Source organism: Bufo gargarizans, chromosome 3 (assembly GCF_014858855.1).
Source record: "Bufo gargarizans isolate SCDJY-AF-19 chromosome 3, ASM1485885v1, whole genome shotgun sequence".
Lineage (NCBI taxonomy): Eukaryota > Metazoa > Chordata > Amphibia > Anura > Bufonidae > Bufo > Bufo gargarizans.
Genome location: NC_058082.1, coordinates 179151187 through 179295365, shown reverse-complemented (window position 1 = coordinate 179295365; position 144179 = coordinate 179151187). Strand labels below are relative to the sequence as shown.

The window sequence follows — 144179 nt, the reverse complement described above, 5'->3', positions numbered from 1 at the left end:
TGCAGCAAAGGCCCCAGATATAGAGTCTTGCCCAAAATAGGTGTTTTTTTTTAAAAGCAGAATATAACAGCAGTATCTAACTCTAGTATTCGACTGTGACAAATTCAGCAAAGGCTCCAGATGTAGGGTCTTTCAAAAAATGTGTGTTTTCTTTTTTTTTTTTTTTTAAACCAAGAATATAACTACAGTATTTAAACTTTGTATTTGAATGTCACAAATGCAACAAAGGCCACAAATGTATTATCTTGCCCAAAATGGGTGTTTTTTTCAATACTAGAATATAACAGCGGTATATAACGCTTGTATTTGACTGTCAGAAATCCAGCAAAGGCCACAAATGTATTTTTTTTGCCCAAAATGGGTGTTTTTTTAAATACCAGAATAAAACAGGACTATCTAACGCTTGTATTTGACTGTGACAAATGCAGCAAAGACCCCAGATGTAGGGTATTGCAAAGAATAGGTGTTGTTTTAAACCCAGAATAAAATTGCAGTATTTCAAGCTTGTATTTCATTGTGACAAATGCAGCAAAGGCCCCAGATGTAGGGTCTTGCTAAAAATTTGTGTTTTTTTTTAAACCCAGAATATAATTGCAGTATTTCAAGCTTGTATTTCACTGTGACAAATGCAGCAAAGGCACCAGATGTATGTTTTTTTTTTTAAATGGGTGTTTTTTTTTAAACCAAGAATATAATAGCAGTATTTAAACTTTGTATTTGACTGTCACAAAGTCAACAAAGGACACAAATGTATTATCTTGCCCAAAATGTGTGTTTTTTTTTAATACCAGAATATAACAGCTGTATATCACACTTGTATTGTACTGTCAGAAATGCAGCAAAGGCCGCAAATGTATTATTTTGCCCAAAATGGGTGTTTTTTTAATACCAGAATATAACAGCACTATCTAACACTTGTATTTGACTGTGACAAATGCAGGAAAAGCCCCAGATGTAGGGTATTGCAAAAAATTTGTATTTTTTTAAAACCCAGAATATAATTGCAGTGCTTCAAGCTTGTATTTCCCTGTGACAAATGCAGCATAGGCCCCAGATGTAGGTTCTTGCCCAAAATGGGTGTTTTTTTTAAAAACCAGAATATAACAGCAGTATCTAACACCAGTATTTGTGAGACATGCAGCAAAAGCCCCAGATGTAGGGTATTGCAAAAATGGATGTTTTTTTAAACCCAGAATATAATTGCAGTATTTCAAGCTTGTATTTCACTGTGACAAATTAAGTAAAGGCCCCAGATGTAGGGTCTTGCAAAAAATGTGGTGTTTTTTTTTTAAACCCAGATTATAATTGCAGTATTTCAAGCTTGTATTTCACTGTGACAAATGCAGCAAAAGCCCCAGATGTAGGGTCTTTCAAAAAATGGGTGTTGTTTTAAAATCCAGAATATACAGTAATTGCAGTATTTCAAGCTTTTATTTTATTGTGACAAATGCATTAAAGGCCCCAGATGGGTGTTTTTTTTTTAAACCCAGAATAAAATTGCAGTATTTAATACTTGTATTTCACTGTGACAAATGCAGCAAAGCCCACAGATGTAGGGTCTTGCAAAGAATGGGTGTTTTTTTAAACCCAAAATATATATCCAGTATTTAAAGTTTGTATTTGACCGTCACAAATTCAGCAAAATTTATTTTCTTACAAAAAAAGGGTGTTTTTTTTAAACCCTGAATATAACTGCAGTATTTAAACCTTGTATTTGACTGTCACAAATGCAAATATGCTTTGCTGGTGCAGTGAACTTGCATAAAATGGCCACCGACACCCACATAACTAACAGACGGATAAAAGTTATTTTTCTGTGTGACTGGGCTCAGAGCAGGGTAAGACAAATTGTACACTGCACCTACAAAACAAAATTTCTGTAGATCGCTGAGTTAACAAGCACTTCTGATAAAAGAGTATTTCCTATTCTCTCCCTCACAGCAGCAGCATCCTATCCCTACACTAATAAGAGCAGAGTGACGTTCAGCGCTACATGACTCCAGCTTATCTATAGGCTGGGTCACATGCTGCACTGGCCAATCACAGCCATGTCATTAGTAGGCATGGCTTTGATGGCTTCTAAAGGCACAAGAGTTAATCACTTTTTGATTGGCTGCTCTGCAGCCTTTCAAAAAGCACCATTAAATCGCCGAACACCAAACCCAAACTTTTACTGAAAAGTGTGGGTTCGGGTCCGGGATCCAAAAATCTTAAAGTTTGGTACGAACCCGAACTTTACAGTTCAGGTTCGCCCAACCCTAGTTACGAATAGTGTTGAGAGAAGCTAAGTTCAATCCGAATGTCAGGGAAAAAATTTTCTCCACTAAGCCCAATTTCCTCTTGTTTTGTGATAACTAGACGAAGTGGAATCCAATCCGAATTTCAGGAAAAATGTGGTTTGTTCTACAAAATTTGGTTTGCACCGAATCCGAATTTCCTGACGCTTCATGGTAATGAATCACATTTTTTTCTAAAATGGCTGCTGCACATGTTAGGACATGGAGCAAAGAACTCTGGGAACGAGGGATCACCCACAATGCCATGCATGCAGCCAATCAGCAGCCAGCCAGCCCTGTGATGTCACAACTCTATAAATAGCCTCAGCCATCTTGGATTCTGCCATTTTCCAGTGCACTTAGTGCAGGGAGAAAGGTTAGCAGGCACTAGGAAAAGTGCTAGGAGAGACTTAAAAACTTTTATTTTGCTGAATAGAATATAAGTTCAGGGAAAGAGCAAGTGTAGGGAAAGCATAGGGAGAAATTATTCCACAGAACAGGGTCCAATAGGGGAGTGTACAGCCTGGGTAAAAGGAACAATCCTATTACACCTTGCTGCAATGACTGGGTATCCAAATTGCCATTATACTGCTGCTTTCAGGTTTGCAATAGATGATACATCTGTAATTCAAGCAAACCGTTCTTTTTATTGGGGTGCAAATGCTTTGTGATACAGCCTTAAACAGGGTGTATTATTAAGAAATATTTCTACATCTTATTAGCCCTTGTGCGGTTCAGTTGTATGTTCAAAAGTTTTTAGCACGTATTAGTGGGAAAAAAATGATTATTTGCCGTTAAGCGGTGCAGTTATATGTTCTAAAACCTTTCTTGGCGTATATTAGTGGCAAAAAAGTATTATTTTCCATTCAGCTGTGAAGTTATATGTTCTAAAGCTTTTTGGGGCGTGTATAAGTGGGAAAAAAAGGGTTTATTAGCCGTTGTATGGTGAAGTGAGAAAATGACAGCCCTTTTTGGCGTATATTATTGGCAAAAAAAGGATTTGCCGTTCAGCAGTGCAGTTATATGTTCTAAGGCCTTTTTTTGCTTGTATTAGTGTCAAAAAAGGGTTTATTAACCGTTGTGTGGTGAAGTGGCAAAATGATAGCCCTTTTTGGCGTGTATTAGTGGCAAAAAAAGTATTTGCCATTCAGCGGTGCAGTTATATGTTCTAAAGCCTTTTTTGGAGTATATTAGTGGAAAAAATTGCATCCTTTTTTGGGGAGTATTATTTTCCTTTTTATGTATTTATTTGATCTAACAGTATGTCAGACAGAGAAGTAACAGGCCCCGCAGAGGGGAGTGGAAGAGGACTAAATGTTTCTGCCGCAGGCACAGGTCGCAACAGAGTAAAGGGGCGTGGCAGCAGGGGTCACTTCCAGAGGCCTGAGCTCCCAGTTTCATTTAGCTATTGTGTCTTGACCAGCAACCCAGCAGTTCTTGAATGGTTGACTCAGTCATCCACTTCATCCCAAGTGACATCAGACACCCCCAGCCAACAGTCGGCATGGCCCGCAAGCAGGCCCTGGGCTGTCACCTGTCCTCAACCTGCCTCTGTCCTTTTCTGTTCCCTCAGCCAGATAAGTATTATATGCTGTGGGCTCAGCTCCACTATACAGTGAGGACAATCTACTAGAGGACAGTCAGCAGCTACTGGCCAGCCAAGATGTGAAGGAGACATCCGCTGCTTCCTCTGGTAGGCTGGCAAGTAGTGATGAGGAGAGTGGCGTGGGCTCAGAGACCATTGAGGAAGACATCAGTGATGTGCAGATAGTACTCGATGATGATGTATTCAATTGCAATTGGGAGATGGGTGATGAAGGGGCTTCATCATCATTGGGAAAAGATAGTGGTAGCTTGAGCGTGAGGCAGCAAAGGAGCCAGCAAGTCGGTAGTGTGGCCGGGAGTCAGCAGGGTGGCAGCAGTGGGAGGTCTGCAGCAAAACGTGCCCGAAAAGTAGTGGAGTGTTGGGGGTAAAATAACCTACTTGGCGGTGTGGCAGTTTTTTGTTAAGCTGTCAGAAGAGGTGAACATGGCTATTTGCCGAATCTGTGGGCAGAAGGTGAAGCATTTCCAGGGTGTCAATATTGGTAACATGGCCCTGCGTCAAAATATGCAGCATCACCATGCTGCTGCTGCTGCTACCTCCACACTATGTCACCTTGTCAGTCTGTGGCCTCCTCATGCTGTTGCTAACTCAACACTATGTCACCTTGCCAGTCTGTGGCCTCCTCATACTGCTAATGCTGCCGCCTTCACACTATGTCACCTTGCCAGTCTGTGGCCTCCTCATGCTGCTGCAAAATCAACACTATCTCATGAGCCACTCTGTGGACTTCTCAAGCTGTTCTCCCACCCTCCCCTCTCCATGACTGATCTTTCAGAAGGAAGGAAAAATGAGACGCACAACGGATCCTGTCTGTGGCAGCTGTAAGGCCTGTATGGTCCCATCAGAATTGGCTTATGATTTGGTAGCCAAAAGCAGGAGTGGGTATAAAACACCGAAGACATGCAAATATTCTATTCATGTGTCATCTCTGTTTTGGATCCACTCCTGTTTTTTTGGGCTTTAGCAATACTGATGGATTACTGACCAAATACGGACCGAGTGAGGGTGGATGCTCAACAGACAGGATTCGTTTTTTGGGGGGTTATTGTTCTGACGGATCAGAGGAAGGCCAAAATAATCAGTGATGTTGACACAAAATTACTGCTGACACCTTCTACACTCTGTCAGGGGGGCCTCTATTTGTATAAGCATTTAATAGAACAGGTTTTATAGACATCTATGTGGAATCAGCTGATGATGGTGTAAAAGGAGTGCACTCTTTCAAGCTACAGTAGAATTTTGGGCCTCTGCACGGTTCTTTATTCCTGGCGCTAACATCGACCTCTAAGGCTGAATTCACACTTGAGTTATTTGGTCAGTTTTGGCCCTATAACTGCCCAAATAAGTAAAGTGGGCAATGATTCTAACAGTGACGCCTGTCATATGCATGTCATACTGACTTACAGTATTGTTTCACTACCACAGCAGACTCCCTATGCATGTTACTGCAAGGCACAGTGTTCTACACCACTATGCAGGCTCTCTGCAGCCAGGAAATAGCTGTTTTAACGCTATTCGCCGCAAATAAATTTGGATCAAATCAAATCTTTTCGGAAAATGAGGCAAACTGGCTGAATCAAATTTTATAGAAATTTGATCACCTCTAGTGATAACAAATACCAAATTTCCATGAAATGGAGGGTAAAAAAATCAAACTCACCTCATCCATTCGATCGTGTAGAGGCCGCCATGGCTATCTTGATTGAAAATCAAAGAAAAAAGAAAAAAGGAGGGGGGATAAGCAAAGCAGGGAGGGGCGCCAAAGGATGCCTGGGTATTTCAAATGAATTGAGAGGTCAGGGGTATATGTAAGTGGGGCTGCTTCACACCAAACAATGGTCTGACAAACAGACCATAGTGTACAAAATACGTTTGGACGGAGGAAAAAAGAAGGTGGTGGAACACCAAGAAGAATTATCAGAGGAATAAATGCTATATAGGAACTGAATATATCAGATAGAGAGCTCCCGATGGTGAATTAGAGGCCTCAGAATTCCCAAGTTGTGAAAATAAACGGGTTTTAAGCACCATATTATTCGCCAATTAATAAACACCTATTATAAAGTGATAGATGCAAAATAACCAAATGCTGTCAAAGTTAGGGTTACATATAAAAATATATTGAAATATCTCACATATTAAAATATCTTACATGGATTAGCCAAATAAAATCAAAGTGTGTCCATGTGTACACATTGCAATAAGTACTCACTTCACCAGATAGGGGGGTGCAAGATAACCAATAGTTGGGTGGATCAATACATAAAAGCGTATACAGATAAATTAATAAATAAATAAAAATGTATATATAAATACACCCATTAAACAAACATGTATAACTATACATGTACACACAAATACATGAACCGCCTGTAGTGAATGATCAATAGAATTGGGTTATACTTAAAAATAGTATTAATAATAATAATAGAAAAATATATATATGTAGAAAAATATATATAAAAAAAAGATTTTAAGATATTGAGTTTTTCGGTTATACTTAAATGTAGTATTAATGACAATAGTAATATATATATATATATATATATTTTTATATATATATATATATATATATATATATATATGTAGAAAAATCTATATTTTAAGATATTAAGTTCTTGTGATAATGTGTAAACTAATTAAGCATCTATAAAATAAAATAAAATTGAGCAGGTGCACTTCCGGTTCTGGTGTCATGCCACCGGAAGTGCAATCCTGATCATGAGATACCAATTTTTCCCCCATTAATTATTTAAAGTATTTATGGACCTGGTTTGACACCCCAAAACGCGTTGAGCTTATGGAATAAAGAACTACCTTGTTGTATCCTGTGAGTCCACCGGGTCATCTGTTTGGAGGATACCAAGGAGTTAAAATCTACATGCAAACTCGGCTAGAAAGGGTACGGCAACAAGTGTCTTATGCTTATCTTGTGCCCCCCTCCCTGGTGAAGTGAGTACTTATTGCAATGTGTACATATGACACACTTTGATTTTATTTGGTTAATCGATGTGAGATATTTTAATATATGAGATATTTCAATATATTTGTATATGTAACCCTAACTTTGACAGCACTTGGTTATTTCGCATCTATCACTTTATAATGGGTGTTTATTAATTGGCAAATAATTGGTGCTTAATAACCGTTTATTTTCACAACTTGGGAAATCTGAGGCCTCTAATTCACCATCGGGAGCTCTCTATTTGATATATTCAGTTCCTATATAGCATTTATACCTCTGATAATTCTTCTTGGCGCTCCTCCACCTTCTTTTTTCCTCCTTCCAAACGTATTTTGACTGAAAATCGAGAGTGCAATGATGTATGACATTACCACGCAGGCGGTGTGATGATGTCATCACACACCACGCTGGATTTCACACTGGGTCTTTAGTTAAGATGGTCGCAGTGTTCTCTATGCAATCAAATAAATGAGGTGAGTATTTTTTTTTCTTACCAAATTAACCCCTGAATTCGGTTCAGGGGTTAATTTGGATGCTGCAATCAGCGATGAACATGGCAGCACAATCGCTGTTCCCCGTCATTACGCCCAATAATTACAAAGAAATGCACTTGATTAAGAAACAAATTAGTCGCAAAGCATATATTTATTTTTCAATTTGCTAAATCTCTAGTAACAAAAAAGCTGATAATTACATCAGAAACAACACTAGAATGACAAAAAGTTTATATACTAATGGACTAATTATAATGTGATAACAGCCTTTCCTAATGGTGGGACACCTAGCAACTAGCTGTAATTTGCAAGAGAACCAGAAAGCAAGTGTTCATATCCCCTAAAGAACCACCAGAGGGCACATGAGGCATGGTATAATGACCAATGAAATTAATGGACTGTCCATCTAATGTACAAACATTTCAGGTCCTCCAGAATGGGAGAAAGTTTTTGTGAGTATTTTTCTCACTGGTTCATTAATAAAAAAAATCCTGAATGTGAGTCCTTTCATTTACTCACAATGCCTTAATGACATCTTTCACAATGTGTGTTGTAAATTTTTATTTATTATAATTAGAGATAAGCAAAGTTTTTAAAAATTTGATTCTATAGTTTAGCCAAATTTTGTATTTGTGGATCATATTTTTCCAGAAATTCAGAACGAAGTTACTTTGGATACATCGATTTGCTGAACACTAATAAGAATATTTGTATTTGTATTTGAATAAATAATGGCAAGGAAAATTATACATAATCACATGATCCCAAAATGCAAACCATACATAAGCTTTCTAAGCATTATTTTATGGCAATAGGTTAATTGTAGTATCCTACAGTTTTTAATATGTGTTCATGTAATTCTTGTCAATAGAACATTATTTTAAACTGCTAACCTTGGATTTTTGAGGTGTAACACAATTTTTATTTTATTTGATGTTTGTCATTTTTTTCCTAAGGGTTTTCAACTTTGCTTACATTGTGGTATTTTGCATAACCAGCTGTTACTACCTTATGTCTTTGTGTTTCACTAGTTTTGTCTTTCGGTAGTTAGAAAATCTTCATATAGCTGCTACGTCAAACAAGTCAATGAGGAATGCTACCAAACAATAACTTAAGACTTCTAACATTTACCTTTTCCCTCATACCTTTCTGTTCCTTTTAGTGCATGTCATCATAATATAGATACTATGTTGCTTTTTTTTTTTTGTTGCAAAAATTTTCTCATGAGAAAGTATATTTGTTCTTTTTTATACTTGTCAGTAATTGAAAGGTAAGTAACTCCTAACTGGTTAAACTTGAAATGAAATACGTGTGAACATTTTTTTTTTTAGGAAATACAGTATATAATCTTTCTATTCACTTTCTGTATCAATTACTTATGGTTTTCTAGATGTGTTAAGTATGTCTTGCTTCTTAAAATGCTAATGCCAGCACAAAATGATCTCATACAGCACATAATACACATCAGCACATGCAACATGATAACCATATGAGAGCAGAAATACTAATGGTGTAGTAGCAAGAAACCTGACAACTGACGTTAATAACTAGATATTGCAACATTTTTGATCTACCCCATATTTCAGTCCAGGCATAGAATATCCCTGGTGGTAAAAAAAATTGACAACAATTTTAAGATATCAAAGAGATAATAAGAATATAAATTGAAAATATACTCTAGAAAGTAAGAAAGGAAATAAATGATAGAATAAAGAAAAAGTAAAGGAAACGTTGAACAATAATAGGCAGCTACGTGCCAGGAGACAAATGAAACAAAAAAATTGTAAATTTTGCCAATGACTTCAACCGTTGTTAATGACATATCATCATCACCATGCTCTGGTTGGTAAGGTCCCTGAAGAAAAAAAGCCAACCCTTGTTTATATAATATCCAAGAGGTCCAGTCTTTCTTAAATTATTGTCACCCTTTAACAAATAGGATAATTGTTAATTTGAATTGGGAATATGGAAAATAAATCTGAGTTATAAATCACAAAAGGGTGTGTGGATCCATATCAAGGATGAATGAATCAACTCTAAGCTAATTAGATTTTTAGTATCTGCACAAAGTTTTGTCCACCAAACAAATCTGGAGCTACTGCAATTCACTTTGGAAAAATTGTGCAAAACAGCATCTGTGTCTATTCTGTGGATAGGTAATCAATGTATCAGAACAAACAACCCCTTTAAGCTGCTTTCTGCTGGTTGCTTTAGCAACTCAAATTCAGCCTTGTGGTCCTGCATTACAAAACTAACCCCCTGTAAGAAAAAAGAAAAAAAAAAAAAAAAACGTCTGATATACCTGATACCTGGTCCTTGCTTGGATCGACCACCAGAGGACACAGGCAGCTCTGTAAGTAGCACCAAGCACCACACTACACTACACCCCCGTGCCATCACTTATTAACCCCTTATTAACCCCTGATCACCCCATATAGACTCCCTGATCACCCCCCTGTCATTGATCACTCCCCTGTAAGGCTCCATTCAGACGTCCAAATGTATTTTGCGGATCCAAACATTGCCGGAACTATATCGAAAATGCCTTTTCTTGTCTACAATTGCGGACAAGAAAAGAACATTTTCTATATTTTTGTGGAATGGAAGTGCGGACCCGAAAGTGCAGATCAGCAATTCCGGATCCGAGCGGCACAAAGTCTGTCCCCATAGAAAATAATTGGTCCGCAATTCCGTTCCACAAAATGCGGAACAGAATTGCGGACGTGTGAATGGGGCCTAAGGGTCCCTTATCACCGCTAGTTAGTTAGCTACTTGTTAGGTAGTTAGCGCCCAGCCCACCGCACTGTAGTCACTGATTAGTCGCTGATTAGCGCCATCGCTGTCGCTAATCAGCACTAGTACTATATAGTATCTGTAAGTGATCAAGACTGATCGCAATCAGATCTATATCAGTACATTAGGGTCACCTTAGGCTCTACAAAAAACAGTGCTCGCCCGATCAGGCCTGATCTTGTGCGCACACTTGCGTTCAGTGCGCCCCACCGCAGTGACAGAATATTTTTTTCCGGATCTATGCAAAAACACCGTAAAATCGCTGCAGCGCTATAAAGATCACTTTTGAGCTTTTTGGCTCTTTATTAGCGATCACAGCTTTACTTCGCAAGCACTCCTATGTCCTTTCCCCTCTTTTTTTTTTTTTTGCACATTTTTTGGCAGAGATTTTTTCATCCACATTTATCGATGCGAATGAAGAAATCTGTGCCGTTCATTTTTTCTTTCAGCCCAGAGGCTGAACGGGAAAAAAAAAAATCTCATTACCAGTATGCTCAATATAAGGCCTCATGCACACGACCGTGCCGTTTTTTGCAGTCCGCAAACCGTGGATCCGCAAAAAACGGAAGGCGCCCGTGTTGCCTTCGGCAATTTGTGGAACAGAACGGGCGCCGGCAATATAAATGCCTATTCTTGTCCGCAAATCGCGGACAAGAATAGAACATGTTATATTTTTTTTGCGGTGTCGCGGAACGGAGCCACGGATGCGGACAGCACACGGAATACTGTCTGCATCTTTTGTGGCCCATTGAAATGAATGCGGACCCAAACAACGGTCGTGTGCATGAGGCCTAAGGAGAATAGCAGAAATTTCTAATGCTGGCCACACATGTAATGATTGCGGAGACCCTCAAATGCCAGGGTAGTACAAACACCGCACAAATGACCCCATTTCGGAAAGAAGACACCCCAAGGTATTCGCTGAGGGGCATATTGAGTCCATGAAAGATTGAACTTTTTGTCACAAGTTAGCGGAAAGGAAGACTTTGTGAGAAAAAAACAAAAAATATCAATTTCCACTAACTTGTGCCAAAAAAAAATAATAATCTTCTATGAACTCGCCATGCTCCTCACGGAATACCTTGGGCTGTCTTCTTTCCAAAATGGGGTCACATGTGGGGTATTTATACTGCCCTGGCATTTTAGGGGCCATAAAGCGTGAGAAGAAGTCTGGAATCCAAATGCCTAAAAATGCCCTCCTAAAAGGTACTCGTTGTACTTTCGGCCCCTTTGCGCATCTTGGCTGCAAAAAAATGTCACAAATGTGGTATCGCCGTACTCAGGAGAAGTAGGGCAATGTGTTTTGGGGTGTATTTTTACATATACCCATGCTGGCTGACAGAAATATCTCAGTAAATTGACAACTTTGTATAAAAAATTGAAACTTTTTAAGAAAAAATTAAAATATCAATGTCACAACCATGTTTATGGCCGTGACTCCTTGGGAGCCGCATACAGTTGCCCGCGATTTGGGTTGTAGTGTCAACCGCAGCTGGAGGCATAATGTTGTTGGCCTCAGGTGCGGTTGCCGCGGACAACAGGTATGTGTGCGGTTCCCTTGGAGTTGTGTGCGTGTTTGTATGCACTTTTGTATGTCTGTGGGCACTCTGTGTTATGTGTGGTGTGCACTTACATCTTCCCCTCACTGTGGTTGCCCGTGGCAACGTTTGGTCGTTGTGTGTACATGTGGTGGCAGTGTCCCGGCCTTCGGGCTGACTCCCAGGACACGGTTGCCACCCATGTCATTGCCTGCGGCAACAGCCACAGTGTGTTCATTGTTTGGACACTTCCCCTTTGAGTTGTGTTTTCCCTTCTGTGGTATTGGAAGGGTTAACTCCCTTTCTGTGTGTGTGAGTCACGGGGTGTGTCTGACTGTTGGGTGTGGCCTCCTGGCCCTATATAGTTGTAGGCAGTAGTCAGAGAGGGTGCTTCAGCCATGCTTGCTGGAGACAGCCTCCTGGTTACTTACCAACTGCCAGTGGGGGCCATCCTTCTGGTCATAGCTAAATAATAATGTTGTTTGGTGTCTTGAAGATGTGTTTGGTTTTATGCTTCTTTATTTTTACTCCTATGGTCCTGGGTATCCATGTGTTGTGTTGTGTGCTGAGTCCTTTTGTCTGTGCGCTGTACTTCCACATGGGTTCCAGGCTTTGTGTCTGTGGCAGGTGAGAGTTATGTTTGTGGCAAGTACCTGCCATTGCCATAGGTTGTATTTGTTCTCCCTTCCTTGCAGCTTGGCCAGTGAGACTCCTGTTCCTCCATATCCAGAAGGAACAGGTTGTCTTACCCTGACTCCTAGTTCAGGGACCGGTCGGAGGGTGAGTTAGGGCTCCGAGGTTCCTGAGCATGGGTCCTCCTGCCTTAAAGGTCGGCCCATGCAGCTAGGAGTTAGGGTCAGGTTAGGGACGTGATAGGAGGTGACCTGCTCCCTAATCCTGTCGTCCTGGTCAAGCAGCGACCATCTTCCACCATCGCACGGCTGAGGGTTTCCCCCATCCTCAGCCGTGACAATCAATTTCTGCTAACTTGTGCAAAAAAAATAAAAAATCTTCTATGAACTCGCCATGCCCCTCACAACTACCTTGGTGTGTCTTCTTTCCAAAATGGGGTCACTTGTGGGGTATTTATACTGCCCTGGCATTTTAGGGGCCCTAAAACGTGAGAAGTAGTTTGGAATCCAAATGCGTAAAAATGTCCTGTGAAATCCTAAAGGTACTTATTGGAACTTGGGCCCCTTTGTGCACCTAGGCTGCAAAAAATTGTCACACATGTGGTATTGCCATACTCAAAAGAAGTAGGGCAATGTGTTTTAGGGAGTATTTTTACATATACCCATACTGTGTGTGAGAAATATCTCTGTAAATGACAACTTTTTTTTTTTTTTTATACAAAGTTGTCAATTTACAGAGATATTTCTCTCACCCAGCATGGGTATATGTAAAAATACACCCCAAAACACATTGCCCTACTTCTACGTACGGCGATACCACATGCGTGACACTTTTTTGCAGCCTAGGTGCGTAAAGGGGCCAAAAGTCCAACGAGTACCTTTAGGCTTGGCTTTACAGGGTTGCTCACAATTTGTCCCCACCCAAAATGCCAGAACAGTAAACACACCCCACAAAAGACCCCATTTCGTAAAGTAGACACCCCAAGGTATTCACTGAGGGGCAGAGTGAGTCCGTGGGAGATTTTTTTTTGCCAGAAGTTGGCAGAAATGGAAACTTTTATATCTATTTTTTTTTCTCAGAAAGTTTCATTTTCCGCTAACTTGTGAATTTTTTTTTAATCATACATAAACTCACCATGCCCCTCCGCGAATACTTTGGGATGTCTTCTTTCTAAAATGGGGTCATTTTGGGGGTATTTATACTATCCTGGCATTCTAGCACCTCAAGAAACATGACAGGTGCTCAGAAAGTAGTAGCTGCTTCAAAATGCGGAAATTCTAATTTTTGTACCATAGTTTTTAAACGATATAACTTTTGTGCAAACCAATAAATATACACTTATTGTATTTTTTTTTTATTAAAGACATGTAGCACAATAAATTCTGACACAAACTTGTATAGAAATGTAATTATATTTGAACAATTTTACCAGAATAATTTAAAATTACACTTTTTTTTAGAAAATTGCGGTCTATTTTGATTAATATAAGAAAAACGAATAATCTCAGCAGCAATCAAATACCACCAAAAGAAAGCTGTATTTCTGAGAAGAAAAGAAGGCAAAATTAATTTGGATGCCAAGTTGCATGACCGAGCAATAAATCGTTAAAGTTGTGAAGTGCCGATTTGTAAAAAAGGGCCTGGTATAAACCTGTGGGCCTTAAGTGGTTAAACTCCACTTATTCAGCAGCCCACTTAGTACAGCAAGCTTCAGGTAGAGCAAACTTTGCAGAGTTCAGTGGTGCAATTAATAGTACCTGAAAGCACAAGCCACCCCCCTTAACCAAGCAGATAAAAAATAAATGGCAGTAGCAAAATGCAAGTACTTAACTTTCAGGGACCTCAGCTTCAAACCTCACTCATTGCACCACATGCAATCACTCCCACAAAATCACAATCAGCCCCAGAATTCTGGTTCTTTAAACTTCACTTATTCAGCAGCCCACTTAGTATAGCAAGCTTCAGGTAGAGCTCAGGCAGTGGCAGCTCATAAGAGAGGCCACTAGATTTGGCAGTCGAAACAACTAAGGCATCAACAATGTCACCCCCTGATGTTTATCTTAAAGCAGACATTTATGCTGATGGAAGGGATGGCAGAGGAAGAACAGCTTACACTTTTTGTTGGCTGCCCTGTAGCTGTTGAGGACCAACACAAATAAAATCCCATGGAGAAATAAGTGAAGTGGGAGGATGAAGAGCTACCTTTGGAGGAGGAGGTTGAGTCAGTGGTGGAAAAGCAGGAGGGTGATAATGACACAGGCCACAATACTCAATCACTACAGTGCGGGGAAGAGCAAGAAAGAACTGGGTCTTATACACTGGCCAGAATGACAAGCTGTATGTTTGCTTGCTTATATAATGACAGCCATACTCTTAAAGTCAAGCAGTCTGATGATTACTGGATAGCCATGATTTTAGACCCTCAATATCAAATCAAAGGGAGGTCAAATTGTGTTATTACCAGGAAACACTGCATCCGCAGCTTGCCACAGCTTTCATCAAGCAGATTCCTGATGCCCATGTGTCTGAGTCCCCTCGCTGCCCCATGCTGAGTCACTGACCTTCTGCCATCTCCACTACCACTAACAGCAGAAGTCATAGCAGCAGCAAGGTCAGTATAATCAAAATGATGGAACTATTTTTTCATGTGATGTGCTACAGTGCTAGGGTGAGACAAATCAGCTAGCAGAGACATATTTCCTCAACACTCAAGTTCAGCCCTACCTGGACTCTGGCCTTTCTACGGTGCATACTATATTCCTGGTCCCCATGGATTGCTGGGCAGACAGACTGAAAAACGGACCCAAACCGGCCCAGTATGCTTTTTCTGTTCTGCCTTAATCAGCCTTCAGCCTCCAGTTCATGACAGGGGGCATTTTGATACTTAAATGGACAAAGTTGTCCTCACCATTGCACAAAATATCACTTTTGTTGAAATGAATCAGGCATCGATCCATGAGGATTTTCACACTCCTACAATATAGGCTGATGAATAGCTTTGCCCTTGATGTTTCTGCTATCGCGCCACTGCTACTGTCTGCCTGCTTAAAGGGAATCTCTCACCTAGTTTTACCCTATAGAGCTGCGGACATGCACGGATAGATCTCCGCTAGCAGTGTTGGACTGGGGTACCTAGGGACCACCAGTAAAATTTATTTTGGGGGCCCACCGTATGGATACATTCAAATATAATAAATAATCAAACTTTTTTTTATATGAACAGAAGCTGGTTGATGTGCTGTACATTGAATATATGTATGTGGTGTACTAAATCTAGTGTGTTATGTGCCACTTGTGCAGGGGGTGGGAGACTAGGGGCCCACCTTGCTCAGGGGCCCGCCGGGGGATTCCCCTGTACCCCTGTGGGCCAGTCTGAGCCTGTCCACTAGCAATATACCTGTCCCGTAGCTCTGTGTGGTTTTATTTAGTTTAGAAAATGATTTTATAGATATGTAAATTTGCCAAGTTAGATGCCCAATGCGTGGTTACTTACAGTTAAGGTGCCCAGCCACGCCCCCTATGAAGGAACCCAGCACCGCATGCATCCAGGAATCTCCTCCTTACTCACAAAGTTACAGTGCCGTAATATCGCGATGCGCGAGTTAGCGCATTCACAGAGATGGCAAAGTGTTTGTTCCCTGCGCATGCGCTAGCTCGCGCATCACAAGATTATGGCACTGTAACTTTGTGAGCAAGGTGGAGATTCCTGGATGCAGGCAGTGCTGGGCTCCTTAACAGTAAGTAACCACGCCTTGGGCACCTTACTTGGTGAATTTACATATCTATAATCATTTTTTAAACAAAATAAAACCACACAGAGCTATGGGACAGGTATATTGCGGACATGCTAGCGGAGATCTATCAGTTCATGTTCGCAGCTCTATAGGGTAAAACTAGGTGACAGATTCCCTTTAACATCATGTTCCGTATTATTTGGCTTCTGCTGCCACCATCATGCTGATACCACTATCTGCCTGCCTACCATCATATTCTGTACCATATGTTTGCTATTTCTATCATCGTGCCACTGTATAGTAAATGTCTGTCAGCCCCATCAGGTACAGTACCACATGGCTACTTCCGCCACCGCTGCAGGTCCTAGTTGCTTCTGCTAATCCCCCTACTGGCACTTCCATTACTGCTACACAGCTGCCACTACTACTACCCCCAAAACAGCAGCACATATATTTTCTGCCTCTTCTGTCTCATGCTATTCTGCTATTGCTGCCACTACTATTGCAGCCACATACCCCTATTACCCTACCCTTCATACACATATATTGTACTGCTTCTGCTCCCGATTGAAAGGTAGAATTTTTCCAGGCTTATTCAGAACAAGCCACTCTTTCTTCTGAATTAATAATTGTGCATATATAGATATGATCAGGCATTCTGCCCTATTAAGACATAATTTTGGATGCTTATGCAGAGGATGCTTATGCAGAGCAAGCCATTCTTCTGACAATAAACACGTATGTGTATGCATAAATACAGGCAGGAATCTCAACTCTGTTTGAGCCTAATTTTTGGACACTTGGTCACTACAAGCCAGTTTTTTTTTTTTTTTTTTTGCAATAGCACAATGTGTGTTCAAACATCTGCCCCCAATATTTGCAATAACACAATGGGGTAGATTTATTAAAATTGGTGTAAAGGAAAACTGGTGTGGTTGCCAATAGCAACCAATCAGATTCCATATTTAATTTTTCAGAGCTCCTTTGGAAAATAAAAGGTGGAATCTGATTGCTTGCTATGGGCAACTAATCCAGTTGTACTTTACAACAGATTTATAAATCTTCCACAATGTGTGTGTAAACACCATTTGCCCCCAATAAAGGACAGTTTTTGTAACCTAATATGAAAAAACATAACACGTGCAATGGTGCAGTATGTTTTTAAACATGCTGTTTGTCACCACCATCAGTCATGTGTTTACCCATAGCTATGTATGTCAGTGTCACCGACATTTTTTTCTATTTCCTGTCATTGCATACAACAGCTTAAAAAAGGAAGTGGGAAGAGAGAAATAGCAAATATTTGAAAAAAAAATATATATAACAGAGTCCTAGGAGACTAAAGGGTGTCATATGCCAATTTTTGGGACAATTGAAGCAACTTAGATTTGCAACAAATCAATTCAGCTACAAATTAATTTTTTATTTATTTTTTTATTTGCCAATTTAGACACAAAGAGAATCTCACAAAGTTTGCTCATCTCTAATCCAGATCCTTTTAATTTTTGTGTCAATAAATATGTAACCTGAAATATCTTCTAAATTAGGGCTCATGCACAAGACTGTATGTATTTTGTGGTCTGCAAAAAATACGGGTCACGTCCGTGTGCATTCCATATTTTGTGGAACGGAACAGCTGATTCCTAATAGAACAGTCCTATCCTTGTCCATAATGTGGACAATAATAGGACATATTCTATATTTTTTGCTGAACAGAAATATGAACTTACGGAAACGGAATGCACACAAAGTACTTTCCTTTTTTTGCAGACCTATTGAAATGAATAGTTTCTGCATACGGTCCGCAAAAAAGCCCGGAACGGACACGGGAAGAAAATACGTTTGTGTGCATGAGCCCTTATGCATAGGGTGACTTAATCCTCAACTTAAGCAATAATACAAACAGACTTTTACTAGGGACTTCCACTGTTATGAATTGGTTGTACTTCTTTAGATTTTATTATACATATATATTATCTTACTGGCTTTAATTTAAACTTTTGTTTAGTCAAAACAGCTGATTTACAGCTGGAAATACAGAATTATGCACCATCAGGATGATGGATCCCATACAATTGGACAATTTTGCCATGTTTAGTCAATAAGCTATAAATACATGATATGGCTAAACCCAATGGGCCTGATTTATCATTAGCTCAGGTCAGAATAATGGAGTGAAAAAGTCCCCCAAAAAGTCCCAAACGCTAAAACTACTAAAACAACTTCTTTATATAACATTGTTATCATTGCCATAAGTATTTAGAACACTTACATTTCAGTATTCTATTGTTGGATTCAAGTCTGTAGGATTTCAACTTCGGGTGACCTTACCATACCTGTATATACATACAATTATGTCATTTAAGTGTTTAGGGGATTGTGCAATATAAATAAAAGAATAATACTAGTTTAAACATAAAAAAATATATACCAATAATGATTCATGGGGTCACCACCTTAATTTTTTTGGTACAGACAGATAAATATCAGTTGTATCCCAAAACCTCAAAATTTAGTTCCAGAAGGTCAGAAAAACCCATCTATAAACCCAAATGGTTGCAAAGATGGCTGTTGCCCCACTCTCCTGGGTGGGCATCATGTTACTATTGTCTCTTTTCGGCAGCCTGCAGCCAGAAACACTGCTGGGGAGAAGCGGGGGGTGAGCAGATCCCAGGCATCAGCATCTCTTATTATTCCTGCAGGCTGCGGCCTGTGTTGCATTGTGAATGTCCCTAGGTCTATCTTTAGGGCACACGCGCTATCAGGATTTGCATGCACCCTAGTTGCTTCTAGCCAATGGCTGGTTTCTTGTGCCTATTTAAGGCATCATCCCCAGGTGGAAGGTGCCTGGTTTTTAGGCTCCTAGTCACCAGTGTAGGCGCGCTTATCTTTTTGTCTGCCTGTGTACCATGTGTGCCTGTTAATTGACTTTGATTATTCACTGTCTGCCCTGACGACTGTATTGAACAATTGCTGCCTGCCCTGACAGTTTTACAGATACAAATGAACTCTGCCTTCCCTGACCTCAGCCTGTTTATGACCACTAATATTGACCAATCGCTCTGTGTTTCGTACTGGTGTCTCTGACCCCTATGGATGAGCCACAACTTCTCTTAAGAGGTAGCAGCCTATTGGCTCCCCTGCAGCGAAGACCAGATCTCTGTATAGGTGTTAAAGGGTTTCTACCACTTGCTGTGGACACATTTTGTTTTCAGACACTAGCGATCCGCTAGTGTCTGATGTACCATACAAGCCAAGTATTATATTCCTCCGTTCCGCCGTTTTCTTTAAAAAAACACTTTTATATTTATGCAAATAAGCCTCTAGGTGCTATGCGGGCGTCTTTTCAGCACCTAGAGGCTCCGTCTACCTTCATAAACTGCTGCCTAGCTCCTCGCTCAAGCACGCCCATCTCCTAGTGAAATCGATCCTCCCCCTGCTTCTGGCGTCCGAAATCTCGCGCCTGCGCAGTTTGTCTCTGCATTCGGCGACATTCGGCGCAGGCACAGTCAATGTCTGACCGCTCAGACATTGATTGCCACAGCAAGTGGTAGAAACCCTTTAAAGGGTGAAAACTAGGGATGAGCGAACTCGAACTGTATAGTTCGGGTTCGTACCGAATTTTGGGGTGTCCGTGACACGGACCCGAACCCGGACATTTTCGTAAAAGTCCGGGTTCGGGTTCGGTGTTCGTCGCTTTCTTCGCGCTTTTGTGACGCTTTCTTGGCGCTTTTTGAAAGGCTGCAAAGCAGCCAATCAACAAGCGTCATACTACTTGCCCCAAGAGGCCATCACAGCCATGCCTACTATTGGCATGGCTGTGATTGGCCAGAGCACCATGTGACCCAGCCTCTATTTAAGCTGGAGTCACATAGCGCCGCCCGTCACTCTGCTCTGATTAGCGTAGGGAGAGGTTGCGGCTGCGACAGTAGGGCGAGATTAGGCAGATTAACTCCTCCAAAGGACTTGATTAACTGATCGATCTGCAGCTGTGGATCATTGAGCTGCTGATCCTCAATTGCTCACTGTTTTTAGGCTGCACAGACCGTTTGTCAGTCTCATTTTTCTGGGGTGATCGGCGGCCATTTTGTGTCTTGTGGTGCGCCAGCACAAGCTGCGACCAAGTGCATTTAACCCTCAATGGTGTGGTTGTTTTTTGGCTAAAGCCTACATCAGGGTGAAGCTGTCACACCAAGTGCATTTAACCAGCAATAGTCTGTTCATTTTTTGGCCATATACAAAATCAGGGGCAAGCTGCGCCTGTCACCAAGTGCATTTAACCCTCAATGGTGTGGTTGTTTTTTGGCTAAAGCCTACATCAGGGTGAAGCTGTCACACCAAGTGCATTTAACCAGCAATAGTCTGTTCATTTTTTGGCCATATACAAAATCAGGGGCAAGCTGCGCCTGTCACCAAGTGCATTTAACCCTCAATGGTGTGGTTGTTTTTTGGCTAAAGCCTACATCAGGGTGAAGCTGTCACACCAAGTGCATTTAACCAGCAATAGTCTGTTCATTTTTTGGCCATATACAAAATCAGGGGCAAGCTGCGCCTGTCACCAAGTGCATTTAACCCTCAATGGTGTGGTTGTTTTTTGGCTAAAGCCTACATCAGGGTGAAGCTGTCACACCAAGTGCATTTAACCAGCAATAGTCTGTTCATTTTTTGGCCATATCCCAGTCTAATTCTGTCACTAAATCCATACCGGTCACCCAGCGCCTAAATACTAGGCCTCAAATTTATATCCAGCTAAATCTGTCCCTAGTGCTGTAGCTGGGCGAGTTATTTAGTGTCCGTTCAAGCACATTTCTTGTTCTGGGTTGAAATACAATTCCCAATTTAGCAATTTCATAATTTAGTGGTTCCTGCTATATCAGAGCTATTTGAAATCTATCCCAAAAAGGGTATATAATATTGAAGGTGCACATTGGGTCATTCAGAATAACTTCACACACACCCGCTACTGTGTATTTCCAAGTCTAATTCTGTCACTAAACCCATACCTGTCACCCAGCGCCTAAATACTAGGCCTCAAATTTAAATCCCTCTAAATCTCTCGTTACCCACCGCTGTACTGTTGTTGCTGGGCAAGATATTTAGTGTCCGTCAAAGCACATTTTTTGTTCTGGGTTGAAGTACAATTCCCAATTTAGCAATTTCATAATTTAGTGGTTTCTGCTATATCAGAGCTATTTGAAATCTATCCCTAAAAGGGTATATAATATTGAAGGTGCACATAGGGTCATTCAGAATAACTTCACACACACGCTTCTGTGCATTTCCAAGTCTAATTCTGTCACTAAATCCATACCGGTGACCCAGCGCCTAAATACTAGGCCTCAAATTTAAATCCCTCTAAATCTCTCGTTACCCACCACTGTACTGTTGTTGCTGGGCAAGATATTTAGTGTCCGTCAAAGCACATTTTTTGTTCTGGGTTGAAGTACAATTCCCAATTTAGCAATTTCATAATTTAGTGGTTTCTGCTATATCAGAGCTATTTGAAATCTATCCCTAAAAGGGTATATAATATTGAAGGTGCACATAGGGTCATTCAGAATAACTTCACACACACGCTTCTGTGCATTTCCAAGTCTAATTCTGTCACTAAATCCATACCGGTGACCCAGCGCCTAAATACTAGGCCTCAAATTTAAATCCCTCTAAATCTCTCGTTACCCACCGCTGTACTGTTGTTGCTGGGCAAGATATTTAGTGTCCGTCAAAGCACATTTTTTGTTCTGGGTTGAAGTACAATTCCCAATTTAGCAATTTCATAATTTAGTGGTTTCTGCTATATCAGAGCTATTTGAAATCTATCCCTAAAAGGGTATATAATATTGAAGGTGCACATAGGGTCATTCAGAATAACTTCACACACACGCTTCTGTGCATTTCCAAGTCTAATTCTGTCACTAAATCCATACCGGTGACCCAGCGCCTAAATACTAGGCCTCAAATTTAAATCCCTCTAAATCTCTCGTTACCCACCGCTGTACTGTTGTTGCTGGGCAAGATATTTAGTGTCCGTCAAAGCACATTTTTTGTTCTGGGTTGAAGTACAATTCCCAATTTAGCAATTTCATAATTTAGTGGTTCCTGCTATATCAGAGCTATTTGAAATCTATCCCAAAAAGGGTATATAATATTGAAGGTGCACATTGGGTCATTCAGAATAACTTCACACACACCCGCTACTGTGTATTTCCAAGTCTAATTCTGTCACTAAACCCATACCTGTCACCCAGCGCCTAAATACTAGGCCTCAAATTTAAATCCCTCTAAATCTCTCGTTACCCACCGCTGTACTGTTGTTGCTGGGCAAGATATTTAGTGTCCGTCAAAGCACATTTTTTGTTCTGGGTTGAAGTACAATTCCCAATTTAGCAATTTCATAATTTAGTGGTTTCTGCTATATCAGAGCTATTTGAAATCTATCCCTAAAAGGGTATATAATATTGAAGGTGCACATAGGGTCATTCAGAATAACTTCACACACACGCTTCTGTGCATTTCCAAGTCTAATTCTGTCACTAAATCCATACCGGTGACCCAGCGCCTAAATACTAGGCCTCAAATTTAAATCCCTCTAAATCTCTCGTTACCCACCGCTGTACTGTTGTTGCTGGGCAAGATATTTAGTGTCCGTCAAAGCACATTTTTTGTTCTGGGTTGAAGTACAATTCCCAATTTAGCAATTTCATAATTTAGTGGTTTCTGCTATATCAGAGCTATTTGAAATCTATCCCTAAAAGGGTATATAATATTGAAGGTGCACATAGGGTCATTCAGAATAACTTCACACACACGCTTCTGTGCATTTCCAAGTCTAATTCTGTCACTAAATCCATACCGGTGACCCAGCGCCTAAATACTAGGCCTCAAATTTAAATCCCTCTAAATCTCTCGTTACCCACCACTGTACTGTTGTTGCTGGGCAAGATATTTAGTGTCCGTCAAAGCACATTTTTTGTTCTGGGTTGAAGTACAATTCCCAATTTAGCAATTTCATAATTTAGTGGTTCCTGCTATATCAGAGCTATTTGAAATCTATCCCAAAAAGGGTATATAATATTGAAGGTGCACATTGGGTCATTCAGAATAACTTCACACACACCCGCTACTGTGTATTTCCAAGTCTAATTCTGTCACTAAACCCATACCTGTCACCCAGCGCCTAAATACTAGGCCTCAAATTTAAATCCCTCTAAATCTCTCGTTACCCACCGCTGTACTGTTGTTGCTGGGCAAGATATTTAGTGTCCGTCAAAGCACATTTTTTGTTCTGGGTTGAAGTACAATTCCCAATTTAGCAATTTCATAATTTAGTGGTTTCTGCTATATCAGAGCTATTTGAAATCTATCCCTAAAAGGGTATATAATATTGAAGGTGCACATAGGGTCATTCAGAATAACTTCACACACACGCTTCTGTGCATTTCCAAGTCTAATTCTGTCACTAAATCCATACCGGTGACCCAGCGCCTAAATACTAGGCCTCAAATTTAAATCCCTCTAAATCTCTCGTTACCCACCGCTGTACTGTTGTTGCTGGGCAAGATATTTAGTGTCCGTCAAAGCACATTTTTTGTTCTGGGTTGAAGTACAATTCCCAATTTAGCAATTTCATAATTTAGTGGTTCCTGCTATATCAGAGCTATTTGAAATCTATCCCAAAAAGGGTATATAATATTGAAGGTGCACATTGGGTCATTCAGAATAACTTCACACACACCCGCTACTGTGTATTTCCAAGTCTAATTCTGTCACTAAACCCATACCTGTCACCCAGCGCCTAAATACTAGGCCTCAAATTTAAATCCCTCTAAATCTCTCGTTACCGCTGTACTGTTGTAGCTGGGAAAGTTATTTAGTGCCCGTCAAAGCACATTTTTTGTTCTGGGTTGAAGTACAATTCCCAATTTAGCAATTTCATAATTTAGTGGTTCCTGCTATATCAGAGCTATTTGAAATCTATCCCAAAAAGGGTATATAATATTCAAGGTGCACATTGGGTCATTCAGAATAACTTCACACACACGCTTCTGTGCATTTCCAAGTCTAATTCTGTCACTAAATCCATACCGGTCACCCAGCGCCTAAATACTAGGCCTCAAATTTATATCCCGCTGAATTTGAATACAATACATTGGGCCAAATAATATATTTGTTGTTGTGGTGAACCATAACAATGAGAAAAACATCTAGTAAGGGACGCGGACGTGGACATGGTCGTGGTGGTGTTAGTGGACCCTCTGGTGCTGGGTGAGGACGTGGCCGTTCTGCCACATCCACACGTCCTAGTGTACCAACTACCTCAGGTCCCAGTAGCCGCCAGAATTTACAGCGATATATGGTGGGGCCCAATGCCGTTCTAAGGATGGTAAGGCCTGAGCAGGTACAGGCATTAGTCAATTGGGTGGCCGACAGTGGATCCAGCACGTTCACATTATCTCCCACCCAGTCTTCTGCAGAAAGCGCACAGATGGCGCCTGAAAACCAACCCCATCAGTCTGTCACATCACCCCCATGCATACCAGGGAAACTGTCTCAGCCTCAAGTTATGCAGCAGTCTCTTATGCTGTTTGAAGACTCCGCTGGCAGGGTTTCCCAAGGGCATCCACCTAGCCCTTCCCCAGCGGTGAAAGACATAGAATGCACTGACGCACAACCACTTATGTTTCCTGATGATGAGGACATGGGAATACCACCTCAGCATGTCTCTGATGATGACGAAACACAGGTGCCAACTGCTGCGTCTTTCTGCAGTGTGCAGACTGAACAGGAGGTCAGGGATCAAGACTGGGTGGAAGACGATGCAGGGGACGATGAGGTCCTAGACCCCACATGGAATGAAGGTCGTGCCACTGACTTTCACAGTTCGGAGGAAGAGGCAGTGGTGAGACCGAGCCAACAGCGTAGCAAAAGAGGGAGCAGTGGGCAAAAGCAGAACACCCGCCGCCAAGAGACTCCGCCTGCTACTGACCGCCGCCATCTGGGACCGAGCACCCCAAAGGCAGCTTCAAGGAGTTCCCTGGCATGGCACTTCTTCAAACAATGTGCTGACGACAAGACCCGAGTGGTTTGCACGCTGTGCCATCAGAGCCTGAAGCGAGGCATTAACGTTCTGAACCTGAGCACAACCTGCATGACCAGGCACCTGCATGCAAAGCATGAACTGCAGTGGAGTAAACACCTTAAAACCAAGGAAGTCACTCAGGCTCCCCCTGCTACCTCTTCTGCTGCTGCCGCCTCGGCCTATTCTGCTGCTGCCGCCTCGGCCTCTTCCTCCGCCTCTGGAGGAACGTTGGCACCTGCCGCCCAGCAAACAGGGGATGTACCACCAACACCACCACCACCACCTCCGTCACCAAGCGTCTCAACCATGTCACACGCCAGCGTTCAGCTCTCCATCTCACAAACATTTGATAGAAAGCGTAAATTCCCACCTAGCCACCCTCGATCCCTGGCCCTGAATGCCAGCATTTCTAAACTACTGGCCTATGAAATGCTGTCATTTAGGCTGGTGGACACAGACAGCTTCAAACAGCTCATGTCGCTTGCTGTCCCACAGTATGTTGTTCCCAGCCGGCACTACTTCTCCAAGAGAGCCGTGCCTTCCCTGCACAACCAAGTATCCGATAAAATCAAGTGTGCACTGCGCAACGCCATCTGTAGCAAGGTCCACCTAACCACAGATACGTGGACCAGTAAGCACGGCCAGGGACGCTATATCTCCCTAACTGCACACTGGGTAAATGTAGTGGCAGCTGGGCCCCAGGCGGAGAGCTGTTTGGCGCACGTCCTGCCGCCGCCAAGGATCGCAGGGCAACATTCTTTGCCTCCTGTTGCCACCTCCTCCTTCTCGGCTTCCTCCTCCTCTTCTTCCACCTGCTCATCCAGTCAGCCACACACCTTCACCACCAACTTCAGCACAGCCCGGGGTAAACGTCAGCAGGCCATTCTGAAACTCATATGTTTGGGGGACAGGCCCCACACCGCACAGGAGTTGTGGCGGGGTATTGAACAACAGACCGACGAGTGGTTGCTGCCGGTGAGCCTCAAGCCCGGCCTGGTGGTGTGTGATAATGGGCGAAATCTCGTTGCAGCTCTGGGACTAGCCAATTTGACGCACATCCCTTGCTTGGCGCATGTGCTGAATTTGGTGGTGCAGAAGTTCATTCACAACTACCCCGACATGTCAGAGCTGCTGCATAAAGTGCGGGCCGTCTGTTCGCGCTTCCGGCGTTCACATCCTGCCGCTGCTCGCCTGTCTGCGCTACAGCGTAACTTCGGCCTTCCCGCTCACCGCCTCATATGCGACGTGCCCACCAGGTGGAACTCCACCTTGCACATGCTGGACAGACTGTGCGAGCAGCAGCAGGCCATAGTGGAGTTTCAGCTGCAGCACGCACGGGTCAGTCGCACTACAGAACAGCACCACTTCACCACCAATGACTGGGCCTCCATGCGAGACCTGTGTGCCCTGTTGCGCTGTTTCGAGTACTCCACCAACATGGCCAGTGGCGATGACACCGTTATCAGCGTTACAATACCACTTCTATGTCTCCTTGAGAAAACACTTAGGGCGATGATGGAACAGGAGGTGGCCCAGGAGGAGGAGGAGGAGGATGAGGAAGAGGGGTCATTTTTAGCACTTTCAGGCCAGTCTCTTCGAAGTGACTCAGAGGGAGGTTTTTTGCAACAGCAGAGGCCAGGTACAAATGTGGCCAGCCAGGGCCCACTACTGGAGGACGAGGAGGACGAGGATGAGGAGGAGGTGGAGGAGGATGAGGATGAAGCATGGTCACAGCGGGGTGGCACCCAACGCAGCTCGGGTCCATCACTGGTGCGTGGCTGGGGGGAAAGGCAGGACGATGACGATACGCCTCCCACAGAGGACAGCTTGTCCTTATCCCTGGGCAGCCTGGCACACATGAGCGACTACATGCTGCAGTGCCTGCGCAACGACAGCAGAGTTGCCCACATTTTAACCTGTGCGGACTACTGGGTTGCCACCCTGCTGGATCCACGCTACAAAGACAATGTGCCCACCTTACTTCCTGCACTGGAGCGTGATAGGAAGATGCGCGAGTACAAGCGCACGTTGGTAGACGCGCTACTGAGAGCATTCCCAAATGTCACAGGGGAACAAGTGGAAGCCCAAGGCCAAGGCAGAGGAGGAGCAAGAGGTCGCCAAGGCAGCTGTGTCACGGCCAGCTCCTCTGAGGGCAGGGTTAGCATGGCAGAGATGTGGAAAACTTTTGTCAACACGCCACAGCTAACTGCACCACCACCTGATACGCAACGTGTTAGCAGGAGGCAACATTTCACTAACATGGTGGAACAGTACGTGTGCACACCCCTCCACGTACTGACTGATGGTTCGGCCCCATTCAACTTCTGGGTCTCTAAATTGTCCACGTGGCCAGAGCTAGCCTTTTATGCCTTGGAGGTGCTGGCCTGCCCGGCAGCCAGCGTTTTGTCTGAACGTGTATTCAGCACGGCAGGGGGCGTCATTACAGACAAACGCAGCCGCCTGTCTACAGCCAATGTGGACAAGCTGACGTTCATAAAAATGAACCAGGCATGGATCCCACAGGACCTGTCCGTCCCTTGTCCAGATTAGACATTAACTACCTCCCCATAACCATATATTATTGGACTCCAGGGCACTTCCTCATTCAATCCTATTTTTATTTTCATTTTACCATTATATTGCGATGCTACCCAAAGTTGAATGAACCTCTCCTCTGCCTGTGTGCTAGGCCTAAATATATGCCAATGGACTGTTGCAGTGGTGGCTGACATGAAGCCTGATTCTCTGCTATGACATGCAGACTAATTCTCTGCTGACATGAAGCCAGATTGTCTGTTACGGGACCTCTCTCCTCTGCCTGGGTGCTGGGCCTAAATTTATGACAATGGACTGTTGCAGTGGTGGCTGACGTGAAGCCTGATTCTCTGCTATGACATGCAGACTGATTCTCTGCTGACATGAAGCCAGATCGTCTGTTACGGGACCTCTCTGCTCTGCCTGTGTGCTAGGCCTAAATATATGCCAATGGACTGTTGCAGTGGTGGGTGACGTGAAGCCTCATTCTCTGCTATGACATGCAGACTGATTCTCTGCTGACATGAAGCCAGATTGTCTGTTACGGGACCTCTCTGCTCTGCCTGTGTGCTAGGCCTAAATATATGCCAATGGACTGTTGCAGTGGTGGGTGACGTGAAGCCTCATTCTCTGCTATGACATGCAGACTGATTCTCTGCTGTCATGAAGCCAGATTGTCTGTTACGGGACCTCTCTGCTCTGCCTGTGTGCTAGGCCTAAATATATGCCAATGGACTGTTGCAGTGGTGGCTGACGTGAAGCCTCATTCTCTGCTATGACATGCAGACTGATTCTCTGCTGACATGAAGCCAGATTCTCTGTTACGGGACCTCTCTCCTCTGCCTGTGTGTGTGCTGGGCCTAAATATATGCCAATGGACTGTTGCAGTGGTGGCTGACGTGAAGCCTCATTCTCTGCTATGACATGCAGACTGATTCTCTGCTGACATGAAGCCAGATTCTCTGTTACGGGACCTCTCTCCTCTGCCTGTGTGTGTGCTGGGCCTAAATATATGCCAATGGACTGTTGCAGTGGTGGCTGACGTGAAGCCTCATTCTCTGCTATGACATGCAGACTGATTCTCTGCTGACATGAAGCCAGATTCTCTGTTACGGGACCTCTCTCCTCTGCCTGTGTGTGTGCTGGGCCTAAATATATGCCAATGGACTGTTGCAGTGGTGGCTGACGTGAAGCCTCATTCTCTGCTATGACATGCAGACTGATTCTCTGCTGACATGAAGCCAGATTCTCTGTTACGGGACCTCTCTCCTCTGCCTGTGTGCTAGGCCTAAATATATGCCAATGGACTGTTGCAGTGGTGGCTGACGTGAAGCCTCATTCTCTGCTATGACATGCAGACTAATTCTCTGCTGACATGAAGACAGATTCTCTGTTACGGGACCTCTCTCCTCTGCCTGGGTGCCGGGGCCTAAATATCTGAGAATGGACTGTTCCAGTGGTGGGTGACGGGAAGCCAGATTCTCTGCTATGGAACCTCTCTCCAATTGATTTTGGTTAATTTTTATTTATTTAATTTTTATTTTAATTAATTTCCCTATCCACATTTGTTTGCAGGGGATTTACCTACATGTTGCTGCCTTTTGCAGCCCTCTAGCCCTTTCCTGGGCTGTTTTACAGCCGTTTTAGTGCCGAAAAGTTCGGGTCCCCATTGACTTCAATGGGGTTCGGGTTCGGGACGAAGTTCGGATCGGGTTCGGATCCCGAACCCGAACATTTCCGGGATGTTCGGCCGAACTTCTCGAACCCGAACATCCAGGTGTTCGCTCAACTCTAGTGAAAACAAAGGAACTGCTAGGGTAATGCCCTTCGTGATAGCCCAAAGCCAAACCAGTTAGTTAGTATAATGTGTCCATAACCACAGTCTGTTAGATGTAGAAATATTTAAAGAGGGAGTATTTTGGCTGTCCACAAGAGGCATTGTGGCTGACCATGGGGGTACACTGTGTCTGGAAATGTAACATACTAACATAGTTGGTACAGTTTAAAAAGACATCCATCCATCCAGTTCATCTTATAATCCTGCAAAGTTGCTACAAAGCAGTGGCGGATCCAGGGGGGGGGGGGGCAACGGGGCAATTGCCCCCCCCCGAGCTGGCGGCGGGCGGCGGCGGCGGCGGGCACAGGGAGATGAGCGCTTCCATTGTGGAAGCGCTCATCTCCAGTCATCTGTATCGCCGTCCTCAGGACAGCGATACAGATGCCTGCCTGTGCTGCGGCAGGGAAGGGAGAGGCGTGTCCCTTTCCCTTCCTCTGATAGGCTGCCGGCCTAGTGCCTGCAGCCTATCAGAGGCCGGCGCAGGCGGCGCGATGACGTCATCACGCCGCCTGAGCCATACAGCGTGGGACACAGGCCTGAAGAGGCCTGCATCGCATCGCTGACATGGAGGTAAGTATGTGTTTTTTTTTTTTTTCTTCATTATATACAATATTTTTACTGGCACCTGGGGGCGGCTATGACTGGCAAAGGGGGGGCTATTACTGGCAAAGGGGGGGCTATTACTGGCAAAGGGGGGCTATTACTGGCAAGGGGGGGGCTATTACTGGCAAAGGGGGGGCTATTACTGGCAAAGGGGGGGGCTATTACTGGCAAAGGGGGGTCTCTTATTACTGGCAAAGGGGGGGCTGTTATTACTGGCAAAGGGGGGCTGTTATTACTGGCAAAGGGGGGCTCTTATTACTGGGGGCTGTTATTACTGGAGGCTCTTATTACTGGCTCAGAGGGGCTGTTATTACTGGCACAGAGGGGCTCTTATTACTGGGGGCTGTTATTAATGGCACAGAGGGGCTCTTATTACTGGGGGCTGTTATTACTGGCACAGAGGGGCTCTTATTACTGGGGGCTGTTATTACTGGAGGCTCTTATTACTGGCTCAGAGGGGCTGTTATCACTGGCACAGAGGGGCTCTTATTACTGGGGGCTGTTATTACTGGCACAGAGGGGCTCTTATTACTGGGGGCTGTTATTACTGGCACAGAGGGGCTGTTATTACTGGCACCGGGGGGGCTGCTATTACTGGCACCGGGGGGCTATTATTACTGGAACATGATTGGGGGCACTATAGGGGCATCTACTGAGGCCACAAAGAAGGGGTATTTTATATGGGCTCTCTGTACAGTACAATTTTATACTGGGACACATTATGGTGGGTACTATGGGGAAGGGGGAGAGGAGTACTATGGGGTCATCTACGGGGGGCACTAAGAAGGGGTATTTTATACTTGCAAATTATGGGGGACACTGAGGGCATCTACTGGAGCATTTTATACTGGTACATTATGGGGGGCACTAGGAGGAAGGAGGGTGTGGAGGACTATGGGGTCATTTACTAGGGGCACTATATAGGGGTATTTTATACTGGCACATTATGGGGGCACTATGGGGACATTAACTCAACTGGGGGCATTACAAGGGGGTATTTTTTGCACTGTCACATTATAAGGAGAATTATTACTACTGGGGGGGCATTATGGTGGGCTTTATTACTCCCCCATGGTATGACCCCCTAGTAGCAGCACCAGCCTCTTTCTGCTCTGATATTCCTCTGCCCCTTCTCCAAATACTTATTATGAAATCTTTCTCATTAGGATAAAACACATCAGCTCCGACGAGCCCCCGGCCAAAGTGTGGAAGCGGCGTCCGAGATCCCGAAGGGCCAAGCCAAGTAACTGTAAGTGTTCATGTGAAATATGATTGTTATACACATATAGCATACACTGTGGAGTCTGTTCTATAAGCACCATTGTTTTGTGGCGGCGGACAGAAAATAATCTGAAAGTGCCCCTCCCGAGACCAGGCTCTGGATCCGCCACTGCTACAAAGGAAGGAGAAAACACTCCATATGCAGTCTAATTAGTGATTTGTAAAGGGGTTTACTCTTTTTCTTGTCATGTGCATCTATGCCCCTGTTCTTATTAGCCCTGGCAACAATTGTTACCAGTATTTTCTAATATAGTATGTATCAGTGACATGCAGTTTATCTTCCCATGTGCATAACATTATGTTTATCAATTAAAGAAGTTGACAGGCTATAGCTACTAGAGAGAGGTCGTTGATCCGGGGACTTATTCTGATTGCCTGATTGGAGTCAGGAAGGAATTTTGTATTCCCCTAAAGTGGGTAAAATTGGCTTCTACCTCACAGGGTGTTTTTTGCCTTCCTCTGGATCAACTTGCAGAATGACAGGCCGAACTGGACAAATGTCTTTTTTCGGCCTTATGTACTATGTTACTGTATAGTGGGAGGTAGGGTAAAAAAGAGTTTCCTAATATGTGTTATAAAAAAAATCTGAATGGTACTGTTTTTATAATGAGCATGCCCAGTCTGCCCTTGCCACTGGCACGCTCCCTGCTCCGACTCTGTCTCTATAACCGGCTTATTCCTGTCAGAGTTCGGAGCGGGAAGAAAAGTAAGAGCGCTAGTGGCAGGGGCAGACTGGGCATGCGCTGCTCTTATTAGGAAAAGCAGCACATGTGCAGTTAGAATAAAGCCATGGACGAGCTTTCTCTAAAGCTCCTCCATGTCGTGTGCAGCCATGGACGAACAGGCTGTGCACAGAGCTGGGCTGAGAGGGCCGGGCTCATTATGAAAACATTATCATTCTTTTTTTTTTTTTTATAACGTATATTAGGAAACTCTTTTGACCAGTGTTTCCCAACCAGTGTGCCTCCAGCTGTTGCAAAACTACAATTCCCAGCATGCCTGGACTGCCAAAGGCTGTCCAGGCATGCTGGGAGTTGTAGTTTTGCAACAGCTGGAGGCACACTGGTTGGGAAACACTGCTTTTGACCCTACCTCCCACTATATAGTGTATAGTACTTATATAGGGGCCAACCCCTTTAATCTGACACTTCTCTAACAAAGCCTCCAATCCATGGATGTCAAACTCATGGCCCTCCAGATGTTGAAAAACTACAACTCCCTTCATTCTCTGATAGCTGTAGTATGCCCAGGCATGATGGGAGCTGTAGTTTTGCAACAGCTGGAGGGCCACGAGTTTGACATCCCTGCTCCAATCTATCCAGATCTATCTGTAGCAGTATATAGTCCTTTTCCCTGTTAATTTCTTTACCCAGTTTAGTGTTCAGTGCAAAATTTTAACAATGTATCTATCATTTAGAAACATAATAAAAAGAAGAGGGCTCAATGCTGATCCCTGTGGTACCCCACTAGTAAAAAAAAAACAAAAAAAAAAAAAACATCTGGGTATGTACTCTATCATTAATAATCTTCTTCTGTTTTCTATCACTGACCGGTTACTTACCAATTTGCACACATTTTTATGGAACATTATGAAATGCTTTGGAAAATCTAAATATAGGACGCCCAGAAACTAACCCTGTTACATTCAATCTTTCACAAACCTACACTGGTATGGAGTTTTTTCATTGATATGCTACAGATTACCATCTCTTAGAAAAGCTTCAAAAATGTACTTACAACAGAGGTTATGAGGATCCATCTTTGGGAGGCGTCTTTCTGCTAGATCCCTCTAAGTGGCCAGCTCTGTAGAGGAAAATATACTTACCTGCTCCCCACCAATGAGTTCCAGCATCTCCCCCACCCCCCACTGCTGCTACCTTGCTCTGGTCACTTTGCATCAACATCCCCTCACCCAGTGACATGACACATGGGGGGCATGCCACCGCTGCAGTCAGCCTGTCCCCAGCTTTGATACCTGTATTATAAATATTTTCTTTCCTTATGTCTTTTTAGTCCTTCTTACAGCCTTCTTCTTTTAGTATTTTAAATGCTTCGGTTATGATTTTATTGCTGCCTTTGCATTTTATATATTCATATTGTGGCAGAATTATTATTGAAAATGTGCCAGAATTCTTGTGCAATTTGCAGCAAAAACGTGTATACAGTGTACATGCATTGGTTCTAATTTTTTTAGCCATTTTGGACACTTTCCCAGCCAACGAATGGTCCCAGCAATGATGTATCCCCCAGTAGAATGTGACTGAGCAATGATGATGTGTGACTTGGAGATGTCACCTCTCACCTCTGAGCAGGGCTGTATTCAGAGCACATGTTGCCCTAGCCATGTGGACTGAATGCCGCCCCGTCCCAAAGGAAACATACATCATCACGATTCCGTTGTTTCTAAGCAGTGATACCGGCTAATGTAAGTCACACTGTGCACTTTGTAGCCCTGTTGCAAATCACAAAATCACAGTGTTCTACCAAAATTTCTGAAAACTGTGGCAACGATGTAGACATAAGGGTTAAGTTATCAAAACTGGTGTAAATGAAAACTGGCTTAGTTGCCCATAGAAGCCAATCAGATGCCATATATTATTTTTCAGAGCTCCTAATGGTAAATGAAAGGTGAAATCTGATTGGTTACTATGGGTAATTAAGCCAGTTTTCATTTATACCTTTTGATAGATCTCTATCAGAATGTGTAACCCCGGCCTAAGGCTTTTGGGAGGAAGAGCTAATTTAATGTATATATGTGTTGAGTTACAGCATAGCGTTCCCTGTCAGGGGTGTACATAGAAATCATGGGGCCCCATAGCAAAACTAAGAAAACTAAAAATACGGATGACGTCCGTTTAACATTCCAGTTTTTTTGGGGGCAACCATTGTAACAATGCCTATTCTTGTCCACAAAACAGTGTGGGACAATGGAACAGACGTCAGACATATGGATGCAGAGAGCACACGGTGTGCAGTCCGCATTTTTTTGCAGACCCATTGAAATGAATGGGCCAGCATTCTATCCGCAAAAAAAAGGAACTGAAATGGAAACAAAATACATTTGCGTACATGAGCCCTAATTGAGAAAAATTTATTTAGTGGGTATTTTTGCTTTTTTCAAACATTTAAAAAAAAGTTTATGTGCATTATATATTATGTTTGCATTTTTCAAACAGAGCATTGTAAGTGTTAAAATTGTGTAATTGGAACTAGCTCCAGTCCTGACAGTTGAAGCAGTGTCTTATACCAATAGCTGATGGTGCAGGCTCAATTTTTGAGCCTTTGCCATCACAATGCTGTACATTTACATAGCAGAGCAGGAAGAAAAGAAAAAAAAAAATATATATATCTTTGACTCCGGACATGATCTGGGCACGGGACAGCAATCAGTTTCTCTCTGCTGCGACTCCGGCACTCCAGGAGACCCTAATGCAACCGGATTCTGTTCAAACACAGTCCTTCTCTGCTCCTCTCAAGATTGAGGCAGCTGCAGCTTCCTGGTTCTTCTTCTCAGCAGCATGAGTCATCAGCTCCACCTCCTATGAATATTCAGACACTTGAAATATGTTAGCTGTGTTAAGAAACATAGACATCTGGTGGTTAAAGAACAGAATGACAATGCTAATGAATCAGTTTTCATATACACAGTATTCAGACAATGGCGACTCTTTCTCCATCTCAGACAGGCAGCACACCATTTCCCTGATTATTGGCGAGCTGTACTTGACTTGTTCTGACAGACAAGGAGGAGGGGAGGAATTAGGAGGAGGACACTGGACTGGGGCCAGTATTTATCTCTCTACTGTTACTGGTATGCAGCGCGTATTCAGGTTGAAAAGGGGGGCGGAACCATGCAGCCTGGCCAGACCCCCCCATAGCCAGTGCGTGGTCTGCCTATATTGATGGTAAGGCACTGTTCCCTGTGTTTCTCAGTGGAGTCCTAAGGAGCACAGGTCAGCCCCACGCCAGCCCCCAACATTCTCTTGCCACTTGGGAGCGGTGAGTAGGGCATAAAAATGCCTGTGCGGCAGAATAGTCACGTGGGAGTTTAAACAGTTGCTTTTTTTATGACCTTCAAAGTGTACATGAGATTTTTCAAATTTCATCCATTTTGTTGGTACTGTATTAAGCTGTGGGCGCACACAAGTTCACTCAGTTTTGTCTGTGATTGCGTTCAGTATTTTCCGTCATGATTCTATCCAGATTGCAGAAAAACAGAAGATTTACAATCTACAGGGAGTGCAGAATTATTAGGCAAGTTGTATTTTTGAGGATTAATTTTATTATTGAACAACAACCATGTTCTCAATGAACCCAAAAAACTCATTAATATCAAAGCTGAATATTTTTGGAAATAGTTTTTAGTTTGTTTTTAGTTTTAGCTATTTTAGGGGGATATCTGTGTGTGCAGGTGACTATTACTGTGCATAATTATTAGGCAACTTAACAAAAAACAAATATATACCCATTTCAATTATTTATTTTTACCAGTGAAACCAATATAACATCTCAACATTCACAAATATACATTTCTGACATTCAAAAACAAAACAAATCAGTGACCAATATAGCCACCTTTCTTTGCAAGGACACTCAAAAGCCTGCCATCCATGGATTCTGTCAGTGTTTTGATCTGTTCACCATCAACATTGCGTGCAGCAGCAACCACAGCCTCCCAGACACTGTTCAGAGAGGTGTACTGTTTTCCCTCCTTGTAAATCTCACATTTGATGATGGACCACAGGTTCTCAATGGGGTTCAGATCAGGTGAACAAGGAGGCCATGTCATTAGATTTTCTTCTTTTATACCCTTTCTTGCCAGCCACGCTGTGGAGTACTTCGACACGTGTGATGGAGCATTGTCCTGCATGAAAATCATGTTTTTCTTGAAGGATGCAGACTTCTTCCTGTACCACTGCTTGAAGAAGGTGTCTTCCAGAAACTGGCAGTAGTACTGGGAGTTGAGCTTGACTCCATCCTCAACCCGAAAAGGCCCCACAAGCTCATCTTTGATGATACCAGCCCAAACCAGTACTCCACCTCCACCTTGCTGGCGTCTGAGTCGGGCTGGAGCTCTCTGCCCTTTACCAATCCAGCCACGGGCCCATCCATCTGGCCCATCAAGACTCACTCTCATTTCATCAGTCCATAAAACCTTAGAAAAATCAGTCTTGAGATATTTCTTGGCCCAGTCTTGACGTTTCAGCTTGTGTGTCTTGTTCAGTGGTGGTTGTCTTTCAGCCTTTCTTACCATGGCCATGTCTCTGAGTATTTCACACTTTGTGCTTTTGGGCACTCCAGTGATGTTGCAGCTCTGAAATATGGCCAAACTGGTGGCAAGTGGCATCTTGGCAGCTGCACGCTTGACTTTTCTCAGTTCATGGGTTATTTTGCGCCTTGGTTTTTCCACACGCTTCTTGCGACCCTGTTGACTATTTTGAATGAAACGCTTGATTGTTCAATGATCACGCTTAGGAAGCTTTGCAATTTTAAGAGTGCTGCATCCCTCTGCAAGATGTCTCACTATTTTTGACTTTTCTGAGCCTGGCAAGTCCTTCTTTTGACCCATTTTGCCAAAGGAAAGGAAGTTGCCTAATAATTATGCACACCTGATATAGGGTGTTGATGTCATTAGACCACACCCCTTCTCATTACAGAGATGCACATCACCTAATATGCTTAATTGGTAGTAGGCTTTCGAGCCTATACAGCTTGGAGTAAGACAACATGCATAAAGAGGATGATGTGGTCAAAATACTCATTTGCCTAATAATTCTGCACTCCCTGTATATCTTCTACCGACCATCAGTGAAAAACACATTGCATCCAGATGTCTTCCATTTTTCACACAAGCCCTATTCACTTCTTTGGAGCCAGAGTTGCGTTAAAAGCCCACAATATAGAACATGCTGTGATTTTCCTGAACACAGAGACAATGCATAAAAAATTATGCTCATGTGCACAGACAATGAACGGGTCAGGAGTCAGTCTGGATGCTAGGCGTTTACTTTATACATCACATCTGGATGGAAAACTTGCTAGTTGAATACGGTAATATCAGTAATTTAGGGAAATCTCCAACCCAACCTTCCACCAGTGAGTAATAAAGTAAATGTCACACACTTTAGAAGCTTAAAAAAAAACATGAAGGGGTAATTTATATGACTGTATTTTTGGTCCACGCCCTATGAGCATTTTTTGCGGATCAAATGTGGACCCATTGATTTCCATGGGACCGCAAAAAAAAATGGACAACACGCTGACGGCATCCATGTGTTGTCTGCACCTGTGTGGCCGAGCCATAAATGATAGAAAATGCCCAATTCTTATCCATTTTGCAGACAAGAATAGGCATTTTTTTTCAATGGGGCCCTTTGAAAAGTGCGGATATACATGGACTGCATCTGTATTTTGTTTTCCCTAGATGTATGAATGCTACCTAAGTTTTTTTTTTCTAAGGTTCTGATGTTGATATTCTTCTGCTTTAGGGGGGCAGTGTGGCTGCTGCCGTGTTCAGGCTTCATTTCTAGGTTAGTCAGGGGCCAGGGTAAGGAGGTGGCAGCCGCACTGACAGACGGGCAGGCGTCCAGCTGGAAGGCTGGCTAGTAGTCACAGTGCTCCTGCTTCCTTGTTGGCACTGCTGGAGTGTGTGTGACCCCAAAAGGAGGAAGTGGAATGGAAACAATAATCTATATAACAGTGTAAGAAGACATTACAGGAGGGGGTACAAGAGGAGAGAACTTCAAATCTCAGCAAGTCTAGGATAATATTTTGTTATATTAGAGGACATTACAAGGAGGGGGTACAAGAAGAGAAGTTTCCAGGTCATTATTACAGGATATCAGAGGACATTTCAGGGAAGAGGTTTAGGGAGAAACCTACAACTCCCAGTATGTCCATGCTGTTATTGCGGGATATCAGAGGACATTACAGGATGAGGTATAAGATGATAAAAAGAGAACTACAATTCCCAGAATGTCCAGGTCATTAGTATGGGATATCAGAGGATATTTCAGGGAGGGGGTATAAGAAGAGAGAACTATAACTTTCAGCATACCCTGGCCATTTTTATGGGAGGACTGAGGATATTTCAGGGGGAGGGTATAAGACTCAGGCTTATTACTTCTACATTGCTGAGCCCTGGTCCCGCCTGCATCGATCACATAGTGGTGATGTCATTGCAGGTTCTTCTCTACTACTTCACTTCACTGATGAGCTTCAGCTCCTCCTACATCGATCACATGACAGTGACATCACAGCAGGTCCTTCAGCTCTTTCAGTATAGAAAATATAGAGTTGGTGCTGGTCAAAGTCACTACTGCTGTGTCTTTGCAGGGCACCAGACGGTAAAAGCCAATTTTGCTAATTTTAGGGGAAAGAATTCCTTCCTGACTCCAATCAGAATAACTCCCTGGATCAACGACCCCTCTCTAGTAGCTATGGCCTGTAATATTATTACACTCCTGAAATACATCCAGGCCCCTCTTGAATTCCTTTATTGTACTCACCATCACCACCTTCTCAGGTAGAGAATTCCATAGTCTCACTGCTCTTACCGTAAAGAATCCTCTTCTATGTTTGTGTACAAACCTTCTTTCCTCCAGACGCAGAGGATGTCCCCTTGTCACAGTGACAGTCCTAGGGTTAAATAGATGATAGGAGAGATCTCTGTACTGACCCCTGATATATTTATACATAGTCATTTGATCTACCCTTAGTCATCTTTTTTCTAAAGTAAATAACCCTAATTTTAATAATCTTTCTGGATACTGTAGTCCACCCATTCCAGTTATCTTTTACTTTATTTGCCCTCCTCTGAACCCTCTCCAGCTCTGCTATGTCTGCCTCGCTCAGAGAAGCCCAGAACTGTACACAGTACTTCATGTGTGATCTGACTAGTGATTTGTAGCATGCTCGGCCGAAGACCATTTTAACTCGAGCATCGCAATGCTCGGCACATTGCGTTGTTCGGCCGAACACTGTGTATGCTTGAGCGCGATGCTCGAGTCTCCTCCCTGCACGTTTGTTGGCTGCTACGCAGCCAATAAACATGCGGGAAAGTACTGGCACTCACTGTAATGCCGTAGCCATGTTGGTTACTGGAATTACAGTGATTGGCTGGCCGGAACGCTTCATCAGGTGCTATATAGAACCCGATGACACGTGGTTCGGGTCAGTCTTAGTCACGGCGAGCTGCAGCAGAAGGGACAGATAGTGCATTTTTTTTATTTTTTTAGGCAGGGTTTAGTGTTGAAAGGTGTTAGAGACCCAAAAGTCCTTTTAAGGACTATTGTTTTATCTGGCTGCAATATTATATATATTATTATCACAACCTGCACTGAATTGAGTGCAATTGTTTGGCCGCTGCTGACAGGGACACAACCTCTGCTACATCAGCTGTAAAACGTTTGCACATTCTAAATATCTGTGACATTCAGTGTAATTTTTTCTTAGCCACTGGTGACAGCGACATTACCTGCACTATATCTCCTGTATAACGTTTGCGTATCCTAAATATCTGCGAAATTCAATGTAATTTATTTGCGCATACACTTACAATACCTGCACTACTGTACGAGTGACATACTTGCAAGGCGAGCAGTAAGGGAGGGGGAAGTGGCCTGGATGCTGATGGAGCACACTTAGGCCGTGGCCCTGGGCGCAGTGAAACTGTGCCTGCTTCCAGAGCACAAGAAACACACTCATCCACTATACTTAGCTTCATGTCCCAGTTTGCAGGGCAGCGCAGGATACCACTCTCAAAGTCACACCAGTGCGACCAGGTGGTCATTTGGATTGCAGCAGATAATGCTTCCAGTCAGTAAATTACCACCCTGTCTTCCACAAAGTCCAGTGTCAGTAGCCAAGAGTCTGGCTAACAGAATCCTCACCCTGATCCTCCTTCCTCCCACCATGGAGAGTCTTGGCAAACAAGTGATCCCACACTCGGATATTTCGAGGAGCTCTTTTTATCGCCATTCCTTCATTTGGGCCTCTCGCAAAACTTGCTTCAAGAGGGACATTAGGAGATCTTGTGCACTGATTCCCAAACTCTTGAGCATCCACAGTCAGAAGAAGGTAAAGGGGAACAGCAATTAGTGTTTCACGAGGTGGATGATGATGATGAGACACAGTTGCCAATAAGTCAACGGCAATTAGTGTCTCAAGAGGTTGAGGATGAGACACAGTTGTCAATAAGTGAGGTTCTTGTTAGGTAAACAAGTCAGGAGGATGACCAGAGTGAGGAGGTGATGGACGATGAAATCACTGACCCAACATGGGAAGGTGGCAAGCCGAGCGAGGACAGCAGTACAGAGGGGGAGAGATCCGCAGCACCGCAACAGGCCGGAAGAGGCAGTGGGGTGGCAAAGGGGAGAAGGCATGCCACATCAAATAGGCCCACAACTGTTTAGCCGGAGATAAAACTGTAGCATGCTGCGGTTTTTTCTGTTGCCTGATCAGTCAAAATGACTGAACTGAAAACATCCTGATGCATCTTAAACGGATTGCTCTCCATTCAAAATGCATGGGGAAATGCCTGATCAGTTCTTTTCTGGTATAGAGCCCCTAGGACGGAACTCTATGCAGGAAAAGAAAAAAGCTAGTGTGAAAGTACCCTAAAATATTAAATTTAAATCCCCCCTTTCCCAATTTTACATATAAAATATATAAACAATAAATGAACATATTAAATAGCACTGTCCAAACTATTAAATTATTAAAAAATATCTCCTATGCGGTGAGAATTTGCAATTTTTTTGTCACCTTGTCACCCCAAAAATAGGATAGGACTGTTCTATTATGGGCCAAACGTTTCATAAAATGCGAAATGCACGCAGCTTTTTTTGGTGTTGAAAGCAAATCAAAATTTTGGTATCAAAACAACCCTACGCCGATCTGATCGGCGTAGCGTTGTCACAATACCCAAATTTTGATTCGGTTTCGATTTGGCGACTAAAAATGTGATTTGGCACCTACATTTTTCAGTTCAGGAGCCAATGGCTACTAGGTATTTTTTTTTTGTCTGGATCACTGCCAAAATGAGCAGGGGCGTGAACACTAGCAACCTCAACACCACCAGCATGATCCGCCACATGGCATCAAAGCACCCTAATAGGTGGGCCAAATGCCTGGGTCCACAATTAGTGTCTGCAGGTCACACCACTGCCTCCTCTTCCCCTATGTTACGTGCTGGCCAATCCCCTGTCTAAGATGCTGGCCCGGATGCCTCCCGCCCTGCACCTGGACCTTTGCAAGCACCATCAGCTAGCACATCCACTTTTGTGTCCCAGCGCAGTGTAAAGATGTCCATACCCCAGGCCTTTGACCGAAAGCTTAAATACCCAGCCACCCACTCACAGGCCATAGTAGTAAATGCGCACCTTTCCAAATTGCTGGCCCTGAAAATGTTGTCATTTAGGCTCATGGACACTAAGGCTCTTGTTACTCAGTCCCCAGCGGCCACTATTTTTCCCGGTGTGCCATCCCTGCCAGCACGTGTCCCGCAATATCACCCGTGCCCACGCAGTTATTGGGACGGTCCACTTAACGACTGACACATGGACAAGTGCTTTTGGCCAGGAATGCTACATTTCCCTGACAGCACACTGGGTGAGCTTTGTGGAGGCCGGGAGCGAGTTGTACCCTGGGATAGCTTAGGTGCTACCGACACTAAGTATTATGGGCCCTACTTCCATTAGAATTTCTGCCACCTCCTACATTAGTGGCTGCAACCCGCCCTCCTACTCCTCCACCTCCTCTTCCACTTCCACCTCAGAATTCTCATCTTGCAGCACCAGTCAGCCATCAGTTAGTAGCTAGAAGCATTGTAGCACGGCAGTGTGGAAGCGACAACAGGCCAAGCTGAAAATAATTTGCTTAGGTGACAAACAGCACACTGCTGCAGAGCTGTAGCAGGATATAAGGGACCAAACCGAGCTTTGGCTCTTGCCACTCAACTTATAACCAGACATGCTTGTGTCTGATAATGTCCGTAACTTGGTGGCGGCTTTAGAGCTCGGCAAGCTGACACACATACCATGCCTAGCCCACGCGTTTAACTTAGTGGTTCAGTGGTTTCTCAAAACCTACCCCAAATTGCCTGAGGTAGTGGTGAAGGTGCTCCGTGTGTGTGCCCATTTCCGAAAGTCATCTACAGCTGACGCTGGTGTGGCAACGCTGCAGTAGCGCTTGCAATTGCCAGCTCACCGACTGTTGTGTGATGTGAGCACGCACTGGAACTCCACATTGGCCAGGCCTTGTGAGCAGCAGAGGGCAGTAGTGGAATACCAGCTGCAACATGGTTGTCGCCTTTCTAGTCAGCTTCCGCTCTTCACAAGCGATAAGTCGGCATGGATGTCTGACCTCTGTGAGGTTTTATGCAACTTTGAGGAATCAACACAGATGGTGAGTGGTGATGCCGCTATTATCAGCATAACCATCCAACTTCTGTGTCTACTGAAACGCTCGCTGCTCACAATCAAGCCGGACGCTTTGCATGTGGAAGAGGTGGAAATTGCGGAATAATGTACACAGGGTTATAGCCAGACCACCCTCAGTTTGTCTTCTCAGCGCAAATTGGATGATGATGAGGAGGAGCAGGAGACAGTTGCCTCTGCTACAGAGGGTGGTACCTATAGCTGGTTTATTCCATCTGTTTAGCGTGGATGGGCCGAAGAGGTGGAAGAGGATGAGGAGATTGAGAGTCATCCTCCTGATGAGGACAGCAAAGTCTTGTCTGTTGGAACTCTGGCACACATTGCTGACTTTATGTCATGCTGCCCTTCCCGTGACCCTCACCTTATACGCATTTTGGCCAACACTGATTACTGGTTGTTCACCCTTCTCTGACCCCCGCTACAAAGAGAACTTCTCATCTCTCATTCTTGTGGTGAAGAGGAGGTGCAATACCAGAAGGTCCTTGTCGAAAAATTGTTTCAAAAATTTCCAGCTGACAATGGGGGCAGAGTATGTAGTTCCTTGGGCAACTGAGGAGGGGAGACGAGGGGAACACACAGCAGTTCCAACAGAGACAGGGCAACACTCTCCAAGGCCTGGGACAGTTTTAGGACACCCCGCCAGTAGTGATGGACTAACAACAGCAGGGTTCGCATTCACAATCAAATGTTTGAGGAACCGCACGTTTGTGAACCGCGCGTTCGTGAAAATTGCGTTCTCAGCGTGCCCTATTCACTTTAATGGCAGGCCACCTAAGAAAAACCTTAAGGTCATATTTGCATCCACCAGATACTTACCAAAAGTGCATAAATAGTCTCACCACATAGACAGTGACATACCAGAGGGGGATCAATGGCAAAAAATCCAACATAAAATATGTATTTTAATCAGGGACCATTTTTATTATAGGCCAGTACAGGCCCCCAAAATTAGGCATTCATCTGACAGAAAAGAACAAGTGATTATGTGGTTGGAGGTGCATTAGGCGGTCACTAAATAACAATTTTACTGTAGGCCACTGGAGTACAGGCCCCAGAAATTAGGCAATCACTTGGCAGAAAAGAACAAGTCATTATGTGGCTTGAGGTACATCGGGCGGTAACTGAATAACAATTTTACTACAGGCCAATGGAGTACAGGCCCCAAAAATTAGGCATTCACCTGACAGAAAAGAACAAGTGATTATGTGGCTGGAGGTATATTAGGCGGTCACTGGATAACAATTTTACTGTAGGCGAGTACAGGCCCCAAAAATTAGGCATTCACCGGACAGAAAAGAACAAGTGAATATGTGGCTAGAGGTATATTAGATGGTCACTGAATAACAATTTTATTGTAGGCCAGTGCAGGCCCCAAAAATTAGGCATTCATCTGACAGAAAAGAACAAGTAATTATGTGGCTTGAGGTGGATTAGGTGGTCACTGAATAACAATTTTACTGTAGGCCAGGGGAGTATAGGCTCCAGAAATTAGGCATTCACCTGACAGAAAAGAACAAGTGATTATGTGGCTGGAGGTACATTAGGCGGTCACTGGATAACAATTTTACTGTAGGCCAGTATAGGCCCCAAAAAATTGGTATTCACCTGACAGAAAAGAACAAGTGATTATGTGGCTAGAGGTATATTAGACGGTCATTGGATAACAATTTTACTGCAGGCCAGTGGAGTACAGGCCCCAAACAATAGACATTCACCGGACAGAAAAGATCAAGTGATTATGTGGCTGGAGGTACAAACCGGATTCCAAAAAAGTTGGGACACTATACAAATCGTGAATAAAAACTGAATGCAATGATGTGGAGATGGCAAATGTCAATATTTTATTTGTAATAGAACGTAGATGACAGATCAAACGTTTAATCCGAGTAAATGTATCATTTTAAAGGAAAAATACGTAGATTCAAAATTTCACAGTGTCAACAAATCCCCAAAAAGTTGGGACAAGTAGCAATAAGAGGCTGGAAAAAGTAAATTTGAGCATAACGAAGAGCTGGAAGACCAATTAACACTAATTAGGACAATTGGCAACATGATTGGGTTTAAAAAGAGCTTCTCAGTGTGGCAGTGTCTCTCAGAAGCCAAGATGGGTAGAGGATCACCAATTCCCACAATGTTGCGCAGAAAGATAGTGGAGCAATATCAGAAAGGTGTTACCCAGCGAAAAATTGCAAAGACTTTGCATCTATCATCATCAACTGTGCATAACATCATCCGAAGATTCAGAGAATCTGGAACAACCTCTGTGCGTAAGGGTCAAGGCCGTAAAACCATACTGGATGCCCATGATCTCCGGGCCCTTAAACGACACTGCACCACAAACAGGAATGCTACTGTAAAGGAAATCACAGAATGGGCTTAGGAATACTTCCAGAAACCATTGTCAGTGAACACAATCCACCATGCCATCCGCCGTTGCCAGCTGAAACTCTACAGTGCAAAGAAGAAGTCATTTCTAAGCAAGATCCACAAGTTCAGGCGTTTTCACTGGGCCAGGGATCATTTAAAAAGGAGTGTGGCAAAATTGAAGACTGTTCTGTGGTCAGACGAGTCACGATTCGAAGTTCTTTTTGGAAATCTGGGACGCCATGTCATCCGGACCAAAGAGGACAAGGACAACCCAAGTTGTTATCAACGCTCAGTTCAGAAGCCTGCATCTCTGATGGTATGGGGTTGCATGAGTGCATCTGGCATGGGCAGCTTGCATGTCTGGAAAGGCACCATCAATGCAGAAAAATATATTCAGGTTCTAGAACAACATATGCTCCCATCCAGACATCATCTCTTTCAGGGAAGACCCTGCATTTTTCAACAAGATAATGCCAGACCACATTCTGCATCAATCACAACATCATGGCTGCGTAGGAGAAGGATCCGGGTACTGAAATGGCCAGTCTGCAGCCAGATCTTTCACCTATAGAGAATATTTGGCGCATCATAAAGAGGAAGGTGCAACAAAGAAGGCCCAAGACGATTGAACAGTTAGAGGCCTTTATTAGACAAGAATGGGAGAACATTCCTATTTCTAAACTTGAGAAACTGGTCTCCTCGGTCCCCAGACGTCTGTTGAGTGTTGTAAGAAGAAGGGGAGATGCCACACAGTGGTGAAAATGGCCTTGTCCCAACTTTTTGGGGATTTGTTGACACCATGAAATTCTGATTCAACATATTTTTCCCTTAAAATGGTACATTTTCTCAGTTTAAACTTTTGTTCCGTGATTTATGTTCTATTCTGAATAAAATATTAGAAGTTGGCACCTCCACATCATTGCATTCAGTATTTATTCACGATTTGTATAGTGTCCCAACTTTTTGGGAATCCGGTTTGTATATTAGGTATATTAGATGGTCATTGGATAACAATTTGAATGCAGACCTGTGGAGTACATGCCCCAAATATTAGGCATTCACCTGACAGAAAAGGCCTTTTATGCTGCTGTATTTACCTAAGAAATTTACCTAGGACCATTATTTGTTCTGTGTAGTGGCAGATATGTGTGGGCTGGCATGAGGAAAATCCAATTAAACGTGGATGTTGCAGGTGTTGAATTCCTGCAAGATTCGTGCCTCATTCATTTTTTGAAATGTGAGGTAGTCCACACTAGCCGTGAGCTAGGCGAGTGCGCTTATCGGTCACAATCCCCCCGGCTGCGCTGAACATCCTTTCGGACAGTACACTCGACGAGGAGCAAGCGAAGAGTTCCATGGCAAATTGTGCCAGCTCTAGCCACAGGTCAAGCCTGCACACGCAGTAGTCCACGGGTTTCTCACTTCTCAGAGCGTTAACCCAATGTAGTCGGACACCTGTCCGTCTAGGCATTCCCTGAGGCTGGATGCGGAGGGCGGCTTTCAATGGGTTGGGTGCATCTCATATCTGAAGTGACCAACACATCTTCAAACCGCCCTCTTCCTGCAGGCTCGGTAAGATTGGTATCCGCACCTGTTTTGGTATGGGTGGAAATTCCTCTGCCAGAGCCAACAGCAGAATGCAGCATCTCTCACAGCAAGGCATGTAAATGTTGCATTCTGACAGCCTTCTGTGATGCTAGTAACATGTCCGTCATTTTGTGTTTGTACCGGGGTCTAAGTACGTTGCCACCCAGTACTGGTCCTTGCCCTTTTTGATTTTTATACAAGGGTCCATCTTCAAACACTGGAGCATGAAGGCCCCAATTTGCACTAAATTGGAAGCGGTGGAGCGCCCTTGCTTCTGATCATCGTCCAGGAGAATGCCAGCCACGTACAACACCAGGGATCCCTGAAAAGTTTAAAGTCCCCCTCAAAACCTGCTCTTCTTGCTCCTCCTCCTCCCCCCCAGCCACCATCCTCCTCTGACTCCTTTTCAGACTCCTGCTGACTTGTCTCAGATGGAGTAGCCCCCCCTGGAAAATCATTCAGCATTGCGACTTCCTCCTCTTCCAGCCCCTGCTCCTTGACGGCTTGATCAATTACACAATGCAAGACATGCTTCAGAACGAAGGTGTAAGGTACAATGTCACCGGTGTTGCCCTGGCTGCGATTGACCAGTTTGGCAATCTCATCAAATGGCCACAGAAGTCTGCATGCGTCGCACATGAGCAGACACTGGCGCGGTGAAAAAAAAAACAAGCTCCCCAGAACTTATACTGCTGCAGAGTTCGTACATGCTGGAGCAGCCTATCAAACATATACAAGTTGGAGTTCCAGCGCATCGGGCTGTCACAAATCAGACGTCTGATGGGCAGGTGATGTCGCCGCTGAACATCAGCAAGGCGAGCCATGGCCATGTAAGATCTTATAAAATGGGCAGAGATTTTCCTGGCCTGCCGCAAGACATCCTGGACCCCGGGGTATTTGGCAACAAATCACTGCACGACTAAGTTCGGGACATGTGCCATGCACAGCATGTGTGTCATTTTTGCTTGTTTCAGCGCGCTCAGCAGATTTGAACCGTTGTCGCACACCACTTTATCAACTGTCAAATTGAGCGGGGTTAGCCACTGATCAGCCTGTGACCGCAGAGCTGAAAGCAGTTTAGGACCACTGTGGCTCTTGGCTTCCAGGCACAACAGCCGCAGCACAGCATGGCAACGTCTCACCTGGCACGTTAAATAGGTTCTGGGGAGTTGGGGAGGTGGAGCGGAAGAGGCGGTAGCAGTGGAAAAGGAGGAGTCAGCCGAGGAGGAAACGGAGGATGGAATAGGAGGAGGAGAAGAAGAGGCAGGTCTGCATGCAATCCGTGGTGGTAACACCAAATCCACACGGGTGCCACGGGTTACTTGCTTGACAGCCGTAAGAAGGTTCACCCAGTGGGCAATAAATGTTATGTAACTTCCCTGCCTGTGTTTGCTAGACCACGTGTCTGTGATCAGATGTAAGTTGGCACCGACACTGTGTGCCAGAGATATATTCAATTGCTCTTGAAAGTGGCCATATAGCTCTGGGATGCCCTTCTGGGAGAAATATTTCCTTCTGGGGACTTTTCATTGCGGTGTGCCAATGGCCACAAATGGCATCCGAGTCCACCAGTTTATATGGCAGTAGTTGGCAGGCTAGCAGTACCGACAAGCCAGTGGTCAGCCGTTGGGCAAGAGGGTTTTCCAGCATCATCAACTTTTTACACTCAAACATTTGGGCCACAGAAGCCTGCCTTTTTCCAGATGAACACGATAACAGCACGATGGAAGGTGGAGTGGAGGACAAATGGGAGGAGAGAGGAGAAGGAGAAGAGGCAGGACGTGAAGCGTCGGGAATGTGGCTTTGTGGGTTCTGATGGCGTTGCTCTCACTGGGCTCGGTGATGCAGGCTTTCTTTAGGCGGTCGTCCCTAGGTGAGTGTTGGGCTTACCGCGACTTATGCGCTGACAGCAGAGGCTGCAGATGGCAACACTATTGTCAGCAGCTGACACGTTAAAAAAAGCCCACACTGCAGAGCCATGTGCCTGCGTCCTGGGAGCTCAATATATGACCGTGCATAGTGGATGGTTCGCTCCAGATACATTTGCAGTCTGCTTTTTGCCTTCTGTGCACTGTGAGTTCTGCATGCTTCTCCTCCTTCTCCTCCCTATCTGCTGCTCCATCTCTCCCTCTGAACTCCCCTCCTCTTCCTCTCTTGCGGGCACCCATGTGACCTCCATTGACATGTCATCATCGTCACCTTCACCACCACTGACATTAGAGATCTCGGAGTAGGCAGCAACAGCGGGGACCACTCTCCTTGGGCTGATCTGGGTCCTGTCATCAGACCACTGGGTGGCGGTCGTTGCTACCTCCTCTTCCTCATCTGATGCCAAGAATGGCTTTGCATCGGTAAAGTCTGGGAATGGATGGGAAAATAATTCCTCTGACTCGAGTGGAGGGGCTAGGGTGGTGGTTTCTTTGGGGGTGCACACAGCAGAGTGTGAGGATGGCGCAGATACAGAGTATGAGGAGGGTGCAGACGCGGAAGGCTGAGTGAGCCACTCAACCAACTCTGGTGCGTCCTTTGACATAATCGCACGCACCTTCTCCAACTTCCCACTTAGGCTCTGGCCTGGTGCACCTGCCCGACCCTACCACCCCTGCGGAATGTCCTGCCTCTTCCTCTGCCTGTCATTTTATAAATGACCCTTGCCAAAGTCCCTAGAGAAGAGCAATATTTGTGGAAGCAGGTATATCGCAGGCCTCAATCAGTATTTGGTGGAAGTTGGTATATCAAACCCCTTAATCAGTATTTTGTAGAAGCAGATGTATTGCAGGCCTCAATCAATATTTGGTGGAAGCAGGTTTATCAGTCCACTTAATCAGTATTTTGTGGAAGCAGTTATATTGTAGGCCTCAATCAATATTTGATGGAAGCAGGTATATCACACCCCTCAATCAGTATTTTGAGGAAGCAGGTGTATCACAGGCCTCAATCAGTATTTTGTGGAAGCTGGTATATAAAACACCTTAATATATTTTTTTATGGAAGCAGGTGTATCGCAGGCCTCAATTAATATTTGGTGGAAGCAGGTATATCAATCTCCTTAATCAGTATTTTGTGGAAGCAGTTATCATGCAGACCTCAATCAATATTTGGTGGAAGCAGGTATATCAAACCCCTTATTCAGTATTTTGTGGAAGGAGGTGTAGCGCAGGCCTCAATCAATATTTGGTGGAAGCGGTTATATCAAACCCCTTAATCAGTATTTTGTGGAACCTGGTATATCAAACCCCTCAATCAGTATTTTGTAAAAGCCGGTGTATCACAGGCCTCAATCGGTATATGGTGGAAGCTGGTATATCAATCCCCTTAATGAGTATTTTGTGGAAGCAGGTATCGTGCAGGCCTCAATCAATATTTTGTGGAAGCAGGTATATCAAACCCCTTAATCAGTATTTTGTGGAGGCAGGTGTATCACAGGCCTCAATCAATATTTGGTGGAAGCGGTTATATCAATCCCCTTAATCAGTATTTTGTGGAAGCAGGTGTATCGCACCCCTCAATCAGTATTTTGGAGAAGCAGTTATATCAAACCCCTTATTCAGTATTTTGTGGAAGCAGGTATTTTGCCTCCCTCAATCAGTTTTATTTGGGGCAAAAGGTATATCACACCAGTTGCAATTAGTTATTCCAATAGCTTTTGTCCCTCTATATAGCTACTGTATCGCAGCAGAACCACACACAACTGCTGCACAATACAAATGCATTATAAGTATATCACACCCCTCAGTATATCACACCTCACCTATCAATAGCACACCTATACCAGTCCTTAAAAGGACTTTTTGTCCCTATTAGCTAGCATTTGGTGTCCCTAACATCCTGTTCCTGCTCCACAAAGAAACCTTTCCCTACACTGGCAAAACACAAAATGTAAAATGGCTGTCAAATGTAAAATGGCTGTAAAATGGCTGTCAAAATGTAAAATGTCTCAATTGGCTGTCCTGTTCCACCTGATGTGTGTGTCATGGGTCAAAGTTCAGCACAATGCAAAAGAATATGGCGCTGGCGGACCTCGGCATATGTTTGCAGGTTTGGTGAATCGCGAACGCGCAAAGTTCGCCGCAAAACGACTGCCAGGCGACCCGCAAGGCCATCTCTACCCGCCAGCACCCTCACCCTGATGTGCAGCCTAGTGTCACAAGAAGGAAAAAGTTTTGGAAGATGTTGAAGGAATACGTAGCAGACCGTGTTAGCGTTCTCAGTGATCCATCTGTGCACGTACTGACGCTCTACACCTTGGAGGTGCTGGCCTGCCCTGCTGTCAGCGTTTTGCCAGAGCAGGTATTTAGTGCTGCTGGGGGCATAATAACTAATAAGTGCATCCTCCTGTCAACTGAAAATGCTGACAGTTTGACTCTTACCAAAATGAAAAAGGCCTGAAATTCCCCTGAATTCTCTACCCCACCAGAGCAAAGCTGAACATAAAGGCACTTTAAATGTGGCTTTTATGTTGTATTGAATATACTGTATTCCCATGCACCCCTTCCACCACAAAAAAAGGGTATATGGTTCAATCTTTCTTTTCTCGTTCTCCTCCTCCATCATATCAACATGCTGCCCTCGCTCCTAATGTTTTAGAGGGTTAGCTCAGCAGCAGGCCCTCACCCCTAATGTTTTAGAGGGTCAGATCAGCAGCAGACCCTCACCCCTAATGTTTTAGATGGTCAGATCAGCAGCAGACCATTGCTCCTAATGTTTTAGAGGGTCACCAGCAGGCCCTTGCTCCTAATGTTTTTGAGGGTCACCAGCAGGCCATCAATCATAATTTTTCAAGGGTGTGTATGATGCCCTCCTTTATGTGTAAAGGAGTAGTATACTGTCCTCTTCTGTGTTAATTACTTTACACAGTGTCATCTGCAAAAAGTGATATTTTACTATGCAAGCCTTCTACATGATCATTAATAAATATATTGAAGAGAACAGTGCCAAATACTGACCCCTGTGGAACCCCACTAGTGACAGTGACCCAATCAGAGTATGTACTGTTAATAACCACCCTCTGTTTTCTATCATCGAGCCAGTTACTTACCCACATACAGACATTTTCTCCCAGTCCAAACATTCTCATTATATATACTATCTATTGTTGTAGCACAGTATTAAATGCTTGGAGAAGTCAAGATATATTACATCTACGGATGAGCGAATCAACTTCGGATGAAACATCTGATGTCGGGTCGCATAAAACTTTGTTCCAATATTGTACGGAACAGGAGCTCTGTACAGTATTAGAATGTATTTTCTCTGATGACCTGAATTTATTGCTTTGCGAAGTCTTGAAAAACTTTGGTTAATAACTTCATAAATGAATTTGTACTGTAAAAAAACATTTCTCAAACTTGGGTTCGGTCCCAAGGTACTACTTGGAATCGAACCCGAGTTCGGGAAATGTTTTTTTTACAGTACAAATTAATTTATGAGGTTATTAACCAAAGTTTTGCAAGACTTTCAAAAGCAATAAATACATTCTAATACTGTACAGCATGGATGTCAAACTCATGGCCCTCCAGATGTTGCAAAACTACAACTCCCATCATTCCCTGATAGTTGTAGTATGCCCAGGCATGATGGGAGTTGTAGTTTTGCAACAGCTGGAGGGCCACGAGTTTGACATCCCTGCTGTACAGAGCTTCTGCTCCATACAGTATTGGAACAAAGTTTTATGCAAATCAACTTTGGATGTTTCATCCAAAGTCAATTTGCTCATTCCTAATTACATCCATCGACTGCCGTGGTCAAATCTAGAACTTACCTCCTCATAGAAACTGATAAAATTAGTTTGACATGACCGATTCCTCATGAAGACATGCTGATATGGCGTTATTTCACTTATTTTCTTATTTTGCCAATCCTGTGGAACACCCCCTGTCAACATAGAGTCCTAAATATAAGAAATAAGGGTCTGTCTGTGACATTACTTCCTGTCTTTAGTCTAAACTATTATTTATGGATCCAAACCAACCGTCTCCACTCTGCTTAATTATAGGCAAACTGTTTGTTCCTGATAATTGTCTGTTCAGTCCGCACATGTAAAAAGGTCTTTAGAAAGGAATTGGTAAATTATATGCAGTGGATTTTTATTTTATTTTGATTTATAAATAGTTTTAAAGTGAATCTGTCACCTAAGTACACTTTATTTAACTAATTAAAATGCAATGTAGTGCTGAATAAAATAATTAAAACCAATCCTTTTTTTTTAGCATCATCCTTATTTCTGAACTATAGAAAATGAACTTTGGATGGTACGCTAATAATGTTCAAAGTGCCCAGTGGGGTGTCACAACTGTTCAAAAAGCCTGACTGCCTCAAAGAGCCCATGACCACCTCTCCTAAGTGTCCAGAACTGCCTCTCAAGTCGTTTCCAGTACGTCCCCTTTGGTCCTTTCAGTCCATCCCTCTTCTGACAGTAAGCAGAGACTCACAGTAAGTACTCACAGTAAGTAGAGATATCACAGAAGAGAGGCGAACTGGAAGGTGCAAAAGGGAGGTACTGGGAACAACTGAAGAGGCAGTCTTGGGCTTTTGGAGGAGGTGGTTTTTGACTCTTTGAACAGTTGTTGCCCCCCCCCCCTCCCTTCCCACTGGGCACTTTGGGCCTCACTCGTATACCAATCAAAGTTCATTTCTAGAGTATAGAAATAAGGATAATGCTAACAAAAGCATGGTTTTAATTATGCTAGGTACCACTACACTATAGTAAAATTAAGTGAAACATTCCATTTAAAATTAGATTACCAAAAATACTGTACACCAAACAGTGCCACATTCTGCTGCATATTATGGCAGTGTTTAAGCAGAATCACATTAGCAAATGTGGATGTCACTGTTTTAAGAAAAATATTCTTACAAAGAGCTTTAGTCTGCTCCTTATTAACTAGGGAGGTCTAGGCTGGTTTCCATATGTCGACACAGTAGATGTTTGCGGTGGCTTTTTTTGGCAAAGCACAGTAATATAAAAAATGGGAATTTTTCTAATCCTACTTACAGCTGTCCAACAAGTTAACATTACATTTTATGACTCTACATACTGTATATTGCATGCAGTATCATTTATGTGTTTCCTTCATGTTTGAAAAGGCTGCAATGTTCTCTATCGAGTATACTTAAGGTTTGATAGACCCGCCTAGCTATGTTATGCCTGAAATGTTGATTGTCCTCAGGCACTGAAGCACATTTCACTACTAATGTATCGTTGGTGAGAAAAATGAGTCCTTACTATTTACTATTATGGTCAGCTGTGTATTATTGGTTTTATCAATGTGATAATGTGTTTTTTCTCTCTTTACAGACTTACACATTTCCAATAACACATTATTGTTATTGTAAATCTACTCAAACATTGCATAATTCTAAAAGTATTTATGTGACTTAGGTTCTTGCTCAGACGTGAGACAATTCTGACCTCAAGCACCTATTAGGAAACAAGCAAACTAGTGTTGACAATGACCCTGTAAGCAAATAGAGAGTACATACAGTGTCGTTCAGTCTACATTGGCAGGGATGCAGTATATATATATTTTTTTATGGAATCATTATTTCCTTTAGTTTAAATATACACACCTTATTTAATACAGCTGCATGGACCTTATAGACAATTACATTTTGCATACCTCTGTATTTTGAATGTGTAAACCACTTAATTAACCACTATCATTTTAGCATTTTCTAATAATAATCTTGGTGTCACAGCCAATTGGGAGTTCAGCACCAAGATCAAATTCTTCATGGGATTTTTATATTTTTTTATCTTCATTGTCTCAAGCAAAAAAAGATGAATCCTAGCACATCATGTTCCTAAGTGCAAATAAGATTAAATCAACTGTAAAAAAATTCATTCGATCAGTTTCACTTAGCTCAGTTTCTTATCTCTTTTAAATTAATTCAGAACATTGTATTTCTTCTACTTCATCTAGCTTCTTTTACTTTTAGATCAACTGGAATTGTGGCACATAGCCACAGGACTGTTGCATATACATTTATCTATTACCGTATAACAACCGTATTTTAGTAATATTTAATGTGTAAATTATGTGCAGGAATATCATTAAATAATCAAAAAGGAAGCTTAAAAACAATCAACAATAGAATAGAGGATACTCACCAGTTAAACTGGAGCCCAGCCCACTGACCACCAGTCAGTGATATAAGTAGAGATTTAAAAAAAAATCTTTTACCACTGAGGAAGGAACATAAGTTCCGAAACGCGTCTGGTGGGGGTTTCCAAGTTGAAGGTGTGCATTGATATCTACCAGTGTTGCGGTACAGCAGATCCCCCGCCAGCTCTTGGCTTCTTGACGATCCCAGTACGCATGCGTGGGGAAGCGCGAGAGGAGACGTTGCATATTCAAGCTGGCATGTAACGAGGTCTGTCTGTGGGAGACGAGCGCTCATTGTATCAGGATCCGTGAGTAACAATTCTATGAAGCATTACTGAAAACAACTATGGATCAAAAAAAGCACTTTATTAATATAATATATGTGCATTACCTACAAGTTGACTGGCAAGCAATACAATAAGCCACTCAACCACAAGGGAACATTGGAGCAGACTGTTATGATGTTTTATCAGTTTGTTACCAATTAAGAGAACCTTGCAATTTAGTTGACACTGAAGAGAGATACAATTGCCAAATATTATCTGACACTACCAACTGCACGGCAAAGTGATGAACTATAAGACAAGGAAACCGTGTTTTTAATTTTTTTTATACATATATAATTTTCAGATCGAAAATTCATATGTGAGAGCTCTGCATTTTAAGGGACCATGATCATATGATAGGGTGTATGAATTCAGTTTTTATTTAATTTATACTTATGTACTGTTTTTTAGTGTGTTGTATTATATACAGTACCGACCAAAAGTTTGGACACACCTTCTAATTCAAAGAGTTTTCTTTATTTTCATGACTATGAAAATTGTAGATTCACACCGAAGGCATCAAAACTTTGAATTAACACATGTGGAATGATATACATAACAAAAAAGTGTGAAACAACTGAAAATATGTCATATTCTAGGTTCTTCAAAGTAGCCACCTTTTGCTTTAATTACTGCTTTGCACACTCATGGCATTCTCTTGATGAGCTTCAAGAGGTAGCCACCTGAAATGGTCTTCCAACAGTCTTGAAGGAGTTTCCAGAGATGCTTAGCACTTGTTGGCCCTTTTGCCTTCACTCTGCGGTCCAGTTCATCCAAACCATCTTGAATAGTTTCAGGTCTGGTGACTGTGGAGGCTAGGTCATCTGGCGCAGCACCCCATCACTCTCTTTCATGGTCAAATAGCCCTTACACACCCTGGAGGTGTGTTTGGGGTCATTGTCCTGTTGAAAAATCAATGATGGTCCAACTAAACGCAAACCGGATGGAATAGGATGACGCTGCAAGATGCTGTGGTAGCCATGCTGGTTCAGTATGCCTTCAATTTTGAATAAATCCCCAACAGTGTCACCAGCAAAGCACCCCCACACCATCACACCTCCTCCTCCATGCTTCACGGTGGGAACCAGGCATGTAGAGTCCATCCGTTCACATTTTCTGCGTCGCACAAAGACACGGTGGTTGGAACCAAAGATCTCAAATTTGGACTCATCAGACCAAAGCACAGATTTCCACTGGTCTAATGTCCATTCCTTGTGTTCTTTAGCCCAAACAAGTCTCTTCTGCTTGTTCCCTGTCCTTAGCAGTGGTTTCCTAGCAGATATTCTACCATGAAGGCCTGATTCACACAGTCTCCTCTTAACAGTTGTTCTAGAGATGTGTCTGCTGCTAGAACTCTGTGTGGCATTGACCTGGTCTCTAATCTGAGCTGCTGTTAACCTGCAATTTCTGAGGCTGGTGACTCGGATGAACTTATCCTCACCAGCAGAGGTGACTCTTGGTCTTCCTTTCCTGGGGCGGTCCGCATGTGAGCCAGTTTCTTTGTAGTGCTTGATGGTTTTTATGACTGCACTTGGGGACACTTTTAAAGTTTTCCCAATTTTTCAGACTGACTGACTATTTCTTAAAGTAATGATGGCCACTCGTTTTTCTTTACTTAGCTGCTTTTTTCTTGCTATAATACAAATTCTAACAGTCTATTGTCGGGTTGTAATAATTCAATTAAGAATTATTAATTATGGTCATAAAAATTATTAATCATAAAAAAAATTAAATTGTTATAATTTGTCATAAATTCTAAAAATCATGACCTGGTGAATTGTAGACAACCTAATTGATACAATTCACATCTGAGTCCGACTATTTCCTCAGATAAATAAGTTCTTTTTGACGTGAGATGACGTTAATGATAAAACATGTAGTTCTGCATTATACAATAATACACAGGTTTATAAAAATATGCAGATTTATTGGTTATAAGGTTATAAACATATATAAGTAAATAAACACAATGAAACATGCAAAGGAATATATATAGCATTACAAGCTTAACAATACATGTGAGAGGAAATAACTTGTCACATTATAACAAAGCTATTATTAGGTTAGGATATCAAATAGGAACATAATTTATATACATTACTTCTGTTCAGAGAAAATCTCATGATATCAGGATGGGCATGTCTAATCCTAGACATCAATATGGAATGCTAAATACATTCCACCCCCCTCTAACCAACTACACATCACATGACTTCAGGCATGGGCAAATCCATTCAAGGATATAGCTTAGAAGAGATAACTGTATCCTTCCGCCCCATCCTGGACTATTTTCACATATATAACTTTGGTAAGACTATTAAGACAAATGACAGGGATATATGATCTTTGCTAGACCATATCTTAAATGGAAAGGACTTAAAATAAGTCTTTCCTGTGGGAAACCATCACTTAGCTTGGCGAAGAATGTTCTATCAATATATATATATATATATATATATAAGCAATTATTTACTGCCTTGCTAGATTATGAGTCTTGATTCTTCTGCAGGTAGAATGAAGTCTCACAATATCCTAAAACTACATCTCAATATGGAGATGATCAATTAATTTAATTATGTATTTATTCGCCAATCTAGATGGTATAATTTCACCCACACTATCAAATTAGTCTTAATAAAATGAAATATCATTTTCTGTATCTCTTACCAAGTCCTAGTAGAAATCTCACTTCTGCTCCTAGGAAAGCTGGGTGGTCCATCATAGCACATCTCACCATGGCTTCCATCTTGATAGACCCCTCTAGACAGCTTTACTTCTCTTTCCTCTCTTTCTTGTGTGTGTCTCTGTTCTCTGTCCAATGTCTCCTTTCTCCCCCCCTGTGTATGGTTTATGAACACAAACTTATCAGTTAGACACACCTTCCTAGTTTGGAGCTTTCCAATCATTGTCGGATGGGTGTGATCATTGATAAGAAATGACATCATAACCTTACCCAGAATGCACTTTTGCTACTGTTGTAATGTCACCTACTCATACCTAGGTGGCACTGCTGTGTAAGCTATTTGCATCCTAGTATAAAGGGTTAACTTCTGTAAGTCTGAATAAAGGTATAACATACAATTGAACTTAAAAGCTTTAATTCAAGGCTATAGGGATTAGATTTGGCACTTGTAGCAATTAGAGACAGACCTCTAGGCGCCTCTCTGGATGTTTCTCTCACAATGTTTATTTGTACATCGTAAATAACTTCACTGGCTTTGTTTTCTCAGAGATATCAGTACCTCCTCTCATACCAAAGAGGTGAATAATTGTTACAAAACACACATCTTCACAGACACTCTTTTAGAGACAAAGATTCTCCTAATGAGAAATATATATAATATACTGGATACATGTTGTCTTCATAACATATAACAGTATAATATATATTATATGTCCTACTGATTGTCTTATGCTAAGGACTAAGGCTCATTAAATGAATACATGAATACTATATATTTGCTTCATTGATAAATGCCTAATTGTATAGGTAATTATCACCAGCTGCATAGAGCTTATCTTTAACTCCCGTCATAAATTTATCAGTAGATAAGAAGGCCTCTTCTCAGACTGGTACATTCATGAGAAGAATAACACTAAAAAGTAGAAACCTTCGTGTGACCTTACTTTGGCCTTCTCAAGACATACAAAATTGTAACTATAGTGGAGCATGGCTCTTAAAGGTAATGAACATCCATCTTGACTAAAAATGAATTGGATATCAATGTATTTACCTATGAAAAGGCACGACACTATTCAGTAGGACTATCAGCTGTGTAGCCACCTGACTTCTCCACAATGCAACTGATGGTCCCAACCCCATTTATAAGGCAAGAAATCCCACTTATTAAACCTGACAGGGCACACCTGTGAAGTGAAAACCATTTCAGGTGACTACCTCTTGAAGCTCATCAAGAGAATGCCAAGAGTGTACAAAGCAGTAATCAAAGCAAAAGGTGACTACTTTGAAGAACCTAGAATATGACATATTTTCAGTTGTTTCACACTTTTTTGTTATGTATATAATTCCACATGTGTTAATTCATAGTTTTGATGCCTTCATTGTGAATCTACAATTTTCATAGTCATGAAAATAAAGAAAACTCTTTGAATGAGGTGTGTCCAAACTTTTGGTCTGTACTGTATATGAATTAATAATGTTATATGCAAATTACTGTGTGCCAGTCATCTTTCAGAATTTTTTGTGAAGCTTAAAAACAGTATGATTTACATATATGACAATAGGAATCTTGGTGTCCTACAGTTACTACAACAACCACAGCAAATAAAGTAAACCAAAAAGCTGCCTGCCTTAGCTGTGTTTTCTTGAACATTGTCGGTGCATTGCAGAAATGCATATGCTGTAGATATGATTTTGCTATATACTATTTTCACCTTTAAAGGGGTTGTCCACGATTTTATAAGTTATGGCCAATTTTCAGGATAGTCCATCACTATCTGATCTGTGGTGGTCCAACACCAAGCACCCCTGCTTTTTAGCTTTTCAGCAGAAGCACTCATGCCAGAGATCGGTCAATATTATATTCCCCATTTTAAATTTGGACAGGATAGTGCTGTACCTGAAGAAGAACAAAACACTTTTATCTACAGTACTTCCCTCCATCTCTGCTTTTTTCAAGCTATGAGGACTTGATTCATGCACCTTCCGGTCCCAGGCCTGTAAACTTTCAGAATCACATGTACCCACAGTCATGTTTCATAAGAAGGACATAAACCAGCGGTAAGCTAATACTGCTTAGAGACATATTAATGCTGAGGCCAGTGAATGGTTGCAGCAGTGCACATAACTATGTCAAGTAAGATATAGGCCAATGAATTGAATTAAGCATGAATCACTCCACCCCATTGAACAGATATATTTCTAAAGTGCTTTCCTGCCCAAATTTCAAATAGAGCATATAGATGGATAAATCTCTTTAAAGGGATACTTTTATCATTTAGGGGTATTTTTAAAAACTATATCGAAAATAATCTTTTAAAGAGTTGTTTTTAGAATTTTTGTCTATTTTTCTTTTTTTCTTTTGGCAGTACTATACCATTGAAAATAAAATACAAAATATTGTCCTGTAAGCACAAATGATAAGACCTCCTAAAAATATAATACATTTTTAGTTTGCTGCTGTTGTGGGGTTAATCTGCATGATAATAGTTGAATGTGTGAAATTTAGATGACAATATGACAACTCTATTGTTCTCTTGATAGGCAAAGATAAAGGTGCCCACAGATGAGCACTGCATTGATTAGTGTTGTGTAGGAACAAGGGTGGTACTGTTTCTTGACAAATGCAGACTTTTTTCTAGTCTCTAAAACCCCATCTAAGGTGTAATAATTTTAATTTCTTGCTTTCTTCATCACTCACCAACTTTAAACCGTTCTGATAAATTCAAAGTTAATATATGCTAATAACAAGTAAAATATAACAAATAACTGATTTTATTATATTTAACTAATTTATTCATAGTTTCATGAAGGCACTCAAATACAGCATATTTGTGAGAAAATATATAAAACAGACAATAAATAGTTTAAAAGAACCTGCTTAAAGTTTTCAGTAAAATAAAGCTTTAGTGCATTACACTGCAATTCATCTCAAAGAATCGGGCTATTGCGTGACATCTTGAAGTTGTGGGTGAGTATATAAGCCTATAAGTCTACTATAAACATGAACATTTATATTTTCTGAAAACAAACATTCATGTCAAGATAAACATCTGATTCTATTCAATACACTATGTGGCATTTACACATGAAAATGCATTACTGTACAATAAAAATGCTTTAATGCTTGCAATTTAACCATACAATGAATTTAATGTATACAATGAAAAAGGATTTATATGCAAACAAAATGAACAAGCACACACAAAAAAAAAAAAATAAAAAAAAAAAAAAAAATATATATATATATATATATATATATATATATATACACACACACACACACACACACACATACACACACACTACGTGTTCTAGAAAGTACCTAATTTACAGACTACTCAATGCTTTACACTTTGAGTTAAAATAATTGTATATGTAATTGTGTTGCCTTGTTGGGAAACTCTTCTGGGCTGTCCACACAGAGGTCCTGTCCATAAGATGGTCTATGATAAAAGGGTCATATAAGCAGACATCTCACTCGTCCTCCTCCAGTCACACAAATTGCACCTACCCTAAACTCACAGCAGCGCAAGTGCAGATGGCAGGTGTAATGCATTTGAATGGAGGAGGCTGAGTGTTGTGTTGAGTTATGTTACATGGTCACTTGACCCTCAAGAGCTGCCATTTTATGGATAGGACATCCATATGGACAACATAAAAGATTTGGCCAGCAAGTGGGCACAACTTATATGAAATATAGAAAATGGTGCCAAATATCAACAAAGGCTATATTAGTAAGTGTCATGTAGTCATCTTAGTCATCTTACAAATATATTGGTCATCAGTAACCAAAAAGTGGCCAACCCCTTTAAGAATATTTGCTGTATTACTGTAATGTGTTTTTGTTGCTTTAACATGTTAAGCCGGTCAAAATAACAGTGGCTAACTATATATATATATATATATATATATATATATATGTGAAATGTATATTATGGTGTTAAATAGTCTGTAGTCATTGTAAAATAGCACACTGTAGTATCACAGACCATGGTGGTAAAAGACAGATTCAGCTCTCATTTATCTGTACCGGAAGATCCATTTGAAGGGCAGTGTATACTTATGTGCACAATTCCTATATTCTGTCATATCATAGTTAAGGGTACTTTCACACTAGCGTTTTTTCTTTTCCGGCATAGAGTTCCGTCCTAGGGGCTCTATACTGGAAAATAACTGATCAGTTTTATCCCCATACATTCTGAATGGAAAGCAATCCGTTCAGGATGCATCGTCAGTTAAGTCTTTTTGACTGATCAGGATGGAGATAATACCGCAGCATGCTATGGTTTTATCTCTGGCCCAAAAAACTGAACACTTGCCTGAATGCCGGCATTTTTTTCCGTAGGAATGTATTAGTGCTGGATCCGGCATTCAAAATACCGGAATGCCGGATCCGTCCTTCTGGTCTGCGCATGGGCAGACCTTTAAAAATGTGAAAAAAATTGAAACGTATCCGTTTGGCAGTATGACAAATGGACAGACGGATCCGTTCTTACAATGCATTTTTGAGACAGACCCGCATCCGGATCCGTCTACAAATCCTGTCCAGTTACATGCATATTGCCTGATCCCGCAGGCAGTTCCGGCGACGGAACTGCTTGCCGGATCACTCTGCCGCAAGTGTGAAAGTAGCCTAAGACAGTGTCAGAATACAGTGTTAGCAGGGTCTGGGTATTGAAGCACCCTTTAATCTCCAGAACAAAATGTCAATGGTACTCTTTTGAGTGACATGCCACTTGAACTCTCTTAGGCTGCTTTCACACTTGCGTTCAGAACGGATCCGTCTGCATTATATTGTAAAAAAAATTCTAAGTGTGAAAGTAGCCTCAGAAGGATCCATCCAGACTTTACATTGAAAGTCAATGGGGGACGGATCCGTTTGAAAATTGAGCCATAGTGTGTCATATTCAAACGGATCCGTCCCCATTGACTTACATTGTAAGTCTGGACGGATCCGTTTGCCTCCGCACAGCCAGGCGGACACCCGAACGCTGCAAGCAGTGTTCGGGTGTCCGCCTGCTGAGCGGAGCGGAGGACAAACGGTGCCAGACTGATGCATTCTGAGCGGATCCGCATCCACTCAGAATGCATTAGGGCTGGACGGAAGCGTTCGGGGCCGCTTGTGAGAGCCTTTGAACGGAACTCACAAGCGGAGCCCTGAACGCTAGTGTGAAAGTAGCCTTAGGCTCCACTCTTCTTTCCTATGAGTGTCTCTGTTGGTAAGAAATTACTATCTATGATGCAATGTAAGAACTTTGCTTTTGATTGCACGTTTCCCTGACGTGTATCACAACATGTTAGCATGTATACAGTACAACCCTGCAAATTACTATACTAAACTTGGGGTGGGGTAGGGTGAAATCATATTTTTCATCTCTGACAGAAATAAGAGCTGAAAGTGCCCTTTACTGAAAGGTCATTGGCAAGGCTGTACATTACTTGAAACACCCCTTTTAGACAGTTATTAGAGTCCGAAGTTACAAGGTGATATACTATTCTGCCCCTTGTCCTTACAATAACCTTTTCTTTTATATGGCAATAAGCCTGCAATTTCAACTGCCGTGTACTCAGTAAAGGATATTAAGATATTGGGAAGTGGAATGAAAGTTAATCATGGTTTTGAAAGGGCTTTTTAAATTATATTTTGTCCTTTATAAAGTATAAATAACATTTTATGCACATTAAATCAACCATATATTTACAAAGCTTTCTAGCATACAATATTTAATTAAAACTCAATTACATCTCCAGAAATCCATTCATCCCTGAGTTTCTACAGAAATATCCGTTACTTTAAGACAATTCAGTAAGGCACTTCATATTACCATAGCAGTTACGCTCAAGTTCTCGATTCAGTGTCTAATGTTCTATATTGTAAAGCTCACGCCTGTTGCTCCAGAACTTCAAGGTAGTCAGGTTCTGAATGGAGATTAGCTTTGAGCTCAAAATATTCATTTTTGGTTTGCTCTACCAGTACTTTCCTTGGCCTTGTGTACATAAGTGCTTCCATCAATTTTACCTCTTCACGAGTTCCAGGGTAACGAGTCTCTAAATCTGGTTGCAAATGAGCAATATTTTTTCTAAGATAATCAGCAATGCCAAGCTGTTGCATTTGTTTCTCTTTTTCAATGAGATTTCTGTAAAGATAACTTGCATCCTGAAAAGACAGAAACTCTGCTGATGGATCATTGAACTTTATATTTGAAGTGTCTTGCAGTGAATTACTATCATTTTCTATTAGGTTACTAGCTATTTTCTTTGGGTCACTGAGCCCGTTTTCATCCTCCTGACTTTGCTCTACATGTTTTGGTGTAAATGGTGGGGTCTGATATACTTGAACTACTGGATTTGCTATCCTTTGCTCACACAGAACTGAACCTGGCCTTTCTGTCATATGATGTGTTGTCTTATGGCCATACATACTGTACCGAATATGAACAGGGCTACTTTCTCTGATTTGTTCATTTTCTTCTTTCTTTTTGTATCGTCGTTTCCTGTGCAAGACCAGAACTATTATCCCAGCAGAACATAGCACAGCAGTGATTAAGATAATTAGAAGTCCAAGTATTAAAACCGACAGTGGCATGTAATCAGAAAGTGATTTTAATATGCTATCAACTTTACTAGCACTTGTTGATGTTGGTATAAGACTATTCAAACTTAATTGTGTTGGCAGTGCTTGATTATTTTTTAATTCCGGACAAAGGTCTTCTTTATCAAGGGTTTTCAGGTCCATATTTGCTAGTTCTTTAGGAGAGTGACAAAAAACATCACTTATAATAGCCATTTTATATATTTGTATCCATTTCTGAAGACCAGTTAAATTACACGTACAGTCCCAAGGATTTTCTTGTAAATCAATTTGAGTCAACAAAGCCAGCTCCTCCAAAACTGTTCTTAAAGGAATGTTTACAAATTGGTTAGACTTTAGATTGAGTTTTGATAATGGAACTCCAGAAAATATATATTCTGGTAATGTTTTTAGAAGGTTGTTATTTAAATAAAGCACCTTCAGTTTTGGCATTACAGAAAAAGTTCCAGATGAGATTTCACTGATAGCATTATACTCAAGATACAAGTATTCAATGCTCAACAAGCCAATGAATATGCCAGAGTTCAAACTTCTCAGATGATTTCCATTTAAATATAATTTCTGTAACTTGGTCAAATTTTGGAACGACTGTTCTTGAATCAATTCAATCAGATTATTACCTAAGTGAAGCATCTCTAAGGTGCCATATTCTGTAAAATCTGATTTATAAATCCTGTGGATAATGTTTCCAGCCAAAATTAGCTTCCTTGGATTTAGCGGTAGAGATTCCAGGTCGGATATACTTTCAATATTTCGCTCTTGACAGTGTATCAAATTCCCAGATACACTGTAACTAGAACAGTGGCATGGGATTGGGCAATATATACCTGGAGGAATGGTTGTTGCTTTTGTGAGAACAAATGTTTCCTTTGTTGGATTTCTGGGAAGTGAAGTTATCTTAGTTGGCAATCGCCCATCATTTATTGATGCTGTACCTAACAAAGACAATGGTACTGAAGGTTCTTCTAGATCACTACTAGGAGTTGTGATACAGAACATTTCTTTCTTTAATTTTCGAAGAATACTTCCTTTCAGATCAGGAGGGTTAAAGCAGACCACATCACCTATTGTAGATTGTCTAGGCATATTTTCAAGCCATATTTTTAGTTGTAATAAGTCACAGTTGCAAACCCATCTATTATCGTCTAACTGAAGCTCAATAATTCTTCCAATGTGCTCTAAAAGTCCAACGTAAGGAAGATTTTGCAACTGGTTTCCTCGTAGGTCCAAGTGTGTCAAGGGCACAAAACGAAAAATATTTGCAGGTAAGAAATGAATAGCATTGTCATTGAGGATAAGAACTTTTAACCTGTTAAGTTTGCTAAATGTATTTGCTTCAATTGTGGTGATAAAATTGTTGTCTGCTTGAAGAAATTCCAAGTTTTCTAGTCCTGAAAAAGTGTTTTCTCGTAATATTTCCAGTGAGTTGTGATTAATATGCAGTTTCTTAAGCATATGAAGGTCATTGAAAGCCCCGGGTTCAATCTCCACAATATTATTAAAGCCAAGGTGTAATGATATTAAGTGACTAAAATCTGAAAACTCATTGATGTGTAGTTTATACAGACCATTGTTCAAAAGATTTATTTCTAAGTATTGAGATGGAGGTGCTTCTATTTCTGACAATGTTGTGATATCCTTTTCTTCACAATTCATTAATAAAGACCCATCTTTTTCTTCGCATAAACACACATCTTTACATGATCCCAACAATAATGATTCAGATGCTGAGTTTACTGATGATGCAATAAGAAGACAGTATATTAAGAAGAAAACAGAAATGCTCATTGTGTCCAAGACGAGCATCCTCCTAAGGAAAAAAAGAAGAAAAATGAATTATGATTATAGAAATGGTTATTTTATATAATGACCCTGTTTCCTTAGCTTTTATTTCTTATACTGCTTTGGAAACTTGAAAGGGGTTATGTCACTCTAGCAAGTGGCATTTATTATGTAGAGTAAGTTAATACAAGGCACTTAATGTATTTTTATTATCAATATTGCTTCTTTCGCTGGCTGGATTAATTTTTCCATCACATTGTACACTGCTCGTTTCCATGGTTACTATCACCCTGCAATCCAGCAGCGGTGGCTATGCTTTCACACTATTGGAAAAAGTTCCGCTCTCTCTGTTGGCCGAGACTGCGGGAGTGTACATAAGTTGGTGCTTTTTCCTATGGCGTGCAAGCGCGGCCTTTGCTGATCAATTGCAGGGTGGTCATAACCATGGAAACAAGCAGTTTATAATGTGATGGAAAAATGAATCCAGCCAGCAAAGGAGGAAACATGGATAATTGCAGTGCATTCGTAAGTGGCTTATATTAACTTTTTCTACATAATGAATGCCATTTGCTGAAGTGACACAACCCCTTTAAAGCTGACCTGTGTTTCGTTTTTGTAGGCAAGTAGGCCACATTTTCTGTTAGACAGTTTTGATAACAAACGTCTTAAAGGGGTTGTCCAAGTTCTTTTTTTTAATTCTTTGCATGTTTCTAACTAATCAAATGTAACATCTTTACCGTGCACTTACTGCATCTGTAGTTGCTCCTTTCTCAGATTTCACTGAGGGTCATATGACCTGTGATGTCAGCCTCTCTCCCTGCTCTGATGATGTTTTGTGCACAAGCCCAAGAGAGCAGCTATGTGTCTGTACTTGAGAGGTCACTTTGCTGTCCATGCCCCCTGCACTGCGCTGCTGCTGCTTATTGCTCTCTACCTGCATTCTTGAGCTAAAACATTTACCTCTTCAGTTGCACAGACTCAGGGCTGAAGGCTTTACTGAGTAGCTGCAGGCAGTGAGGAGAAAAATACTGGGCACAGAAGCTGACAAAGAAGTTTTGCAGAGCATTGCACAAGAACAGGTAGGGAGAAGATCCTGTGTGTATCAGCAGTGTCATTGTACAGCTGGGACCTGTAGTCCTATGAATACAACATGCTGCTGAGTCTCCCATCAGTCAAACATGTCACTTAGGGTAAAATTATTCACTCCTTTTCCAGAGCAGGGAGAGGGGCTGAGATTGTTGTTATTACATTTGAACAAAGGACCAGAAGAGAACCAGGGAAATGAGGAAATAGATTATTTATTTATTATTACCTAAAACTTGATTAGCTTATATATTGCTGCCCATCATATTTATAGTGCTATATATATTTTTTTTTCTCATAACTTGGACAACCCCTTTAAATTGTACATAGTAAAATGTTAGGAACTGCAAGTTGTCAATTGTCAATGTTGTTATCTAACCTACTCCTACTGTCAGTTCAGTCGTTATTTACAAGACTATTATGACAGGTACATTCTAAATATTTTAGTAATTTATATAGAGTGTTGGATTAACAAGCATTACATTTAACCTACTGTTTGAATATGCAGGCCTTGACAGATGTACCCTAAAGGTTAAATAGCACAGGCCAGGTGTGTAAATAAAGCGCTGTTCTATCCTGATAGAAGTTATTAACCCCAGAATTATCTTCCTTGAGTGCTGAGAAAGTTAGTTAGTAGCTTCAGAATAACAATTACAGTGTTACACATTTATGGGGCCAAAATTTATACCACATTTTGGTATTCTGTGGAAATTCAGTAAGAGAGTCTGTAAGTAGTAATGTACTACAGGTATTGTGGTCAATAAGATTAGTGTACTGTGGCCAGAATTGTGGTTGGTTATATTCTGTGGACACTAGCTGGAGCAATACAGTTAGATATGCATAGAAAATTGTGGTTACAAATGTTATTAGAGCAATGTACTGAGAACACTGTGGCTTGAGACGCTTTGTCTAAGAAATAAGTATTAAGATATGCATAAATACAAATATAAGAGAGGAGGCAGCATTAGTTACTAAAAGAAACAGAATAATATGATTTTATCTGAGCAATCTTATTCATAATTATTACTGATTCTAAGCTTGGGGCTTCTTGATTCAAATTCCCTTGATCAAAAACCATTTAACTAAGAAACATTAAGTCTGCAGGAATATAAATCAAACATACAATCACATTAGTTTGATATGCAAGATAGGGGCTGTTCAGTAATCTCTATATCTCAAACAATGGTCCACATTTACTATTGTGGCTGCACCTGATTTCTGGTATAATTGCACTAAATTTTGGAGCAATTTGATGCATCTCATTTTGAAAATATTTATATAATCAGGGAAGCCAGAAAAAAATTATACACTTCATCTTGCTCACCGAGAGGACATGGCTTAGTGGGAAATGTGTGTAACTGGAAACAGGCAACAACTATGATTTTGTCACTTAGTAAGCCAACCAGAAGGCAGCATGAATAGAGACAAAAATGTGCAATCATGTGCCAAATTCACCATCTGGCCTCAGACTGTGATATATTTGGCACTCCTTAAAAACAGGCAGTTATTGTGGCTTAGGCAGGGTACTCAGTCTCCTTAAATAGGTCAGTCCTATATGGAGATTTACCAGAAGCACTATATGGTTATTGGCAATATTCCATGGAAAATAAATATGCAAAGAGGTATCGCCTAAGGAAGAGAACCATCTCGCCAGCTCCACCTCATGGAAGTGGCTAAGTACCCTTCATTCAAGGTATCACACTGGCCAGCCAGAATCCTTCTCCATACAAACAAAAAGCATGTACCCTGAAATAACTGTCTACAGATGGCTATCTGGCTTGGCTATATTCCGTGTCAAATCCCAAGGCTTGTTGGAAAGTCAGATTTTGACTCATAGAGAGCAGCTACCAAGAGTTGGTGCTAGTGAGATGGTTCTCTTTCTTGGGATATACCTCTTTGTATATTTGTTTTCAATGGATCATTGCCAATATGTCTCCATACCATGGAGTTAGTATTTCCAGTAAGGCTCCATAAAAGACTGGTCTCTTTAAGGAGATTCAGCAACCTGCTTAGGCTGCAATCAAAGCATTGCACCCAGCCCGTGCAAGTACTATGGAATAGCTGTCTACAGATCAAGAGCTGGCTTGACTATATTCACTTGTCAAATCTCAAGGCTTGTTGAAAAGTCAGATTTTAACTTATAGGGAACCACTTCTAGGAACTGGTGCAAGATAGTTCTCTCTTTTGGGGGAGGACTATGAATACATACAATTATTGGTAATGAACCATTTCTTTTTGATAATTGTCTGTTTGTCAAATGAGGTAAAAGCTACATTTACATGCACCAATCACCTCTGCTGCGGTACACTAAACTAGTGAGACTTCCATGGAATCAATGGAACCAATGTTCTATTATAAAGTAAAAGCCTGTGCAGTACGAGTCAATGAGATATACAGGAGGCTGACATTTTCGTAAAACTCAAAATGCATGAGAAACATAGTATCACCCTCAGCTTATTAGTAAACATATTTTTCCATCAAAAGATAAAGGACGAACAAATTCAACTTTGGCAGCCGATATATTCGATGAATAGTACTTAAACTGGGCAGTGCTGCATGGTCCAGCAGATTAGTAGTGAACAATTATGTAGACACAGAATTCAAATGCGTTATGGGTGGGGGCTCAAAAGATAATGTAAAGGTGTGCCGAGAATTTTGCTTTAATCATTTTAGACACTCAAAAATGTACAGATTAATCTGAGACTGGTAACTGTTAAAAGTAACAATAGGTAGAAAAAGAAGGCTTTAGATTAGGGATGCTCCACCTGCGACCTTCCAGCTGTTACAAAGCTACAACTCCCAGCATGCTGTAATAGCTATAGTTTGTCCAAGCATGATGGGGCTTGTAGTTTTGCAACAGTTGGTGGGGCACAGGTGGGGCATTCCTGCTTTAGATAAAATTCAAAAGAAGACAAAACAGGGAGACTAGGATTATAGATCACTGAACCCAACACTGTAGTCTGCTGCCCTTCGTGATGCTTTGCTGTTTTATGGTTGTTGCTTATGTCATTGATTGATTCTACTTGTATTTATATGGTCACACCTTGACATAGCATCACTTTTTCTTACAGTAGTTATAGATTATGTGGCACAGTTGGTTTTATGTAATTCACAGAGTATTCTGTAGTTACTGTGTTACTTATGTTATCAAAATAGTCAATTTTTGCTATTTGTATTAGAGATAAATTAATTTCTTTAAAGTAATTTTGTGTTTCTAGTCTCCTAGGGAAAAATAGGAGAGTCCTAGAAGATGAGAACAAGAGAGAGAGAAGGAAAGCTATTTTGCATACCTTTGGGTTTCTGGGAAATAAATTCAAACTAGCTGTCATTCCATAAAAGAAAATAACACTATGCATATCTGATGCCAGCAGATGTAAGATACTAACATTTACATATATGTTTCCCAGAACGACTGAGCAGGACTACAATATTCCTCATACATATTTGGTCTCCCTAATAAGAATAAGCATCTCCAAGAGTTCCCCCCCTAGATCATTCAGCTAACAATGTTATTTTTTTTTTTCTTGAGACATCCAGTACTTTTGTTCCGTTTGAAGGAGAACTAGATTGCATGACCCATTCAGAAAGTATAATACTGGGCACACTGTACTTTTGTCCTTTTGGAAAAAGAACCGTCTTGCATGTCTCATTTCTACTGGAGTATTTCACATAGGTCTGACTGTGTGATTCATCCTAAATAAATTGCAAGAAAATTGGAATTAACTGCATATTGGTATAATTTATTTGCTCATCAGTAGTTTGTATGTTTTTGTTATGCACAGTTGCTGGTCATAAGTTATGTACTGAACATCAATGCTCATACTTGTTTTGTTGAGTTAACAAAGCTTTTGTAGTCTTGTACATTACACTAGGCATGGTTAGCAAAGAGTTTTCTGGATTCTGCACCATAAAATTTGTCCAATGACACATCGTACCAAAAACGAATATATCTAATTTCTTGGCACAGTTTTCACACATACTGATGGAAACCACTGTGGACGTCCACTCACAGGTTAGCCCATTGATTGGGGCTAAAACCATGGGTAAATCCAATAAAAATGCAAAAAAAGATAGAAACCTGATGGGCTTGTGAATATATACTTGAAGGGACATAAGAAATGGAATTATCTACAGGAAGTGCTAGAAAATACACAAGCACTGCTGCAGTAAGCCCCAGTGGTCCAGGCCGATCATTTGTTATTTTCCTGGAGCAATGATGTGCTGTATATGCAGGCGACCACTTCAGCCAACCTCTTGCCTCAATGGTCGCATGCTGTACACACTAGGATGAGGCTAGTGATTGGCTGCAGTAATCACATGGATGTACTGTATGGCATGCCATTGTTACAGAAAAATAAAGAATGACCCTTGGGGACCACCTGAGCATCAAAGCTGGATTGGCTGTGGATTTCACAGGTGAGAAATGTGTTAACAACAACAATAATAATAATAATTATTACTATTATATAACGTTTCCTTTAGGTTTAATTTATTAAAATCTCTGACAAAACGTAATGTCTATATTTGTGCCCTACCATTTTGGCTTATTTTTTACTATCCATGATAGAAATACAGTTTACTAATGATTATCAGAAAGATAATTATTGTTAAATATACTGTATAGCTATTGGTGAATATACCTGCCTATCTACCAATCCCAAGGGCAGGGGTGCCCAGTCTTCAATTACTGCAAGGGGGTGACTAGGCATGTGCAGTCACTGTACATTGTAGTCCTTCAAACCTCTGACACCAGAATTCTGTGATTTAATTTAGTGAATTTTAACTTAACATTTAGGGTAAAAAAAAAAAAAAAAAAAGAATAGACTGATATAACAGCAGAGGGCTAACAATGCATCTATACAGAACCTGTGTAGATTATATCTATTAAATAAAAAAATAAAAATTGTCATCATTATCACACAGACAGAGCATAATGTGCAATAAGTTATTTGTGAATCAACCAATAAGAACCAAACTCTAGCAAAGGACTCCAGAAAAAGCTCTAAATGGCTTTGTTTTCTGCTCTTACTACAGGCTCAGCCATTGGCTACAGCCAGTCACATGTCACATATAATTGGGCATGTTTTATCTCAGATTTCTGAGTCTACACTAAGATGTTTACTGATATTCAGGACACATAACATATAGGGGAATATTTATCAAGACTGGCGCTTTGTGTGCCACTATTGATACCCCCTGTGTTGATGGAGGATGTGCCTAATATTTGAAGAGGTGCAGGCCTTATTATAGATGAGGTGCATCCTCCGGCCTGCCATAGATTTCTGTTAGTTGCACCAGATAACTGGTAAAAATGAAGATACATTTATTGCGTCCTCTGTCTATACACCCACCCTTCCTTAGTCACGTTCTTTTTCGGAAAACTGATGAAAGCAACATAAAAATGCCACTTGCTACAATGTTTTGTTGCATTGGTGTCTAAAAAGTCACAAACATGAGGTGTGGCATTTTTTTAATTTTTATTTTTTTTACACCTGAAATCAGGTGCATGGAGATAATAAATATATATACAAAAAAAAGTTTTATTCACACTAGCGGTGTGATGCAGTTTATAACAGAAGGCATTCAGGCAGATCCTTATTCTAGTGGATCCCAACTGACAATAATGAACCCAATTGAGTGTAATGGCATACAAAATACCACAAAGAGTGGGAACATAGGGCCACATTTATTAAGACCAGCGTTTTAGAAGCCAATCTTAATAAAGGCCCATTGCCGGTGGGGGTTCTGCCGAAGTTATCAAGAGGTGCAGGCACCAGTTCTCAATGTAAGACAACTTCCTAGCTGTCTGACATTTAGACCATTTTCTAAGCGTACAAAATGGTGAATGAGACGGGCCTGTCCCCTTCCCCATCCACACCACGCCCACAATTTTAGACCTGGCGTAAACGGGCAGAAGTCGCCTGAACTACGCCTAATTTAGGTGTATTTCAGATACAGTAAATGACCCCCATAGTCTAATGCCGTTATGCAATAAGAAATACTAAAAGGCTTGCTCCTAAATGGTGACAAGTTCTCATGAAATATTTACATAAACCTATCTCCTGATCCTGCGGCCATGTGCCCCAAAAATGCTTATATGGATGCCTGATTATGGGAAGAAAATCTCATTTTTATATATACAAAATACTGTATAGGCATGACTTATTTAAAGCTTTCTCTAACGACAGGAATACATTTAATGAGACTTGTTTTATCACTGACAGCAAAGACTTTCCAGGCGCTATATTATGCTTCTATATAATACCATCTTATTCTTTCTAAATGAATACGTTTGGCCAGCCATCGAGTGACATCTGAAACAAAGATCACACACATTTCAATGCTCTCTATGTGATGCACTCCCGCTGATTCTTAGCTTGCAGCGGGAATGCTCACTTCTAAAAGTGACAGGAAAGAGGACAGAATTTATCATTAAAACATTGTTACAAAGCTCACAAAGGCAAAGCCTTTCCAGATATTGTTAGGAACATCTGTCATGCCCGCGCAAGAATTACCTTTAAATTAATTTTGGGAAATCTCAACATAGCATTTTTTCTACTAAAAGCAAATGAATTATTTGATCATGTCTAAAAACATGACATCAAGAACCAAATGAAAAAGCAGGATAATATGATACTCTATTGTAGGTCAGTACAAAGGACTGTATGAATGTCTGCTGCTGCTGGCAGGAGAAGAGAAAGAACATGACATTTTTGAAAACAGTGGAATATTCTCTTTCAGGCACAGACTGGGGCAGCTAAAGAATAAAAATACCTTTGAAATATATTTTTTTACCTTTTAGAAAAGCTAGGGCACAACATCTATTTCTGTTTTTGTTCATTTCAAGTATTAATTTAAGGTGAAATACTGCTTGATCATCTATGTGTTAGAAGTACAGAACTGCTATTCACAGGGTTGTCTCATGAAACAACCACTGCAGAGGAAATGATATGTCGACCAGTCTCATAAATGATTAACTATGTAATATACAGATAAATTGGGTCCACCATAAGGGAAGTAACTTGCCTAGGGGGGTAGCTAGGCAAAATAGGTGACCCAATGAGGCACATTTGCCAAATGGTTCAAGCCACAATGGTGGCATAACCTTTACAATTGATACTGTCCCTCATAGACTGTTCATAGGTAAAATAAGGACTATAGACTTGGAAAGTATAGTTTGTAATTGGACTGAAAACTGACTGAAGGACCGTGTCCAGAGAGGTGTGGTCAATGATTCCTATGAATGGTCCCCAGTTGTAAGTGGTGTACCTCAAGGTTCAGTGCTGGGTCCCCTATTATTTAATGTATTTATTAATGATATCGAGGATGAGATTAATAGCACCATTTCTATTTTTGCAGATGACACTAAGCTATGTAGAACTGTACGGTCTATGGAAGATGTCCATAAACTTCAAGCTGACCTGGACACTTTCAGAGATTGGGCATCAACTTGTCAAATGAGGTTTAATGTGGAGAAATGTGAAGTTATGCATCTTGTTAGTAATAATATTTGTGCATCATATGTCCTAGGGGATGTAACACTGGGGGATTCACTTATAGAGAAGGATTTGGGTATCCTTGTAGATCATAGATTAAATAACAGCATACAATGTCAATCAGCTGCTTCTAAGGCTAGAAATATATTTTAAAGTATTAAATGCAGGGGCAGACTGGCTATAAACCCTACATGAAAGGTTCCCAGTGGGCTGATGCTCAAAGGGCTACCTCATAACTGCAGCCTGGGTATTTATTGATCTCATGCTCTCAGTATTACATAATGCTAGGAGCATCAGGATCTGGCTGGTGGCAGTGAGCACCCTCCTGCAGGCAACTGTATTAGCATCCTCAGGATAGTGACACAGTTGCATACTGTGGCAGTAGTAGGCTGCACTGTGGAATTTGGTTCTGCTGGGGCAGTATACTTGTGCTGCACTACTGAGTTCCTGGCCCTGCCTAATCCTGTTGTTCCTGGCCACTTATGTTTTCCCTGCTTTCTGTTATTTTGGACTACTTACAACACAGGGCCACTTTAAGTTCCCAGCCCGCCTCTGATTAAAAGGAGGAATGGACTTGTGGGTATGGGACGTAATATGGAATATTCAGTTTAGTTCTGGGCAACAGTCCATAGAAAAGATGCCCTGGAGCTGGAAAAAGTATAAAGAAGAAAAACTGAACTGACAAAGGGGCATGGAGGGTCTTCGTTATTAGGAAAGATTAAAATAATTGCATTTATTTAGTCTTATGAAAAAGCATCTAAGGGGGATGGGGGACATGATTGATTAACCTATACAAATATATAAATGGGCCATACAAAAAATATGGTGAAAAACTGTTCCATGTAAAATGCTCTATAAATACAAGAGGGCACTGCCTCCAACTGGAGGAGAAAAAGTTTGGTCTCCAGAGGCGTCAAGGCTTCTTCACTGTAAAAACTGTGGAATAGATTCAGAACGTGGTCATAGCAGAAACAATGGACAGTTTTTTTTAAAACAAAAAGGCTTAAACTAATTCTTTAAATTAAATAGCATTAATGCTTATGGAAATATGTAGTCTGGGTCTCCCTACTCTTTTCTAAAATTCCAAGCCCCATCCATCCATTGATTGAACTTGATTGACTTATGGTATGTCCATTTTTCACCGTATTAAATATGTGACCATCATATTTGCAGCCTAGTTTGCGTCTTTTAATTCTCTTAGCACTTTTCAAAAGTGGTGAGACTAGTGGATGAGGCTTAGCAGTTGAGGCATGACTCCTCATAGTCTGTCAGATTTACAATATTGTATGACAGAAACTGGTGTAACTTATAGTTAAAAATCTATGCCATCTCATAGCTGGCATAGATTTGAATTTCTGGTGCATGAACTGCCAAATATGCCAAATTTCTTAAGATTCATGTTACTCTTAAAGGGTTTGTCCAGGTTCAGAGCTAAACCTGGGCATACCCCCATTTTCACCCCTCCGGTCCCCCTGATACGAGCATTGGAGCATTTCAGAGCAAGGCAAGGGCTGTTTGTTTATGTTTTTATCACTGCTAGGTGTAGGCTTCCACCTAGCAGTGTTGCCGGTGATATCACCAGATAGCCTGTTAAACAGCTAGGGCAGCGCTAAAGCCCACTCATTAGTGCCAGTGACGTCACCAGGCTCACTGCTAGGCGGAAGCCTCTGCCTAGCTTTCCCCATGGAGATCCTGGTACATCGCCAGATCTCCTGAAAAAGCTTTTGCCCTGCGTGATTCAGTGCAAGGTGAGCATCGGAGCATGACATGCTCATATCTGGGAGGGGGGGGTGAAGGAGGATAAAGTGTGGCGTATATAATGCCACTCCTAATATACCTTCCTCCATGAAAAATAAATAAATATCTCTATGGGGTGGAGCGGCAAAGACAAAGTGAAAATTTTCATGTAATCGTAGCGCTATTCAATTAGTGATAATACAGGAGATGAATAAACTCTTAACTTCTTAATTGAAGATCTGTGGAGTGCTTCATCAGTATACCCCAATGTATCTTCTTGTTACACCATAAAAGATTGGCGCCATGTTAATTGCTATCACTGGTAGTCTTGGAGCACTTTTTGAATAGAGCTACAATACATTGTCAGCTCATAGATTTCTCCCCCAATCCCCCCTTACACAATAATACTCATGTACATTGTGTGCTGAATGGGATGAGAAGACACCTTTAGTGGCATCTTATCTGCCTGAGAACAAAAGGATTGAACATATGGAAATCTAACTACCTGATTCTTTACTACAGATGTAGCCACGGTTATTTTGACACCAACTGCCCCAGTCTGGTAACTTAAATGCAATTTGCTGTAGTACTGTAACACACTTTTTTTTGAGTTAATGCATTAAGGTTGTTAAAATGGCGTGTAATTAAATTTCTGCTGTTGGTGGAAACTTACAAGGACCCAATAGACATTACATGGTCAGCCGGTTTCACCATTAATCAAATGTGTACGGCCAGATTTTTCTCTGTAGACTTCAAATATGTTGTAGTAATCTGCTACTGAAAAATTGTTGTGTCTGTAAATTGGCTATAAAAAGATTAAAATAGCAGCTGTTAAACCACCAAGTATAAAGTGTGTGTACATCATGAGGGTGTACAGTGTATTCGATTGATTTGATAGAGGCAATTTGTCTTTCTTTAGGTCAATGCGGGCAAGTTAAGCTTGATGGATAAATATATTGTTCTCCTTATGACATATTTGTCATACTGAAATGCTTCTTCTCATCTTTTAACAACTTGGAACAAAGGCAAAGGACAAACAACAATTTCTGAATTAAGCAACAATGATCTCTAACACCCATATCAAGGAGGATGCATTACCGTGTTAAGGCACAGCCCGACTGAACAGGCAATTATCAGGAATGATGAATTGGAAGCCAGCTTATTGCAGGCAGGTGGACCAAACACAATTTTGATCTTATAGTAAGTTTAGCATTAAGGCATTTCAGATTTATCCAAGTTTCCATTGTTTGCATATATCTGTGCTTAGATCAGAGCGCCACTGCATACACTACGTGTTTGCTTTTGCATTGCAGCAGTCGTAGCTTGCACCTGAACTTTATTTCATATTGTTTTGAGGTGCTGGTCTTTGTTTTTTGCATTATACATTTGGGGAGTGCCTGCCTGCCATTTGAACTCCTGCTAGTCTACCCAGGGTTTATAATCAGAGTACAGTATAGTTGCTGTTTGTTTGCTACCATTGTAGCATGCACTTGTACTTTATTTCATTTTGTTTGGAGCTGCTGGTCTAACTTCGCTTTTTTGCATTGAACAGGAAATTATTGGGAATTAACCAGTCATTCATAATAATTGCCTAATGTTTAATGGAGGCAAAATCTATATTTACATGCAATATTCATGTTCATTGCATGGGAACATGGCTACTGTGATTGCTCATCCCCATATACAGGTTGTTTCTGGGCAGCTGCGTTGCATGATTTTAAGTGCCACATAAACAATGCTTTCATCTGATAAATGAGTGTTCATCAGGTGAACAGTGGCACCTTTATACAGGGCAATAGCAAAGCTCCGCCCTAATAATTGCCTCAATCATCACCCTTTGGTAATTAGTTTTTGGTAACTAAACAGCATGCCTTTATTAAATGAATATCTCACCGTAACATGAAAGTTAAGGAAAGTACACACCCCAAAAATTAGATAAAAATCATCAACTATGATATTAAACTGAAATGGTAGTTGTGTTTGCCTAATATTAACAATACTAAAGGCAATGCAGCCAGTTATATGTTTAACCTTCTCCCGAGCGCCTTACACAGGGATGCGTCCTGCGGGCGGCCGGGTTATTCCTCCTTGACGTGTTGACGCGTCATCCCACGAGAGCCCAGATTTCACGTGAACGTGTGCGCATTCACAGCGACGCTCGGCTGACAAGTTAATCTACAGCCTGCCAGCAGCGATCATTCGCTGGCAGGCTGTAGATGTGATTTTTTTTTTTAACCCTAAAAAAGTATATTAGACGCTGTTTTGTTAACAGCGTCTAATATACCTGCTACCTGGTCCTCTGGTGGTCCCTTTTGCTTGGATCGACCACCAGAGGACACAGGCAGCTCTGTAAGTAGCACCAATCACCACACTACACTACACCCCCCTCGTCACTTATTAACCCCTTATTAACCCCTTAAGGACCAGGCTCATTTTCACCTTAAGGACCAGGCCATTTTTTGCAAATCTGACCAGTGTCACTTTAAGTGCTCATAACTTTAAAACGCTTCGACTTACCCAGGCCGTTCTGAGATTGTTTTTTCGTCACATATTGTACTTCATGACACTGCTAAAATTGGGTCAAAAAAGTTAATTTTTTTGCATAAAAAAATAAATTTTTTACCAAAAATTTTGAAAAATTAGCAAATTTCAAAGTTTCAGTTTCTCTACTTCTGTAATACATAGTAATACCCCCAAAAATTGTGATGACTTTACATTCCCCATATGTCTACTTCATGTTTGAATTGTTTTGGGAATGATATTTTATTTTTTGGGGATGTTACAATGCTTAGAAGTTTAGAAGCAAAATTTGAAATTTTTGAGAAATCTTCAAAATCCCACTTTTTATGGACCAGTTCAGGTTTGCAGTCATATTGTGAGGCTTAGATAATAGAAACCTCCCAAAAATGACCCCATTCTAGAAACTACACCCCTCAAGGTATTCAAAACTGTTTTTTCAAACTTTATTAACCCTTTAGGTCTTCCACAAGAGTTGATGGCAGATGGAGAAACAATTTAGAAATTTCTATTTTTTGGAAAATTTTCCAATATAATCAATTTTTTCCAGGAGTAAAACAAGGGTTAACTGCCAAACAACACTCAAAATGGGTTGCCCTGATTCTGTAGTTTGCAGAAACACCCCATATGTGGTCGTAAACTACTGTTTGGCCGAACGGTAGCACATAGAAGGAGGGGAACACCATATGGGTTTTGGAAGGCAGATTTTGCAGGACTGGTTTTGTTTATACCATGTCCCATTTGAAGCCCCCTGTTGCACCCCTAGAATAGAAATTTCAAAAAAGTGACTCCATCTAAGAAAGTACACCCCTCAAGGTATTCAAAACTGGGTTTACAAACTTTGTTAACCCTTTAGGTGTTCCACAAGAGTTAATGGCAGATGGAGAAACAATTTTGAAATTTCTATTTTTTGGAAAATTTTCCAATATAATCAATTTTTTCCAGGAGTAAAACAAGGGTTAACTGCCAAACAACACTCAAAATGGGTTGCCCTGATTCTGTAGTTTGCAAAAACACCCCATATGTGGTCGTAAACTACTGTTTGGCCGAACGGTAGCACATAGAAGGAGGGGAACACCATATGGGTTTTGGAAGGCAGATTTTGCAGGACTGGTTTTGTTTATACCATGTCCCATTTGAAGTCCCCTGTTGCACCCCTAGAATAGAAATTTCAAAAAAGTGACTCCATCTAAGAAAGTACACCCCTCAAGGTATTCAAAACTGGGTTTACAAACTTTGTTAACCCTTTAGGTGTTCCACAAGAGTTAATGGCAGATGGAGAAACAATTTTGAAATTTCTATTTTTTGGAAAATTTTCCAATATAATCAATTTTTTCCAGGAGTAAAACAAGGGTTAACTGCCAAACAACACTCAAAATGGGTTGCCCTGATTCTGTAGTTTGCAAAAACACCCCATATGTGGTCGTAAACTACTGTTTGGCCGAACGGTAGCACATAGAAGGAGGGGAACACCATATGGGTTTTGGAAGGCAGATTTTGCAGGACTGGTTTTGTTTATACCATGTCCCATTTGAAGCCCCCTGTTGCACCCCTAGAATAGAAATTTCAAAAAAGTGACTCCATCTAAGAAAGTACACCCCTCAAGGTATTCAAAACTGGGTTTACAAACTTTGTTAACCCTTTAGGTGTTCCACAAGAGTTAATGGCAGATGGAGAAACAATTTTGAAATTTCTATTTTTTGGAAAATTTTCCAATATAATCAATTTTTTCCAGGAGTAAAACAAGGGTTAACTGCCAAACAACACTCAAAATGGGTTGCCCTGATTCTGTAGTTTGCAAAAACACCCCATATGTGGTCGTAAACTACTGTTTGGCCGAACGGTAGCACATAGAAGGAGGGGAACACCATATGGGTTTTGGAAGGCAGATTTTGCAGGACTGGTTTTGTTTATACCATGTCCCATTTGAAGCCCCCTGTTGCACCCCTAGAATAGAAATTTCAAAAAAGTGACTCCATCTAAGAAAGTACACCCCTCAAGGTATTCAAAACTGGGTTTACAAACTTTGTTAACCCTTTAGGTGTTCCACAAGAGTTAATGGCAGATGGAGAAACAATTTTGAAATTTCTATTTTTTGGAAAATTTTCCAATATAATCAATTTTTTCCAGGAGTAAAACAAGGGTTAACTGTCAAACAACACTCAAAATGGGTTGCCCTGATTCTGTAGTTTGCAAAAACACCCCATATGTGGTCGTAAACTACTGTTTGGCTAAACGGCAGGACATAGAAGAAGGGGAACGCCATACGGTTTTTGGAAGGCAGATTTTGCTGGACTGGTTTATTTACACCATGTACCCTTTCAAGCCCCCTGATGCACCCCTAGAGTAGAAACTCCATAAAAGTGACCCCATCTAGGAAACTACGGGATAAGGTGGTTGTTGTTTTGGGACAATTTTTGGGGTAAATTAGATTTTTGGTTGCTCTATATTACTCTTTTTTGAGGCAATGTAACAAAAAATTTAATTCTAAAATTTTTTCTACATTCGCTATTTAGTTTTGTGGAACACCTAAAGGGTTAACATAGTTTGTAAAGTAATTTTTGAATACCTTGAGGGGTGTAGTTTCTTAGATGGGGTCACTTTTTTGGAGTTTCTAGTCTAGGCTACATCAGGGGGGGCTTCTAATGGGACATGGTGTAAAAAAAAAAAACTGTCCATCAAAATCTGCCTTCCAGAAACCGTATGGAGTTCCCTTCGTTCTATGCCCTGCCGTGCGGCTATATAGCCATTTACGACCACATATGGGGTGTTTCTGCAAACTACAGAATTGGGGCAATAAATGTTTAGTTTTGTTTGGCTGTTAACCCTTGCTTTATTACCGGCAAAATGGATTTAAATTTAAATTTTGCCCAAAAATAGGTGTTTTGGCACCGTTTTTATTTTATATTTTTAACACCGTTCATCCGAGGCGTTTGGTAAAAAGTTATTTTTATAGCGACGACTTTTACGCACGCGACGATGCCCAATATGTATGGCTCTCAGACTTTAGAGACACTAAGCAGGCATCCTAAAACTGCGGCCCTCCAGATGTTGTAAAACTACAATTCCCACCATGCCCTGATGATGGCTGTAGGTTGTCTGGGCATGCTGGGAGTTATAGTTTTACAACATCTGGAGGGCCGCAGTTTGAGGATGCCTGCACTAAAACTAATATTTTTTGGGGAAAGAAAAATTGTTTTCGTGTCTCCAAAGTCTGAGAGCCATAGTGTTTTATGTTCTCTAGTGAACTGTTGGGGATTATAAAAATTTAGTACTCCATGGAAGTGTGATACTCCCTGAAGCAATCGATAATGCAGAGGCCCGGATGATCGGGGCACGTGTCACATTGAGTTGTGGTGTCCTTCCGTATCCCCCTCTTGTGACACACTCTGCACTTTTTTTGGGTTCGTCCCTTCTTTCCAGTATGGGGGACCACACCTGGAAAGTGTTGGCCAGGGACGATCCGGGCGCCTCCAGTTCCCGAGGTACTCCGGCCTGCTCTTTCCCGGTCCGAAAAGATCAGGTCTTTGAGGACTGCCTCATAGAATTGGAGGAATGTCCCTGTGCTGCCAGCGCTTCGGGATAGTACAAAAGAGTTGTACATGGCAACCTGCACCATGTAGACCGCAACTTTTTTGTACCATGCCCGGGTTTTGCGCATGGCGTTATATGGCGTGAGGACTTGATCAGAGAGATCAACTCCTCCCATATACCGATTGTAGTCGACGATACAATCGGGCTTGAGGACCGTTGCCGCGGTACCTCGCACAGGGACTGGGGTGGTGCTGTTACCGTGGATTGTGGACAGCATAAGGACATCCCTCTTGTCCTTATACCTGACCAGCAACAGGTTTCCACTGGTAAGTGCACGGGTCTCACCCCTGGGGATAGGTACCTGGAGGGGGTAGGCAGGGAGGCCGCGTTGATTTTTCCGCACGGTCCCACAAGCGAACGTGGATCTGGCGGCAAGGGACCTGAACAAGGGAATGCTGGTATAAAAGTTGTCCACGTACAAGTGGTAACCCTTATCCAGCAGTGGGTACATAAGGTCCCACACGAGTTTCCCGGTAACACCCAGAGTGGGGGGACATTCTGGTGGTTGAATCCGGGAATCTCGCCCCTCGTACACACGAAATTTGTAAGTGTACCCTGAGGTACTCTCACAAATTTTGTATAGCTTCACGCCATACCTCGCCCGCTTTGTGGGAATGTATTGGCGGAAACTGAGTCTCCCCTTGAACGCAACGAGAGACTCATCAACCGCGACCTCCCTTCCAGGTACGTAGGCCTGCTGAAATGTGGCCCCAAAGTGATCGATGACCGGCCGTATCTTGTACAGCCGGTCATAGGCAGGATCACCTCGGGGGGGACATGCTGCATTATCGGAATAATGCAGACATTTCCGGATGGCCTCAAACCGGTGACGTGTCATGACCATACTGTACAGTGGGGTCTGGTATAGGACGTCCCCACTCCAGTATTGCCTGACACTGGGTTTTTGGACTAGACCCATATGCAGCACGAGGCCCCAAAATGTCCTCATCTCGGCTGCACTGACCGGCGTCCAGCCACCGGGTCTAGCCAAAACTGAGCCTGGGTTTTGAGCGACGAACTGTTGGGCGTACAGATTCGTCTGCTCCACCATCAAATTCACCAGCGGGTTACTGAAAAAAAAACTAAAAAAGTCTATTTCAGTAAACCCCACTGTGGGAATCTGGATTCCAGGATTGCCAGCGAAATCCGGAATCTCAGGCTCAAAGTCCACTGGGGGACACCAGCTAAGTTCATCGGCAGGGGGCTCCGGTGAACTTATTTGGTGGGCCGGGAAACCAGTACGAACCCCAGGGCGGCTCGTACTAGGGTGGGCCACAGGATCCCTAGCATGTGTGGCCCCTGGCTCCGCCTGGCGGCGTCTCCGCTGCCTTGGTGGCTCATCGTCATCCGATGATGATGAGGAGGATGCGGATGACAAAAGGAACGTGGGGTCATCCTCATCCTCACTGGGGCTCTCAGAGTCGGAGGCAATCTGGGCATATGCCTCCTCGGCTGAGAACACCCGGCGGGCCATGGGTGTGTGTGTGTGCGTGTGTATGTGCGTGCGTGTAAACCTTTATTCTATGTGCGTGTGTGTGGGGGCACGGGTGTTCACGTACTAAAAAGTCCAGGCAAAAAAAATGGGCAAGTGTTAGGAAAAAAAAAAAAAAAAAAAAGTTCAAACTTGCTGATCTGCGGTTCAACGCTGATCAGCGGTCGGTGGGGTGGTGGGGCGGGCGATGCGCTAACAGTGGACGGACGCTAAAAAGTGCCGGCCAGTCAGCGCACGCAGAAAAAAAAAAATGTGGTGGTGGGGGAAGGGTCTGGTGGTGGGGGGAGGGGGTTGGTGGGTGAAGGGGGGGGGCTGGTGGGTGGGGGGGGGCTGGTGGTGGGGGGGATGCGGGGGGGGGCAAGTGGCAGGGGGGGTCTGGGGTCTGAAAGTTGAAAAAAAAAAGTTTGGAATAAATGTGCTTTTTTTTTTTTTTTTTTTTCTAACTTTTCCCTTCTTTCCCTGCCTAACGGTGCCTCTCCCTCACTGACCCTAACCTACCTGGGTGGCGATGGGTGCAGGAGGGTGATGGATGCCGATTTAGGGGGACACAGGAGCTGGTGCTGGACGATGCTGCACGGTCAGGGTGCTGGACAGGAAGAGGAGGGGAGAGAGGAGCGCAGGAAGTTTGAATCTCGCGCCTCTCTCCCCTGCACCAATCAGCACCCTGGACAGCGGCGTTCAGCACCAGGGCCAGCTCCGCCTCTGCAAATCCTCGGACTGCGATTGGTGGTGTAAAATTACGCCACCGATCGCAGTCTTTTTCCGGTTCATCGGGTCACAGGACACCCGAATGGACCGGAAACGCAGAAAACCGCAGGTCTGAATTGAACTGCGGTTTTCTGCGATCGCCGATACGGGGGGGTCCAATGACCCCCCCCTGCGTTGTTACGGGATGCCGGCTGAATGATTTCAGCCGGCGTCCCGTTCCGATTAACCCCTGCGGCGCCGGAATGCAGATTTTAAGTCAGGACGTACCGGTACGTCCTCGGTCCTTAAGGACTCGGGAAATAGGGCGTACCGGTACGTCCTCGGTCCTTAAGGGGTTAACCCCTGATCACCCATATAGACTCCCTGATCACCCCCCTGTCATTGATCACCCCCCTGTAAGGCTCCATTCAGACGTCCGTATGTGTTTTGCGGATCTGCGGATCTGCAAAACACAAACACCGGCAATGTGCTTTCCGCATTTTGCGGATCCGCACATTGTCACAACAATATAGAAAATGCCTTTTATTGTCCGCAATTGCGGACAAGATTAGGACATGTTCTATAGGCTCTATTAAAAACGCAGTGTTCGCCCGATCAGGACGGATCTTGTGCGCACACTTGCGTTCAGTCCGCTTCACCACAGTGACAGAATATTTTTTTTCCCCTGATCACTGCAAAAACACTGTAAAATTGCTGCGGCACTATAAAGATCACTTTTGAGGGGCATGGCGAGTTTATAGATTATTTTATTTGGCACAAGTTAGCGGAAATTGATTATTTTTGGGGGTTTTGTTTTTTCTTACAAAGTCTCACATTCCACTAACTTGTGATAAAAAATAAAATCTTACATGAACTTACCATACCCCTCGCGGAATCCAAATGCGTAAAAATGCCCTGTGAAATCCTAAAAGTACTCATTGGAATTTGGGCCCCTTTGAGCATCTTGGCTGCAAAAAAGTGTCACACATGTGGTATTTCTGTACTCAGGAGAAGTAGGGCAATGTGTTTTGGGGTGTATTTTTACATATACCCATGCTGGATGAGATAAATATCTCTGTAAATTGACAACTTTGTATAAAAAAAAATGTAAAAGGTTGTCATTTACAGAGATATTTCTCACACCCAGCATGGGTATATGTAAAAATACACCCCAAAACACATTGCCCTACTTCTCCTGAGTACGGAAATACCACATGTGTGAATTTTTTTTGCAGCCTAGGTGCGCAAAGGGGCCCAAATTCCAATGAGTACCTTTTAGGAGGGCATTTTTAGACATTTGGATTCCAGACTTCTTCTCACGCTTTAGGGCCCCTAAAATGCCATGGCAGTATAAATACCCCACAAGTGACCCCATTTTGGAAAGAAGACACCCCAAGGTATTTTGTGAGGGGCATGGCGAGTTCATGTAAAATTGTATTTTTTGTCACAAGTTAGTGGAATATGAGACTTTGTAAGAAAAAAAAAAAAACATTTATCGCTAACTTGTGCCAAAAGAAATAATAATAATTTTATGAACTTCCCATACCCCTCACATTGGGGTGTCTTATTTACAAAATGGGGTCACATGTTGGGTATTTATACTGCCCTGGCATTTTAGGGGCCCTAAAGCGTGAGAAGTAGTTTGGAATCCAAATGCCTAAAAATGCCCTCCTAAAATATCTCAGTAAAATTACAACTTTGTATAAAAAAATGGGAAAAGTTGTCTTTTACAGAGATATTTATCTCACCCAGCATGGGTATATGTAAAAATACACCCCAAAACACATTGCCCTACTTCTTCTTAGTACGGCGATACCACATGTGTGACACTTTTTTTCAGCCTAGGTCCGCAAAGGGGCCCAAATGCCAATGAGTACTTTAAGGATTTCACAGGGCATTTTGTACGCATTTGGATTCCAAACTACTTCTAACGCTTTAGGTCCCCTAAAATGTCAGGGCAGTATAAATACCCCACAAGTGACCCCATTTTGGAAAAAAGACACCCCAAGGTATTTCGTGAGGGGCATGGCGGGTTCATCTAAAATTTTATTTTTTGTCACAAGTTAGTGGAATATGAGACTTTGTAAGAAAAAAAAAAACATTTCTGCTAACTTGTGACAAAAAATAAAAACTTCCATGAACTCACTATGCCCATCAGCGAATACCTTAGGGTGTCTACTTTCCGAAATGGGGTCATTTGTGGGGTGTTTCTACGGTCTGGGCATTGTAGAACCTCAGGAAACATGACAGGCGCTCAGAAAGTCAAAGTGTGTAAATAAAAAATTTTGCAAGAAAGTGAAAAATGTCATTTTTTTGCAAATAATTTTGGTCAATTTTGATTAATATCAAAAAAAGTTAAAATGTCAGCAGCAATGAACTACCACCAAATGAAAGCTCTATTAGTGAGAAGAAAGGAGGTAAAATTCATTTGGGTGGTAAGTTGTATGACCGAGCAATAAACCGTGAAAGTAGTGTAGTGCAGAATTGTAAAAAGTGGTCTGGTCATTAAGGGGGTTTAAGCTAGGAGGGCTAAAGTGGTTAAAGAAGCAGTTACTTTTTCAAACTGGCATGGGTATAAGTGTTGCATAACTTTTTTCATTATGTCATTGACATGAACATCAAAGAGTGGGTATCCAGATGCAGTGGCCTTCTCACTCGGGAATTGGACCCCCAATAATCAGCTCACTGTTGAATTAGCAACCTCATGAAAGTTGTCTAGTGTGGATCAATAAATGGGGTTACCTACAAAAATATTTCTCCATCTTAAATCACCAATGGAGGATAAGAATGAAATGTTAACAGAGCCTAAATGACAAGTGGAAGGCTGAAAAGTCAGCCTGAATTTGTGGGAGGGGCATATTACCTTCTTAAGCCCCAGCCCCCAGCTCCTCAGGGCGCTTCTGTTCACATTCTGGATAGGGAGTCACCTGCTCTGGTGCTGCATCTGTGCATGTCGTGAGTAGCTTTCATCTGGTTCGGTTCGTTTGGTTTCATTGTCATACACTGCCGTCACGTCTTCAGGAGAGGTAATTTTGCGCAAACAATGCGCCACAAGGGCTCCATCAGCCACGGTCACATACTCCCGGCTCCCAGAGTTGGCATGCGTTCCAGCGTGGAACGCATGCCAATTCTCATGTCCGCACCAAATTGCTTCTTGTCTCCTTCCTTGGTTCCCTCCCTGTGTTCCCCTCCAACTACCTCCCGAGACAGCAGGGGGGGCAGTGTCTGGCCGCAGATCCCCCTCTCCACACGGCCTCCCCGTCCTCACCTCAGGCCCCACTGCAGGCCGGCGTGCGTTCCAGCGTGGAGCGCACGCCGGAAATCCGCCGCAAGGCATGGGCCGGGTCACGTGGTCGGCGTGCGTTCCGGCTTGGAGCGCACGCCGGAGTCCCTCGGCCGGGCCTGGGCCTGGTCGCGTGTGCGGCGTGCGTTCCAGAGCGCACGCCGGAGTGCTTCCGTCAGGCCTGGGCCCATAAATGTACATCAGAAACCCTGTCAAAGTTAAAATCACTATGCACCATGACACTTTTGTTAAGGGAATTAAGCTCTAATTGTTGGGTCATTTTTCCTGTGGATCCTTCTTCATGATAGACAGGCTATCAGCAGATGTTTGTTTATAGTATATATATTCATAGTGTAGAATGATGTCACAGAAGCTTGTGTCTATACTGCTGAAATCTGGATCCTGGTGAATATATTTTATTGTATTTAGTGTTCCCATTAGGTCTACGGCCAAAGCAGGGGTATCTAGCCCCTGGGCAACGTCAGGCCATGCCCTCAAAAAAAATAAAAAAAATTTTTTTAAAAAAAAATAAAAAATATATATAAAAAAAATAAATAAGAGAAACTTAAATTTTTTTTTTTTTTTTAAGAAAAGAAGAAATTTAAATATATCTACAAGTTAATCGGTAGGTTCCAATCTCCAGCCATTTCATACGCACTCCCGCCGTGCGGGAGCGAGGCAGTCATCCTTGGTTCCTCATTCCGCTGGGCTGGAAGGGACCAGGTTAGCACGGGTTAAAAAAAAAAAACTAAATAAAAACGGGGGTCTCACCACGAGTAGGCCAGGCCATCATTGCACGCCATACCCATCCAGCGGTCACTAAACGCTCACTGCAGTCATCTATTCTATGGGGACAACAGTGCCATGTGTTATATGTATGTACTTCACGTTATATGCTGCTGTCTCATCTACTGGTTCGCCAGGCTCATACCTACTTCTGTCTCCTGGATCACCCAGGCTCACACCTACTTCTGTCTCCTGGATCACCCAGGCTCACACCTACTTCTGTCTCCTGGATCACCCAGGCTCACACCTACTTCTGTCTCCTGGATCACCCAGGCTTACACCTACTTCTGTCTCCTGGATCACCCAGGCTCACACCTACTTCTGTCTCCTGGATCACCCAGGCTCACACCTACTTCTGTCTCCTGGATCACCCAGGCTCACACCTACTTCTGTCTCCTGGATCACCCAGGCTCACACCTACTTCTGTCTCCTGGATCACCCAGGCTCACACCTACTTCTGTCTCCTGGATCACCCAGGCTCACACCTACTTCTGTCTCCTGGATCACCCAGGCTCACACCTACTTCTGTCTCCTGGATCACCCAGGCTCACACCTACTTCTGTCTCCTGGATCACCCAGGCTCACACCTACTTCTGTCTCCTGGATCACCCAGGCTCACACCTACTTCTGTCTCCTGGATCACCCAGGCTCACACCTTCCTCTGCCTCCTGGATCGACCAGGCACGCACCTACCTCTGTCTCCTGGATCGCCCAGGCACGCACCTACCTCTGTCTCCTGGTTCGCCCAGGCACGCACCTACCTCTGCCTCCTGGATCGCCCAGGCACGCACCTACCTCTGCCTCCTGGATCGCCCAGGCACGCACCTACCTCTGCCTCCTGGATCGCCCAGGCACGCACCTACCTCTGCCTCCTGGATCGCCCAGGCACGCACCTACCTCTGCCTCCTGGATCGCCCAGGCACGCAACTACCTCTGCCTCCTGGATCGCCCAGGCACGCAACTACCTCTGCCTCCTGGATCGCCCAGGCACGCAACTACCTCTGCCTCCTGGATCGCCCAGGCACGCAACTACCTCTGCCTCCTGGATCGCCCAGGCACGCAACTACCTCTGTCTCCTGGTTCGCCCAGGCTCACACCTGCCTGTCATCCTCCCCAGTTATGTTCTCTTTCCCTTCTGAACTTTATGGATTTGTCCTCTCAGGAACGTGTTCTGACCGTTCACTTGTACGACATTTGGACCAAGGTCAGGTAACCCAAGACATCAGTACAGGTAGTAGCCTCTAATCCCAGGTACGTTACTCAGACCGACACAAGCCTTCTCGCAGTCATACTACGTTCCGGTCACATATAGTTATTGCATATTTTTCCAGGAACAGTCTGGTTATGTATTCCCCTGAATCGCTCAGGCGTCTGTATTTTCCCGGGTCTCTCAGTGGGTAGGTGGTGGCCAGGTCCACCCAGGTTCAGGGTAATGCCCGACGCACCCAGGGTCCGTCATCTTCACGAAAGGTGTAGGTAAGCGCCTGATTCGCTCAGGATTCAATGTATTTGCCTGAATCGCTCAGGTTCCATGCGTCTGCCTGGAACGCTCGGGGGTTTCTCAGCAGGGTCCGGCTGGTTCCTGGTTACCCGGTTCGTGTCCGGCATGTCTGGGTTTCTGTTTCCCGCAGGTCTTGTTGCATGCAGCGCGACCTCGGGCCCTGATTCTGGCAGTTCAGGGTCATCCAGCAGTTGGCCATGACGCCCAGGCTGCATCCTGGTTCTCCGTCACTTCATTCCAGTGCCTCCAGATCACACCTCTCTCCGGGTCTCGTACCAACGCTAGTTTATTTCAGGTAAGCAGGGCCTCAGGCCACCGGAATTTCGATCCATCCTCAATTGTGTCGCAGGGCGTCTCCGTGTCCGGTCATTCCACGGTGCCAGGTTTCAGGTAAGGTCCAGCCGAGTGGCGGCTTTACGCACCTCCGCAGCTCAGAGCCTTCCTTCATTCATCACGAGCCTCCATTCCTAGGTCTTCAGTGTCGCCGGAGAGTTGGCAGCGCTGTCCGTGGATTCCGGTAGGTTGCGATCCTTTTTATACCATGGTCATTCCTGTTTCCTTTCCGCTCTCACTCGGTCACTCGGCCACCGCTTAAAAAAAAAAAGGGGGAAATATATATTTTGGGGGGTTTTTCCGGGGGGGGGGGGGGGTTTCTGACGCACCCCAGGTCTCATTTCCCTGAATCGCTCGGGTTTCATGTATTCCCCTGAATCGCTCAGGTTTTATGTATTTACCCGCGTCACTCAGGTTTTACGTATTTTCCCTGAAATCACTCAGGTTTGTATTTTCCTGTCTTTCAGGTTGACGGTATTTCCAGGGTGTATGTATTAATATTACAGGCTATAGCTACTAGAGAGAGATCGTTGATCCAGGGAGTTATTCTGATTGCCTGATTGGAGTCGGGAAGGAATTTTTATTCCCCTAAAGTGAGGAAAATTGGCTTCTACCTCACAGGGGTTTTTTGCCTTCCTCTGGATCAACTTGCAGGAAAAAATAAATAAAAAATAACCTGGATCGCCCAGGAACGCACCTACCTCTGCCTCCTGGATCGCCCAGGCACGCACCTACCTCTGTCTCCTGGTTTGTCCAGGCTCATACCTACCTCTGCCTCCTGGATCGCCCAGGCACGCATCTACTTCCGTCTCCTGGTTCACCCAGTCCCGTCACCCTCCTCAGTTATGTACTCTTTTTCCTCCGAACCTTAGGATTTGCTCCCTCAGGAACGTGTCCTGTTCGTTCACTTATGCGACATTCGGATCAAGGTCAGGTGACCCATCACATCGATACAGGTAGTAGCCTCTAAGCCGGGTACGTTGCCCAGACCGACTCAAGCCTTCTCGTAGGCACCAGTCGTACTACGTTCCGATCCCGTATCCCTCCTTGCTCACGCCAGGAACCTGGTTCAGCACTCCTTCCTCCAATTCCATCAGGAGCTACCAAGCCGGTGTCAGGGTTTACGAGGGTTTCGCCAGGTCCCACCCGCTGGGTGGCTTGGACGATGTCTCCTACACCCTGGCGTTTATAGCCCACTGTCACCGCAATCTCAGGCTGTCATTCAACCCCATCAAGCTGTACCTAGCGGGGAGACAGCACTGCGCCATGCGGGTAGGTGGCGCGCAGCCTGTCTCCAGTGAGATGTTTGGGCGACTCTCGTCCGCGCTGGATGGATTTCCTTTTTTGGCCACTCCCCTAGTTTGATTGTTAGGGCAGCCGTGTATCTCGGGTTTTGCGGGTTCCTCGGGCCAGGTGAGTTCACCAGCACCTCCCCTAAACGTCAGGGGTCGCAGGTGCGACAGTTGTCCTGGGCCCATGACCATTGTGGCCTCTGGCTCCCTTCCACGAAGGCCAATCAGCATGGACCATCCTCGGAGGTCAGGTTTTAAAACCTCCAACGATTGGTGCCCAGTCATGGTCCCCCGTCAATTGCTGGCCCCGTTGCAAGGGCCTCCCCAGAGGCCCCGCTGCTTCCTTGGCGTGGGGGGCCCCTGTCGTCAATCCAGTTTTGTGTCCCACATCAGAACGCTGGCCTCAGGTCTCGGTCGTAACCCGCTGGCCGTCTCGGGACACTCGCTCCGAACCGGAGCCGCGTCCTCAGCATCAAAAACGGGGTCCCGGCTCACGGGCTTAAATACATGGGTAGGTGGCGCTCTTCTTGCTTCACGAGATACATCCCGAACCCGCATGTTGAGATTTCCCAGGCATTTTGTAATCTTGCTCTCTGGGTGGTTTTGAAGGCTTTTAGTCACTACTCTGCTCTCCTCGTTTATTTTGCCCACTACTAGGCTTACCCTCGCTCCTGGCTTCCGACACAACACAGCCAGCTAGTTCAGGGGAAGCGCTTCACCCACTCATCACAGTTAAGCCTCTCCCATAAATGAAAATTACAAGATCAAATTTTTCATGGAATGTTTTTCAGTAAAATGGTGTGAAAACATTAAATAAACTAAATAAATAACACCCAGTAAAGGTATATTAAAAATGATACTCTTTTACTCTTGTCTAATTGATAGTATATCCATAATATCTATTATAAGTGCAGGAGCAACAACCTGGGAAGTTGCTTTACAGCCCAATGACTGTGAGGAGCCTGATTTGCTGGTATATTGCTAAATGCAAACTAACCATCTTATTTAATATACATATGAAAAATGTCATTGTACCAATTGTCAACTAAGGTGTGCACCCAATTTTAAAGGGGAATCAGTCATCAGTTTTATGCTGCCAGTTTCTAACAGCTCCAGCACATGTCAACAAGTCCTGATATTCATGAGCTTCTTACTTCCTCCGCACCCTGCCATTGATTGACCTTGTTTTTTTTTTTACAACTGAATTAGCAGCAGGGGGCAGAGAAATCCAGGAGATCATGAATATTTAGGACTCAATGGCATGTTCTGGAGCTGTTCAGTACAATATTTTTACAACATGGCTGGTTTAATTAAAGAAAGTGACCAGTATTTTGCTAAGAGGATCTCTCATTACCTTATGTTGCTCTTAGTTAGGATGCCATAAAACTGGTGAAAGATTCCCTTTTAAGGAAGCTAATGTTTTAGAACTAGAGATGAGTAAAGTTTTGAAAGATCAGTTTTGGCAGCTTCGCTGAAGTTTACCAAGAGATTTGATTCATTACAAATTAATTTGTCACAAATCACTATAAATCAGGTATACCCAGGCTACTCTGCCTTAGGGTACGGCTACTTGGAGCAGTCGTGCTGCAGGAGGCTTATGGCCATGCTGAGTTAAAGAACCATGCTGCCAATTATCTTGCAGCTGCCTTTCATTTAATAATGAAGACCAGAATGTAAAGCCCTTCTTCATTGTTAATGGCCACACGGCACCTTTAAATAGGGGTTGTTGCTGGTTTAGTGGTTTGGCTGGTTAGGTGGTGGGACTGTATACAAAATATTGCTGTTCTGGCCTGCCTGGAAGAAGTAAAGCCAGCAAAAGATGAGGCTGGTCATCATTAAGACCTGGCCTCCATAAGTGGTGCAGACTGAATGGTATTGGTTGGCACACTGGCAGTGGAATAATGAAAGCTTCCATCTTATTGGAATTGAATTACATATCTTAGTTTATGACTGAAGTAGGAATAAGTAAATGTAAGAATAAATAATTAAACTGACGCAGAATAAGTCTCCCTGCAATCTTCCCGCACTCTCCCTGCTCTCTCTCTGCACTCTCCCCGCACTCTCCCTGCAGTCTTCCCACACTCTCTCTGCACTCTCCCCGCACTCTCCCCGCACTCTCGCTGCACTCTCCCTGCACTCTCCCTGCACTCTCACTCTCTATTAATCATTTTTAGCAACGCTGCCCCCAGTGCATGAGCACTTGCACGTCTCTCCCTATGCTCAGCTCACAGGACATAGTAACATAGTATACAAGCCCGAAAGAAGATATTTGTCCATCCAGTTCGGCCTGTTATACTGCAAGTTGATCCAGAGGAAGGCAAAAAATAATAAAAACTGTGAGGTAGAAGCCAATTTTCCCCACTTAAGGGATGAAAAATCCTTCACGACTCCAATAAGGCAATCAGAATAACTCCCTGGATCAACAAGTGATGGGTAGTTTGTGAACAATCAGTTCAAAATGAACTGTTCTTCTAAGTAAATTGAATCATTTAGTTCACCTTCCTGACAAAGATTAGTTTACCAGGAACTAGACCCGGAGGACTCAGCAGCTCCAGCAGGATCGCTATCACTGCTAGAAAAGTAGGAACACACAATACAGACCTGCAAATACAAATGGGATAAAACAAAATCCCTGAAATGACACTGCTTATACTCAGTCCGTGAGAGTCAGAGAGAGTGAGTGTGCAGCGTGTGTAGGCTTATAAAACTCACCTGATAAAATCCCTATCTTGATAGCCCAAAGGTCCAGTCTTGCTACTGGCTTCTGTCCCTCCGGTGCTCTGTGCTATAGATGCTATAAGTGCTGCTGTACTGCTATTCAGCTCTCATACATTCTCCATGAGTCAGTGGATCTGAACTACTATAGGGGGCGCTGCTGGCTCAGTCTTTTGCATCCCATTGAAGTAGACCAGGTATCAGCAACCTTCAGCACTCCAGCTGTTGTGAAACTACAACTACCAGCATGCTCTCTTCACTTCTGTGGGAGTCCAGAGAACAGTCAAGCAGGTGTGTATGATAGGAGATGTAGTTTCACAACACCTAGAGCACTGGAGGTTGCTGACCCCTGAACTAGACGATCAGGATTCATTCTAGGAGTGTGTTAGTTCAGTACATCTTCTAGTTCACTTAGTTCATGAGTAGGGATGATCGAATCGACTTCGGATGAAACATCCAAAGTCGATTCGCATAATACTTCTTTTGAATACTGTACGGCGTGAGCGCTCCGTACAGTATTAGAATGTATTGGCTCCTATGAGCCAAAGTTATTATTTGCGAAGTCTCGCAAGACTTTGCATAATAACTTCATAAATCAATTTATACTTTAAAAAAAACACAAAACATTTCCCTAACTCGGGTTCGGTTCCAAGGTACGGAGCGCTCTCTCCGTACATTATTCAAACAAATTATTATGCAAATCGATTTCGGATGTTTCATCCGAAGTCGATTTGCTCATCCCTATTCATGAGTCACAGGATCCTTATTAGACTCCTCAGGACATAGTACTACAGGGCATGCAGTAGGCTATACTGGAGTTTTATTCCCTGCACCAAGTATCATCTGCCTGTTCTTATTCAGACTGTTGGATAACAAATAAGATACAATGGCTTTATTGTCACTGTACAATACAATGAATACAATGCACAATACAATGACATTTTATTTGGAGCAATCCTAGATGCCATGGACAGAGGAAAAAATATTTAAATTAAAGTATTATAATAGGAAAAAGAAACACATTGGACTAGAAAGCATTACTATTCACCGTTCACAGTATATACAGGGAGTGCAGAATTATTAGGCAAATGAGTATTTTGACCACATCATCCTCTTTATGCATGTTGTCTTACTCCAAGCTGTATAGGCTCGAAAGCCTACTACCAATTAAGCATATTAGGTGATGTGCATCTCTGTAATGAGAAAGGGTGTGGTCTAATGACATCAACACCCTATATCAGGTGTGCATAATTATTAGGCAACTTCCTTTCCTTTGGCAAAATGGGTCAAAAGAAGGACTTGACAGGCTCAGAAAAGTCAAAAATAGTGAGATATCTTGCAGAGGGATGCAGCACTCTTAAAATTGCAAAGCTTCTGAAGCGTGATCATCGAACAATCAAGCGTTTCATTCAAAATAGTCAACAGGGTCGCAAGAAGCGTGTGGAAAAACCAAACCAAAAACAAAGGCGCAAAATAACTGCCCATGAACTGAGAAAAGTCAAGCGTGCAGCTGCCAAGATGCCACTTGCCACCAGTTTGGCCATATTTCAGAGCTGCAACATCACTGGAGTGCCCAAAAGCACAAGGTGTGCAATACTCAGAGACATGGCCAAGGTAAGAAAGGCTGAAAGACGACCACCACTGAACAAGACACACAAGCTGAAACGTCAAGACTGGGCCAAGAAATATCTCAAGATTTTTCTAAGGTTTTTATGGACTGATGAAATGAGAGTGAGTCTTGATGGGCCAGATGGATGGGCCCGTGGCTGGATTGGTAAAGGGCAGAGAGCTCCAGTCCGACTCCACCTCCCAAGGTGGAGGTGGAGTACTGGTTTGGGCTGGTATCATCAAAGATGAGCTTGTGGGGCCTTTTCGGGTTGAGGATGGAGTCAAGCTCAACTCCCAGTCCTACTGCCAGTTTCTGGAAGACACCTTCTTCAAGCAGTGGTACAGGAAGAAGTCTGCATCCTTCAAGAAAAACAAGATTTTCATGCAGGACAATGCTCCATCACACGCGTCCAAGTACTCCACATCGTGGCTGGCAAGAAAGGGTATAAAAGAAGAAAATCTATTGACATAGCCTCCTTGTTCACCTGATCTGAACCTCATTGAGAACCTGTGGTCCATCATCAAATGTGAGATTTACAAGGAGGGAAAACAGTACACCTCTCTGAACGGTGTCTGGGAGGCTGTGGTTGCTGCTGCACGCAATGTTGATGATGAACAGATCAAAACACTGACAGAATCCATGGATGGCAGGCTTTTGAGTGTCCTTGCAAAGAAAGGTGGCTATATTGGTCACTGATTTGTTTTTGTTTTGTTTTTGAATGTCAGAAATGTATATTTGTGAATGTTGAGATGTTATATTGGTTTCACTGGTAAAAAGAAATAATTGAAATGGGTATATATTTGTTTTTTGTTAAGTTGCCTAATAATTATACACAGTAATAGTCACCTGCACACACAGATATCCCCCTAAAATAGCTAAAACTAAAAACAAACTAAAAACTACTTCCAAAAATATTCAGCTTTGATATTAATGAGTTTTTTGGGGTTCATTGAGAACATGGTTGTTGTTCAATAATAAAATTAATCCTCAAAAATACAACTTGCCTAATAATTCTGCATTCCCTGTGTATATATATATATATATATATATATATATACACACACACACACATATACAGTGATGCCCATAATTATTCATACCCCTGGCAAATTTTGACTTAAAGTTACTTTTATTCAACCAGCAAGTAATTTTTTTGACGGGAAATGACATAGGTGTCTGCCAAAAGATAATAATACAATGCACAAGAGGCATTATTGTGGGGAAAAAATACATTTCTCAGCTTTTATTTACATTTGAGCAAAAAGTGTCCAGTCCAAAATTATTCATACCCTTCTCAATAAATCAATAGAAAAGCCTTTATTGGCTATTACAACAATCAAACGCTTCCTATAATTGAAGACCAGCTTTTTGCATGTCTCCACAGGTACTTTTGCCCATTCATCTTTAGCAATGAGTTCCAAATCTTTCAGGTTGGAGGGTCTTCTGCAATTGCAGACAAGAACAAGCATATTCTATTAGTGTGCGGTCCCCAAAATGTGGAACGCACATTGCCGCTGTCCGTGTTTTGCGGATCTGCGGATTCGTGGGAAAGGTCCTCAAAGTCTTGTCGGGAGCACAGAGAGAAGATACCAGGACCACACAGAGGAGAAGGGGAGCTGCTGCAGACGACCAGGGCCAGATGAGGAGCATCCTGTTTATTTTTACACAACATTAATAGAGGGGGGAAATGTGCCATGGAGGGGGAGAAGTGTGACATGGTGGGGGGAGAAATGTGCCATGGAGGGGGAGAAATGTGACACAAAGGGGGTGATGTAAAAAGCAGGGGGTGATGTGACATGGTGGGGGAGAAATGTGACATGGTGGAGGGGGGGGGGAATGTGACATGGAGGGGGAGAAATGTGACACAAAGGGGGTGATGTAAAAAGTAGGGGGTGATGTGACTTGGTGGGGGAGAAATGTCACATTTCTCTCCTTCTATGTCACATCACCCCCCTCCACGTCACATTTCTCCTCCTTCCATGTCACATTTCTCCTCCCTCCATGTCACATTTCTCCTCCCTCCATGTCACATTTCTCCTCCCCCTCCATGTCACATTTCTCCTCCCCCTCCATGTCACATTTCTCCTCCCCCTCCATGTCACATTTCTCCTCCCCCTCCATGTCACATTACGCCCTCCTTTTTACATCACCCCCACCGAGTTGTGGGGGGGGGGGCGGCAAAATGTAGCTTTCCTTGTGTGTGCAAAAATCCTTGCACCGGCCCTGCTGATCCTATAACTCATCCAAGTAGCTCTAAGTCCTATGTGTAATAGACCAGATTTGTGCTTCTAATCACTAGTCAGTAGCATCACAGAGACAGAGATATAATGAATTTTAGGAACAAAAGGAACTAATCTTTCAGCTGAACAAAATGAACTAATCCACAAAATAAACTAGATTTCCTATCACAACACAGGACAATGGCGGAGGCCACGTGGGATGAGGGTTTTATAGGGTTGTGATATCACAGCGGATGGCTACCTGCAGATTGGCTGATTGCTCGGCATTATGGGTGATCTCATGTTCCCGGGTTTCTTACTTTCCATCTGTAACACGTGTAGCCACCATTTTAGGGAAATCTGATTTGTTACGATGAAGCAAGAGGAAATACGTATTAGTTGCAAATTTAAGTTTTCCTAAACTTCGGACCAAATTCTGCTTTAAATGCTTTGCTTTGCTCGACACTAGTTATAACTTTTGCTTCTAACTGAAAAATAAAATAATGCTGATTGGTAAAAGGTCAAGTATGTCAGACAACCTCCAAAGACCGTGAAAACTATAGAATTCCTACATTTTATCCTGACGGCAGAGACTGGTTCTGAGTTTATCATCCTATTAATAAAATAAAAAGGGTCTCACTGGGGTGAATTCATTAAAGCTGTTATGCAGACTGGCATAGAAAAGCGGCAAATTGTTCTGACGGTCTTGTCTGTTTACATTGTTTGTCACTTTTCCAAAAACTGGCTGGTAAGTGGGCAGGACGGTGTATGTGTATCTACTCCAGAAAACCACCATAAATACACCTTTATAAATTTAGCACATCTTACACCACTTTTAATGATTTCCTCCTGGCTGAATCCCTAATCTTTATCGTGAAACAATAGAAACAATAACAGACAATAACTAGTCAAGTTTGCTGCTGAATCTATTCTAAAAAGCATAGGTTACCTAAATTCTGTTTATGGTTTGAGATTAATCTGTGAAAATTTGCTTCTAGTGTTGAGCGAATTGAAGTATCGTAAGTGGATGTCGATCCGGTTAAAAAAATAAATAAAAAATTAATCATACTCACCTCATCCACTTGAGCGCGAGGAGGCTGCCACGGCCATCTTGACTGAAGATCCCGCACAAAATCTCGTTTGCGGTGACGTATAACATTACCACGCCAGCCAGTGTAATGATATCATAACATGCCACACGATATTTTGTGCAGCATTCTCAATCAAGATGTCTGCGGCAGCCTCTTCACCCTCAAATTTATAAGGTGAGCATTATTTTTTTCCCAGATATTAACCCTCTAAAAGCCCTAATTTTTTTATTAGTTATAAACGTGGCATCTGAGGGGTTCAATGACGGGTGGCGGTGTAATCGCTGTCATTGCACCTGCAAAAATTACTTTGTTTCTTTGTGAAAATCGGCAAAGCAGCAAATTTAAAGTTTTCTAAACTTCACTAATCTCAATTTGCTTCACTAATGATTCACGACCAGACCAATTTCCTAATAGAGTGGTATTTTCCGATATAAGAAAATGGAGAATGTTATGTAAATCTGATTTTCAAGATTTCAGTCTCAGCTATCTAATATAGGAAATTTACATAATTTTTCTCCGATTCACTCATGTCTGATGACCAGGTTCAGTCATTCAGTTCTTTAGAGATTACAGTAGTTTTTAAGCATCCCTGAAAATTCTCAATGTTTCTAATTTATAATTGTAAAACAGTATTTGCCCAATTCAAGACACAAGCCTCTTCACGATTAGGTACCCACTCGTACAGAGAAACCATGTGGTGAGTTGATTTATGCATTTTGATCAAAACATATACAAATGCCTCGTGTGCAGTATGTAGATAACAGCACTGTATACTACTAATAATTCTGAGAAGCAATGTTAATTGTGCAGCAAAAGATCAATGCGTAGCAAGTGGATGTGCAATGCATTTTTCTCTTTTTATTGGTATTTTGTCATCATCTACCAGTAACTTATACTTCATCTGTCCTAAATTTTGTGATGTTTCATTGGCCTTTGTCCAGCCGGTTCAGAATACAGGATTTAGTTGAGTGGTTGATATGGCCTCACATACTATGTTAAGCAACACTAAGGCCTCTTTCACACGGGTGTTGTGGGAAAATGTGCGGGTGTGTTGCAGGAACACGCACGATTTTTCAGCGCTAGTGCAAAACATTGTAATGCGTTTTGCACTCGCGTGAGATAAATTGCGCATGTTTGGTACCCAAACCGAACTTCTTCACAAAAGTTCGGGCTTGGGATCGGTGTTCTCTAGATTGTATTATTTTCCCTTATAACATGGTTATAAGGGAAAATAATAGCATTCTGAATACAGAATGCATAGTAAAATAGCGCTGGAGGGGTTAAAAAAATAAATAAAAATAATTTAACTCACCTTAATCCACTTGATCGCGCACCCGGCATCTCCTTCTGTCTGTCTTCTGTGCTGTGTGGAGGAACATGACCTGTGGTGACGTCACTCCGGTCATCACATGATCCATCACATGATCTTTTACCATGGTGATGAATTATGTGATGACTGGAGTGACGTCACCACAGGTCCTGTTCCTCCACACAGCTAAGATCAAGACAGAAGGAGATGCCGGCTTTGCGATCAAGTGGACTGAGGTGAGTTAAATTTTTATTATATTTTTTTAAACCCTCCAGCGCTATTGTACTATGCATTCTGTATTCAGAATGCTATTATTTTCCTTTATAACCATGTTATAAGGGAAAATAATAATGATCGGGTCTCCATCCCGATCGTCTCCTAGCAACCGTGCGTGAAAATCGCACCGCATCCACACTTGCTTGCGGATGCTTGAGATTTTCACGCAACACCATTCATTTCTATGGGGCCTGCGTTACGTGAAAAACGCACAAAATAGAGCATAAGTGATGCGTGAAAATCACCGCTCATGTGAACAGCCCCATAGAAATGAATGGGTCGGGATTCAGTGCAGGTGCAATGCGTTCAACTCAAGCATCGCATCTGCGCGGAATAATCGCCCGTGTGAAAGGGGCCTAAATCTGATTGGTCAGAGACTTCACTGGGGCTCCAGCTTTTAGTCTTTGGGCTTAAGCACACGGCTGTTGCCCGACCATGCCCGTATTGCTGCCCCCAAACAGCAGGTCCGCAATATATGCGCACCTGCCATATGCACCCTACATCACAGATGCGGACCCATTCACTTGACAGGGTCCACAATCCGGAAGGTATTGTGTGGAATGGAGGCACAGAACTCCACGGAAGCACTATGGGATGCTTCTGTAGGGTTTCTCTCTGTGCCTCCGCACTGCAAAAAAGTAGTGCATGCAGTACTTTTTGCCATACAGACGGATCACATACCCATTCAAATTAACCAATATTACAACAAAGTTTTATGTGAATCAACTTCAGATGAAGCAGCCAAATTTGATTTGCTCATCCCTACTTTAGACCCATTAACATCAAAAATGTATGATAAACTGGCAAGCAAACAATAAAAAGGTTATATTATTGCCAGTCCAAGGTAATCTCTTCAAAACTAACATTCCCCAAAAGTAGTGACAGAATAAATACTGTTTTATTTTTGTTTTTTCCAAGGTAGCTATGTAGGCTATTTCAATGTTATATTTTTGCCCGAAAAAAGAACCCTGTAATCATTTTCTTCAAACAGATGCTTTGTAGCACTGACTGTGATCACCCTAGAGGATGAAAAACAGGTAATTCTAAGGTTCATCTTCTGACATAATGATAACAGCATTTTGAAGTGCTTTTTTTTAACGTCATAAGATTACATAGCATAATGTTTTTTTTTGGCCTTTAAAAATGAGCCAGTGAGTCGTTTTTATCATGCACTTTTCATTTAGTTTAAGTTTAGATATACTCATCAATAATATAATAACTTTGTAATACTGTATATGTATTGTGGGTATTTATTATATTTATTAGCAGGTTGGCTCGATCTTGCGAGTTTTCCCACGCGCTTTGATCGCGGTGCGAGGGGTGTGGAGGGGTGTGTGCGGCGGAGTAAGTGGGTTGGGATTATGATGTGGGCGACAGGGATAGGGTAATTTGTACCCAACACAGAATAGACAGCGCTATATAAAGTGCCCCCATGATTAGACTAGTATGGCCCCTGGAAGAAGCTATCTGGCGAAACGCTCGTTGGGGGAGTTATTGGAGGTCACACCAGCCTGCGGTCGGTATTGCATATTTTTACCTGTTGTTTTTCCTACCTTGCACTTTGCACTTTTTTCCAGTTCTTTGACCACATGGAACATGGTTTGATGGACTTTAGTTCCATTCTTTGTACCTTTGGTTGGGTGTGTTGATAATATTTATATGGATGTACTGTTGTGCTGATGGTTGACCTGCCATATGCTCTGCTTTTAATCACATTGACATTATATAATATATGTTGTGAAATACAAACCGGATTCCCAAAAAGTTGGGACACTAACAATGCAATGATGTGGAGATGGCAAATGTCAATATTTTATTTGTAATAGAATGTAGATGACAGATCAAACGTTTAATCCAAGTAAATGTATCATTTTAAAGGAAAAATACGTTGATTCAAATTTTCACGGTGTCAACAAATCCCCAAAAAAGGTAAAAAGTAGCAATAAGAGGCTGGAAAAAGTAAATTTGAGCATAACGAAGAGCTGGAAGACCAATTAACACTAATTAGGTCAATTGGCAACATGATTGGGTATAAAAAGAGCTTCTCAGAGTGGCAGTGTCTCTCAGAAGCCAAGATGGGTAGAGGATCACCAATTCCCACAATGTTGCGCAGAAAGATAGTGGAGCAATATCAGAAAGGTGTTACCCAGTGAAAAATTGCAAATACTTTGCATCTATCATCATCAACTGTGCATAACATCATCCGAAGATTCTGAGAATCTGGAACAATCTCGGTGCATAAGGGTCAAGGCCGTAAAACCATACTGGATGCCCGTGATCTCCGGGCCCTTAAACGACATTGCACCACAAACAGGAATGCTACTGTAAAGGAAATCACAGAATGGGCTCAGGAATACTTCCAGAAACCATTGTCAGTGAACACAATCCACCGTGCCATCCGCCGTTGCCAGCTGAAACTCTACAGTGCAAAGAAGAAGCCATTTCTAAGCAAGATCCACAAGCTCAGGCGTTTTCACTGGGCCAGGGATCATTTAAAATGGAGTGTGGCAAAATGGAAGACTGTTCTGTGGTCAGACGAGTCACAATTCGAAGTTCTTTTTGGAAATCTGGGATGCCATGTCATCCGGACCAAAGAGGACAAGGACAACCCAAGTTGTTATCAACGCTCAGTTCAGAAGCCTGCATCTCTGATGGTATGGGGTTGCATGAGTGCGTGTGGCATGGGCAGCTTGCATGTCTGGAAAGGCACCATCAATGCAGAAAAATATATTCAGGTTCTAGAACAACATATGCTCCCATCCAGACATCATCTCTTTCAGGGAAGACCATGCATTTTTCAACAAGATAATGCCAGACCACATTCTGCATCAATCACAACATCATGGCTGCGTAGGAGAAGGATCCGGGTACTGAAATGGCCAGTCTGCAGTCCAGATCTTTCACCTATAGAGAACATTTGGTGCATCATAAAGAGGAAGGTGCAACAAAGAAGGCCCAAGACGTTTGAACAGTTAGAGGCCTGTATTAGACAAGAATGGGAGAGCATTCCTATTTCTAAACTTGAGAAACTGGTCTCCTCGGTCCCCAGACGTCTGTTGAGTGTTGTAAGAAGAAGGGGAGATGCCACACAGTGGTGAAAATGGCCTTGTCCCAACTTTTTGGGGATTTGTTGACACCATGAAATTCTGATTCAACATATTTTTCCCTTAAAATGGTACATTTTCTCAGTTTAAACTTTTGTTCCGTGATTTATGTTCTATTCTGAATAAAATATTAGAAGTTGGCACCTCCACATCATTGCATTCAGTTTTTATTCACGATTTATAAATATATATAGTGTACGATATAGTGTCCCAACTTTTTGGGAATCCGGTTTGTAAATAGTGTACATATTTTTCATCATTTTTTGATGTGTGGTTACTCATTTGGTGTATGGTGGTTGTTTCTCCACATATCTATTATAACCTTATGTTTATAGGTGTAGTGATTTTCAGTAGGTGTGTGGAATATATTGATTTATGTAAAATTATTATATTATATGAAATCTTTATATTACATCTAATACTATTTGGACCTGCCTATTATAACTGGTGCACATGCTTAATATTCTGTTAAAATGAATGTACCTTATAGAGAAGCTGTTTTTTATATATGCCATAATCATTTTACTCTTTGACCAATGTGAACCCTTATTATTATTATTATTTTTATTATTATTATTATTTATTTGAATGTCTTTCTGAAAGTCTGTCCATAGATGCACTGCTTGAATAACAAATATTTTAATCTAGAATTCATTTAATTATTCATCCTTGACTTCCTCTGGGCCTCAGTCACAAAGCAGTCTGCCATGATACATGCAAAATGTGATGCACTCTATTCATTTACTATTCCAGGCCTATGAATGATGCCCAGTAGTCATTACAGTATATCCATTAAATAGAGCCAGCTACTTTATAGTAGATTTGCATAAAAAACAGGGAAGTATGAAATTCTGATGTCATAACTAAATCCCATGGAATTAAAGCATTATCACAATAATTTCCATTGCAGTACAGTAAAGTAGTACTGTAAAAGTTATTGAATTAACACAATTTCACTTTCCACACAAATAATTGTGCAGTATATCTATGTATGTAATAAATATTTAACTAGAAAAGCTCTATTAACTTGAATGATGAAGATACTTTTTTAAATGGGCCTGTCACCTCTTCGCCACTTGTCCGTTTTAGTAACTACTTGAATTCCTCATGTTGTGGAGCACCTTTACTTATGACTGTGTTGTGCTATTCCTGCTAGAAGTTTAAATACAGGGAGTGCAGAATTATTAGGCAAGTTGTATTTTTGAGGATTAATTTTATTATTGAACAACAACCATGTTCTCAATGAACCCAAAAAACTCATTAATATCAAAGCTGAATATTTTTGGAAGTAGTTTTTAGTTTGTTTTTAGTTTTAGCTATTTTAGGGGGATATCTGTGTGTGCAGGTGACTATTACTGTGCATAATTATCAGGCAACTTAACAAAAAACAAATATATACCCATTTCAATTATTTATTTGTACCAGTGAAACCAATATAACATCTCAACATTCACAAATATACATTTCTGACATTCAAAAAACAAAACAAAAACAAATCAGTGACCAATATAGCCACCTTTCTTTGCAAGGACACTCAAAAGCCTGCCATCCATGGATTCTGTCAGTGTTTCGATCTGTTCACCATCAACATTGCGTGCAACAGCAACCACAGCCTCCCAGACACTGTTCAGAGAGGTGTACTGTTTTCCCTCCTTGTAAATCTCACATTTGATGATGGACCACAGGTTCTCAATGGGGTTCAGATCAGGTGAACAAGGAGGCCATGTCATTAGATTTTCTTCTTTTATACCCTTTCTTGCCAGCCACGCTGTGGAGTACTTGGACGCGTGTGATGGAGCATTGTCCTGCATGAAAATTATGTTTTTCTTGAAGGATGCAGACTTCTTCCTGTACCACTGCTTGAAGAAGGTGTCTTCCAGAAACTGGCAGTAGGACTGGGAGTTGAGCTTGACTCCATCCTCAACCCGAAAAGGCCCCACAAGCTCATCTTTGATGATACCAGCCCAAACCAGTACTCCACCTCCACCTTGCTGGCGTCTGAGTCGGACTGGAGCTCTCTGCCCTTTACCAATCCAGCCACGGGCCCATCCATCTGGCCCATCAAGACTCACTCTCATTTCATCAGTCCATAAAACCTTAGAAAAATCAGTCTTGAGATATTTCTTGGCCCAGTCTTGATGTTTCAGCTGGTGTGTCTTGTTCAGTGGTGGTCGTCTTTCAGCCTTTCTTACCTTGGCCATGTCTCTGAGTATTGCACACATTGTGCTTTTGGGCACTCCAGTGATGTTGCAGCTCTGAAATATGGCCAAACTGGTGGCAAGTGGCATCTTGGCAGCTGCACGCTTGACTTTTCTCAGTTCATGGGCAGTTATTTTGTGCCTTGGTTTTTCCACACGCTTCTTGCGACCCTGTTGACTATTTTGAATGAAACGCTTGATTGTTCGATGATCACGCTTCAGAAGTTTTGCAATTTTAAGAGTGCTGCATCCCTCTGCAAGATATCTCACTATTTTTGCCTTTTCTTAGCCTGTCAAGTCCTTCTTTTGACCCATTTTGCCAAAGGAAAGGAAGTTGCCTAATAATTATGCACACCTGATATAGGGTTTTGATGTCATTAGACCACACCCCTTCTCATTACAGAGATGCACCTCACCTAATATGCTTAATTGGTAGTAGGCTTTCGAGCCTATACAGCTTGGCGTAAGACAACATGCATAAAGAGGATGATGTGGTCAAAATACTCATTTGCCTAATAATTCTGCACTCCCTGTAATAAAGGTTCATCTGGGTGTTACCAGTTGGTGTGTCCCTGCACAGTGTGACACAATTCAGTCAGTGCTGCTAGTGTCAGTCTGTCTAGGAACACACCTCCAACAGGTAACACTCACCTGGACCTTTATTGCGAACTGATGGCAATTCATTCATAGACTTCTAGCAGGAATAATAGAAGAACGGCACACAATAGAGTCATAAAAATCAATACTCCAGAATTGTTAAGTAATAGAAAATGAAAATAGTTACTAAACTAAAACAGACATGTCCTACAGAGCATGTCCAGTCACGCATGTTCATGATCCTACATTGTCCAACTCTAGGGTAGAAACTCTATGCACAGTATGTAGTGCTGTGTACACTGGACCAGAATGTAGAATGTTTTATAACTCAATATTGTATATTTACTAGTATTTTTATACTAGTACTTTTAGGTTAAAGTGGCCTTTAAAGGAACTCTTCAATCATGGTGTTTATAGAGGCTTCCTATGTTTGCACTGACTTTGTCCTTCCTGTTACTACAGCATCAAGCAGCTGCTTTTTTCATGACTCAGTAACTGAGTGAAAAGTATATTAATTACCTTTCCCTACCACAGCAGTAAATATTTAAAACTTGCAATTGGAAGAGATGCAGAGCCCCACGGTAATAAAACGGAGAGATTTATATATCTTAGCCTTATGCAAGCCTCAACATCACTGGTGTCCTGCTAGTAGCCTGGAATGCTGTATGGCTACCCAGTATTACTAGATGGACTGTCATGGCTCAGGACAGCAATGCCCTGCTTGTTTTCTTTTAGTACTGTCTTCAGATGCACCTTGTATGTATTGTAAGAGGTAGCAGGTCTTCTTTGTAATAGCATCACTGAGATTAATGAAACTTTGAGAGCATGCTGAAATCTGTAGATTTGTCCATTAAGACCCAACCCAGCATCTCCTACAGTTACTTGGTCCCTGACAATCACATGATCACTGGGACCAGAAGTGGAAGTGGGAAGGGCGTTTCCTAATCTTGATAAGCAGCGTTCATTGAATGCTGTGTATGCAGCAATAAAGTTCTAGGGGAGGGATCAGCAACACTTGGCACTCCAATTGTGGTGAAACTACAACTCCCAAGATGCACAAAAAAGATACAAAACATCCTGCACAATGTAATAAATGACTATACGGATGTGCATGGCAACATTTATAAAAGAAAAATCATGGAAAATAATGCACTAATACAATAGTTGCAAAGATTATGTATGGACTAAGCCCTCACTCTGATATGATAAAATCTGAGACTCTCAGCCAATATATTTTGATCAAAACACATCTTGCCCCCCTTACTCGCGGCAAGGTGGTCTCAGTCAGGTAGGTCCTATCTATCTACATTAAGGAGCGCAAACCCTGCACATATAGTGTGCTGCTCCTAGTTACCTCTGTGGATCTGCTTTCCTGAATGTAGATGCCCAACGGCATAGATAGGACCTACCTGAATAAGACTACCTTGCCGCGAGTAGGCGGGCAAGATGTGTTTTGATCAAAATATATTGGCTGAGAGTCTCAGATTTTATCATATCAGAGTGAGGGCTTAGTCCATATATAATGTTTTCATCTATTAAGTGCATTATTTTCCATGATTTTACTCTTGGCTAACCTCTTTAAATGAAAAACAGTCCAAAAATTATCTGTTTAAGGCAACAGATGCCTTCTTTGTCTTCTGCTGTTTAAAAAAATGGCTGCCATATTGAGCAATTTGTCTGAAACAAATCACAAATGTTTCAAAGTCACTAGAATCCAGTTTTTTGGGGACATTCATAACAAATCTGATTCATATAGAATTATTTCAGTTATCTCTAATAAATACCTCTCAGGTCTGCCATCTTTGTTCTGCCATTAGACGATACACTGGTAATCTAATATATATGTATGTCCGCTAAAGAAATCCGCACTGTCGCATTTACAATCACGAAATTTGGCACACAGGTACATCAGGTGTCCAGGAAGGCATTAGTCCAGGTCTCAGCTCTCTAGGACGTACCGTTCCTGAAATATTGCCAAAAAATGCATTAGCCAATACACATGACCCTTATCAACCAAAAGAATCTTGCAGGCCGTTAGCCTCCACATACACAGTTTTGCTCCAGGTTTCCATAACAACCCAGCCAATTTCTTCACTGCTGTAGGTGAGCTTTAAAGGAAATCTGTCATCAGGATAATCACTATTGAAGTAAAGCCATGGCTTAATAGTTGTGGATGACACTGTTAAGGAGCCGGAGTGCTGTGGAGGTCACAGTTCGAGTGGCAACTCAGGCCACCCTGAAAAGATGGACATAAATTCCCCCCCCCCCCACTCCCACTAAGCCACGCCTCTGATTCGGTTAGGCCTCGCCCCTCCCACTCCTCAGCGAATAGAGAATAAAAAAATTAAGTTAAAAATCAACTTCTGTCAGCTGCAGAGGTGGGAGGGACGGTGACTTTCTCCCTGCAGCTCACACTCAGACAGCACGGTGCTCCTGTCTTAGAGTGAGCTGTTGAAAAGGACATGCCCCTGATCTGGTTAGTCCACACACTCTGTAACTCCTTAGCCGACAGGGATGAAAATAAAATTTTAAATCAACTTTTAGGTCCCTCTAAGGCACACCTCCGATTCGGTTAGGCAATGCCAATCCCACTGTAAAGGCCACTGTTAAAGGGGCAGGCCAATACGAAGTCATTGTCAAAGGGGTGGTGTGCTGTGAAACTTACTGTTAAAGGGGCAGGCTGCTGTGAAAGTCAAAGTGAAGGGGGCTGGCTGCTGCGGAGGTCCCATTTTAAGGAGATGGGGCACTGTGGGGTGGTCAGTGATAAGTGGTGGGGTACTGTAGATGTCACTGTTATGGGGGGATATTGCCAATATCTTTTAACGACACACGCAAACATTAAATGAAATAGATGAAACTAGTACATTTATATTAATAAAATTCATACACGACTGTTCATAACACATTACTCTCAAAATAATTATGGAAAATAGCTTTTTTTTTTTTTCTTACTCAAAAAGGGTAACTCACTGCAGCCAAACTTCTATGGCTTATAGTTTACAATAGACAGAGATGTAATTTACAAAGTAACAGCGGCTCACCCCAGACACTCCAAGAAGGAAACGGTGCTCACTCCACCGGTCCAAACGCAGAGGATAAAAGGCAAATTGTACATACGACTGGAGGGCACTTAATTATCTAGGAACACTGATGTGAGGTATAAATGACCACATTTAATTATAAAACTGACATAAAACTAAGCATGCATAGCGTAAACACCTGATGGGTAATACAACTATACACAATGTGAACAGACCATAAAAGACAAATAATAATGGTGACCGCAAGTGTTGGTGCGAACAATAGCTACTGATCGGAACGTGGGCTTAGTCCCAGATAGGCAGTCAGAGTCCAGCAGCGACACCCTGGTGGGTGTGATACAGTGTTGGTCCGTAGATTAGACCGCACTGAGTTTCTATACGCACTGTAGTTATGATGTATAGATAAACACACAGCCCCGTGGGGCAGAGTACATTACCCCTCTTCTTGTGCTGGGTAGAAATGAAATGAGCATTACCGCTGAGGAAGGGGCTTGATCCCTTAAACGCGCTAGGTTTAAGACAGCAATTTTTTTTCAAGTCCCCGAGGTGCCAATACCAAAAGTCAGCCCCCTGGACCCCCGCTATCAATATTGCCACGTCCGGACTTTAGGACCCAACAGATCATCAGCTATTTTTTCTATAGCGAGCCACATGGTTCACATGGTGTGCCGCCAAGTCACGTGGGACGCCGCGTACCAGACCTTCGAGACCACACGGGATACCGATGTGATTCTGAGCGGCGAAGTAAGGACGATTGCTCATTTCTACCCAGCACAAGAATAGGGGTAATGTACTCTGCCCCACAGGGATGTGTGTTTATCTATACATCATAACTACAGTGCGTATAGAAACTCAGTGCGGTCTAATCTACGGATCAACACTGTATCACACCCACCAGGGTGTCGCTGCTGGACTCTGACTGCCTATCTGGGACTAAGCCCACGTTCCGATCAGTAGCTAGTGTTCGCACCAACACTTGCGGTCACCATTATTATTTGTCTTTTATTGTCTGTTCACATTGTGTACGGTTTTATTACCCATCAGGTGTTTACTCTATGCATGCTTAGTTTTATGTCAGTTTTATAATTAAATGTGGTCATTTACACCTCACATCAGTGTTCCCAGATAATTGAGTGCCCTCCAGTCCTATATACAGAGATGTAAATTATCTTGAAGTATATAACTAGGTGACCATAGTTTAATCTGAAAGCAAACATTTCTTTGCTTATGTTAATATAAAACATGAAAGAAAGGAGTTGGCCTTTTCCTGATCCAGTGCTGTAACTGGAATGTGTTGCAGCATGTAGTTAGGACATGTTTATGTTACTGCAGAGGTTTATCAACTGCTTGTGAAACTCAGTGGTGTTGTATGACTTTCGGTGGAGGACAACTATGCCCTTGTAATGATGTTGTCCTGATACTCAGATAACATGCATCATGTCTGCATTAAAAATGTGGATGCAATGGAATGCACTTTTCTGGTTCAATTGAGTTAAGAGTAATGGATGACTAAAAAATAAATGTAATAATAGTTATCTATAATTAACATATTAGCTATGTGATGTAAACTTCCTTTGCGCCCAGACATGGCATTTTATTTGCAGAAAATCATGAAAAATTAGCCAACTATTTTTTCATGATCTAGCCTGTGTATTTAAAGTTAACATTCTGACATTTAGGGTTAGTTTTTTCCATTTGGATAATACAAACCAATGAAAAAGCAAATAGAGATACATTATTGGGGCAGCACGGTGGCTCAGTGGTTAGCGCTGGGGTCCTAGGTTCCAATCTGACCAAGGACAACATCTGTATGGAGTTCATTTGTTCTCCCCATGTTTGCGTGAGTTTGTCCGGTTTCCTCCCACGCTCCAAAGACACAATGATAAGGAACCTAAATTGTGAGCCCCATTTGGGACAGTGTGATGCTAATGTCTGTAAAGTATGGCAGAATATAGCAGCGCTATATAAGTGCAGAAAATAAATATGTTTAAATGGCTTTCTGACAATTTAGTAATATGATCATATTTATTCATTACTAGCCGAAGGACCCGGCTTCGCACGGGTAGATTTAATCTATGTCATTTAATGTTTGTGTGTGTTAAAAGATATCAACAGTATCCCCCATAACAGTGACCTCTACAGCACCGTGCCCCCTTAACAGTGAACTCCACAGTCCCCCACCCCTTAACACTGACCCCCCCACAGTGCCCCATCTCATTAAAATGGGACATCCACAGCAGCTCACCCCTTTAACAGTAAGTTACACAGCACCCCACTCCCTTGACAGTGATCTCCTCAGGGACATGCCCCCTTAACAGTGACCTCTACAGCACCCCGCCCCTAAACACTGACCTCCATAGGGGAACGTCCCCTTATCTGTGACCTCCACTGTTCCATGCCCCCTTAACAGAGACCTCCACAGCACCCATCCCTTTAACAATTACCCCCACAGTAACCCGCTCCCTTAAGAGTGACCTTACAGTACCTTGCTGCCTTAACAGTGACCTGCACAGCAGTTGCCCCTTTGATAGTGGCCACTGCCCCCTTAACAGTGACTTCCACAGTGTCTTCCCCTTTAATAGTGACCTCCACAGCGGCCTGCCCCTTAACAGTAACATCCACAGTGAACGCCCCTTTAACAGTGATCTCCACAGTGCCCCCCCCCCACTAACAGTGAGCTCCACAGGGGTATTCCCATCTTAATGATCACTGTTAAATCTGTTAATGATGTAACAGTGATCATTTTTCTAAATATATTTAATTAACAAATTCCCACCCCTTAGAAGAAAATAAACATATACTTACCTGACTGCTGTCTTTCGTCTCCCCTGGTTACGGCCACCGCTCTTCTCAAGAATCGCGGTGGCCGTGCGTGTGCAGACAACTTCTTCTCCCGGCCGGCCACGCGCTGTACTGAACGCGCACGCAGAGACCGCGCATTCTGTATGGTGATTTCTTCCTGGCCAGTATAGTATACTGGCCAGGAAGAAGTCGCCAGGGCGCATGTACGGCCTCGGCGTGCGCGTTCAGTACAGCTCGTGGCCCGACCGGGAGAAGACATCAATCAAGATGGAGCCCGCCCCCTGCCGAGTGCCGAAACCAGGAAGTGGACAGTGCGCCGGGAGCAGGTAAGCATCAAATAGCGTGTTGATAATACCCCTTTAATGCTAGGGCTACAAAACGACATGTGTCGAGCAACATTTTGTCTCAACAACTTTTAGAATGATAGTCTATAGTGTTGCACTGCGACATGCTATGACTGTGACATGACAGTCGCAAAAAATCCATTCAAGATGGATTTTTCTGAGACTGTCGCATCACAGTTGCAACATGTTGGATGTCACAGTGCAACACAATAGACTATAATTATAAAAATGTGTGTAGTTGTGCCCTATGTGTCGTGCAGCCCTAGACTAAAGCTGACCTACAGCAGTTAAGACTGGGTTGTTATGGAAACCTGGAGTAAAACTGTGTGTATGTGGAGACTAAGGGCCTGCGAGTTTCCATTGGCTGATAAGGTACATGTGACCGTGGGTATGGCAGTTGGGATATGAAGAGAAATACTTGCAGGCTTGTATTGGCTAATGCAGGTTAAAAAAAAAAATAATATCTCAGAAACGGTGCGTCCTAGAAAGCTGAGAATCGGTCTCAAACCTTCCCGGACACCTCATGTACCTGTGTGAAAATTTAGTGAAGATCTGTCCTGTCGTTTGGTCATGCATAAAGAATAGACAGACAGACAGAAACCTAATCTTATGTTGTGTGATACGGTCTGCTGAGCTGTGTATCTAATCCTATCCTGTGTGATACTGTCTGTCCCTTGACAGTGACTTCCTCAGGGGTCAGACCCTTTAACAGTGACCTATACAGCACCCTGCCCCTAAACACTGACCTCCATAGGGGACCGTCCCCTTATTTGTGACCTCCACTGTTCCATGCCCCCTTAACAAAGACCTCCACATCACCCATCCCTGTAACAGTGAATGCCACAGTAACCTGTTCCCTTAACAGTGACCTCCACAGTACCCTGCCCCCTTAACAGTGACCTCCGCAATGCCCACCCCTTTAACAGTGACTTTAACAGCAGCTGCCCCTTTAATAGTGGCCCCTGACCCCTTAACAGTGATCTCCACAGTGTCCTGCCGCTTTAAGGCTAGGGCTACACGATGACGTGTGTAGAGCGACATTTTGTCGTACCAAAGTCTTGCAACAATTTTTATAATGATAGGCTATGGTGTCGAACTGCGACATGTGACATGCTGCAACTGCGACAGGATAGTTGAAAAAAATCCATTCAAGATGGATTTTTCTGTGACTGTCGCGTCACAGTCGCAGCATGTCACAGTGCAACATCATAGACTATCATATTTAATATTTGTCATGCAACATCAATGTCTCAGTGTAGTTGTGCCCCATGTGTCGTGAGACTTATTCTCGTCATGTAGCCCTAGCCTAAATCTGAACTTCAGCAGTGAAGAAAAACGGCTGGGTTGTTATGGAAACCTGGAGTAAAACTGTGTGTATGTGGAGACTAAAGGCCTGCAATCTTCTATTGGCTGATAACTGACATGTGACTGTGTGTATGGCAGTTGGGATATGAAGAGAAAGACTTGCTTGTATTGGGTAATCAAGGTATTTTTTTGGGAATATCTCAGGAACGCACATCCTAGAGAGCTGAGACCTGGTCTAACACCTTTCTGGACACCTGATGTACCTGTGTGAAAATTTGGTGAAGATCAGACCAGTCGTTTGGTCGTGCATAAAGAACAGACAGACAGACAGAAAACTATTTTTGTATCTAATCGTATGTTGTATTATACTGTCTGCTGAGTTGTGTATCTAATCCTATCCTGTGTGATACAGTCTGCTGAGTTGTGTATCTAATCCTATCCTGTGTGATACAGTCTGCTGAGCTGTGTATCTAATCTGATCCTTTGTGATACTGTCTGCTGAGCTGTGTATCTAATCCTATCCTGTGTGATACTGTCTGCTGAGCTGTGTATCTAATATCCTATTCTGTGTGATACTGTATGCTGAGCTGTGTATCTAATCCTATCTTGTGTGATACTGTCTGCTGAGCTGTGTATCTAATCCTATCTTGTGTGATACTGCCTGCTGAGCTGTGTATCTGATCCTGTCATGTGTGATACTGTCTGCTGTGTATCTTCTCTATTGTGTGATGCTGTCTACTGAGCTGTGCATGTCGTTGTGTAGCCCTAGCCTAAAGCTGACCTACAGCAGTGAAGAAAAATGGCTAGGTTGTTATGGAAACCTGGAGTAAAACTGTGCTCATGTGGGGAATAAGAGCCTGCAAGTTTCTATTGGCTGATAAGGGACATGTGACCGTGTGCATGGCAGTTGGGGGCTTGTATTGGCTAATGCAGGTATTTTTGGGGAAATATCTCAGTAACAGTACCTCCTAGAGAGCCGATACCCACTCTAAAACCTTCCCGGACACCTGATATACCTATCTGCCAAATTTGGTGAAGATTGATCCAGTTGTTCGGTCACACATAAAGAACAGACAGACAGACGTCAGGACAGACAGAAACTAATTTTTTAATTATAACAGATTAAGTAGTTCTGGCTCCCAAATGGTGAAAGGAGAGACCTTGCTATGCTGTTCCTAAATAGGTTTTAGTTGTTGCCTAAGGCCTATTTCACATGAGAAAATGTTCCGTCCGGGTGCCATGCTTGTAGCAAACGCACAGCATCCAGGCTAAATCCTGACCCATTCATTTCAGTGGGTCTGCGCACATGAGTGGCGTTTTTTCACACAATATCTTTGCATTCAGGAAAAACTGTAGTATGTTCTATACGGTGCGTTTTTCACATAGCCCTGGCTCGACAGAAGTGAATGCGGCTTGAGTGAAAAATGCAACACATCCGGATGCAATGCGTTTTGCACTGATGGTTGCTAGGAGAGGTAGATTGTTATTCTTTAGTTATTCCTCACATGCATGAAAAATGTTAGCATTCCGGATACAATCCTGAAAAAAACAGAAACACTGAACGCAATCACAGACAAAACTGATTGAACTTGCCTGCAATACTATCGTTTTTTTCCTGAACAGATCCTGACACAATTTCTATCACTCATATGAAAGAGGTCTAACAATGTCCTAAGGGCATCACAATGGAGCTGCATGCTTTGCTCAGAAGGGCAGTTGTCTATATTGCAGACATTCTGGTAGTTATAGAGCCACCAAAGCAGGATAACAAAGCTGGAAAAACTGGATCTCTCTCGGAGTATCTCATATTTTTAAAAATGTATATGAGCGAGCTGTTGTAGGGGAGAAATCAAACCGGTAAGAGCCTAAAAGAATATTTACTGCGCAAATCGCACTAGAAGTGAGGTATATGGAGAATGCAGCAAATGTATGATGAATTTTAGGCACATTTGTGCACGACTAGGAACACATGACTAAGAGAAGTTAACTCATGCATCCGTCAACACTATTTTCTTTATTTGCAGTTTTTCTTTATGGATAACTTTGCAGATTGTAGATGGCAGCACAATTGCAAGATGTCAACTGAATAATTAACATTTTAATTTAGGCCATGCTGAAGTCCATGTTGGAGGCCTCTTTGCAGATTCCATCAAAAATGACTGAACAGCATGGCATGCTGCACTCTATTGTCAAAAAAAACGACAGACATATGATGTAAACCCGATGGACCTGGCCTGTTGTAATCAATAAGGTCTGCGTTGTTAGTTTTCATCTTTTGACAGATTCAGCACTTACATCATTTTCTTTGTTCTGCTCCTAGGATGGAGCGGAACAATAGAAATTAGCAGCCTTTACAAAGTTACACCTGAACTCACAAGCAGGGCAAATCATGTCCTACGTTTTTAGAAAGTTATGAGAACATCACCATACTTTAGTGGAAAATGGTTTATACTAAATATGTAAACTGCCGTAATATTGCCCAACATGATAACATTTTTAGTTATTTATTTTAAATTATAACAAAGCAATAATAAATGGGCTAGCATATGCTGTATCTACATGCAAAATCCACCATCTAATGCAACTGAAAAACTTAGTGGTTGTCACAAGTCATTGCCATAAATCAAACATCCATGTTCTCAATCTAAGGCCGCATGCACACGACCATGGTGTGTTTTGCTGTACCAAATCGCGGATCCGCAAAACACGGATGATGTCCGTGCACGTGCCGCAATTTGTGGAACGGCATGGACAGCCTTCAAAATAAATGCCTATTCTTGTCCCCAAAGCGCGGACTAGAATAGGACATGTTATATTTTTTAGCGAGGGCCGCTGAACAGAGCAATGGATGCGGACAGCACACGGAGTTGAAGTGAATGGGTCCGCATCCGAACCGCCAAAAGGCGGCTCGGATGCCGACCCAAAAAACGGCCATGTGCATGAAGCCTAATAGGAATCATTTTCTCTGACCTTCACATTTTAGAGAAAACACTTACCTACTGTCTGCTCTATTCTTAGTACAAACTGTTTTAAAAGAAAGTGCATTACAACAGTCAAAGAAGTGAAAAATCCTTTGCTAACCCCCTGTATACAGTACAGGGTGGTCCAAAAGTATGAAAACACCTGAATAAACTGAAAACAGTGGTTGAGAACACAATCCTGTCTGTTGCAGGTTGCTAACGGAAGCCCTGCTACAAGTAGGGTTCCATAAGAACTATTACTGTGGTAGCATCATAGCTTTTAGAAGGCTCGAGGCTACTGCAATGAATTACCATTGCAGTCTATGAGAGATTCACTCTATTCCTATGATGTCCTGCTACAAGTAGGGGTTCATAAGAACTATCACTGTGGTAGCATTATAGTCTTTAGAAGGCTCGAGGCTACCACAAGGACTGAACAGCGCCCTTGATCTTGCTACAGGGGAAACATTCGGGTCCTGGGAGCGCAATTAACCACAGTATCTCAGGGTTTAAATGTCTGTGATTGGTGCTATTGCTGATGACAAACATTAGCTCTGGGTGTCTGCTGTTTAAAGCAGCAGGAACTCGGTGGCAATGACGCCCGCTCATGTTTAAAGTCCAACTTCCACCTTACATGTACAGTAGTGGTCGGGAAAGGGTTTAGTTGGGTTAGAAGACAGCAACCTGACTCATATTACTCAGGAACTTGGCTAATAGCGCTGTGTTACAATGAGGTGAGCCTTACAAATGTTGAGATTTATTTGAATTGATAGAATTCATTCAAAATATTTATTTTCTCAACCAAAGAATTAAAAATGAAGGCCAGACTAGTTTCAGTGAAATATGGTTCTATTTGTTCAAAATAAGGCCTGAGTTAGGGAGTCTGTGGTTTGTAGATGTCAGCTAGTTTTACTACTGGTTAGGCTAATTTGCATAAGGTTATATTCACATTTGCATAATTTCATACTCTTCATGTTCCAAATTTGAATAACAGAAGCATGAAGGAAAATGTGAAGATGGAACAGCCAATGCAGTTTAGAATTTTGTTTGTAACCATTGTGGGGATTTGCTCTGGTTGACAGGCTAGCAGACGCAGTATAGAGGCAATCACAAAGTCTTTAACTTAAACAGTTCGTGTTTTATTCACAAATAAGGAAAAACAAAATGACCGTTCACAGTCTTGGCGTTTGTTCACACCATGCAATGTCCATAAAACTAAATCTTCACCTGGTTAGCAGTTTTCCACCCGCAGTCCACAGCAGGCTTTAGGGGCCTGTTTTCTAGCATGCGGCTTTCAGCCCCTTAGCACGGTACAAATTCACAGGTCCCAAAATACAGAGACTCCCCAGCTTCTCTGTCAGATGGAGGATAAACCACACCCATCTGAGACTTTTGGCTGGATCATGGGGAGCAGCCACCCACCCAGCACTTTGGCTACTCCCAGTAAGAGCCGGCCCAGATCGGCTTTACAGCCGTACTAACAACAAAACAGTGTCAGTCAGCACTAGCTGGCGCTGAGGCCAGGAATCACGGTGACACATACCTTCCATCAATCACGGCCCCTTGCGCCTTCCTACACCATTGTCCCTTTAATGTATTCTAAATAGTGCATCATTTCACATTACTGATCTAGATTTAAGCTAACCACCTGTTAAAAAGGATTTCAGTTAATTCCACTATATGGAAAGTGTAACAGGAGGTACATAATGTGCAACTGCACTAAGGCCCTGGAAAAAAAAGGAGACCAGTATTAAAATTCCATGGAAGGTGGGGCGTCCAAGTGTCACAGTACTGCCCCTTATTAATTAGAATGATTCATTTAATGGCCTTGCACATATTATTTTGCCTTTCTTATATGTACCCGTTTGTTCCAGTTTAGTGACAGTGAAATGCAGCTTAGCCAAACATAGCTGATAAGAGATGTCAATGTTCTCAAGTCCAATTTACTGCTCTTCCTCTGTATGAGGATGCCAGTAATTCAGCACAGAGAAGATGTCGCACGGCAGTCTCAAATGCCACTACCCTGAGATGCAATGCATCAGTTGGGCTGAAGGACGAGTTACATAAAGTTGTGGTAACCATCTTCATCTTGTGGACAGTGTGTAATAAAAATTAATTGGGAAATTATCATCCAGGACTTTATAAACTATAAACTGAGAAAGATTACAGTTAAAATGAGAAGAAACCAGCAATTTCATAATTAATACCTGTTATATTACCGAGCCATGGAAAAGTATGTTAAAAATAGAAGAATATTATGACTATTGTTACAATATTATTTTAAATGACTATTTGACCTTATTAATTATGGATTTTGCTGCTACCTTCAGCTAGCAAATGGTGCAGTTGTATAGTTGTGACTCTTTTTCCAAGATTTATATATTGATGGCCTATCGTCATCCACCTATCGGTCTGACGACCTGCATCCCCCCGACGACCAGCAGTTTCAGAGTAGCTACAGTGCTGGAAATACACAGCTCAGTCTGTCTGTTGTGTCGTGGACAGAGAAGGTTACACAACATCCACTACACAACAGGCAGACCTCTACCTTGTTATAGCAGACCAGCAGGGGAGCGGAATATTGGACGCCCACCCCCCAATCAGATATTGATCATTTATTGTGAAGATAGGACATCAACATTATAATAACTAAAACCCCTTGATAAAATATACATGTTTTCCCCATCATTCTGCACTTAATATTTCATAATGACAAGTGAAAACAGAATGTTAGAAATGTTTGCTAATTTATTGAAAAGTAAATACTTGCATTGACATAGTACTCAGACCCATCACTCAGTACTTAGTTGAAGCATCTTTGGCAGTGATTACAGTCTCTTCTTGGGTATGATGCCACGTGGTTTTTACACCTGCATTAGGGGATTTTCTGCCATTCTCTGCAGATTGTCAAAAGCTCTGTCAGGTGTGGATGGGGTCTGTCAGTGCAAAGCCACTTTCAGGTCTCTCCAGAGATGTTTGATTGGGTTTAAGTCAGGGTTCTGGCTGGGCCACTCAGGGGCATTCACGGAGCTGTCCCTAATTCTCCCCGGTGTTGTCTTGGCTGTGTGCTCAGGGTCATTGTCTTGTTGGAAGGTAAACCTTCCACCCAGTCTGAGGTCCAGAGCACTGTGGATAGGTGTTCATTTACAATATCTCTGTACTCAGCTTTCCCTCAACCCTGACTAGTCGCCCTCAGCCCTTGCCAGTCTCCCGTCACAAATGGTGAAAAACACCTGAATAGCATTTGGAATAACCCCTCTCCCCCTGTTCTATGGAGGCAGCCAGAAAGCAGGGACTTCTAAAGCAGTGCTGATATTTCAATCTGCTGGAATTGGAATTTCAGTGTGTTGGAGGCTCATACCCTGATGGCTCCTGAATTTCCTGTTGAGGTTGTGACATCATGCACATGCACCTAGCCGTTCTGTAGCTGAAGATGGAGTGGACTGGAAGAAGGAGAAAGTCCTTTATCTGCAAGATCTCTCCTAAACTGCTTAGAACACCTTGTAGACATAGCAGCGTGTAATATAAATTAACTGAATTTGTGTTATCTACATTTTTCCAAGGCTTAGTGTCCCCTTTTAAATGTCAGAAATAATGGTTAAGATATGGACAATAACATGATGGGAATGGATAGAGTTTCCAACAAATACTATTAGTAACAATCAACATCGTTTAAACTATAATCTGTAAGTCTGCACAAGTTTCTATGGTCACGCTATTCTAATGATGCTTTAATACACCACTTGGTATAAGTTTACTTATAATCGTCTATCTTCGTGTAATATTTCCCATATTTACTGGAGACAAGCATTCAATGCTCTGCCTGGTAACGTTGATAACGATCCGTGGTCATGACCTACATTTATATGCCGCATTTAGCATGGGGACAAACAATTGGTATTATAATTGTTCTTCCCATATAGGTTTCATATTTTTGCAGCACATGCCCTGTATACACTGGGTAATGTACAGGCAAGAAGCAAGCATTTTTAAAGCTAAACAAAAGATGTGATTTCCCAGCAAATGAGCTTTTGCTAGCCTCATGGGTGGTGGCATGATTAATAGGACAATGATGGACACTTTTAAAATAGCCCTTCTAGAAAGACAGGTGCGTTCTTGAAGCAAAAAAAATAAAAAATGCAGTCACTTATTACTGCACTTTATTACACTGAGGTCCTTAGTGAACAGAACTGTCTGGATACCCTGTAAGCCACTGTTCAAGCCCTGCCTTGCATTATCAGTATATTATACAGATGGCACTATAGAGAACGGCTGAATTGTACGGTAGCCGTCATGGCACATAACAGATAGAATTTAGTGTTAGGAACCCGTCTAACTAGAGATCGCCTTGACGTGCGGCAGACGGGCTCAAAAAATTTTGTACAAAATGATTTGCCAAGCATCTCTAACTTATTAGTATAGCATTTGCAACTGTGACACAATTTTGTACTTTATTTGGTTTGCAGTGAGCTGCTGCATTGTATGTCTAGTTATAGAGAACATCTACTTCCGTATATATTTAGTATACTTTTTTCCCCAAAGGAATATTGCTCCCAAGACTCCCTCCCACTTGGGTCTCTGCAAGGAGAATTAGTTTCTTCTGATAACAGATGCCCTGAGGTTCATACACTGATGTGACGCAGGAGACTTTTTACCATATACGCAAGCTGGGAAGGGGCAGCATGAATTTTGAATAGACTTATTTTATATATTTCTATTTTGTATTGTGCCTGGTCAGACTAACAATTTTATTATACCCCCCAAGTACAGTATATAGGAAAAAAAATAATAAAAGCAGCACAGTATGGCACACATTTGATATGTTTATAAAGTATACTCCTGGTTAGCACTGGTGCCTGGCAGAGGTTTGAATCTGACCAAGGACAATATCTGCATGGAGTTTGTATGTTCTCCCTGTGTTTGGGTGGGTTTCCTTGCGGGTGCCCCGGTTTTCTCCCGCACTCCAAAATCATACTGATGGGGAACATAGATTGTGAGCCCCATTAGGGACAGCATGATTCTAATGTCTGTAAAGCGGTGCGGAATATAGTAGCGCTATATAAGTGTGTAAAATAAATACATATTGTATATATGGGTTATATAGAAGTACAGTTGTGGAGTAGTAGTACGGGTAATGTTGATCAATTCTGAGAAAGACAACTTAAATGTATAGACTTTGGCTTATCCATTAACACATGTATGCAGGGCTTCCCTAAAAGAATTACAAACCTTATCAAGTCCCCATTCATAGAAGGATTGAATGGCAAGGTTTTATCATTTACCTGATAATAATTGCTGGAATGCAGTACTTCATACATAAGGGTTGGGCAAGCTGTGATTCTAGGAGATAGGTTGTAACACATTTCCCATTAGTAACCGGATGTTCTTGGCATACTGAGGCAGACAAGTGTAAGTAATTATAGAATATTAAAAAGCCACCATAGTCGGATATGGTAATTGCTAACATATTAAAACTATTTGAAAATCTCCCGTCTAAGGAGTACAGTGCTTTCTTTCTAAATTTGCCAAACTGTCCTTTCACATTTAAGATATCAAACAGCCAACATTTAATAGGATGTCATCTAAGGGTATTTAATGGTATCACTAACACATGTTGACTCGAGGCCCTTAGTTCTGCGGATACCTACACGTTGTGTTTAACACATTAATCGCTCCTAGGTTAAATGGCTGTAAAGGATGGAATTGAAGTCTACATTAAAGTGGGAGATTTGGCGTATACGCTGGATATAAAAAGGAATAACGCGGAATAGCAGCTGAGAGCCATTACATTAGCACTCCCAGAATTGTTTACACTGCGTCCTGTACATCCTGAGAGCTTGGTTTTGGACAGCTGCTGAGCACGTTCGGCACATTTGCAGGACCTCTTAAAGTTTTTAATTAAGAAAATCTCTGATTTCAATTAATAAACCTTATCCCGGGCTTCTTTCATAACGTAACTGCAGTATCATGGAAAGATGCCATATTACACAGACCCTACCAGATGTATACAACTGTATAGGGCGGATGAACAGCATGCGGATGTTCATAGGACTGAATTAGTGCCAACTTTTAGCTCACATAGATGAAGCTTGATCAGACCTATTATTCATGCTTTCCTACCACAGACTAAGACACTGACATTTGTAGTTGCATCTTCTAATGCTGAAAGCACATTTTATAGCTCGGAACAAGTACAGATCTGTAGGGCTGATTCTCATATCCAGGTAACAGGGGAAATACAATAGGTGCAGGTAACTGAACTGGGAGGAACTGTGTATGACTAATGTCCACACCTCGCAGTCACAAAAACCAACATTCTGACATTCTGAGCTACATGAATTAACCCCGGGGGCATTTCTGTTTTTTTTCTGCATGGGAGACAAGCCCTACTTAGAATAAGTATGGGTTTTACAACTTTATTTCCATTAATATTGTCTGTGTTACCTGTCTGTTGTATCTATTCATCTATCCAATATAGCATACAAAGCAAAACTTTGTTAGATTTCTATTGTTTCTTGTCAGCGATTCACTCGGGAAACAGTAGATACATTTGGTTTTATACCCTCTAAATACCTCATAGCGTTAAACCTGTCACAACATATGGAAACCTGTATCCGCTAGACAGGTAGAGAATCTGCATAAACAGAAATCTACCATCTGAATTGCAAAGTGTTTTCTAAAACTCTAAATAGCTGCAAACAAGTGATACAATTCATTTACTAAGCTGTGCAGGCATAGCAGAGCTGGGCTGTAATTTACCTGTCTCAGAGGGTTACATGCTGGTGAGATATCTCAAGATCATGTGCGTTTATCTATACACAGGCTATAAATTACCTAATAATTGCATAATTGCTTGCCCCAACTCTAAAAGTATAGGTGAGCCTCTAAGGTTAGGTTCCCATCCAGCCCTGAGCAGGTTACTATCCTGCATCAGGTTTTGTTTCTGTATCCATGTACGAAAATAACAGAAAGTCACAAGAAACCACAAAACACAATAACTATTACAGTATAGCCAAACAGTTATTACATAACTTGGTTGTGTGCAGGGTTACCACTGATACAGGGCAAATATCTTACCTAGGAAGAGGTCAATTGGGAAGATTAGATGGCAAACAAGTCCCAACAGTCAGGCTGGTATCTGTCCTTCCTTCACAAGGGAAAACCTTGCCATCTCAAAATGAACTTTGCTGCAAGCTTGAACATATCCACAGTGAAGCCTGCAACCCAAAGAGCGAGCTGAAGGTCTCCGCGCTCTCATACAGGAGCTGATCCAGTGACATGCATCTCTGCCTTACTTAGAATGCAGAGCAGATATCCAGGCTAGCTTGAATTTACTTGATGAGCTTAACCCTTTCCAGGCAGCAGTGCAGCAAAGGAATCTTTATGACAGATCCTTCCAGGGAGCTGCAGATGTTGTGTGTGTCTGCTTCTCTAGTCTCAATCCTCTTTCTAGTCTTTCTTGTTAGCTTACATTACTATTAGTCAGATTGTTAAAAGGAGAGCAATGGGCGTCAACAATGAGATTTCTTGGCTTTGACTGAGCCTTCAAGCCCTTCCCAGTAGAAGAGGGCTTAATGTGCCAGTGTCATTTTACATACAACTCCACCTCTATATCTTTGCAAAGTCTCCCTCTCTCTGCTGCCATTCCCTTAATAATGCACACACACACACACATATATATATATATATATATATATATATATATATATGTATATATAGGAGATACCTGTCACAACCCGTCCACTGCTGGAGGAAACTGTAAAATACATGGGAAAATAATGGGCTTGTAGTAAGGTGTAGGAGTTTTCTGCAAGCTGATACACTGCAATTATCTCACATGAATTCATGTGAACGTGCAGCCTGGATTGCTATTTATACACATAAAATGTAAAAATAATGATCTCTTCTTTCTATAGGGGACTGATGTATCAGTAAGGGGCTACATTTTCCTCCAGTCGTTTTTTTAACTGCGACTGTTTTTGCCACAATCCGTTACATAACGCATAAGGGCTTTCCTGGCAAGTGCCAATTGTGTGCTTGTTCTTCGATATCTAAATGTATCATTTGTTGTCATTTTTATGCAATGGTTATCCATAAGCACTAGTTACCCGTTGAACGTTTTTTTAGCTGACAATCAAACCCCCAATATCCATATTAACAGGCAAGACGAGTGCTGTACAGAGAAAAAGAGCAAGGATCAAATTGGAGCACTTTCTTATCTGGCTTCAACTATGATAGATGGTCCTTATTTGAATCCACTTTTGATGATCCTTGACTAGGAATGAGCGAACTTCAAGTTTACAATTTTGGGTTAGGGTATATGCTGAATTGCGTTATGGATTCCGTTACCACAGACCATAATGCAAGTCTATGATGGAATGCCTTTAGAGGTATTCCATTATGCATTCCGTCATAATAGAGGTCTATGTCCTGCATAATGGATCTGTCCGTTCGTTCATTATGCTGGCCATAGACTTCTATTATGATAGAATGCATAATGGAATAACTCTAAAGGCATTCCGTTATGAAATTGCGTTATGGTCTGTGGTAACGGAATCCATAACTCAATTCAGCTTATACCTGAACTAAAATTTTAATACTTGAAGTTTGCTCATCCCTGTCCTAGACCTTATACCTTTCTCCCTTGCTTGTTAACATTTCAGTGAATATGGAGAAGGGATTTGATCACAGGTTCTCACTAGAGATGAGCGAAGTTATGAAAAATTTGATTCTGTTGCTTTTCCAAATTTCACAAAGCGCATTCCTTTGTACAGTCGTGGCCAAAAGTTTTGAGAATTACATAAATATTGTAAATTGGAAAAGTTGCTGCTTAAGTTTTTATAATAGCAATTTGCATATACTCCAGAATGTTATGACGAGTGATCAGATGAATTGCATAGTCCTTCTTTGCCATGAAAATTAACTTAATCCCCAAAAAAACCTTTCCACTGCATTTCATTGCTGTCATTAAAGGACCTGCTGAGATAATTTCAGTAATCGTCTTGTTAACTCAGGTGAGAATGTTGATGAGCACAAGGCTGGAGATCATTATGTCAGGCTGATTGGGTTAAAATGGCAGACTTGACCTGTGAAAAGGAGGGTGATGCTTGAAATCATTGTTCTGCCGGTGTTAACTATGGTGACCTGCAAAGAAACACGTGTAGCCATCATTGCGTTGCATAAAAATGGCTTCACAGGCAAGGATATTGTGGCTACTAAGATTGCACCTCAATCAACAATTTATAGGATCATCAAGAACTTCAAGGAAAGAGGTTCAATTCTTGTTAAGAAGGTTAAAATAACAGAAGAAAAAAAAAACTATCAAAAGAAAAATCTGTCTCTCCAGAACTAACTAAGCATGAATAGCTCCTAGCTGGCACAGTCTATTATCTAGCACCGAATGCAAAACATAAGCAATATAGTCCATACAACCTGATATACATAGGGCCATGTTCTCACATGTTAACAGCATCTGCTCCTTCCCCCCAGGCTGGCTTTGTCTGGGAGCAGGGCCGTCTTTAATTCAAGGCAAAAAGGGCAGTTGCCCCAGGCCCAGTTACTCCTGTGGGGCCCATGGCAGCTGGCTCTTGAGCCTTGCTGGCCACTGCCCACAAATTCAATGACATTGTCCGGAGGACCGGCAAGTGGTGAAGGCTTTGTACTCACAGCACAGCCAACAGCAGGAGGATGCAGATCGCGCTGGAGGAGAGGAGCAGCGGCATCCATGAGCAGGTGAGGTAAGTGTTTTTATTTTATATTTATGAGGCTGATGGACACTTCCGAAGGCTGGTGAGAAGCACTGGAGGCTGATGGAGAGGCTACTGGGGGCTGATGAGAGGCTGCTGGGGCTGATGAGAAGCTACTGGCGGCTGATAAGTGGCTACTGGGGGCTGCTATAAGTCTAATGGGGCTGCTGAGGCTAATGGGGGCTGCTATGAGGCTAATGGGGGCTGATATAAGGCTATTGGGGGCTGATATGAGGCTACTGGGGGCTAATGAGAGGCATAGGGCTCTTATCTGAGGTCTGATTGGGGGTCTGATCTGAGGTCTTATTGGGGTCTTATTAACATTGGGGATCTTATTGGGGCTGTTAGCTGAGGTCTGATTAACATTGGAGGTCTTATTGGTGGTCTGACCTGATGTATAATGAAAAATATCTTTTTCTGATTGTCCCCCTCTAAAATCTGTGTACATCCTAACCTGTATTGTTAGGCATTGCCTTTGATGATCTATGACTAGATTTGATTGTGTTGTGACATTCGCTGTACTGCGCTACATGCAATATGGTGATCTTTACTGCTTGTCTAATAAAAAGAGATTTCAAACAAACAAATCTAGGTGTGTCTTATGGGGCGAAAAATATGGTACTTGCTTGCTCCTCCCCCCGACTTCCTCTGCCCTTTGCGTGCGCCGCGCGCCGTGACGTCACATGGAGGCACTGCAACGGTAGGGTGATCCGAGCCCCGATCTCCTTCCTGAACTCCAGAGTGGTGTCCACTTCCAGCCCTGAGCCTAGCTGCCCAGAGCCTGCTGGAGTCTTCAGAACTGTAATTATTATAAGTAATATATTACTTGTTTTATGTAAGTAAGGGTTCTGGGTGGTTGAAGGAGGGGTGGATGGAGGGGTTAGTAAGACAGTACTATCTGCATATTGTAAAAAAAAAAAAAAAAATGAATCTGCTAAATACTAAGCATTTGTGCTTTTTGTTTAGAATAATGATACAGCCATTTTATTTGATACTTTTGTGCTGATTCTTTTTTTCTCTCTATATTGAGGGACACTATAGTCACCAGAACCACAACAGCTAAACGTAGTAGTTCTGGTGTCTATAGCATGTCTCTGCAAGCTTTTTAATGTAAACATTTCCTTTTCAGAAAAAAAGGCAGTATTTACATTACTGCCAAGGAACACCTCTAGTGGCCAGATGCTAGGGTGTGGGAACCTGGGATCCAGGAGGCCCAAGTAAATTCTTGCCCAGGGTACAATCAATATTAAAGACGGCCCTGTCTGGGAGGCTCATATATCCCTTAGACCGAATGCATACGGCCGTGAGCGCTCCGTGGTATCTTGGCCTGGATTCCTGCTGACAGCAGGAGCGCACAGCATCATTGGTTGCTATGACGCCAGTAGCTTCATGCCGCCGCTGCACTACAGTAATACACTCGTATAGATTATACGAGTGTATTACTGTAGTGCAGCGGCGGCATGAAGCGCACTGCCTCATAGCAACCAATGACGCCGTGCGCTCCTGCTCTCAGCAGGAATCCAGGCCGGGATACCACGGACTGCTCACGGCCATGGAACATGGCCATGTGCATTCGGCCTTATAGCGCCTACCCAAGTGGCTCCTAATAAACCAGCACAAAATGATAAATAGATGAAGTCTACCATTCTCTCTCCCAATCCAGGCCCTATTAACAGGTTTTGACCAAAACCTAATGCAGATAAGTATCTCTGTCTCTTTGAAACTATGTACCTGATTGCCTAAGACAGAGGAAGCTACAAATCTAGGAGAAATGTAGATTCCATCTACAACTTTTCCACCTGGTCTCTCATACAACCCCCATCCCCACCACCTTTGTTTCAACGTAGTAGCTGGAACACATCTGGTCACACAGCAATGAACTCAGGAAAAGGACCTGCATCTCCCATTTGGGCCACTGGCCTATGTTTCATAGTAAATCTGTACCTTTGCGATGCCAAAAATCATCTTGTGACCCTTATATGTTACTCTTTATTTTTACACATGCATTTAAGAGGCATGATTTGTGACCAAAGGTGTGCCTGCAATATAGGCAGACTATGCAACTGCTACAGGGGCTGTCGGGAGGGGGGCCTCATAGAACTTTCTCTTCTCTGCAGTTTCACACAGCTGCCACAAGGGGGAGCACAATACAAATAGCTCATATATTAGATGTATAATTCTCTACTCACTGAGCTCCCCCTAGTGGTGACTACAGGCAGCGAGCTAACCTTGTAATAGAAGAGAAGCAGGAGATTTATCAATGTATTTATACCAGTTTCCTGGTGTAAATGCATTGAGACATATGGTGTTTAGAATGAGAGACACACATTTGGAGCAAAAGTTCCACTTTTTCCACCATAAAAGTTGGATAAAGTGGGTGAAGCCAAAGTCAACTTTTTTTTATTTATTTTTTTAAATACCGTTTGCATTTAATTAAATTGTCTTCCACTTGATTTGTCATAAGTGTGGGGTGTTACACACATTGTACATTCCGTGGGGGTGACTGACACATGTACACTGGGAAACTACATAGTGGGCCCATACAAAGTTTTTTATTGGGCCTTATAAAATCTGTGTACACACTGTTTGTGGCCAATCCACATTGATGGCAAGGTTTTAATGGCATAGTGCCTCAACAATCCCCCAGTAATTTTAGGGCACTCTTTCAAAAAAGAAAAAAGATAATTCTCAGGGTTATTCAGTTTCTGACTCAAAATACAGTACTAGGTTTTCTTCACCATTTTGAATCTGGGAAAGTACTTCCACCATACCAGCAACAGATGTATCAGGTGTAGAAAATATATAAAATATTTATATATACAATATATATATAGTGTTGAAAAAATTGGACTGCACTCCAAGCGTATCCTCAAAAAAATGTGTTTATTCACCCATATATGGCAAAGCGACGTTTCGGCTCCAACTGAGCCTTTCTCAAGCGCTTGAGAAAGGCTCAGTTGGAGCCGAAACGTCGCTTTGCCATATATGGGTGAATAAACACATTTTTTTGAGGATACGCTTGGAGTGCAGTCCAATTTTTTCAACTCTACGATTGGGTAAGCACCTGCTGCCATACTTGGACTCTGCACCCATTTTGTACGTTAGGTGGTGCCGCCTGTGGTTTTTCTTTTTCAATATATATATATATATATATATATATATATATATATATATATATTTAATCTGGGGTGATCAATACTAGTTGAGGATTGTCCAACCTTGGCTATCCACTTAACCATGTTAAAGTCTTTCCCTTTGGTCAAGTCTGGCAAAGGAACTGCAATATTTGGAAAACCTTCTATGGTACCGTGTAATTCCCAAGAAAGCACACAATTACTTTTTGTTGACAGGATGCTGCCAATCTTAAAGGGCTTCAATCGTATTTATTTGTGACAATAGAATTCCTCAATTACTTCAAGGTCCAACATTTTCCTGACCTTTTCACAAATAAATCCTCTCCTTACCCCTGGTATTCTGTGTGGTGTCCAGTGATGGCCAGTTTGCATTGTTCGCCCGCGAACACATGCGGGCTGCCATCTTTTCTCACAAGTCTGGCGAGGCACAGGTGAGCCCTTACCTGTGCCTGTGCGCGAGCCGGTCTGAAATCAAATGCGGTCAATGGGAACAGGCAGTTCCGGGAACAGCACGATGAAGGCCCCCGGTGGCTGTTCTCAGAACTGCCTGCTCCCGGTGACCGCATTTTATTTCAGACCTGCTCACGGCACAAGTAAGGGCTTACCTGTGCCTCGCCGGACTTGTGAGAAAAGATGGCAGCCCGCATGTGTTCGCTGGCCATCACTGGTAGTGTCAGTTTAACTTGTTCACCAGGTTCAGTAAGGCCTCTTTTCCACTGGCGTGTGCGCCCCGTGGTCATGCTGCAGCCTGCAGAATGCAGGCCACAATGCACAAGCACAGTCCGTGGGGCAGCCGCAGCGGATCGCGGACCCATTCACTTGAATGGGTCTGCGATCCGGCCGTTCCGCAAAAAGATGTTCTATCTTTTTGTGGAACGGAAGTACGGGACGAAACCCTTCCGTAGGGTTCCGTTCCGTGCTTCCGTTCCGGACCATTTTGCATCTCCGGATTTGTGGACCGATTGAAGTGAATGGGTCCGCATCCATGAAGCGGAATGCCCACGGAATGGCATCCATGTATTGTGGATCTGCAAATGTGGTCCGCAATATGGCAACGGGGCGCACACACCCGTGGGAAAGAGGCCTAATAGTGTGGTGTGACATGGGATTTCTAAGAGAAAAATCCTTGTTTTTAACGGAAAAATGTCTTTCATGTGTCTTTTGTATGTTTGACAGGGTGTCATGTACCGTACTATTACTTCTGGCAACAAGGACAAATTACAGCCTACTGTACTCTAATTGATATGGGGTGTACTGTATATAGCTAGATAGTGCCTGTCTTTGCATAGTTTTATTAGATTGATAGGATACATTTGCTTAGGCTTCCTGTCCCTGGTTGGCAAATTTTGTGACTTCAAAGGGACCTTGCCAGAAATGTATTTTTAATGGTTGGTATGTGGACAAGAGCCCTGTCACCTGGTACAAAAGTACAGAATATGGCATTGTAGTTATACTTTTATACTTTGTTTGGCCTCCTGAGCCTGACTCATTTGTTCTCTTACAATGGATCTTACTGCTGAGATTCTGCCTTGCATTTGTGAAATGTGTTCTATGGCAGTTTTTAACTCTAGATTCTCTCTGCCAGGTTTCTTTGGGTATATCTAAAATCCCCCCGGGATGCCAACCATATAGCAGTTGTTACGAGCAGAGGTTGTGGATCCTCTCGGTCAGCTGATAGTGGACTAGAAATGAGCCCAATATTGCTGACTCCCAGAGCCAGGACACTCGTGTTTATACCAGTCACCCAGAAAGCAGCTACCTGCAGGAGTGTGTACAAAGTCCAACAAATGCAGAGGAACGGAGCAGATTACCTTTACTGGCAGAAGGTGGACACAAGTCACTTGATACAAAGGCAAAACAAAGTTCAGAGTTATACGGTATGCTAACTCAGGCGGACTCATAGTGCAAGGTCAGAGGTCCAGATAAACTTACAGATGATGGCAGGAAGAATCGTAGTCAGGCAATGCAGGGGTCAATAGTCCAGGTAATCCAAGAAGCAGATGGCAGGCAGAATTGTAGTCAAGAAATGCAGGGGTCAATGCTGGAGGCAGACAGGCAGGGAAGGTCAGAGTTAATCAGTGAAAGTCCTGAACACAGCAGGGCAGAGCAGCAGGAAGCTTCAGCAGAGGTTATCAGGTATAACAACCACACTTGGGCACTTCATGGTCAGTGAAGCTACCCTAAATGGCAGTAACTCCACCTCCGGGCAGGGACAGTAATCATGAATTGTGCTTCCCTATCCTATAACAAAGGGAGAGGTGCACGCGCGTGTACTATAGCGCACAAGATGAGACCTGGCAGAGAGGGCGCATGCGGCGATATGCTGGCGGGTGCCTCATTTGCCTGTGATTTAGGTCAGAGCTGGGAGCCACGGTACTGCTGTGTGTAGATGGCAGTCTGCCACACTGTGGTGAGGCCATGGACCCAATACTGACAGCAGTTCAAAAGGAGAGGCACCCCACAAATTGCAAACATAAAGTAAGGAAGGAGAAATCCATTTTTTTCTCACCTTTATTCACTACCTTCTTTAGCATGGCTTTCAACGTTTTATTAAACCTCTCTACCAGACCATCAGTCTGTGGACGGTAGACTAATGTACGTAGCTGGGTGACTGAACAATTTACACAATTCCTTGATGACAAGATACATAAAGGGTCTGTAAGGATCTCTGTTTGAATTCCCACCCAACTGGACACGTGCAACAACTCTTTAGCTATGGTCATAGATGAACAGTACACAACGGTATCGCTTCAGGATAGTGAGTGGCTTAACCCATAATTACTAAAATACTGTATGTTAGTGACCTTAGGCAGATTGTACAATAGGCTTTTTTCTCAAATGGCACTTCAAAAAGGCCTCATTCACAGCACTGTATGTATTTTGCTGTCCACAAATTGCCGATCCACAAAATACCGATGCCGTCCCTGCTCCATTTGCATTTTTTGCTGACTCATTGACCCATTTGCGGTCTGCATTTTATGGTTAAGAATGTTATAAGCAATGTACTTTTTGTGGAACGGGCATACAGATGCGGAAAACACACAGATCATCGGTGCGCCTTCCACATCCATATGTACGTTCCACAAAAATATAGAATATGTCAGCAAAATGCTGACCATGGACCCTTTTAAGGGGCATTTGTCAGCAGATTTGTACCTATGAAACTGGTTGACTTGTGCCTGGCAGCTGAAGGCATCTGTGTTCATCCCATGTTAATATGTACTTTCATTGCTCAGAAAAAATATATTAAAATGAGGCTATAGGAGCAACAGAGGTGTTGCTGTTACTCCTAGAGACTCTGCTCTCACTGTGACACCCTTTGCACTTTGATTGACAGGGAAAAAAATGTAAAAGTGATCACATTATTATGACCACCAGCTAATAACCACAGTAACGGGCTGGGAGTGACTCAATAAGGTCCTGGTAGGTTGTCACAGCTATGTGGAGCCATGCTGACTGCAATGGATCCTACAGCTGCTGGAGGGTACGTGGGGGTTGATCCATACAGTGAACACCACAATTAAGATGGTATTTCAGATGCTCAATTGGGTTCAATTCTGGGGAATTAGTGGGCCAGGATAATACTTTGAAGTCTTGATCGTACTCTTCAAACCAATGTCAGACATTTCTACATGTGTGATGTTTCCCTTTGTCTTGCTGGAAGTTCTCATCCATGCCAGGAAAGACAATCAGCATGTATGGGTCTATTTGACCTGCAAGGATGGATTCATACGAAATTAGTTCAGAGTGCCTTCCACATATATGAGTGGGCACAGAGAATTTGACACAAACATTCCCCAGACCATAACGCCACCACCCCGGCTTGTGTTCTTCCAGCAATCGTTGTGTGGTTTTTGTTCTCTGTTTTTCACCTGAAACACCAATGTCCATCTGTTTGAAGCACAAAATGTGACTCATCTGGGTAGGCAACTCGTTGCCAATCAGTGGAGGTTCAATTCCAATATTGCAGCCTTTTCTGCTGATTCAACTCTTCTCTGTGCAGTTTCAGAAATACTGTCACTCTTGACCTGAAAGCCAATAATCATCCCTTTAGGCAACTCTGATAAATTGCCCCTTTTAACCATGACAGCACCAAGGGGGGTTATGTGTGCAGACAATTAATTGTACACCTTATATACCCACCAAGCTAGCTCATGAAATGTGACTTCCTTCATGAGATATGGATGGGTGTAGTAGTTGTTTGTACTCATGGTTCTGAAACCCCCAAGAGCTTGCATGCAGTTATGGAAATGGCACACTTGTTCTTTCCTTCAGGCACATTCCACTTCTGAACTGTGAGTATAAACTACACTCATCCGGTCACTCACTTACACCTATGCCTCTATGGCCCAGTCGCTGCACATATTTGACATCACAAACAGGATCAAATCCTCTGTGCCTTACAAGAGACTGTAAGTTGCAAACCTTTACTCTGCATGTATGTGTGAAAGAAACTTTGCCTGAGTGTCACAAAAACACTGCTTGTTGTAGCTTATCATCAACTTTATTGTTCTGCAAGATTGTCTGGCACAAGAACTTATGCTGGTCATCTGCAAGATCTGTTATACATATGTGCAATAATCTTTATTGAACATATTGGACTTTGTGTGTCACTATCACCACTTGCTGTCAGTGAATTAACTTGTGCAATACAAATTGCCACTGACCAGCCCACAAGGGGTTAACTGTGCATTTCTGCTGCATCATTGCTATGTTGAATTCCCTGCTAACATCAAGAAAACTAAGGTGCCACCCCTTCCTTAAAGCAGGAAAATAATTGTTTGCTGCTCCAACGTAGACTTTGCATTGTGCCTCCCAGTGTCTGCACTGACCTGCTGCTGGCAGAAGAGCAGTGAACACCTTCCTAATACAAGTGATTGCCCCATGCTTGTGAGGCACAAGGAGTAGTGGTGTCATTATTAGTGGTGGCTATGGCTTCCTAAGAGACACTGAGATGGGAGCAGACCTGTTCATTAGTTGGACGTCTATCAAGCACTCCTACCTACCTGGTAGAGGTGGAGTATGCCTGCGTTAAAGGCCAAGAGGGCCATACACCACTGCAGTCACTCAGCCGTCCCGCATTGCCATCCCATCTGGCCCTGAGAGATGGGAGAAAGAAGAAATCCCTGGTTCCATTTGCCAAGCTTATTGGCTGCTTGACACTACGAAGGGCCTATGCTATGGGCCTATCTCTGCTCCAGGATTAAGAGTGCAACGGGCCCACGGGTTCAGCGTCTAGGGTATCCCTCTCCCCTTAGGAGGTTTCTATGAAATATGTCCCTTTTATAGAGCAAGTAAACGTGACACAAGCAGCAGAAGCTCAAGGCTCCCTTTGTAGATGGTAATGTTGGTACCCAGAGATAGGATTGCTAGAGTGGTGCAGGGTGGCCTACAGTCTCTGTAGATGCTATCTACACGTGTGACAGTGTTCCTACATGGATATCCGTGGAACCCAGACTTGATGTGGTCCGAAGCATTGCAAAAGGGGTAGGTGAATTTGGATGGTGGACGAGTAGAATAAATGGAGTCCAGACTTTGTAGTAATTGTAACGGATCTCCTGGCACCCCGACCGGGTACCTCCATTGATAGATGCTCCTAGTGCTTTCCGAGGACTCCAAGCACTCCACTTGACACCGTACGCACTACAGACCCCACGAACCACCAAAGCTTGGTTGGGGTCTCACCGTCCTCCACCCACGCTGGACCCAAGACCGGGCTTCCACTTCCAGTGGGTGAACCTCTCCTACAGCCAGAGATCAGGAACAGCTCTTACAAGAGCTAGTAGTTATGCCAGGGGAGTATAGCAAATCTTCAGCGTATAGCAATCCCCCAGTGTTGATCAGTTATCCAAACACCAGCCTCAACATGATGAAGGATAAAACAGGAACTCTTTATTGAGGGCTACCCGCCCGTATTTATGCAGGTCCCTATCTGGTGGCCACGCCCCTAGGGGACCAGAAGGGAGACTGTGAGACAGGACAGATATGTAGCAATTCAGGGTACACAGACACAACACATCCCCACAATGCATCATAGTTTCCACCTCTCTGCCCTGGCGACACCCGAGGAGCAATTCAATTATCTCTCAGGACAAAAGGAAATCGCCAATACACATGTGGGGACAACAGGACAGACATAACCATTTAAACACACAATGGGACAATGGCACAATGGGACAATAGAAACACACCCAGCATATTCCTCCCCTCTGTCTAGGAGACAATTGAGTCAATTTCTGTATCACCCAACTATCTCCTAAGCTGAAAAGTTACACCTCTCATAAATTGCCACAACTTTGTGAGCCTACATTGTACATACACATAACCCACATCAACCCAACCAGTATAACTTGGGGACAAACCCATCCAAAATTCACTTGAATAGGTTCAGGGGTTTTAAAAGTTAGTAAAAATGTCTCAAAGGGCCATAATCCTGGGCCAGGAGGCTGGCAAACAGCCCCCTCCAAAACACTGTGGCGAGGTTGGTTTTGTCACACATCTCCCCCTCCCAGGGAAGACTAACCAGATACCTGACCTCACGGTCAGTACCTGAGTTAGTCTGGCAGTCCAACCACAACCCAATACTGGACCTGTTGAATCTTGGGGCCTGGCTCTGTTCTGTATGTCCCCAGCTGTTGAGTGGGCATCTGCGACTCCTTGCTTCCTTGTGGTTCTCTAGCTTGGATCTGTAGGTACTTGGTGGGCCGAGGCCGACTGCGCTCTGCCCCGTTGCCAGCTCTTCCGCTGGGGTAGCCTTTGGGAAGTCCATCTCTGGAGAAGAGGATAGGGGAGGGCAGAGGCCGACTGCGCTCTGCCCAGATGCCAGCTCTTCCACTGGGATGTGGTCAGGGAATCCTATCCCCAGGACCTTGTTGCAGATCGGCTGTGGAGAGGAGGAATCACTTACCTCCTCCTCCTGGCATTCCTGTAGGGTTGGTGGGGGATCTGAACCGTCCGTCCAGCATCCCGGTAGGCCTGGTGCAGAGACCGCGGTCCCATCTGCACCATCGGAGTTAGGGGTGCTGTCCCCCTGTGGTTGGGGAGAGAGACCGGTTGTCTCCTCTCCCTTCAAAGTACACTGCCGCTGGGGAATGGAGACAATGCTCTCCTCTCCCTGCAAAACATACTGCCGCTGGGTGGCAGGACCAACTGTCCCTACTCCCTGAACCTCCTGCTGCCGTTGGGGATTTGGGCTGACTGCCCAGCATCCCTGTAGGGCTGGTGGAGAAATCTCGGTCCCATCTCCACCTGCCATATGGGTTTCCCCCCAGGACCAGTCTATGAGGTCCTCTACCTCTGTAGCTGTTACTGAAGCAGGGGATACTACAGTCGGGTCCTCCCAGTACACCTCCACAATATCCTCCCAGCTGAAGGGCTCTGGACCTGGGTCTGACACTCTGCTCTCTCGCTGAGCCCTCTCAATGGAGTGGAAGAGATCTCGGTAGTCCTGCTCCAGTTCCCACTCCAGGGTTGCTAGGTGAGCCAGGTCTTTCTCTACCTCATGGGGGTCCTCCCAATCCAGCCTAGCCTCCCTCTCGTAGAAAATATTCCAAAGTCTGGACTGTGCAGGGCTCCCGAAGTCAGGCTCTGCAAAGGACTCCCATAACAAGCCAGGACCATAAAACTCCTCTCCCTCTGGCTTGTCATGCTCAGCTGCCCAGGGGGAATGTTGAATGACATGCCACCTTAGGGCCTGGTAAGCGTCCTCTAGCCAAAGCTCCTTACATACCAGGCTCTGGAGCTCTGTTACCCAGTCATCCAGGGGCTGCTCTCCCAAGAGACCCATCCTCATCGCCACACGCTTCTGTAGCTGCTGCTCATAACTGGGGAGACTCTCACCTCGCCGCCGCTGGGCATTTTCCAGGGCATCATACCAGACTTCCTTTCTGTCTGCATCCCTGTAGTCTGCGGCTGTCTCCTCCTCCTCGTCATAGATTGCTGTCCGAAGACTAGCCAATTCCATCCTGCTGTAGCCAGGGGCGCTGTACGGATACTAGCGCTGCACTCAATATACTCCACGAATGGTGTCTCCGAGCTGCTTCTCCTCACACTAGGACGCCATCCCACTGCTTGCCACCAAATGTAACGGATCTCCTGGCACCCCGACCGTGTACCTCCGTCAATAGATACTCCTAGTGCTTTCCGAGGACTCCAAGCACTCCACTTGACACCGTACGCACTGCAGACCCCACGAACCGCTGAAGCTTGGTTGGGGTCTCACCGTCCTCCACCCACGCTGGACCCAAGACCGGGCTTCTGCTTCCAGTGGGTGAACCTCTCCTACAGCCAGAGATCAGGAACAGCTCTTACAAGAGCTAGTAGTTATGCCAGGGGAGTATAGCAAATCTTCAGTGTATAGCAATCCCCCAGTGTTGATCAGTTATCCAAACACCAGCCTCAACATGATGAAGGATAAAACAGGAACTCTTTATTGAGAGCTACCCGCCCGTATTTATGCAGGTCCCCATCAGGTGGCCACGCCCCTAGCGGACCAGAAGGGAGACTGTGACACAGGACAGATATGTAGCAATTCAGGGTATGCAGACACAACACATCCCCACAATGCATCATGGTTTCCTCCTCTCTGCCCTGGCGACACCCGAGGAGCAATTCAATTATCCCTCAGGACAAAGGGAAATCGCCAATACACATGTGGGGACAAAAGGACAGACATCACCATTTAAACACACAATGGGACAATGGCACAATGGGACAATAGAAACAAACCCAGCATATTCCTCCCCTCTGTCTAGGAGACAATTGAGTCAATTTCTGTATCACCCAACTATCTCCTAAGCTGAAAAGTTACACCTCTCATAAATTGCCACAACTTTGTGAGCCTACATTGTACATACACATAACCCACATCAACCCAACCAGTATAACTTGGGGACAAACCCATCCAAAATTCACTTGAATAGGTTCAGGGGTTTTAAAAGTTAGTAAAAATGTCTCAAAGGGCCATAATTCCTGGGCCAGGAGGCTGGCAAACAGCCCCCTCCAAAACACTGTGGCGAGGTTGGTTTCGTCACAGTAATGTTTGAACAGTTGCTTTTACTTGGGATAAGATGGTAATTCAAACAGCTTCCAAACAATATCTTGGTCATCAGCATGTATTGGCATTAACTTGGGCAGGCAAACACTTCTCTGCAGCTATCTCAGCACTGCTATGCGGTAGCTCTCTCAGCCCTGCTATGCTTGGCTGGATAGATAGGAAACAATTTTTCTTCTGCTGGAACTTAAGTTAGCTGTAGTCTGTATTCTTACCTATAATCCTAGGAACTTCTTGTCCTGGCTTTAGAGTACCTCAAGCTTCGGCTCAGTTTGGAAGGAGGCAATGCAAGCCCAGGAGGGGACAAGCAACTATGTAGACTTCAGAGGCAGGGCCTCTGGGCCTAGCAGAGCAGGTAGCACTCTGCTAGCAAACACATAACCTTTCCCCAGGAGGGGGTAGGCTATACTGACTCATTCACTAACTAAACTCCTCCCTCTAGCTACATGAGGCTGGGAGGAACAAGAAGGTTCCTCTCCAGGGAAGCTAATACTGCCAATGCTGTTGCTGCCATCTGCTGGTGGACACTAGAACATAACAGTTACAGGAATAAATATGCACATTATAGGAAATACATTAGGTGATATAAATTAGTACCTGGAAATGGTAGAGGGGAACCAAAAATAAGTGGTAATGGCACTCCGGGTCATTACATTCCCCCTTACTGAAGAGGCAAGTCGCCCTCGACTTGTACTCCGGGTAGAGGTAAATAATTATACATATGCTCTAAGGATATTAATAATAACATGATGCAAAGAAATGACTTAAATGTTAGCAACAGCTACCAACAGGTCTCTCTGCCCAAATGAGTAGGGTGTAGGAGAACAGTCTCCCTCTCAGGTATAACCAGAGAACCAAATAGGTGTGCATTAAGAGATCATTACAGACTAACTTTGGAACATTCTGGCCATGAATACCAAAGAAAGTACAGGGGTGACTTCACTCCATTGACTCACTGCTATGCAATGAAAACGCCCACAGATAGAAGGGTGGCATTATCCTGGGCCCCTTCTGGTTACAAGGTCTAATTATGCTTTACGCTATGTCACCTTAAAGATTAGAATAGGTAGAAACTAGCAAATATTATTCCATAAGGCGAGGCCTAAAGCCTTAGGATGTGGAGAATTGACCGGTATTCTCCCATATTTTAGTACTTTAGGAGGAGGAACATTTTCTCTTACAACTCCTGAGATAACAGCAGCAGATCACCCTTAATGGTGTTAAGTTTGCTTGGAACATAACCACTTGGTCTATAACCTTTAGTTCTACATGTACTAGATTAACTTAGCACGATACCACTTGGTTTATAACCATTTGTTCAAATTGTACTCAGAGGCAAACATTATTGAGCAATAATATATATAGGATGTGCTTGGAATGTACCAGACACACTCAGAGGCACTCCATTGTGAGCAACAAAGTAAGGTGCTAACCATATGACTAAAGATGGTAAGAGGCATAAGTTGTACAATAAGTGCTGTAGACATGTTAGCGGACGCAGTATAGAGGCAAGGAACCAGGTTGTAAATCAAACTTCAGTGTTTTATTCACACTCAGCAAAACATAACAGTCTTGGTACTTGTTCACCCACAGCAAAAACTAAACAATGTTCACCTGGAATCCTAGGTGTCGGTTCACACCTGGCTGAATCCTCAGCCACAGAAAATTCAGGCTTTCAGGTGGCCTGCACGCCTGCTTGAAGTCTTCAGCCTAGAGGACTCCACAGCTTCACTGTCAGATGGAGAAAAATCCACACCACATGATAGTGCTAACTGCTTTTATAAGCTTGCTAAAACCTGGCCTGGAATGTGGGGAGTAGCCACCCACCCAGCACTTTGGCTACTCCCAGTAAGAGCCGTCCTGGATCGGCTTTAAAGCCATACTAAACAGCTGAAGTGTCAGACTGCAATATGCAATAACGAGACTTCAGGAAGAAAAAAACAAAAAAAAAAACTCTTACCTCATCGAGGCCAGGAACCGCGGTGACATGTACCGACCATCAATGATGGCCCCTTGTTCCTTCCTACAGTGCATAAAATAACATATTGCGGCACCTGTAAAAGAATGCATACAATAGGCACATTTCACTTGAACGTTGCTGAACATGTAAAACGTTTAGGGCAAATATGATATCATTAAGGCACATTTTTAATAATGCAATAAAATCGGGGAAAAATTCTAAATCAAAGGTAGGTGGAGCTATTCAGCACAACTTGGAGGTAGTTGCAGTTGGGGGGAGTCCTTACTGCTAGAGATTAGCATCATAAGTAATATTCATTTTTGTGATATTTCTCAAATTTATTGCATAATATTCACAATAAATTTGCGAATGCTAGAATGCGTGATCTCCAGTCATTATTTTCGCAATTGCGCAAATCGGCACTAATGATGCACATATTTTTTGTGCAATACCTGCAACTTCACATTTTATCAGGTCTGAGTAGATATTACTGATTGGTGCACTAAGAATTGTTGTGACATCACAGCACTATGTCTGTAGCATGTACCGTATGTATGGACAGCAGAGAAACAGTAATTCTTATCACACAACCTAACACCCTGCACTGGAAAAGCTACACTATATCACTATCTAACCTACACTGACTATCTCCCACTAACTATCTGTATTATATATATGAGCTAACTAACTATGTAATGTGATTGGATAAGCAATAGGATCCAGATGAAAGCACAGAGCACAGCAATGCCACTGCTCTCTCTCGCAGAACTGCAAAAAAAACAGCAGAAAATGACTGGGGAGTTTCTTATACAGTTAAGGGGTAGGTAAATTTCCCATTGGTTGCTAGGGATGTTGCTAAGCTCTGACAAAAATATTGCAGGCTTCTCATTGGCCCACAAGCAAGAAGGGAGGTTACTGATGAAAAAAATAAAATCTACAATATTCGCAATTATGAATATTAAATACTATAATCTACATCTTCGCAAATTCTCGAAGTGACGATATTCGCAATAAAAATTTGCGATTAGAATATTTGCGATCAATACTACTTACTGCATGTGATCAGAGGATGAGGGTGAAACAGGGCAACCTGCAATATAAACACATTTAAAACTAGGCCAACTGGCCCTTACCTCTCAGACACAGTCCACACCATGGCTCCCAAAGTCAGTTCTCTTTATTTAAGTGATGAGATGGTCCAGCTCCTTAGATGAGGGACTGGAAATCCTCCTCACTGCTGGAACTGGAAAACGACATTAACGGTCTGTCCTGCTGCTGATAGTCAATGGTAGCGGAGGTGGTAGAGCGCCACTGCCCTCCAGTGTTAGAATATGGGTATGACCGAGTGGTGACACTTTTCATCTGTGCAGCCATTTTCTGCTTGATTGGGGTGGCTTCTCCTGCCATTTCAAAGGGATCTAGAACCTCTGGCTGGAGTTGCGCAGGCAGATAAACCTCCACTTGGTCGAATGGATAGCTCCGGGTACTCCCTCTCACCTTGCCACGGTTGGGATTTGGCAGGCAGCTGGTAGGACACAATAGTCGGACTGTAGACCAAGGTTGTCTGGTTCATGTGTCCCATCTGCCGACCCATAATTGGGGGCACAGGCAGTCCTGGTATAAGGATCCTATTCTCTTCTTTCTACTAGCAGCTAACCTGATTCTGGGCAGCTGGATGCCCCTGCCAGTGCTTCTGTGCGGACACTAACGGCGTTGATTTAAAGAATAGACACACTCCACACATGGTCCCCTTGGTGAAGTTTTGTCTGGCCTGAGGGAGATACAGCCTCTTGACTGAACATCGATTGGCAAACAATTCTATCCCCGAACTGTCATCCTGGATATACCCCCTACCTTGGAACTCTTCTTCTTCTGCTGGTACTTAAGTTAGCTGTAGTCTGTAGTCTTACTGTCACGGCCATGGTTATGGTCGTGACTCTTTGGTCACATGCAGTTGTCAGCGGTTTTGGTCTATGTTTTCAACCACAGGTGGGGGCTTTGGATTTGTTGCCTCACGTGTGGTTGCCGCTGGCAACATAAGGTTGTTGGCAGTAGAGCGGCCTGAGCGGTTGCTAGGCACTCACTGTCACAGCATGCGGTTGCCGCTGGCAACTTATGCTTGTCTGCACTTTCCCTGTTTGGTGTGCACGGGGTTTATTTGTGTAATGTTTGTACACCTCCCTTTTCAGTAGCCTTCTCCCATGACTGGTGTAGGAAGGGTTAACTCCCTTCTGTGTGTGTGAACACTGGGTGTTTGGCCGTGGTCTGCTGGAGTCGTCCTCCTGCTTGTGTGCCGTCTGCCAGTGGGGGCCACCCTTGTGGTCATAAGTTTAAGTTTATGTATAAGTTTATGTTATACACAATGTTATGAAGGTGTGTCTTTTGTATGCTTCTCTATTGCAGGTTATGGTCCTGGGTTCCTGTGTGATGTGTGGTGTGTGCTGTGTCCGTTTATGTTTGGTGTGGACAGCAGCACTTGCACATCGGTTTCCAGGCTTTGTGTCTGTGGCAGGTAGGTGTTATTCTTGTTGCATTTACCTGCCATTGCCATAAGTTGTTTAGGTTCCCCTTTCTATGTAGCTTGGCCACTTTAGACTCCTGTTTCTCTGCGTCCAGGAGGAACAGGTTGTCTACCCAGCTTCTAGCTCAGGGATCTGTCGGA

At 42.7% G+C, this 144179-nt stretch overlaps 1 protein-coding gene across 3 annotated transcripts; it reads right to left on the bottom strand.

Annotated features, from left to right (window-relative positions):
- Nucleotides 1-62962: 62962 nt before the first annotated feature.
- Nucleotides 62963-125072, bottom strand: SLITRK6 (SLIT and NTRK like family member 6). Of its 3 annotated transcripts, none has more exons than XM_044285463.1 (3): nt 124703-125072; nt 122908-122965; nt 62963-66282 (listed from the first exon to the last, which is right to left on the bottom strand). In XM_044285463.1, the coding sequence occupies exons 2-3, from the start codon at nt 122937-122939 to the stop codon at nt 63762-63764; spliced, it is 2553 nt and encodes an 850-aa protein (XP_044141398.1). In that variant the 5' UTR covers nt 122940-122965; nt 124703-125072; the 3' UTR covers nt 62963-63761. The 3 variants fall into 3 exon arrangements, with proteins under 3 accessions (XP_044141398.1, XP_044141401.1, XP_044141399.1); XM_044285466.1 differs by lacking the exon at nt 122908-122965 and adding an exon at nt 108958-109136; XM_044285464.1 differs by lacking the exon at nt 122908-122965.
- Between the last annotated feature and the right edge of the window lie 19107 nt (nt 125073-144179).

Coding starts and splice junctions, on each gene's coding strand:
- SLITRK6 (XM_044285463.1), bottom strand. CDS start 122,939: ATGAAGTACTGCATTCCAGCAATTATTATCAG. Junction 66,283..122,907: donor ATTCCAGCAATTATTATCAG/GTAAATGATAAA, acceptor TTTTTTCCTTAG/GAGGATGCTCGTCTTGGACA.